General features: G+C 36.4%; 2 protein-coding genes across 4 annotated transcripts; one reads left to right on the top strand and one right to left on the bottom strand.

The window, feature by feature from the left end:
* Positions 1-4,211: 4,211 nt before the first annotated feature.
* LOC131694266 (polypeptide N-acetylgalactosaminyltransferase 1) lies at positions 4,212-63,377 on the bottom strand. 3 transcript variants are annotated; one of them, XM_058982840.1, is made up of 6 exons: positions 63,249-63,377; positions 62,298-63,081; positions 11,157-11,370; positions 10,786-11,096; positions 10,604-10,709; positions 4,212-10,495 (listed from the first exon to the last, which is right to left on the bottom strand). In XM_058982840.1, the coding sequence occupies exons 2-6, from the start codon at positions 62,942-62,944 to the stop codon at positions 9,977-9,979; spliced, it is 1,797 nt and encodes a 598-aa protein (XP_058838823.1). In that variant the 5' UTR covers positions 62,945-63,081; positions 63,249-63,377; the 3' UTR covers positions 4,212-9,976. The 3 variants fall into 3 exon arrangements, with proteins under 3 accessions (XP_058838823.1, XP_058838822.1, XP_058838821.1); XM_058982839.1 differs by having other exon boundaries at positions 63,133-63,374; XM_058982838.1 differs by having other exon boundaries at positions 62,298-63,374.
* Positions 63,378-67,149: 3,772 nt separating this feature from the next.
* Positions 67,150-69,839, top strand: LOC131694263 (vacuolar protein sorting-associated protein 51 homolog). Its single transcript, XM_058982828.1, has 4 exons — positions 67,150-67,371; positions 67,429-68,832; positions 68,920-69,545; positions 69,610-69,839. Exons 1-4 carry the CDS (start codon positions 67,150-67,152, stop codon positions 69,716-69,718), a joined length of 2,361 nt encoding a protein of 786 aa, XP_058838811.1. The 3' UTR covers positions 69,719-69,839.
* Positions 69,840-125,778: the final 55,939 nt, after the last annotated feature.

Raw genomic sequence — 125,778 nt, 5'->3', positions numbered from 1 at the left:
TATCGATTTTTGTATTTAAACATTGGGATAATTTTTTTATGTGAAAAATACGGTATTTCTGTATGTCTACGTATTTTTGTGATTATTTTTTGAGAACATAAAATTCTGGTGTTCCAGAAATTGTAATTGATTGGTGTACGAATATATGTAAATCATCGCATCAAATTCAAAATTATATGTAAAATAATTAAAATTTCTGTGTTTCTACGAAGTTATCATTATTTTTTAGAAAATATCCCAAGCAACCACTAAGCACTAATGCAAGCATTATATTCACCTTATAACAGCTTTTCGATCCTTATGAGTTCTATACAAGCTTTGCAAATGTCCATAAGCTTTATACAAGCTTTGCTAATACTTATAAGCACTACGAATTTTAAGCATTAAAACAGGTCGTATATGGGTATATGAGACTCTATTGTAGAGCTTATAAGCCCTGTAGCTATAGGCCAGATACGGTAGTCACCGATGCCATTTTAATGCCTGTTATAGTTGACATTTCAATTATTCTAAACAATAAATTCCAAATCAAAACAAATATGATATGAGACCCATTGTAAGCACAAGAAAACCTTATCAGCTTCCGAAGTTTGGGCATGTAGTCATAAACAAAGTAAAGGGTACAAATCCTTCGAACCATGAAATGATATGGTACATTGCGGTGATTTGTTTCAATTTAGTATACACCTAATGATAGTTTTAAAAAATATGATCAAAACCTTGCGCCCAATTATAAGTATAATCACAACAGAAATCTCTCAATTTAAGAACGGCAAATATCAGTTGGATTAGACAATTCCCAAATAGATCAAACGGCAAACGCGCTGGAGCAAAGTAACTTCCAAAGCTTCTAAAGGCAGAAGTTCGAGCCTGGAACGTACGTCGTACAGCAAAAAAAAAACGGCGCATGCGACAGAAAGACCATGAAAGACAGAACGGGAAAAAAACTTCTTATACCCTGTCTCCGTTTTGTTTTTTTTCCAACCAGTGGGTTCTATTTACCAGAAATTGTTTTGACATCCATAGGCGCGGTGGAAAAAGTAAGAGTAGGCAGTATATCAGCCGAATATTTCGCCAAAAGTGGTCTTTAAGTAGCACTAAAGTACGATATTGAACCTATAAGCTCTGCTACCCTTGATCTATAAGCGACTATAGAACCGAATTGATGCCATTTTCACGGCTTAGTGGTTTCTTGGGTAGTTATTCTTTCAGAAACTGTAGTTAGTAGCAAATAATAAATTATAAATGTGTAATGTAGGTTGAGAAAAAATAATGTGCCGATAATCGAAACAATTTCTTCGGGTTGTCGTACTACGGATAATCGAATATGGCCTGTATTTGTAATTTTTAATCTTTGCTATCATGATTGTCTAAAATTTAACTACCGCCTCCCACACATTGCAGAAATACGTCGCTTAGCAAATGCTGCGACATGCATGCTCTAATACCAAGGGGATAGGAGGGGATTTCAAGTACATAGCCTTTATAAAAGTTTACGATGAATGTCGGATTTCCGCGTTTATCGAATTGAAGGTTTACAAAGGTTTTAAAAAGTTCTAGCCTAAATGTATGTCATCTTTGGCTATATTTACGCAGGACTAGGTGAGAAATATAGCATAATGCAATCCAATCCAAGTTTCGACTGCACTAACTCTCATCGGTTTAATCAGAATTCCTTCTCTTGCGGAACATCACGCAAGAGAGGTTTGCTGAGAAAAACAAATAGCGTTTTCGTTTTAGAAGCTAGCGTCAATCCGGAGATAGCTTAGTTCTGTCACTAAATTAGAGTTGGATTCTGATGAGACGAAGTCGAAACGCAAATTCCATAACTAATATAATATTGCCCAGGCAGCAAAAAGCAAAGCATTTAGTTTAAAGGACGAGGCAAGGTGCCTATATTCGAGACTTATGAAAGATATTTTTTGTGAAACATTCATATCGTGTGAGAACCAAATTCCAGTGATCACAATGCATTATAAGTCAATTACAGTTCCAAATAGTATATATTCCTCCTTTTTGTTCATTATACACAAAAAGAAACATACGAAAGCGTTGCAAAAAAAAAAAATAAAGGGTTGTGTGTTGGACACAACCACGGCGACATTGAAAATTTAGTGTGCAATATAATTCGTGGCGTTGGCGGTAAAACATGATGACGAGTTATGTTCTATCAGCGACCGTGCGATAGACTTGGGTGGATAGCCCAATTCCTACCAGCAGAAGACAATGGATTCTTCACATTTCCTTTCGATCATGGCTATATGAGCCTTTCTAGTCCTAGTTTTCTGTTATGTTTATTACTGATTCGCTCTAGAATACCTATCTTTCAATTTCATTGCTTTCGTTTCTCTTAGTCTTGTTTAAAACAGCCCGCAAAATCGATACAATAATCGAAATATCGCACGTTTACTCTCTTCACGGATATGGTCGCACAAAGTATTCATTTTGTCGAGTAGTCGCTGACAACCGGGTTGTCAAACATCAATTGAGTTATTTGATGCCAACGAAACGTGCACATATTTTATGTGATGGATATATACTATCATACGAGGATTAATCTATATGAAATGGAAAAACAGCGTTATATTTTACGAATACTTCAAACATTTTACATCGTTTGTCATCAAAATTAGCGAATATTTTAGTCACGCTTCGATTTTCGCTATATCATTTCGATCAATGCATACCGTTTTAAACAACAGCCAGCACGGTACCATGGGCCATGTATAAATGATGTAGCACTTTAGGGGGTAGAAGGGTGTAGCAAATTTGTGATGATGTGTGACGTGGGGGAATATTGTGACAAAATGCTACGAGGGGGAGGGAGGGGTCGAAATTCACCGAAAAAGCTACGTCTTTTGTGTACGGCCCCAATGGGTAGGGTTACGATATGGGTCGAGCTAACTAGGGCTCAACATTTTCGATACGCACAAATTTTAATCTTTTATGCGGAACGATTACCTAAATAAATCGATATGAGCGAGTGTACCTGTGTAAATATACCGAGCTTCAAGGTGTTCCACGAAGCTCAAAACAATCGGCTTTCCAAATTTGAGAACCGTCGATTTGCTTTTTTGTCAGTTTATAAACTCTAGTGTCGCAAAAAGCAACGCGGTACTAGCACTGAGTGCCGTAACTCTCAAGTTGTGGTGTGCAAAGCAGTACACAGCGCACTGCATAATTTAAATATATCTGTCGGCTACTGCTATCGTCTCCGCTCCGACGTTCGACCAGAGAATGAGCTCGCCCGAGAAATGCTGAAAGTAATATATCCGAGGATGATGTCATCAGCAAAATCAATACAGCCAATCAGAGCCATGGAAAGGAGACATCCATCCCAGCGGTAGCAGTGATCAAATGCAGCACCCATCGCAGCGCACAGAGGAGTAACTGGGGTCAAATCCTGGTCAAAATTATTTGTTGTTGCTATTGCTTTTATTATGCCTTAATACGAACAAAACATAGACAATAACAAGTTTTTGGAATAATTTGGCATCTATCCACCTACCAGTGCAGAGGTCAATTTTCTACATCCTTTCGAATACTAGTAATTTCGAGGTGATCTTTGTGAATACATTTGTTTTTCCAGTTGCACAAACAGTTGATCAGTGGAAAGGGGAGAAGAAAAGGGACGCTTAAGTATATTTTCATAGAGATACATTTTGAAAAACATAGTATTTGGCCCTACTGCATTTCGGTGTACCTCTAATTACTAAAAATTTAAATATTTTCAAATCGCTTGGAATTTGTTGATCGAACAAGATCGGAAGGTTGAAGGCTTCAGCGTGAAAAAAAATCAATTTTTTGCGATTTTTTTAGAACTTTCAGTGAAGCGAATTACCCAAAACTTTTGTGCATTATAATGTATCGTTTCAATAACATTCTGTAATTTTTTCATGCTAAAAAAAACGACTCGGTCACGACGGTTTATGTAGAACATCTCTGAAAAAAAAACACGATTTGCGGTGTTACCTGCCATTCGAAAACTACTTAACCGATTTACTTCAAATTTTACAAACACATTCTATGTAAATTTTTCGATTAAGGGGGTTTTTTATTCATAAAATGGCACAACTTTTTTCACGCTAAAGCCCAACCCCCCACCCCTTAAGCATTGTTGTTAAATATGAGTAAATCGAAAAAACCAAGCGTGTTGAAAACGGTCATAAGGATTTCTTTTCCGCTCTTATCAATGTTTCGTGTTTCGTAAGTAAAGTTATAAACAAATAAATTTATTAACAAAAATATGTTTTCACGTTTTCATTTGCTTTGCCATTAGATCCGAACACATCAATAAAAATACCTATACACTTTCCGTGGTGGTAGTAAAAGTCTTCATCTGATTTTTTTTTCTCGTAGTCATCTATCGCAACCTGTTTTGCAAAAAATATCTGTCGCAAAATGCAAGTGAAAAGTCTTCCCACCTAATCATTTCTTTTATTCATACTCGGCCTTATTCTGCGCGGCGTGTGACGGCTAAACTCACCTCACATTATGTGACTTTTCTCACCCGATTCTGAGAGTCGACTCGGGTGAGGTGAGATTCCCCATTGCGGTTAAATGGGCGTCTCACGTCACCCGAAGTGGATCTTCAGAATTGGGTGAGAAAAGTCACGTAGAGTGAGGTGAGATTAGTCGTCTCACGTCACACGCCGCGCAGAATAGGGCCGACTGTCTGTTGGTGTAGGAAGAATTTAGTTGTAGGAAAGATTTTAGTTGACAGAGATTAAATTACCTGTGTTCAAAACATGTTGTTCCTAATACTAAAGACAGGTGGAAAATTAAATATCTTTACTCGAAAGTGGTATTGTATACTGACCGTTAAATTAACGTATTGGCTAACAATTCGGTTCTTTAGTTACGTTATAAACTTTGATTAGACTAAACGTATTTCTGCTAGCTAACAAGAAAGGAAATTTTGAGCAATTAAAGTTAACTTTAAAAAGTTACGCATTATTGACCAGTACTATTCGGGTGATGTTTATGTTCCGTGTGATAATATAGCACTAAGTGAGGTTGTTAGGGGAGGAGAGAAAAAATTAAAAAGGAGTTCTAACTTATTTACTAATTATGATGGTTCCAGTTGTCTTACGATTTTGTGGCACTTTTGATAACAATAAACTACGGATAAGTATACACAATAATACGTAATATACAGCAGAAGTTAAAATTAATTCGGTTTAGTCAGTTCAACACTTTTTTTAAATGGGCGAAATTTACCACGGTTCATAAAGAAGAGTGTCCAAAACCTACAAATGAATGTTTCGAATCGCAATAAACTAATGTCGTTTTACTCGACCTGCAAACTGGGTTAGGTTCCAACCTCAACCGCTGTCAATGTACACACACTTAGTTGAGCTCGGCAATTTTTCCGTACAGCCGTGTTTATACTGATATCTCGGAAAAATGTTATTAGTTTGCTGATTTTCAGCGAAATATTTCCCGAGTTTCAGCAAAGAATTAAGACTTTTACTGAGATCTCAACAAAAACTAATTTTGCCGAGTGCTGTTCAAATCTCGATAAAAGTTGCAAAAAATGCTTAGATTCGGCCAAAAAAATAAGCGTGCGCACATTTTGTAGGCAGTCGGGGTAACTAATGACGCTGAATCCCTCTAGATAAAGACTCGACACGTCTATCGTTTGTTTACCATTTATCTGTCAGTGTCATTCTAATCGAGCAGAAGACTTGTCAAATGTTGCAATCTGATGAATGAATTTTGGAAAGTATTGTGATAGTGTGTTAAAATATTTTGAATAAATTTCTGAATCGAATCTCTAAGGCAAGGTAAAACATATAACTTATCATTACGGTGCCTTCCAAAAATGGCTTCAACCATTGCAGCTATCCGTAATGTTGTAATTTTCTGGTAAACCACAGACACCCAAAACTTCACACAGCAATTCATGATGAAAAAATTATCGACGTTGCCATCACAGACTAACAGACATAACGCTATAAGGGAATTCCCTCAAAAAACATCGATCCGACAATTTTCCCAGAACACTAGCTCCACCTTTTGTTCACAGTCCCAAACACTCATTTACTGTTGGGTTACCCCTAGGTTTGGGAAAAAAATTTCACTTGTGGTCTATCCTCCATATGCTTGTTCATATGTCAGTGGCGCCATAATTTCAAATGTGGCCACAGTTCCAACTAGATATATATTTGGCCGTCAAAGCGGGCGATGGTTTGTTTTTGAGTGTTATGTCTGTTAGTCCGTCTTGTCACTCTGCGGTAACTGTAGTGCAATGTGGTTGATACTAATGTGTGGCAATGCTATTGCTCTCTCGCTCGATCTCTTTAAAGCACGTGAAGAGCAGATATATGGAAAATATATGAAGTTGAACTTTATTACGTAATAAATTTACAGAAACTGAGCGAGAAAGCAATACAGCATTGCCACACCTCAGTATCCAGTACATTGACTGTAGTATACGAGTCAACTGAAGTTAACGCTGTGACAGTGGTGCTAGTTTTCAGAAAATAATGTTGCCAAACCATTTTATTTAGTTGGGATAAGGTGGTGAGTCTTTATTCAGTAATTCAGCGTCTTTAGGGGTAACAACCTGATTAAGTTTCGCCGTAAGCAAAACAACATATCGTACTCATTTTGATTCTACGCAATTGGGTTATTATGGTAAAGGCCTTTTTCACTTTTTGTAGGAAAACTGATAAAAATAATTACAAAAAATTGAATTAATGGGGCTACACTTTGCATTTAACCACCTTGATCTCTATCGTTTTGCTAGGTTAATTGTAAAAAATGCCAACCCAACGCGCGAAACAGTTTATTCTTTTCTTTTTTTCATATATCTGTCATTTTGCCACAAGAAAACCCATTGCATTTTTTTCTCTAGCAGTAACAATTACTAATGTTATTCAAGCTGTTATTAGTTATAAGAAATAACAATAATAGATTTGGAGAAAACCCGGTGTGCATCGATCGCGTAAAACGGGATTTTCGCAAGAAAAACATTGGAGCGATTACTTCGATTGTGATACGTGAAAAAATAAGAAAACGATCACGAAAAAGGTAACACGATTTATACTGCAAAAAGAATTTATTTTGTATTTCACACCAAATTGAACTACCACACAACTGTGCAAGTTCCTCGAGAGTGCAATAAAGTTCACCTTCGCGTCGGATCTTTTCACAATTTTCGACATTTCTTGGTTTATAAAAAATGCACCAGAGATTTACAAGCGATCCAACGTGAACGTGCACTTTTAGACCACCTTGGAGGGTGCACATTTCTGCGATAGTCTAATTTGATGTGAAATACACAATATAATTTCGAACATGATATGGAGCGTACATCGATCAATGATGCATTCAATCTGGATTTTTTTTAAAAATGGGCGTAAAACCAAATCCGAAAATATGTACTGCTAGTATAACCCTTTTCAAAAAAGTGTTGAGTTATTTTTGAACACTTAACTATCTAGTGTTTTAGTGTTGGCAACTTTTTTCGGTTGGTTCTGTTTTCATAAGTACATTGCGGTTTGGGACGATCGGTGGAAGTATTGCCGTCCGAGTGTAAAATCCTTATATCTATTCAATGAGCGATAAAACTCAGAGGATTCATCGTCGTCATTTCTACAAAGTCCCCTCATCTCCCCATTCTACGAAAACGAGTAGTAGAAGTAGCTTTCCTATGACAGTCCGAATATTCAATCTCGTTTTAATTCTCACATGCAGCGATTTTCATTTTTCATTTTATTTTTTCATAAAAAAGAAATTGAAGCGATGAGCATCATACAATACAACTAAAAGATAGTAAACACGGGAAACATGCACACCTATAATGAATCAGTCTTTGAACACCATGGCTAGCTCAAAAATTCACAGAAATTAGCAGCGACAAAAATATAGTGTCACTGCTCCCTAATTCATTTTAGCTTCTCTATTCATCTCACCCATTTGAACACATTAGTTAGAGTAGTATCTGATATCCCTATTCAACGCATTAGCTCAAATGGTAGGATGAATAAGGGTACGTTGTACTCGTCTTTTCGCTTCGCTCAAGCGCGAGAATTTCACATTTTCCAGGCAAAACATTTAACTGTACTGCTTTTTAGCACGTAGCAAAGATGATGATACTTATGTAAGCGCAATCCAGTAACTCTAAGTCGAGTTATCAACGTCATTTGGGTCATTTGGCATAGCATAACGGATATTTGGCATAATTTTGAGAAGGTATTACACTGGCCATTTGCCATTTGTTTATCTACAGGGAAACCAGCATGGTTTTAGACTATGCGCGAAATAAGGTGTTGCAGCATAATTTTGAGCCGTGCTACTGCTGACGGTCCAAAATAAATTAGTTTTTTCTTCTTCACGACTTAATAAATAACATTAACGCCCAATGTGATTACGCCATATCACTCCAAGTCACGTGTTGTCCAACATCTCTGTTGCTACATTGGACTTACATGAATTAGTGTAAGCCCCTATGTTTGAGTAATCCGGGCAAGCGAGTGGATCACAAGTTTTTTTGCGAGGGGCCGTCGGCTTCCTTCAGCGCATCGGCGGCCTCCTCGCTTCGGCCTCGGTTATGCGGCAAAACCACATTACACATGAGCTAAATTTGGTGCAAGTACTCCTGCGGGAATAGCAATCGACTCAGGGGTGGGCCGATTAAATTTTCAAAAATTTATTACTTTTTTAGAGCAGTCGTCTGTTTGCCGAATGGCCTTCAGTGAGATCACTTAGCAAAATTATGGCCAATGTCCGTTATGCCAAATGACCGTTTTTCAGAAGCTAAAAATAATTATACCAAATGTCCGTTATGCCAAATAACCTGCTAAATGATCACTTCTCAAAATTATGCCAGATGTGCGTTAAGTCAAATGACCTGCAGGATGATCACTTCTCAAAATTATGCCAAATGTTAAAATTATGTTAAACGTCCATTATGCCAAATGACTTTGTCAAATGGCCAACTCCCTAATCAAAACGACACACTCATGAAATACCAATCGTTCTGTTGCAATATTACTGGATTGTTGTTCAAATTGGCGCGATAGCTGACGACATGTCAGTATGGAAAGCACATAACAGAAACTTTTTAAAATAAATGTAGTTCTAGTCAATTAACTTGGACGCAGATAAATTTAACGATTCAAAATAATAAAATGCAATCAAGATGTGGGATGTAATTTGCAAAACCAAACGCTATGAGAATAAACTAATCAATCCCAGCTATGTGTACGAATAAAAAAGTACCAGTTGACGCTGGATAGCACTGAATTGCTTTTCTGCTATTAGCACAGTTACACAATAAAAGTCAAAAGTTGTGAGTAAATTTAAGCCTACATGCATGACCAATAATTCAGTCACAACAAGCTTTTTTCTTCATTGCTGATTACAGCGTGCAAGTCAACAGACGTGAGATTGCAGCTGTGAAAATGACGGGGAGTTTACATTGGAACCATAACGGCAATATTCTATCCGATAATCACACATTTACCAACTTTTTTCCCTGCTTTCGCACATGTTTGTTACGCTTTGCCACTATTATCACATTAGTTGTTATTATCTCGTTCACTCTCGATTTCATTATTCACATTTGCTTCGCTTTTTCGCGATTTTCATTTACTTTACATATATTTGTTTATTTCCATAATATGTCACGTCATTTAAAGAGGAGGGAATGAAGAAGGTTATCTTGCCACCTAATGCTGAGAAAGTACCTTCACGCTTTTTTGTTTTCATTCTTTTTGAGAATCACGTTTCCGTTGTTTTACTAACTAATGCCTAGCTAAACTAGCTTTCTACTATAGAATATTGCGTCATACACATAATTATACTCTGGATCGGTGTCTCTTCATCATAAAACATCTTGTAGTAGAATTGCTTACAGACGATCTGTAAGCGAGGTAATGTTTGTCCCGCTCGTTAAATAGCGTAAATATACAGACCCATGCTTATCTCTCCCCTAGTGTACTACGCTGGCTGACTACTCTGGAGCATACTAACGCTGAAACTCCCATTTTTGTGTACGAACCCTCGCTAGGCAGGGCGTAACGTGGACATAACTTTTCGTGGACAAATCGCTACTATCCAAGCACAGTCCCGACGGAACGTGCATCAGTTGCTGATGCTCAGTTATCTGCCACGTATCATCAATGTCCTCATCGTCCACACAAGGAATCATTACCACATACCTGTTATCGGATTTGTTGTCCTGAACAGTCGCACAACTGCGTTCCGTTCGAAGGACGCCCCGTTTCGTTAGGGACATCAACTGTGAAGCAGTTACCTCTGTACGGAAGCATGTGTATATGCCCAAGTTCCAGGGTTTGTCGGCGTTCTGTTGGAGGGTATCGAGACAAAGATTTTCCGCCGACGACACTCTACCATAAGCTAGAACATTTTTTGTAGGAATAAACTTTTCCGGGTACACGTTCTTCATGTACCAGTCGAAACTCTTGCAGCGGAGTTTTTCGCGCAACACTCTTCGATGGGTTACATCTCCTACCTCGGGGTGGTCCTGGAAACAAGAATTTTACATAAATTTGAAGTTGATTGAAACTTGATTCTAAACATGGACATCGATGTACTCCTAACGAAACTAAAGGAATTATTTAACTCAGCTTACCTTTAAGTCCGGCCTGTTCAGAAACAGCAAGTCTATGTAATCATCCATCCAGACAACAGCCATTCGAACTGTGTTGATCCCATGAGTATCACGATCATTCGGAAATCTGCAAAACATATCATAAGTGTCAGCTATTGTGTGAAAAATTAACGAACTTTTGCACATACAACAACGATACTTACGAGTAAGGGTGAAAATCTCTGAAGATGTGCCCAATTCGCGAGCAAGGTATCGTTTCCAGCGTACCGCCACACTGCCACACTCGGAAGGACATTTCCAAATTTTCTCCACCCCATCCATCCATCTGCTCATCGTAACTTCCAATCTCCCAGAAGTAGTCTCGCGATATGGCAAACAATCCCCCTGCCATTGTTGGACTGAAAGTAGGACAAATTGCAAGATCCTTCTCGGAACACTCTAGCTTTTGTCGTTCCTTTTCTCGTTTTGTCACATCATGCCAATCAAAGTGACCATCCCAGGTGAAGCCTCCAATCTGTTTGAAAAACGCTATTTTTTATTTAAAAGCATTTATGGGGTCAATAATTAACATCACCTGAAAGTCAGTTACTCCGTTTGTACTGTAGTAGAAATTTTTTGCTTCTATAACATCGATGATCGGAACCAACACGCTAGTTCTGGATTCCTTGATGCGCTCCAACAGTGGTTCCAGCCACTGTGTCATACACTCGCAGTGCGCGTCCAAAAACACCAGCACGTCTGCCTTGGCGAAGCGTGCTCCGGCCAGCCGAGCCCGAATTAGTCCTACTCTGAAAAGTGAAAAGATATAGGCAAATGGCAAGTTAAAAAAATTAAGCGAGAGATTAACGAGTCGATCTTTCTTCATAGGTATATAGAACGATAAAAGAAAATGATTTAGTTTTTTCTAATGTCCTAGAACAACGGTTCTCAACCTTTTTCGTACCACCGACCCCTTAGAAAACTCTCTGGGTTGCTGCGGACCTCCACGGATATACATCGTTTTTGTGTGCTATCATTATATTATTTTCAGTTTGCTAGGAAACAAGATTTAAAATTTCAATCTGTACTCGGAAAATATGTTTTCTTCGCGGACCCCCAGCAACGACGTCGCGGCCCCCTTGGGGTCCGCGGACCCCAGGTTGAGAATCACTGCCCTAGAAGGTTCGCGTCTTCAAAAAAATCGTTCAAAGGATCATGACCATGCGCATAACAATCATTTTAACTCTGCACCATGTGACGCTAGAGTGTATGTAAAATAATCAGGCATTGCATTTATCGCTCATATGAGCAAATGCGTAAATGCGACAATAAAAACTCACATTTTCACACGAAAAGTCATTGGCACTCACACAACATCTCCGGATAAATACAATGTGTTATTTCTCCGGATAAATAAAACTGCCGGAGAATGAGCGAATGAGTTTATCACGGTATCCTTTTTGCGCTCGCTGCCTTGCTATCGCTATTCCAAAACACGAAAAAACAAGTCAGTCGTAGTTCTTTGCCGCTTTCCTTTGAAATTAAAAGTATATTTTGACGCTTAAATTGATTTTCACGAAATTAAAATATTATCACCTTCTCCGGTGAGAAGTAAAAAATCAAATAAATTTTATCCGAAAAAATATTCTCACGCTATTTGTGGAGACGGAGAATTTTGCGACTCATCTCGGAAAAGTTGGACATCGGATAAGCCTCTTCTCGCGTGAGTGAAAGAGAATTACAATGCCTGAAAATAATACATTATTGGACATGTTTTGTTTGTTTGTTCTATCAACACTAACAGACCTCTTGGTCCCAATACAGTTACGCATGACGGCGCCGATGGTTGGGTGGTAAGCGTGACCGCCACCCACCCCAGTTGGTCTGGGTTCAATCCCAGTCGAGGTCGTTGAGATTTTTGAGGTGAGAAAAATCTGAGGTGACGCTTTCCTTCGGAAGGGAAGTAAAGCCGTTGGTCCCCGGTCCATGAGTTGATGAGTCGATATCCAATCCAGATAGTGGGAGTGTCACCTCTCTGGCGTCGGTGTTTGGCCTCGTAGCGGAAATAGGAAGACGGAAAATAAACAGAATTGGAAGAAGAAGAAGAAGAAGAAGAAGAAGACAGTTACGCACATTTAAGGATTTATTTTAATCGTATTTCTAGTCCCGTGAAAGTCAAATAACAACGCTGTGGCGATCGTAATTGTTTATCATAAAAGGAAATCTCAGGAGACAGTTATTGCGTAGTGCTCGAATGCGGGCTTAATGATCCAGGAGTTCTAGAATTATAGAGCAATCCACTCTGGCAGACAGTAAGTCCGAGACGAATGGGGTCCAACAGCAGTCCCTTTGGATTCTGAGTGTATCGAAGTGTATTAACTGGCAACGATTTTCGTAACTCGGCTGGTGAAATCTGTTCAGGAGAGATGTCGAAGGGCAAAGCGTATGAACCAGCGTTTGGCAGCTTCGATTTTGTCACTCCCGTACTGTAAGTATAAATTCCAAACGACAGAACAATATTCCAAAGTTGAGCGGACCAACGCGCAATACAGCGATTTAAGACAGTATACGTCCCTGAAATGTTTTGCTTTTCGGAAAATGAACCCTAAATGTCTTGATGCCTTGTACACAATGTATTAAATTTGAACGTTTTTTAAATGCAGCTTGTTTGGCAGTTTTTAGTCGTGTTAGAATAGTTGAAAACGTCGTCGCTGCACCGTTCCCGTCGTCGTTAAATTTTTCGTCCCCGTTTATATTCAACAGCGTGCCAATGATGGTGTCGTAGTCAGCGTTCAAAATCGTAGGCGATAGAGCTAGTAACGTCGTCAATGTTTATTCCTATGGCGCACATGGTGGACTACAGGAGACGAAGCCTTGGAACAATATGGAGCATAATCCCGAACGCTTGCAAAGCAGATATGCAATGGATGTCTATTATCGTTGGATACATTATTGATTTGCCGAAGAGTGGCGCTACTGTAGTTATCTAATATAAAGCTGTCATTGAAGATGAGCGCAGATTGTTCAGTATCAAGTCGTAGAAATCTATTATTTGCTGGACAACACGTCAGACCAGGCAAATTAAAGTCGCACAGAATAACGATATCATCATTCGGAGTGGTATTCATGGTCACGTAGGGTACGAAGGAAAGATGTACATCGGTCAGGTTGGAATTGCGAAATCTATCAGGTGGGGAATACATAACGCGATCGGCAAGTTTCACTGATAGCCACGCTTACTCAGTGCTCGCCCACCGGTCATCGTTAATCACTCGGGCTTTTATATCATGGCGAACGGCGATAAGTACACCACCACCTGATGTCTTATGGTTGTTGAGGGCGTTGCGGTCACAGCGGTGGACATCGAAGGTTAAATGAAAGATCTGGCGAGACAGAGCATGGTTGTCGAGCCACGTTTCGTTAATCTCACAAACAGTATCAGAACGGCTAACGGTCGCTTGGTCGACTGTCGTGGGGATTCGAGGTATCTCGAATTAACTACATCGCGCTCCAGAATATGACGATAGTCGTCGGTGAGAGTGATAGTCGACATCAAGTCACAAGATGTCGGAGCAAAAGGCAAATTACTGGAAGCGAAGAACGCATCAGCGCTTGAAGTGGAGCAGAGGTGTATTTGCTAATTTTGTGCGGCTTGGAAGATTCTTTCACCCATCCCACACACAAGACCGGGACGACTGACGATCGCTTGCAATTGCTCGACTGTGGAGAAGGGATCGAGGACTTCCATAATACCAACTGCGGTGCAGTATGCGTTGAACCACGATGGCGCGATACGGCCAGCATGTACGGAACGGTAGTAGCTTACGGCGAGAGTTAGACGATGAGCTAGAAGCGTCAAACGGTTCAGCAGTGTTACAAATTGCATAATATTTGCCGAGAATGGTGGCTTGAAAGACCCCTTCTTCATCCCACGCACACAAGACTGTTACGACGCTGGCAGCAAGGGCTCGATTGTGGTGGAGGGATCGAGGGTTTGCATAGTACCAGATGATTTGCGTCCCAGTATGCATTGAAACTTCTTCACAATGGTGGTGTGGCTTGGTATAGTGGCATTGCAAATCGTTGCGGAGTCATCGGCAGGGCTGTTGATGGGCCGGTTGCATTAGCGGGGTAAATACTTCTTCTGAAGGCGGAGGGAAATCGGCGGGCACCAAATGTTATGAGTACGGCTTTTCTCCAATTCCCTGCGGCCATGTGCCAGGGTTAAGAGCTATATTACGGTACTTTGGGTGAACTCCAACTTTGTAGGATATGAAGTTCAAATTGTTGACGTCTATTCCTTTTTGCCTTTCTCATATAGAAAGGTTATGCCATTCGTCGAGATCGGAAAATGTCTCTGCGTGTGTATGTATGTATGTATGTGGAAAAAATGTCTCCTCTGTTTCTCAGAGATGGCTGGACCTTAGTGCACAAACTTAGTCTCAAATGAAAGGTACTTCTTGAACGGGTCTGGCCCAAAGTCGGTGACCTCGGCCAGGTCCTCTGCTGAGCATAACTTAAGCCCACTTCTTTTCCGGCATTCGCGCTCATGTTCACCTCACCGTAGTCTGTCGAATTTTATCAGCCTTTCACGTCAGCATGTTGGGTGATTTTTATAGGGCAGCTTGTCCCTAGTGTTCCAAGATATATGAATTCGTCGACAACCGCGTACCGTATCCCATCAATTTCCAGCTGCCAAGTACTTTGCCCGGTCAAAATTTACAGTCAGTCCAATTCTCGCAACCTTTCTCTTAAAGGGCAAAAGTACCTCTTTCACTGCACTGCGATCAACTCCAATGCTATCGGCGTCATTCGCGAAGCCAAGAAGCATGTAAGGATTTCATAATGACCTTCGACCGCTATGTTAAACCATAGATAAGAGAGTACATCGCCCTGCTTGAAACCATCTAACGTCATAAATAAGTCGAATGCATCCCCGGTTATGTTGACGCTTGATTTTGACCCATGCAGCGTCATACGAATAAGCTTAATCAGTTTTATCGGAAAGCCATACTCAAGTGCATTATTAGTCACTGTTGGTTTGGTTTCACTGAATCGTACGTCACCTTGAAATCCAAAAATAAATGATGAGTCAGCAAGTTGTATCCCCGAAAATTGCACAGAATTTGTCACGGGGTAAGCATTTGGACCGTCGATGATTGTCCTTCTCACTACCCGCTTTGGTATACACCGACAAATCTGCTAAACAGCACATGAGAGAGCACTTGGTAGGCGGCATTGAGAATCGTTATGCTTACCTAGTTATTACACTCGAGTTTGTGGCCGTTCTTAACGATTGGGCATAAGGGCCATCTGATGCAAAAATATTGGTACCTGTTTAAGGGGTTATATATGTCGAGGTCGGTCAAGAAATCGAAAAAAAAACTTTTATCTTATTAAAGTGTTTAATAAGAATTAAAAATGTTTCCCAAATGATTATAAAGATCCAAGCAACGTTCATTTTGTTCCCTTGCGAGGGCCTGGGTATATACTTGAAACTTTGAACGGGATTACAGTAATGTTTCGATTATATCACTATGCGTTTATGTCAATACTCGTTTATATCACCCTCGATTATATCACGGGTTTGTCTCGATTATATCACGCTTTTGGAAAAACAGACAAGGCACACTACTTTTTGATTCAATTAAGCCACATGTTGTGTCCTGGCACTTTTAGGATTTTTTTTGTCCCTTTACATGAACGGAGGGCGTGGCGCGAAACTTTAAACGTGAATTATCTTGACATCATGTTTTACCAAAAACGTTGTTGCAATTTCTAGGAGTGCCGAAATATCTTTCGGCCGATTCCAATTTTAGTTTTAAATTCCCATTTGCCGTGTCCTTGAGGAGCCGTCTGATGTATTGGGTAAACAAATCGACATCTTTTTTATTCGGTTAATTGTTAGTTATCCGCAGGAAAATCTAACAAAATAATGAGAAAACCAAAATACGCACGATATGGTAGGTATGTCGAGATATGCATTTTCTCGTGAATTGATTACCTTTTCTTTTGAAAGGACAACATCAACAATTGGAGATGGGACTATTTCTATGGATGTTGAAACAACGGGAACTGAATCGTAGCCTCGTCGAATACACTGATTTTAATAGTCATGATCAGTGGTGCAAATTTTAATTTTCAAGTTCAACTTCTAGTTCAATTCAACCCCAACTGTGATTCAAAATCAAAGCCTCCCTTAATCATTTACTTTCAAGTTGGCGGGATTTTCATGACCAAACCGTACGTCTTCATTTCAAATTGATGTTTTTTCATTCACTAACCAAAGTTGTCATGTGCTCTGTAGATGCCAGTTTAGGTCAAATGTTGGAATGTTATGCGTTTTCAAGCTTACATGAACAGCAAGAAGTATGTTCAGACTAGTTTTGCTTGAAAAACCTAGTCGATACCCCAGTAAAGAGATATTCATAGGGTCGATGAAATTGAAAATGATTGAGCAGCTCGGCTGATTGAATGAATGATGCCAACTAAAGACTGCAAATTGAACATAGTAGGGCATGATTTGAGATTTGTCTTTCCTTCAAGATCAAAACTACCTGTTGAAAATTTGCAGCTCTGGTCATGATATTTGTTTCCAAATCTTAACTTGCCAGATTCCTTCAAGTTTAGCTTCGGGAGGTTTAACAACTTTATGATACGGTAAAGTGAAGCTGTACGGGGTAAAATTATCCCCTTATGCCATATCGTTTGACCCAACGCGTTGAACAAAGATGACAGACGCTGCTCCAACCAACGGCTTCAAATGGGTAGTGTGATAATAGAAACATGGCAAAAATAGTCTCATTACCATACTATGATTTATTCTTTTTGACTAACTTTAACTTTTTATTACTTTTTGTTTATAGAAATACATGGGTTAATGCCTGAATGTAATTTTTTGTTTTGTTTTGAATATATCACGCTTCAAATATATCACGCCAAAATACAGACCGACCGTGATATAATCGAAACATTACTGTATCTCGAAATCACATTTTTCCAAAAACGTCTTTGCGGTGACTACGAAAAAGTTTTTAGTCGACTTCTTTTTAATTGTTCGTAATTCAACTGCCATGTCCTTGAACGATTCCATTTTTAGTCAAAATTTTCATATCATTGTTATGATTTTTTAAATATTTTTTTCAGGTGAAAATTTTTTTTTGGCAAAATCAATTAAGGGGGTTTTCTGTTCATTTTGAATAAATTTTTCACGAAAAATTCCACCTTTTTATGAGTAAACCCCCTTAATCAAAAAATATCTCAAAAACTCAACGTAGGGCTTAGGTATTTTTAACATAGAATGTGTATGCAAAGTTTGAAATAATTCGGTTAAGTAGTTTTTGAATGGCAGGTAACACCGTAAATCATGTTTTTTCCAGACGTTCTAAAAAAAGCTTCGTCACCGAGTCGTTTATGGATATTTTTCAATAGAAAAATTACTGTTATTGAAATGATACAAAACAATGTACAACAATTGGCTTCACGCGAAGTTCCAAAAAAATCGCAAAAAGAAGTGTTTTTCACATTGAACCCCTTTAGACCCCCCCTAAAAACGCATTTACGAAAATTGTTATAACTTTGACAATTATTGTTTTTCATGTTCTCAAGATGATTTTGCAAATTAGAATTGTATTCGCTAGACATAAATATGGCTACATACCTTCACAAAATTTCATTTTTTTCTCTTTTCGTGCACCTTATCAAATATAACCCCTTAAGCACAACCCATAATTGTCGAACAATCGATGATACACGCATACGAAAAACTACCGAAAATTGAGCTCTTTTGACTCAATCTCGGGGATCGAGAATGGAATAAGCTTATATTAGGTAAACCGCATGGCAGGTAGTTTCCATTTAACTACGGCAAAAATCACAACTTATTGATAGATTTTTAATAGTCAATCTTGAGTGAAGTATACTTAACCTTAAATTGAGTTTACCTAATTTTGAGTGCACCTCAAAAGTACGTTGTACCACGGAAGAGCTTGACTAAATCGAATCTCTCTTGTTTTGTTGTTGATAACAGTAATAAGCGCGAAAGAGACGAAAACTGAAAAGTACACCTAACTTTAAGTTGAAATAACTTATTTTTTTCCTTTTTATCAACGACTAAGAGTGAGTCAATTTTTCCTTTTCAATGTTGTAACGACAGTTAATTAGCAAGGGACTGGAAGGTGTGAAATATTTTTCAATATTAAGAGCCATAGTACTCAAGGGAGAGCAAGGAGTTGAAGGAAGAAAGTTTAGAAAAGCGTGGAGTAGGGTCATAAAAGCAAGTTTAGAGTTTCCCGGTGACTTAACCCTTTGTCTGCTACCGCAGGAGTCAGGATATTTTGCCATTTGAAATGCGAATGACCTGAGTCTGCGGCACGTCCTGGACAAGCGTGAAGTAACTTTGTACTTTATGCTCTCGAAACCGATAAAACGCTAGTTTTTGCCCTCACTAATTGCCTGCCGGGGTGTTTTATTTGATCGGCAATTGTGTTTGCATCAGGAGTTGTGTCGTATGGTCGCTGTGTGCTAATTGAACACGATGTCGACAGCTTGCCCCAAAGCTGCTGGATGGATCCTCATTAAGGTACATTTTTTTCTTTTTTATTAACGACTAAGAGTCAATTTTCCTTTTTTATGTTGTAACGACATTTTATTAACAATTGAGTACTATGGCTCCTTAAAATTGAAACATATTTTACTTCTTCCAGTCCTTTGCTAATTAACCCATTCATGCCCATGTTGTTTGCGGACAACAATGTTGTTAAACAGCTATAACTTTTGATTGAGGCAAGATTTGCTCACAAAAACAAGTAAGGCTAATAAATGTGACTATTGCCTTTCATTTGAGTATTAACAGTTACAAGGATCACCTCTAGAACTGAAGTCCTTGCAATTAGTCTGATTGGATTCAGACGGAGCAGTGCTACCAGGGACAGCTTACGTTGATGACGGAAAATGAATTTTTCATATAACTTCGTTATGTTGCAATAATATTGAAAACTGATTAATCTTATCAATTTAGACTGTCTTCCGCTACGTTTTCCACGCAATCGGACTATTGTAAATATTCTTGGAGAATTGTATTGAGCATTGGAAGGTAAAAATTAAGCAGCTTCTAACACTGTGGGGGAAGCACCTATCTTTATGAAAAAAGGCTTTTCGTGTTTCTTGACCCCACCGTTTTCAAGGAAAAATAGTTTTGGAACTCTACCTGAACTAGAAAAAAGTTGGTCATGAAAGGGTTAAATATCGTTACAACATAAAAAAAGAATTTATTCTTTTAGTTGTTTTATTTTTCTGAGTAATAAAATGATTAAGGATTTATCTACACTATAAAGCATATGCTGCACATCAAAAAAATCTGAATTTTACCGTCGACGTAATTCCAAACTTGCCACAATCTAACAAATATGACGAAACGCCCAATATAACCGTGTTCTGTTTAGTTTTACATGAAAGTTATATTTTCCATAAAATTACACCTTTCAACATTCTAAACAATCGCCATATGTAGAGTAAAATTACGTAACTCGCAAAACTCAACGATATGTAAAATTAAAATCAAACGTTAAACTATGTCATTTTTGATGCTCGTATATGTCATGGTCAGGAGACGTAAATTTACACGATTTTTTATAGGTATGTGTAACACATATGTTGTAGTAGGTTTCCTGTATGCATACAGTTCACGACGAATGATCAAGATGTGCAAATCGACTGACATCGTTTCTAAATGCGATTTGAAAAACACAGCTATGTACTGATATATATATGCATACATTAATTCATGTTGACTCAAACGAGGAATCTGTGAGCTCAACTTGAAAAAACAAACTATTTTTTCATAATTTATGCTTTCTAGCATCAGATAAAAGGCTCACCCTAATTACTAAATGTGAACATAACGAACTGTGTGCTTAGTTTTTGGAAGAACTTAATCATAGTAATAGTGCTTTAAAAATATCTATCTTTTCACTGTATTATATTCGTTTACAACGTTCGGAACGGTTCACAGTTGCTCTCATAAAAATTTATTATGCGCATTTCAACCCACAGATCGAACCCCTCTGTGCCTATGGGAACGAACACTGCAATTCAATGTTACAGCTCGAAATGCAATTTGATCATTTTTCGCTTATCACATTTTATCGCGACAGTTGTTTTAAAAATAGCCTCAACGGGGTGGGAAGAGACGGTTACGTCATCGACGTCAACGACAGCTTTCCTATCATTAGTAAAATGATCGGCTACTAACGAAGTGCTACCGGAAATCACCAAATTAGTATGATATCACAATTACCAAATGGAAAGCACGAAAGGTTAGCGTTACTGATTGTGTTTTAATTCAATTGTCATCTGGTAATAAATACAAGTGTTATACAACTGGTTTTGGGAAATTATGAGTGTTCGTTACTTTCAACGCTCAGCCTACATGCGCGCTTTTCGGGTCAGAAAACTCAAGCTATTCAATTCTAATCAGAGAGACAGTTTTTTCTTTATGTCTTACCTTTCAATTTTTGGGGATATACACCTATTACTTAGTTTATGTAACTCAGCTACCGAGACTTCGTTTGATAAGATTTTTGTAAATTTGCATTGATTGTTATCAATGCTCGACATATACATAATGCTAGGTGAGGATTCGTAGTCTAATTGCCATTGTAATAATGTTTCAATGATATTCCGAGCAAAGGAAAACCCTACAACACTCCCATGGTCCGAAATCACATTCATTACATGGGGTCTTGGTGGTGTTTAAATAGGTTTAACCCACAAAAACATCGTCATGGTTCGGTTGACACTAACCAGTGAGTCAGAATACATCTAATGTTATGTAGAAAAATTTAATTGTTCGTAAAATCCACTCTACTGTTCTCTTGACATCTATCTTTTTATATTTTATTTATTTTTTATATCTTAGAGTCCTAGATTTGTATTATGCGGTTGACTGATCATTCAAATCATTTTGACTCAAGAGCATTTCTTTGAAGGGCGTAGAAGTTTTTGCATGCAGCATTGTCCAAAAAATGTTCGAGCACCGTATTCTGTACAGCAAAACTATCCGATAAAGATTTACATTTATGTTAAAAAATAAAATTTAAAAAAAACCATTTTGTACCTAAAGAGAAAGAAAACATTTTAATTGTAATTGCATGATGGAGAAAATATCCGTAAAAAAAGTTTTGCTAACAATAACAAATTTTATAATGGCATACCCATTGAACGACAAAATTATAAGTTTATTAAAAAATATTATTCTTGCTGGAGCTGTAGAGCTGGGTTCTCGAAAGGGCTCCCCGTCACAATCACTATCAATTGTAGTACAATTACAGACGAGACGGGAAATATCACCCACAAAAACACTAGACCAATAGCAGAGGGCGATTGTGATATTGAGTGTACGATTCAGATGTACAGGCGTAGGGACTTTACGATCGCACAGAAATGAGCATTCATTTGTGAGCGTTTGAGACCGCGATAATCAAGTTATAAGTGCGTTATAGCGTTCATTAAATCATCGGGGCGTTTTTGTGTTTGCGAAATCTAAGCCTTAGCTGTGCGTGGATGATAGCGATTGCATGTTCGGTTTTGTGTATTATCACGAAGGATACGGGCGTTTGTAAGTTAACGTGTACGATCGCGTGGGCGTTTGTACGTCGCGTGTGTTAGCGTGTACAATTTCGATTTTATAACCGTGTGGCCATTCGCATATTAGTGTGTATTCTTAAACGATCGCGGGTGGAACGTGAGTCCGATATTCAATTTTTAGTGTACGATTCAGATGCTAGAAGAAAGAAAGTTTTAGCATATCGCCAGACTTTCCGATCATGTCGCCATGGCAGTTGTTTAGTAGATATAAGCGATGCTGATGCATGAGGTTAGGCTGCTAGGACCGAGGGTATGAATTTCCGGACGTGACCGATTCATGATCGCGCGAACGGTGGGTTAATGCTTTAGCACACGTTTGTAAATTTATAAGTGCTAAAACGTTCACTTAATTACCAGGGTGTTTTAATGTAGGCGAGATCGCGGGCGTAAGTACGTGTGTATGATTGCAATTGCATGGTTGCGTTTGTGACCCGCTTTGTGTTATCGCGAAGGCTGCGAGCGTTGGGAATGAGAGAGATTGTAAAGGCATATGCAACTGATTGTGTTAGTGAGTGTTAATATGAATCTAATTTAAGATATAGTGAACAAAGAAAAAATAACAAGCCGAATAAAGGTACTAAGAGTTTAAATAGAAGTGTATACATTGACCGATATTATTTTTGGTGTGCATGAGTAGTGGAAAAGCAAACTAATAGAAGCCCAACAAAATCATACTAGTGAAGTAGAAGAAAGGAACACATGTAACACGCAATTAAACTACACGAACTCGTCTAAATGCAAATAAATGTTATTTGTTTACCAATAACGACAATTGCATTCTATTAAAATTTTGTCATCCTATGCTGACCAGAAATGGATGATTCGCGTGCGTCGGTAAGAGAATCGTACCTCAATTTATCTAATCTGATCTTCCCGAATGAATCGACTCGAATGCATGAATTAAACACTGGAAAAAAATGACCAACAGATCCTTGGAAGGAAAATATTGCATACGAGGCAATGAATTACCGACATATACGCCAGTTCTGCATCCACTGCTTGACTCAGTTATCACAAATACTCATACGAAAACATATACAGATAGACATACGACTAGAACACAGAAATTTTACACTAGTACTTAACACTATAATTATTATTACACTAACACTAATGGACTTCTACTTTTACATTTCGCTAAAGGTTGATCATTAGTTTGGCCAAGTGCAAAGTATGAAAAAACACAAGACATAAAAAGCTACATAAGCCCTCTCGGTCTCCTCGATGCACCACTATCGAGGCGTAATGCATAACCATCTTAAAGCAATTGTCTGTCAGAGGTTCTTTAAAACTGATGCACGAAATAGGCTTGATGATGCTTGCAATGCCGTCCAACTTATCAACCTAAGGGAAAGTGGTCGGTATTCCCGGAATTTTCGGTTACAAAATCCTAGTTGATCGGTAGTTTTGAGCTAATGAGAAGTATGAAAAACACAAAACAGACCCGATAAGCCCTTTCGGTCTCCGCAATGCACCGATATCTGTCAGAGGTTCATTCAACCTGATCAATTTTCTGTAAGAGGTTCATTCGAATTGGTGCATGAAATATGCTTGATGACGTTCTGGCAATACCGTCAAACCTATTAACCTAGGGGAGAGAACGTATACTTTTAGAACGGGCTAATAGATTTAGCAATAAAATACTTTTTTGGCTCATTCATCTTAACTTGTTTTATAATGGGCGCGAAAATTTTTTGTAATTGCTACTATACGGGTAACGTGTGTATTTTTGAAGAAATTCTTTTAAGCAGCGAAATGACGAAAAAAATTTGTTGTCTCTTTAACCCTGAAGAATCAACATTGAATCGTTTGTTTACAAACCGCACATAAAAGCGAAAATCCTTCTTGATAAAATAATCCATAACCTCCGAACAATACGTTGTATTTAGAAAGTTCCAACTGGAGCTATAGAGCTTGGTTCTCCGAAGGATCTCCTGTCAAAATCACTCACTACAGTTGCAGACGACACGGGAAAGAATATCTACTAAAATACTGCTCAATACCAATTGCACGTAGAGATTTAGCTGGTCGCGTGGCAACAAGTGTTTATATGTTAGCACTTCAGATCGCTTTTGTAAATTTTTAAGTGCTAAAACGTTCGCTTAAATCATCGTGGCGTTTTTATGTTTGCGAGATCGTCAGCGTGGGTATGCTTGAATGATCGCGAAGGGTTCGAGCGTTTGCTAACGTGTTTGACCGCGTGTATGTGTAACTTCGCCTGCACAAATTCTATTGTATAACCGTGTGGTCATTTGCATATTTGGTTCTTGCATGTTTGCGGTTTTCCCATATAACGAACCTCCGACTAGGGAGCTCTGAATCTTGTTATCCATTGTGTGTTTGTTTTCTTTTTTTGTTTTTGAGTATGATTCAATTGAAGGCATGGCCCTAAATAGGCTTATACGCTGTTCGCATGCAAGGCGAAAGGACGCACGCTGCTGCTGTTGCTGCTTAGAAATAGTTAGAACAAAATATATGAATATGAATTTTTTTGTGGTGTGTCCTGCCCAGAGGGGGAACAACTTGACAGCTCCTATACAAATCGTTGAAACCACTTTTTTTTTGGGTCTGTGGGTCTAAAATGGCGGATCAATCTTTTTTCAAGAGCGTTTTCCAAAAAAAGCGTAAACTTGTTCACAGTGAAAATTTTCTTGCTTAGATTTTTTTACTTTCGACAATTCATTTTTGAAGACTTTTTGGGGGTTTGGTGTTGTTTTGTTATAAAAAAATGCATCTTTATTCCGATGCATTTTTTTAAATGATTCATGATGATGACAAACACATCGAACTATTTTCAACAAAAATTTCATTTTCCTAATTGGAAAAGAAAATTTACTGCATTTTGAAAGTAGTGCAATTTGATTTCGTATACCCTTTAGGAAGATCGAACTATAGTTCGGCTATTTAAGCCAATGCGTTGCATTGTGCCATTTCTCTCATTGAGAGAAAATTGGTTGAAAGCATTTGAGCAAAATGCCTGTAACTTAAAAAAGTTAGGTTAACGTTTAGTTTATACCCATCAGTATTGTGCAGACTACTTGACCAGCAGAGGTTAACTTTATTTTTTTGAAGTTACAAATGGTATTACCAGACTTAACGTGTAACAAATGGTACAACAAACTTAACATTAGTGGAAGCTGCTAAAAATGAATGTTTTTTGTTCAAAGCTAATACTACTCAAATCGATTAGAATTACAATTTAATATAATTTCTAGCTAGTGTGATCTTACTACTTACTTACTTACTTACTTATTACAAGATGTTAATCTTGAAAAATGATGCCCAATTTTAATAGGTTGATCATTTCTATTTACTTATATATAGTACTAGCTAATACCTATCGCGCACAGCTGCGCCTTTCAACGAAATAGAAGGAAACACAATTTGCTCCGAAGCGCCATCTGGCGAGCAAATAATCCCCAACTAATAGCACACAAACACGCTCCATAACGAATGACTACTATGTATAAATTTTGACGGCAATCGGTTAAGCCGTTTGGGAGTCCATAAATCATATACATACAAACATTGACTTTTATATATAGAAAAAAAGATAGATAAATAGATAGATAGATATATTTTAAAATATTTTTTAGTTTATTATGTACATTGTACACTGTAAGAAGTATTGAATATATAATTGTTATTTTTGTCGATATACGAGTAAGGCATAATTACAATACTGAATGAATCAAAATAATTATTTAAACTAATTGTTATTACACAAGCGAACAATCTATTCAATTCTAAGATTGTAAATCTGCCATGAATCGATCCAACTTTTCGCTCAAGTCTGTATCTTTAAGCCAGGTGTTGACGTCCTACATTACCTCATCCCGTGTGGTACCGGTCACGCTTCTGTACGTACATTCAAGTGCACAAGCTCCGCTAGCCAGCAAAAGGTATATATTTAGTAACTTATATTCTTCATTCAAACCGTGAAATGAATGGCCCCTTGTAACGTAATTTCTTTGGCATAGATGTCAGGAAATCCAGAACCATTGTTTGCCTTTCTTAGGTAATAAAAACTGAAAAAAAACAAAATTTGAAACTCAACACTCAACTATCGCTTCATCTTTAGATGCACAAATGAATAGAGAAGTCAGTGTATGAAAAGCACTGCACCCTGCTAGGAGTATTTGGTGCAGACTTAACGCTCTATCGTTTCGCTGCGATGGAACTTTAGTAAGTGCATTCTTGCCCATAACGTTTCGTGCGGGAAGAGGGATACCATAACATGGCCAAACAGTGTGTTCTCCTACATGTTGTTGGGTGCAATTTGAATCAAAATGACCCAGGTGAGCGCATGTATTAAATAATCGTGTACGGTAGTCCAGCGCTGGATGCAACATGAACTGTTTTTTGCTTCAGCTTCGTCGGTTAATTTAGCATTTTGCTTCTTATAGTACATCCAAAATGATTGATGGTCCGATGCAGCGAGATGACACCAAAAACCAAAAACGCCGGAAAGCTGAAGTGCCACCTAGTGTTACCTGCTTTGCCACGAGAGCACATAGGTACCACAGCAATTCGGGCAATGCAAGCGTAAAAACAAAGCCTGGGTAGTACATTACGTTGCGAAATTGGATCTTCTATTTCGACAATCTTCTCAGTCGATTTAAAGCCGGAGCCGCACACTAATTACGCAAAGAATTTTTGGACGTCTCGAACATTCTCTGCTCCCGTATAAGAATTCATAAGATTTTTTTGAGATCTATCCCTCTCAAAATCATTGAAATTTGTAAATTTTCCAAAACAGCATAAATACACGGACCAGTCGTTTCTGGATGTTCAGCTCAAATAAAAAGAAATGTTGTAATCATTTGTAGTAATTTAAATTCTTTCGTATGGCGATATTTTTGCCTTTCTCAATAGAAAGGTATTGCAATTGCTCTGAAAACCGACTTTTTAACGGAGGCCCGGAGGGCCGAGTGACATATACCATTCGATTCAGTTCGTCGAGTTCGGCAAATGTCTGTGTGTATGTGCGTCTGTGTGTATGTGGCCAAAAATATCACTCATTTTTCTCAGAGATGGCTGAACCAGTTTTTACAAACTTAGTCTCAAATGAAAGGTACAACGTTCTTAAAGGCTGCTATTGAACGTCTAATGGATCCGACTTCTGATTCCAGAATTACAGGGTGATGGTAACAATAACGCAGAAAAGGTCGATTTTAATAAATTCTGCAATGAATGTATAAAGGTGAATTTTTTTTCAAAATGTGACCACAACTGCGTCGATTTGCAGTATTAGGTTACTAACAGTCATTCAAAGTCTCTTTGGCCACATTGGCTACCATCGTCGGTTCCGGAAGCTCCGGCGGAAGTATCTAAATTCAGAATAACAGTTTCTCGGAGATGGCTAGACCGATTCAACCAAACTTAGTCTCAAATGAAAGGTGTTGTTCCCCCGTAAATGGCTATTAAATTTCATCCCGATTCGAACTCCGGCTCCGGAGTTACGGGTTGTGGCGAGCGATCACATAGCAAATTCCGACGGCCAACCAAACTTTTGTTGATTACATTGACCACCATAGACGGTTCCGGAAGTTCCCAGGCCATCTTTTAAAATTAACGAACTCACATCAGTTTCCCGGAAATGGTTGGGCCACACTTAGTCCCAAATGATAGCTATATTGTCCCCACAGATGTCTTTAAAATTTCGTATGGATCGCTTATATAGTTCCGGAAATATAAACTAAACCGTCCGGTCACATATGAAATTCCCATATAAGCCGGGACTCGAAATTATATTTCAGAAATCGAATTCGTATTTTTGATGCCAAACATCTTTAAAATGCATGAAACGTCGAGATTTTATGCTATCTCGATTTTTTTTTTTAATAAAAAACGACTTTTTGGGACTTTGCCGATTTTGCACATTTTTTTCAATTTAATATTACCGTGGCCGTTTTTTAACAAAATTTAAGAACTCGAATAATGATTTCTTTTCTTGTATGTAGTTGTCATGTCGTGCATAATAAAAATGTAATATATACATTTGAAATTTTTTAATGAATATAAACAACGCAAAAATTCTCCTGTTCATGATTGAGAAAGGCACAATTGCACCGCTAGGTGGATTAAAATAGGTTTTCTTCGAAATCAGGTGGAACAGTTATAAGTAAGGCAGTCCTGGTAGGTTATGTGGATAGTTTGGGTGATGGCTGAGCTGGTCCATGCGGATGACATCTACTCTAGAGTGGGACAAGGTTATATGAAAAAAATAAAACTTAGCTCCGAGCAACTTTTTGGATTTCATTTGGATCCTAGAATAACTGTGCAAATTGTAAGCTCGATCGCTGAAACTATATTTTTGCGCCCATGCTTTAAAGTTTACATGGAATTTTGTATGGAAAAATCGACTTTTACAAAATAATTCTTCCAAGCGTCGCCCAGTGCTTCCTAAAAATAAATCAATGTAAGTTTTTTTATAGGAAATGTACCAAGGAAACAAAGTCTCGAAGCCCGCAAAACGATTTGGCGATTGTGGAAAAGGTTATTAAGCAAAAATCTCACTCCGTCGGAAAAATCTTCTTTTAAATAAATCAATGTATTCGGGGCATTGGTAAAGTATTATTGATTGATTTTCATGAAGAATTTCTAGACAATGTTTTAAAATCCGCTTTTTTCGTTTACCAAGATGGCCACTTTTCCAAGCATTCTCGGTTGAACCTTAAATTTGCAGCGATTGGCAAACTAGTAGAGCTTCCATCCCGGGAATTTATTTCCCAGGAATCCCGGGATTTCTGGATTTCCCGGGATTCACGATTCCCTGGAAATTGTGTTTTCTCATTCCCGGGATCCGGGAATCCCGGGAAATTTTTTTTTAAATTTATTCCAAAAGACTTAGATTCTGCGAATGAAATTCTGTAGGAAATATCTTTACCGGCAAACATTTGGAGTGAGTAGTGAATGCAGATTATGCTTTTCCAACTGATTTGCACACAGAATAAAATATTTTGTAATTTTAAGTTTATTTTCATGCACATATTTGGATCATGAATATAAATGTAAAATTAAGTTCCATCACAAATACACACGACTTGTCGTACTTTCTTCAAAGAATTTTATTATAATTTTACACGTGAATTGAAAATTACAGTTTCTTTAAACGGAAAACCAATGCACTTCAATGTATTTTTACTCGAATACTGCTGTAAAATGAATGACATGTAATATTACACGAATGAAAGTGTAAAATTGTATGCTGTTTGATGCTCCAATTGATTTTAACGTAATTTTCAATCAAATTTTTGATTCAATCGTTGTATGTGTACATTCGTATTGATTTACATGTCGTTTAAAATTCATTATTTTTTGGTGTACGTTGATTTTTTCATTCAAAAATGGATTAATTTGCCGCCCGTTGTATCGAAACATTTTTCTTACAGTAGCGTTAGTGATGCGCACGATATCTCTGCAACCGATGAGCCGATTGATCAGATTTTTTAACAGTTCTTTTTATAGTTGTTTCAAAACTTGGGATGGTTTGTAGTGATATGCTTAACGCAAACGCTATTTGAAATAAGTAATGTTTCTAGAACGTCTGCAGAAATATTTGGTCGGTTCATCGAATGCATATTTCGTCTTATTTGTTAAACCGTAACTGTAGTATCTGTAAATTTTTGGATTTATGAAAAGAAATACATAACGTTGTATCTGTCCAGTATCATGCGCATCCAAACTCTTTGAATGTCGCTTTCAAGGATGCAGGCAGGATTTTTGAAGGGATACGTTCAAGTAATCCATATTCTTGCCCCTAACAGGAAATCGATGGTAGGCTTCATCAATCGCTGCACAGTTCGTCCATTATCTGATTGATTTTGATTCACACTTAATTCGAAATGGTGCTGATCCTACTGTGACGGAAATGGATTCCTTATATAACATTTTCTCATTTAATCGGACGTAACTGCACACTACCCTGAAGCAGCTCAATCTTTTCATTAAAAATTACCAAAGAAGGTGCTTTGCATTAAATTGACCACATTCCATCGTATCAGAACAACGAATTCCAATTTTGGACAGTAACTCCAGCAACTGCGTATAATATATCGTGCCAATCGTACGCGTAATTACCAAAATTTTGGTTACACATATAGTCAAGAAAAAGTTGATGTTGCGTAAACTTATTGACGAGTTATTAAATGATTATTTTTTTATAATTCGTTTATTTGACACGGCTCATAGCGGTAGCTTAACGGAGCCATGGATCTTTTATATGTTTACAAATGTAAAAATAAAAATATAAACAAATATTATTACAATACTGGATCTCGCGCGCAACTTTTTATTGCGAGCGGAGACCTTCTTTCGCGGGGTTTGCTGGCAATCTGCATCTGGGGGGTCATTTAATTCTTTTTTGTTTTGACATTAAAAATGTCTTACTCCACTATCTGGGGCTAGGTGTCATTCTAAAATCTAAACTATCTCCCATGTAACGAAACTATGTAAGGTTTGCACGCTTATAACTCCGATATTACTAGATGGATTTTAATCATTCATACACCAACCGATTTAGAAACACCTAACTTAAATATTGGTAATAATTTAATATCTCCCCAATAAAAATAGACTTTTGGAAATTGGTAAAATTAAAAAGTTCACAAAAAACGGGAAAAATACCATTCGTGAGGCAGATTTCTCAGACACAGCCGTCAAAAGAGGGCAGCTTAGTTGCTCGATGAAACACGAAAAGTCATAAATAGAAGCAACGCATGTCCGTTTAAATCAGTTGTTGCTCTTATCCCACACGAGCAACGTCGTCTCCGGGCGATGCAATAAGCGCTATCGATTTTCGGTAACGTTGGCATTTGCACACACTCGCACCTAAGTGACTAAACCATATACGGTTAGTTTATAAATAGAGGTGACGCGTACCCGTTTGAATCAGTTTTTGTTCTTATGTCGAACGGGTAAGATCATGGCTGCAGCGTCTGGGCACTACAATAAGCGGTAGACGCTATGCATTTTCGGCAGCGGTGGCCATGTGCGGATTTGTCGGGTACCAGCATGGTGTCACAGAATGATTTGCAAAGTGGGTGGGCGGGGTGGTTTGGATTTAATTCAATACGGTGTGTGCTGCTTAAGAGTGTTGCGTTTGAAAAAAATATATTTATTTTTATGCATGCGTGTGCGTTGTAACTTGTTAATCCATGTTTACGGCGCTTTGTAGCTGCGTAGGGTAAAGAGCCTATTGGTTTTCATGTTTCATATTTCGGTTATATGTTTTTTATCAGTAAGGCATCTGACAACGTGCTTCTGTAGTTATTGCACTGTTCAGCAGCGTAGTATTTTATATAGGAGAGTACACTCAGGTTTTTCACGCGGATTTTGAAATTTACGCGGTTTTCATTAACGCGTTTTTTTTTAAATTTTGCGCGGTTTTCATTTACACGGCCTGTATCCCCTGCGTGAAAAATCTGAGTGTAATTGCATCGGAAACAATCACATTCCCAGCAGAACTTTTTGTTTTCTAATTTCAAACACTTTTGTTTCGTACTGCACACAACGGAAAATTTTAAAACAGAACTTACCGTCCCAGCAGCAGTTGAAGCGGGTGTTCTTTTTCGATTCAAATTCAAGCCATATCTTAAGCGTTACTGGACCTAAAATTGTTTTCCCAGTTTAACCAGTCAGAATATCTGTCCTACCCTATGTATTTAAAACACAGTTCTAATTGCGTTTTAAAGTATACAACAAATAGAACGGTTGGGTATACTAATTTAAATTTTAAAATAAATCTGTTTTAAATTATGAAACAAACCGCTGTACTGAAGATATAATTATGTCAGTCCTATTACCACATAAAACACCTATATAACATAAAACGCTGCAGAATTGGTTTAATAATACAATGTTTACACTACAGAGTTATAACACGTTTTAATAATTAGCAACAAGAAAAATGTCGCCAAGATAGCATAAAAACCCGTTTTAACTGGTAGTGCGAACGTTGCATAACAATGTAATTTATCAAATAATTTCATATTTCCACCACTAATCGATCAAGAAATACTTACACTTAAGATTGTTTACTTAAGTTCATTAGTACATTATTGAAAATTTAAATGGAAAATGAAATTTCATATTTTATGGAGAATCTGTATATTTCCGTTGGCGGGCGTGGGTTTCCTCATCACAGCTCTCAATATGGAACTTTTCTTTTGAATATATTTTCTGGACAGACCAGCCTATTTTTACTAGACGGATCAGCCAAATAATGCCAATCATAGTGAGATACTTGATTAATTAATAGATTACCGTTAAAAGACCTTCATAAAATTATGTTTTAATGGGGAGGGTATATAGCAAATTGTAACATATGAAAACAGGCGAGTGAACAAGAACGTGTGTCGATATGTGTGATAGATAAAAAAGCTATATTTTTAATGTCACCGTGGTCGTGTCCTGTACACAACCCTTTAATTTTTTCACGTCCAGGTCGAAACCGCCTTGGTGTGCGCGATTAGATGTTTTCTCAAAAAAGTGCACAATAAAAAAATAATTACGTAGCGTTTAGTTAAGAAGTACATTACGCTAGATGTCGGGCACTGAAAAAATTGATGGAAAAATACAGGTTCATTAAAAAAGAGATGGCAGTGGCAATATTAATCACAGCAGTGAGAACAATCCTGTAAAGCTCTTCATCACTATCGTCGCTTGCATAACATGGCGAACGCATCTAGGATAATGAGCCTATCTTCGCAATGTTTCTATTATTACGCTACCCATTTGAATCCGTTGGTTAGTGCAGCGTTTGCTATCTTTGTGCAACAAATTGGGTCAAATGGTAGGGTGACAATTGGGGCACTCCATTGGAGCTTTAGTTGCGATCAAACACTAGCATTTCATCGTTTTAGGCCATTTGTGTTATTAGATTGGTTCTTTAGAACGAAGCAAGGTTGTGGAAGCCAAATTGTATGTACTCCATCGAGTGTAGGCAGAGTAATTAATGATTTTGTGACGTACCCCAAATAGAGTAAAAATAGGCATTTTACCCTATTTCCAATTTTGTTGAAGCAAAAAATCTCTCGAATAACAGAAAAACTCGCGACATACACTTTTGTAAAAAATGAGTTATGAGCGTCGTTTACATAGATCGTTATGGGACTGGTATGCGTAGAATTTTCCGGTTTCCGCTCGCTTTCTCGGCATAACAGTCCCACTTAACATTTTTCGTAAAAACTTAACTAAAAACGTTAATTGGATCTCTATAATGAAAAACTGGACTGATTATATTTAAAACGATTGCTATGAACGTAATTCTAGACAATAAAGCTTTATTTGTTACACCGTTTCCCTTCAGATTGCTAATCCAATTTTCATTTTCAATCGCGTTTTTCTCAGTTGCCAGTTTTGCAACATGGGACAATTGGGCGTAGAACAGCAGTAAAGTGAGCATACGTTCCATGCCGTGCATGCAAAACTTTCAATAAGTAAACAAACAGCGGTGATTGAAGAATAATTCACTAGTGAGTGCTTCCAATTTAGATTCGATTTGATTTAAAACTTATCTATTGAGAAATACATCATTATTCTGGTCAACAGTAGGTACAAAAACTACTCATTTAAGGTGAAGATGGTGACGACGATTTAAGAAATGACCATTTGCAGTGTCAGTTTGTGCCAAGTATGTAGTACAGTATTTCACGCAAAGTGGCAGCTCCTCTCCGAAAATGGTGGATCAAAATCGAACGCACCAGCACCTACCACACATTCAGCATTTTTACACGTCGACTAGCGATTTTTTTTTGCTCCACCACAGATGGAAAGTGTAACGCAGAAAGTGTACGAGTAACCGGTTTGTTTATAAAGATTTAAAAAAAAAATAAATATTTTGTGATTTTGTTTTCTGTTTTCGCGTGCGTGGTCGTTGCATCAAAGATGATCCTCTAAAACACGTTCCCGCGGCCACCGTCTAAAATCGAGCTTTACATAATCGTGTTGATGCTTTCGATATATAGATATGCAACTCCAACGTGAATATGTGGTTACATTGTACAATGGCTACTACGAGCTTAGAAGCGACACTGATCTTGGGATTTGCGTCAAACTGCAAAATACCAATTTGGAAGATTTCGTATTTCTCCCGTGACTGATCACAGAACACTCTGGAATATCGGTACAAAAACGTCCAAAGGAATTGATTGCTTTGCTTGATTGCATTGCTCGAATTAACGCATTTATTCTGTGTTATGACTTTTAGTTTCTAAAAAAATGATTGTGTCTTTTTTGTGCATATAAACTTTAAATAAAACAAATAGTTGACACCCGATAGAATGCCTAAAATTCCCTTCTAACACGCCATATATCGTCAAAATACATGGACGCGCTGCATTATATTTTTAATTTTTCTATTCAATTTTCAAATATTTTATTACGGCCTATTAGGGAGGATGTCACACTATTCATCTTTATAATCTATTTAAGAGTTATTTTTTTAATTTCGATTAATTAATTTTGTCACTGGTCGTATTTATGTTAACCGATTTTGATGAAAATTTCCGCGTTTGTTTGTGCGTAATGTGAGATGAACTTCGTTCAAATATTGGATTCCTACTTTGGGGGGAATTTTCAGATTTTCGGTAGTGTTTTCACGCCTAGATTCAGTCGCACCCTCTTATTCAGATACTATCGGCAGAGACATGAGATAGGAGACTTGAGATGATGGACGTTTGGCCCTATTTTCAGCTACGTGACCCAGTGAAGGAAATTGCCTTCTAGTCACTAAGTTACGTGACTGTGGAAATATGGCCTGTTATTAATTTGGATAAAAACTGATTCTACTTTTATCGATATCTAAAAAAAACTCTCAATGGTTCGACGCGGAGCTATACTATTCTCAAAAATAAGTTGTATATCGGCTCATTTCATGACGTTTCCTGAGGATTTAAAAAATCTGCATTATCAGAATGAGAAATCTAAAGCTAGGTTTTGGAATGTATCTTTGAAAATATGATGTTATTCGGTTTGCAGTTTGAATTTTTTGGTTAAATAATTTATGTAATACTATGCTCACACTACAGAGTTGAATCACGTTATAATAATCAGCAACAAGAAAAATGTCATCAAGATAGCGTTAAAACACTTGTAGTGTGAACGTAGTATAAGTGTGATCTTCGAAGAAAGCAATAAATCATGATGATACCTACTACCCTATATTTTGTTTTATTTGCCCTAGCATATAAGTTATATTCTGAAGCTACACGTTTCTTTCTTTTAGAAAAAAGAATCGCGTTTAAAAAATCTGAAGAAATTTCGATGAATACTTTAGTAAACTGAAAAATTTGTATTAATAAGTACAGTTTAATATAAACGAAAAAATATATGTTTCACTTTCTTATTTTATGGAAGAAATTTTACAATTTTACCTGTAAGAAAAATGTTTTTGGAGAACGACTAATAACCAACCGATTGTTTGAACGCAACGTGGCGGAAAGTTCAGGAGGCGGTCAGTACTCATGCGACTGAGTTTTGGATACCACACGCGGAAATCAGTGGAACAACTGATTCGATGTGCAGTGCCAACGAGCACTGCAGTAGTAGCTTATTGCTCACAGCGGTTACATGTCGGAATAGTGTAGTAAGCTAAAAGCAGCTGAAAAGGACGATCAGAGGAAGCATGAAATGATATTCGGGAGCTGAAGAAAAAGCGCGAAAAGTGTTCAACCTGATCGTGAAGATAGATGAAAAATTTGCATGGTTGAATAGCCTGATGACTTATCGACTGTGATAATTATCGAGACATAATGCCCCTCAATATTGCTTATGCGCTACTCTTCCGTGTTCTGTTTAGCATACACATTTGTACTTTGTCAGTGACACAGCTATCTGTCGTTATGATATCGACGTTTGCTTCTTTATTAACGTTACTGGTTGTGCCTTGGAGGAACTGGGTGCAATCGATGTTTCTGTTCAGCTGGTACTGGGCAATAGGTTTCGAGATACGAAATGCATCAGTTACTGGGTGTTCTTTTGATTGTGTTTTAGCAGCGTATTTCGAAGGCTGTTTGTTGGTGTTGATTGTAGAAGGCTGGTTTTTTTTCTCAGCTTCGGCGCTTGGTTTTTCGTAATGTACCACCTAATGTTTGCTAAAAAGAGAGATTGGAAGAGATAGATTTGGTCAGCTACATACCCATCACACAAACACCGTTAGGAACGCCTGTGAAAAGGTTTCGCCAAGTATTGCTCGTTACGAGTGCTACTTCTCCATATTTCAACATGAATTTTATACGATTACGAACGTAGTGTAGCTGTATCTATGCTTGAGATGAAACTCCAGTAACTGTTTTTCTCACTTTTAATAAATGTTACACTTCGTCTGCTGCTGGTCTAACATAAAAATATTAATTAGTCAAATTTTGCTAAAAGGAGGCGCAAAAGACTAGATAATTTAAAAAACTTTCAAATAAAAAATAAAAGGGGAGAGCTTGAACGGTTTTTGTGATATATTCATGGTACCAAAGACATGGTTTCGAGAAAAAACGCATGTAAGGTTTTCTATAAGGATTGCTTTCAGATTGAAATCTGTTCAGTTCAATTTTTTATCACCATGAATAATAGTTCGATTTGTTTGAGATTTTTTTGCCAACATTTCTGAAAAAATTGACATTTAGAAAATGTTAAATAATCGATTTTTTCAAAATTTATGCTCGAACCTTCACTTTGGATTCGATGATTCGCTTTGCGCGACGCTGGTGGTTTAGTGGTAAGCGTGGCCGCTTCTCACCCCAGTGGATCTGGGTTCAATTGTAACCGAGGTCGTTGAAATTTTTTGAGGTGAAAAATCTGTGGTCACGTTTTCTTTCGGAATGGAAATAAAGCCGTTGGTCCCTATCCATGTATTGATGGGAAGATATCTAGGGTCCAGATGGTGAAATTCATCTTTCTGGCATCAGTTTTAAGCACTCAGTGCAGACGGAGTCAGAAGGAAAATAAAATAGAAAAAAAAATCTGTTTTAATCCACCTAGCGGTGCAATCGTGCTTTTCTCATTTCTCTAAACTATGGCTCGGAGGCTGTTTATGTTCAACATAATTGTGGAAATGTCCATTACATTCTTAGTACACTTTGCACTTATACACAATGGCTTGCCAGCCACGAACTTGATGAGCTACGGGGAGAAATAGTAGAGGGGGGGGGGGGTAACCCCTCTCCGTATACCATCAACCAATCCCTGTTAAAATCCAGAAACCATACGCCAGTCAAAAAAAATCGCGACGTTTCATGCACCTTAAAGACATTCAGCATCAAAATGAAAAATTGTATTTTTAATTTTTCCTGTAGTTTTTATGGGAAATTTCTGTATGGCCGCTCGCACGATGGGAAGGTTGCAACTTTTCATTTGAGACTAAGTTTGGGCAAATCGGTCCAGCCATCTCTGAGAAAAATGAGTGACATTATTTGACACATACGCACATACATACACACATATAGACTTTTTCCGATCTCGACGAACTGAATCGAATAAGATATGACACTCGCCCCTCCGCGCCGGGATTAGGTTGACGTTTTTCAGAGTTATTGCATAACCTTTCTGTTGCAGCACCCTGTTAGAGCCCGTGTCACTAACGTTTGGCCAATGAGGCGCGTACCACTACGCTAATAGGGCAGCAGCATAAACGTCAGTCGTAGAGCGGAAGAAACCAGATTAAAGTTTGATATAAAATTACGAGTGAGTTGATAGAAAGTTATCGGTATTTTACGGTGTTAAGCTATCTTTTCGGTAATAGCGGATTAAATACGGTGTAGTACAGATTCCGACATATTCTAAACGTCATTACGAAGGTTTCGTGCTATTAATCAAACGTGTTTAGTACGGTCACGGTATCACAGATCTGATTGTATTGAGGATAAAATCACAGCAGGAAGGAGTAAAAAACTAAATTTTGATCTGTTACACCAAAAAGCAGAATTACAAAAGAGTTTTTAACGGCGATTCCGAACACTTTCTATATGAGAAAAGCAAAAAGGTGCGAAATCGGCTGAGTACCAAAAAGTCGATCTTCATACATTTTTTTTCGAGGTAGCATAACATCTGGACGTTTCATGCATTTTAAAGATGTTTAGCATCAAACATACGAATTCGATTTCAGAAATTTCATGGGGTCCCCCCCATGAAAAAAAATTGAGCTATTGTCTATATTTCTGGAACCATATAAACGATCCTTACGAAATTTTATAGGCATCTGTGGGGATATTATAGCTATCATTTGGAACTAAGTTTGTGAGAATCGGCCTAACCATTTCCGGGAAACTGATTCGTTAATTTTGAAAGATTACCTTTTTTGCTTTCATCGGAGTATCAGTTTGAATCGCAATTTGCTATGTGATCGCACGCCACAACCCGTAACTCCAGAACCGGAAGTCGGATCGGGACGAAATTTAACAGCCATTTACGGGGGCAACACCTTTCATTTGAGACTAAGTTTGGTTGAATCGGTCTAACCATCTCCGAGAAACCAATGTGACTGTTATTCTGAATTTAGATACTTCCGCCGAGGCTTCCGGAACCGATGATGGTGGCCAATAAGGCCAAAGAGCCTTTGAATGGCTGTTAGTGACCTAATACTACAAATCGAAGTAGTTGTGGTTACATTTTGGAAAAATGTTCACCTTTACACATTCATTGCAGAATTTATTAAAATCGACATTTTCTGCGTGATCGTACTCATCACCCTGTAATTCCGGAACCGGAAGTCGGATCCATTGAAAATTTAATAGCAGCCTATGGGAACGTTGTACCTTTCATTTGAGACTAAGTTTGTCAAAATCGGTTCCGCCATCTTTGAGAAAAATGAGTGACATTTTTAGTCACATACACACATATACATACATACACACGCACAGACATTTGCCGAACTCGACGAACTGAATCGAATGGTATTTGTCACTCGGCCCTTCGGGCCTCCGTTGAAAAGTCGGATTTCAGAGCAATTGCAATATCTTTCTATTGAGAAAGGCAAAAAGTAAAATAAATGTTTAGGTACATCGAAGCCTCCATCAAATATCTAACTGATAATTAAGGCTTGCCAAAACTGCAAGTATTTGAGCTATTTCCCCACTTCCCTTATTGGAAGAAGCTGCGTACGCATATGACTATAAGTTAGTGGTAAAAGCTTATTGAGATGTCTTAAAATTTGCGAAATTTTGCAATTTTCAGAAACTTTATGTTTTGAAAACATGTTTTTATTCGGGGTTCCTTTCCAACCAATTTTTCATTGAAAATTCTGTCGCTGTCAGATTCCTCAGCTAATTCTACACCAATTTTGATGTATTATATTTTGTGGAAAAATCTTGGGTTTAGCGTTAAGATAATTTTAAACAATTTTCTCCTTAATGGAAAAAAAAAGTTTTTAACAAAATTGTTCACTAAGGAGAAATATAGCATAATTTAGTCAGTTTTTGCTTTGTTGACTGTGTTTGTCATGTGTCAAGATAGTAATTGGTTGCAGGATAAATCGTTTATCCTGAAAGAAATTACTATTTTGACACACTTTTGTAGGTATAAGGTGGGAGCATCGAGTCATTTTACTCTGATTCTGATCTGAATTAGCTTGGTAAGTAAAACGCCTCATACTTCCCCCTTTGATCGAGTTGGTGAGAATTCTGTTTATACTTTCTTTGAAACAAAAGCTACAACGGAAACCCCAATCAAAAGTGGATGATTAAAAGTTATTGGCAAACAAAATCTGTTTCACAACCGGAAATCCTCCAATGCCCTTTCCTCTATAAGAGTGGTGAATCTGTCCATTGTGATCATAAGACAGGTACCGCATAATGCCAGTAACCAAAGGAGCATTTTACTTTAAATGCAAAGTTTTTTGAAATGTATAGTACTTTGATGTTTCGCTGCGGTTTGTTGGAGATTTCAATTTACGTAACCAGTCCGTGGCGATATTTACAGGCTAGTTCAAATTTTTGGAACTACTGTCTATGAGAGTGTTAGCCCAGATCGCATTGTCAACATTTTTTAAAAGAAACAGCTTTAATACCCTGGCTTGATGGTGGTATGTACCGTCCCTGGAGATACACCGTCCAGTTTTGTTGAGTACGAAATAGCTACAGCCTGTGGCACAAGACGAATATTATACATTCCATATTGCGTTAGGTTTTCTCACCATATGGATTGTAATGGAATAAAATACAACTAAGGGTGGTGTAAGATACAGGGCCGAGTTTGTATCCGCTACAGTACGGTTGGTGAAGAAGACGAAAAGCTATCTGGTGCCTTTCTTGGTCAAGTAAATACACGCGAGCAAAATCCAACAGTTCAAATACCGCCGCATGACTGGAACTTTGGGATTTGAAAGCGAAATGTTTGTTTACCTTTGCTTGCCGATTCACGTGCAGCCGGGTAGAGCAGCGAGTTTCGTGCGTTTTGCTGTACAAGCAAATTTTGCTGTTTATAATTATCCAGATCAAAAAGAATTCGCAAACAAGGCGAAAGGCACCATAATGAACGATAACTATTGATAATGAATCATTAATATTAACCAAAGTGATAGGTTTCGAGGAATGTGGTACAAATGAGTGCTTTGGCATGGTCTATGGGAAAAGACTAGCTTCATAGTCAAATAGCGAGATAATACATGGGATAAACATTGTTCACAGAGCTATTTAGATGACAAACTACAAATGTGTCTTATGGCGATTTCGCTTGAACCTGAAACTGAGTCAGGTTCTAACCCCAACCGCTGTCAGTTCATACATTTTGACAGCAGTTGGGGTTAGGAACTGACTCAGTTTCGCCTCAAACAAAAACCACATTAGCTTCTGCCTTATCTTTGTTGTCCTTCAAATTAAAATGTTGAGTCGTGATCGTGCATAGCTATGCGAAAACCAATATTTTGATGTTTTGGATACCTGATTTGTGCTGAGCTGAAAAGATAAAATTGGAACTATTCCTGTTCTTGGATCGTTTCAAACCCCCTCACGTTTCTGTTGGAATCGTATGCAAATAGTTATCGTTACGAAGTAGTCGAAAACATCTATGACGCCATTGCACTATGGTCCCAAAGCTGTATTTAGGAAGACAAAACTGTTTGCGCCCAAACGGTTGATTTTAGATATATAATGTCTTCGGAGAACTTTCTTCGAACTTCTTGCCGATTTTTTTTATATTAGTTGAATTAGGGTGTAATTTGGGTGTTCCAAGTATCAACTTTTTAGATGTGTTAAATTCAGCTACATAATGTTCTACAAAGTTATAAATTAATCAAATTGAAACAACTTTTCTGAAGAAACTGTATGGCTATCTGTAATGGTTCACGCGTTATAATTTTTGCAATATTTAAGGTAGGGTGGCCCTTGAAAAATTGGTTTTCTATAATAATAACTTTTTGTGTGTTTATTTCTCGCAAATACTTTGTTCTAGAGATTTTTAGAACTTTTGAAATTGCATATTTTTGCCGAAGCAATAAAGTTTCTATCTCTTATGTTTGCATAGTTACAGGCGGTTTTCAAAACAAAAATGGTTTTTTCAAAGCTCTATATCTTCCAAGATTGCAAATGGATTTTCAATTTTTTAACTTCATTTGAAAGATTGGAACTTTTATAGTTTTTAGTGAAAAAACTGCGGAAGCGTTATTTCTCTAAAAAAATAGTGAATTTTAAAAAATGTGGATTTTTTCAACGAAAATCGTTCATAACTTTTCAAGTAGACGAGATAATCACTTTGTTAATTCAGCAAAAATATGCGCCATTCAAAGTTCTAAAAGTGCTGCAAACAAAGTATTTACGATAAATCAATGCATGAAATAAGAAATGAAAAATAGTGATTTAAAAGGGTTGCGTGTTCATCTCTCAATCTCTTATAGTGAATTTAACTGAAAAATAGTAACTGCGGGTGATAAATCCGAGAAATTCTATTGGATATGTTAACCTTTTTGAAAGAACAGTCTACCGTAAATTTAAATGGTTGCGTGGATTTACAGTAGTTGCAAACTATCGTTAACTCAAACTCGGCCAACAAAAGTTATCTATCCTCAATTAAGGTAATCCTTTTTGGTTTGCACTTGTGCTCAAAACGAGTACTAGAAAGAAATGCTTTAGTTCACGTCTTGTTATCTTAAAATGAAAGCTTGAAACGAGTTTTTTATTCATAGCAGTGGTAATAAATGTATATTTTTCCAACATTTATGCTATGTTTAAAAGTATAATTTAAATATCGACTATAATAACGGCTGTCGATAAGTTAATGTAATGTTCTCAAGTCTTTGTTAATTCAAAACAAATAAAAACAAGAGGTCTAACCGCGAACTGACAAAATAAGTTATAAAGCATATTTCCATAGCATCTCTATAATGCATGTTGACGATACTTGCCTTTTTGGCCATGTAATAGATAACTTTTATTTAGCATTTAACATAGAACGCTAATAACACCATTTTAAATTCACGCTAACATTTAGTTGTATGGTGGATTGTTTTTTTTTAAAAGTGGCACATATCCAACAGAATTTCCATGGCTTTTGGTATTATCACACACAATGACTATATCTCAATTGATTGTACTGTACGAGATTGAGCAATGAAAACGCGACCTCTTAAAATCACTATTTTTCATTTATCATTTCATACATTCATTTATCGTAAATACTTTGTTTGCAGCACTTTTGGAACTTTGTATGGCGCATATTTTTGTTGAAGTAACAATGTTATTATCTCGTCTATTTGAAAAGTTATGAACGATTTTTGTTGAAAAATGCACCATTTTTAAAAATTCCCTATTTTTGTTACAGAAATAACGCTCCCGCAGTTTTTTCACCAAAAACTACAAAAGTTCCAATCTTTCAAATGAAGTTAAAAAATTGAAAATCCATTTGCAATCTTGGAAGATATAGAGCTTTGAAAAAAACCATTTTTGTTTTGAAAATCGCCTGTAACTATGCAAACATAAGAGATAGAAACTTTATTGCTTCGGTAAAAATATGCAATTTCAAAAGTTCTAAAAATCTCTAGAACAAAGTATTTGCGAGAAATAAGCACATAAAAAGTTAATATTAGAAAAACAATTTTTCAAGAGCCACCCTACCTTAAATATTGCAAAAATTATAACGCGTGAACCATTACAGATAGCCATACAGTTTCTTCAGAAAAGTTGCTTCAATTTGATTAATTTATAATTTTGTAGAACATTATGTGGCTAAATTTAACGCATCTAAAAAGTTGATACTTGGAACACCCAAACCACAAGGACCACCCTAATTCAACTAATATAAAAAAAATCGGCAAGAAAGTTCTCCGAAGACATTATATATTTAAAACCAACAGTTTGGGCGTTAACGGTTTTGTCTTCCTAAATACAGCTTTGGGACCATAGTGCATAGCTTTTCAATGATTTTAACAGAAACCACCACAAGAACATCCATCAATTGCATTCTTTAAAAAGATCAGTTGAGCTAATTTGAATTTTTTTAAGAAATAAGTTTTCCAGATGATAATTTAGCTATTAAGTCATAAAAATTCGAAAATGTTATTATTGAAATAAAAAATAAATGTAAATAATTTTGTTAGTTACGATGTTAGTTTGAAAACACTTATTTATTTCAATGAATGATAAACATAAAACATCAGTTAACTCAAGTAAAATTATTATTTGGGAAGGGACCACGTGATTGGAACCTCACACCAAACCAATTTTTTTGCGTTCAAATACCAACCATGCCAAGTTTCAAAAATGTTTCACAAAGTGAAGCATTTTATGTTGTTTTGACTCGAACCGCACTAGCTACAAGCTGTATTTTATTCTAGGGTGCGATGGGGGGCTATGCGAAAGGTGGGATATAGTTCTATGCGAAAGTTCTATCTATGGGATATAGTTTGATTAGGATGTGGGGAAGAGCTGCTAACAAGTTTGTGTACAGATTGAAATCTAAGCATTCTTTAATTGTGATATATTTCTAGAGCTGCATCAAGTCGAAGCGAAGACTTCTCATTTTCTTTCAGGACATCTTAATGAAGGGTGTAAAATTATGTTTGATTCTTGGCGGTATAACCTTCAACTTGGATATATGGTCATGATTTGCCTCTTAAACCTACGACAAACGCATAACAAGCTGGGTTAACAATTTTGTTAGCTGTCACCACGCAAACGCAAAACGACGGATTGATATGTTTTTACAACACGTAGCACCTTAAGGTTTCAAACACCTTGTGCAGCCCTTACCCCCTACTTTTTATATGGACATATAATATTGTTTAACGATCCCCCATCTTGGCGAACGAATGAACCGCTTTTTCACTTTGTCGAACCTACCGTTCGTTTTGTATACCCCGATGATGAGGACAGAGTTAAGCTTTTCGCAATTTAGTCACCACGTAACTACTAGGTTTGCTTCTCACGGCGATGAGCATTGCTTTTGCGAAACTAAATGCCAGACACTGAGTGCCCTCCCAAAACTTTTAAATATTCGGTTGTTTATTATGTGTGCCATTGTCCTAAAACGCAACAGCTTAAGTTGACAATTTTTATGTTAAGGTTTTTACCTAACCTTCAAGTGTTTGGCAGTGAATGCACAAACAGAAGCCACTCACAACATTGTTGTTTAGTGTGCTACACTGGGTTGTTTAGAAAACAATAAGTTTGCTTTAGGTCGCTTACACGTTTGAGTCTTCCTGCAAATGACTGTGACAAAATTAGCTGTTGCGAGTATATATCACGTTAGCCACAGCATTACTTCGGTGGTTTCATTTTTATTCATTATGGAGGAAGATAGAGTAAAACGCACTCCCTAAGGAAATATGTTCGTAACTTAGCTATATATTTTCCTTTGTAATCATAATCATAACGGTTTATAAAATGTTCAAAAACATGAAAAAATCTCATTTTTTGCAAAATCCTTAAAAGTTACTCTTTGAAAAATAAGCGAGGAAAACCCCACCCCAACAACGGAGCAGAATGCTCGGTGAACAAGCAAGTAGTTTTGTTTTCAGTCAAGATATCACAAATGTGTACCATCAAATCGCCTTAGCTTATGCAATTATTAGGTTTTCAGAAGGATTTTTCTGTTTGCGATCGAAAAATCAGCAAAGAAGAGGGCATTTGCCCCCGATGAAACAAAGATATAAAGTTAACAAAAAGTGAATTATTTAATAGAATTTTCATATATGTATAGTGCGTCAGAGTAACGAACAACGGTAAAAATATTGCTGGAACGTACTCATATAATAATAAAACAGCAACCATATGAGATGTAAATTCTTATTGCACGAGCCACAATAATTACATGAGAAAAGCACATTTTTGTTTTTTTTGTTTATTTCTTGGGCTGCGGTTATCAAACTTTGACGGGGTATGTATGGCGGACTACCAGCTAGTATTACCTTTTTCTAAAATTTTCGGCAATTTTCGAGAAAGGGGTGCATTTTGCACCGAGAGTGCGTTTTACCACATCTTGCCCTATAGGTTTTTGTCAAAAGGCCTGCGTACCTTGCTAGCTATTCTATGCCGGTTTTCTACTTTTTGGCTAAATTTATTAAGCGTATAATGACCTTCATCTAGGTATGCGCTTTCACAATTTTCGAGTGCTGGTCTGGTTCTCCATGTTAGTGTGGCGAAAATATGAGTGGGCAGGTTTTTTTTAAACATAATTATTCTATATGATTATATTTTTAGATCACATTTCTATTTCAATATAGTGGGTGCTTGGTCACAAGTGGAGGTCAGAATTCCTGTTTATAAGATGATATAAACATTTAATGGAGTGCAGCTTGAACCCTTGTTCGATCCGATCACAAAACTTGATAGTTCCTGGTTTATCTAGATTTTTTCAACAGCCACCGTCTTTCTCGGGGCCACCTACACTTTCTACTCCATCAGTCTTTTCCAGGACCCAAGTTTCTTTTGAGAATAATTCAGTCAAGTGCAATATTTAGGGGAGAGGGGGTAGCATTGAAACAATTTTTTTCTGCGATTCAATTTTGGTGATAATACATGTTATTTGTGTAGCAAAAAGTGGTACATAGTTACACTTTATTGTTGACTAATACATAAAATAGGGTTACTGCACCCTAATTCATCTTAGCTCCTATATTCATCCCACCCATTTGAAAACATTAGTTAAAAGGCGAACACGAAATTATTGCGACACATTCAACAGGGCATAACTTTTTTACCATTGGGTAAAAATCAACCAAATTTTGCACACTTTCTCATTGATGTGTATTCATGCTGTCGAACTCGAAGTCGTGTTCTTCGATTCAACGAAAATGGAGGTGAACCAACGCGAGTCGAGAGAACAAATTCTTTCCAAACACCTGGAATTTCCTGACCTGTCGCACCGGCAGTTGGGAAAAATGTTGAACATTCACCATTCAACCGTCTCCAGAGTGTTGAAGCGGTTCCAGGAGCGGTTGACGTTGGACCACGGCAAAGGAGCTGGAAGAAAACCGGGACTGGAGAACAAAAAGACGGAGGGAAAGGTGAAGGGATGATTTAAGCAAATCCCAACGTCTCAAGCCGTGATTTGACTAAAAAGATCGGCAAGTCGCAGAGCTAAGTCCAGAATGCAAAGAAGAGAGCTGGACTACATACATACGAAGTACAGAGCTTCCCAAACCGCGATGAGCGGCAACAATCGACGGCTAAAACTCGAGCACGGAAGCTCTACGAGAAGATACTGACAAAATATGGCTGCTGTGTGATGGACGACGAAATGTATATATTTCGATTTTAAGCAAATTCCGGGGTTGGAGTTTTTCACCGGCAAGAGCAAGTTCTATGTGGACGACAAATTTAAGAAGAAGAAAATGTCGAAGTTCGCCTCCAAATATCTCATTTGGCAGGCCGGATTGAGGAGTGAGCCTTTCGAGGTATTTTTCAATGCCCGATTTTTCAATTTTAACTCTTCCAAATAATTGCACTTTTTCAAAAATATAGAAATTCCATTTTATTTCGTTATTAGACCATTCTTTCAACTTTTGGAATCATTTGATTTTTTTTTCAAATCGGTTGAAAATTCGCAGTTTTAGTAATTTTTTTGAAAAAAGTCAAAACCGCGATTTATTTATTTATTCGTCAATCAATTGTAGACTACATTATATAAATATTAATTGCTTATATACTATACTGTATACTATTCCTATGTACTATGATGCCGCAGAGTTGAAAAACTGTTTTAAACTTGTTCGGGGAATGGTAAGGTCAATACTTTCACAATGCTCGTTATATACAGCCATCATCTGATTTAGTGGTCCGAAATTAGCATAATCTGTACGGTGATGACCTGTCGTGAACAAATTTCTATTGCGTAATTGTCGAGTAGGAGCATATAAATTTAATTTTGACAATATGTAAGATGAGTCAGTACGCTGCATGACGATATCGTTTAGAAACGAGATCATAGCATAGTCCCGACGTTCTTTCAATGTTTAAATATCTATCAACATACAACGTGCTTCATAAGATGGAAGAGGGAATGCTGTCCATCTTAACTTGCGTATTGCATATAATAGAAACTGCTTATGGATTGACTCAATTCTCACTTCGTGTTTTTTATGAATGGTGAAGAAACAATACTACAATAGTCTAAAATAGACCGAACGTATGCTACGTAAAGAGTTTTAATTGTGTAAGGATCTTGAAAGTGATATCCGAAGCGTTTTATAAAATTAAGCATATTACTAGCTCTGTGAACAATTGTGTTGTAATGTTCCACAAATTTTAATTTTTTGCCTAAGATAACTCCTAAATCTCTTATTTTATCACATTTCTGAACGGTTTGATTACCTAATGTAATTGACACGGAGGTCGTGATTTGTTTTCTGCTAAAAGTTATGAGATTACATTTTTTAACATTTAATTCCAGTATACATTTACAACACCATGTATAAAAGATTTGTGTTTCATTGTGAAAAACATTATAGTCATTATTATTTCAAATTGCTAAAAAATAGCTTCATATCATCCGCATATATGAGAATTTTAATGTTTTTTTTAAAATAAGAGAGATGTTGTTGACATATAAAGTGAAAAAAGAGGTCCTCAGTGTGAACCTTGAGGAACCCCCGAAGTAACTGTAATTATATCAGATTTTATCTCATAAAATTTTACTATTTGTTGGCGATCTGTTAAATACGACTTAATCCAATTGAGGAGTCTCATCTCGATTCCCAATTTTTAAAGTTTGAAAATTAACATGGGAATATCCAGTTTATCGAAAGCTTTGCTGAAGTCAGTGTAAAGAGCTTCTATATGATTTCCTTTATCCATGGCATTTAACGAGTAATCAACAAATTCTAAGAGGTTTGTACTAGTTGAACGGCCTTTAAAAAAACCCATGTTGTGAATTTGTTATTTTATGTTTGACTTGGTTGAAAATGTTTTGAATTACGATGGATTCGAAAAGTTTGGGAAAGCAAGACAGAATGGCAATTCCACGATAATTGCGAATATCAGATTTTTTCCCGATTTATAAATAGGTATTAAAAAAGATTTTTTCCAATCTTTTGGGAAAATATCAGATTCTAGTGACTTATTGAACAGCCAGAATAAAGGTGACGTGAGCTCAGTTGCTAAATTCTTTATGAAAGCAGGTGGCATTCCATCAGGTCCTGAGCCTTTAGTGGCATCTAGATCATTGAGACCAGACAAGATATCTTGAACATTAATGTGACTGACACCAACATCCCTTGAATAATCAGGAAAATAAGAAAAATATTCAAAGCCACGATCATTGTCTGAATATTTAGAATAAGTTCCTTGAAAAAATGTTGCGAAGAGATTACAAATATCTTTTGAAGTTTCACCCCCTTTCCCATCCAAAGACATTTTTGATGGGAAGTTGCATGAATTCTTTTCTCGCTTATTTTTTTGTTCATGTCAATTTATGTACCATTGTTTCAATAAAGTCAGTACTTTCACTTACACAGCTGTTTTCGCAATTAAAAAACAAATAAAATGATATATTATTCATTTTTTGTTTGCCTTTTCACCTACGAAAGTTGCGTTCAAACGCGTGGGGTACGTTTGTACCCCAACGCAACGTTCTAAGGTAGAAAAAGTAAGTGTAACGTTCTAGGGTTAATTTTTACAACATCTTTCTTCACATGAAAATGCAATTTATTGTAGCAACTCATTCAATGTTTTATCTGAATATGAAACTGAACAAATTTGTAAGTTGCTATGCATTGTGCGTAATGCCAATGAGAAGACGCCACAATCTCCTCCGCCAATAACATTATTGATCTCCACTTCAGAGCCTGTCAAACTAAGCTTTCAACTTTTCTTCCCTGAGGCGAAAGCCTTTTTTCTGATTGATCTGTATCTCACAGCTGTCTTGAAAGGGTTACCGAAAGGTCAAAGTTTGGACGAAATATCCAACTAATTAAAAAAATTACCTGGATCTACTCCATCACAAGCGAAGAGAAAGGTTAACGGAACTAACACGTCAGTACTCTCTGGAATTATTCAGGAGCTTTTTTTAAGTCATTTTAATCGCAATGAGGTGAATAAATTGAAAGTAAAAAAGGACGTTTTATGCTCCACATGCGGGTAAAATGGAAACATTATAGACGACATGGAGGCAGTATTCAAAATCTGAACCAGTGTCGTAGATGCCAAGGGTTTGGGCACTTACAATTGCCATTTAGGTTCCAAATGTATTATTTGTGGTTTTTTACTTCATTTATTTGTTTAATTTAATTTTGTATTTGATTATATTGTTTAGTTTACATTGCATTTCTAATGCAATATACTGAGTGTTCAGCCACAAGTGGTGACTTTTCATTCCTATGAAGAGAGCTAATCGTTGTGAGTGATGATTTTGTCGGGAATTGCCTATAATACTGTTTCTATGTTTGCGAGTCTGTGCAATTCGTTTGTGCTAAACCAGGGAGGAGGCTTCAGAATCGCTTTCAGAATTTTATTCTGAATCGTTTGAAGCATTTTATTCCTAGGGTTTAGCTAGGGTTTCCGTTTCCCGGCGGTTTCAGCTTCCTCGGACTAATAACTAATTTTCCAGGAGATCCCGGGAATACAGAGATGAATAAAAAAGGGAATTGATTTCTTGAAAACAAAAGAATAATTGAAAGTTTTCAACCCCGATATATTGCATGTATGTATGTATGTCCTAAAAACGATTGTCAGAAGACTTAGTGTACTACAGATCAATGAATCATTTGATAACTCGTCATTCAGTATATACAACATCAAAGTCTTGTTCTTAGATATATGAGGGATTTCATGAGAAACCGGCAAATCGTAAAATATGACCATCGTCGATTCGAACGAAACTTTACATTTGTGTTCGGTTTATGAATCTCCATGAGTTTCTCTGGTAATTGCAGTATTCTAATACAAGGGTAATTTTTCAAAAGAGCATAGACGTTTCTACGTGCAATAATTTCAAAATTTTTTGATCGATTGCACTATTTTATACAATAAAACTATCTGAGAACGAGTTACAAGGAATGAATACTTCTGAACGAAAAAAATATTCGCTGAAAAAAATGTTGTCATTCTTCACAAAACAAAAATTTATGATAAAAAATTAAATTGCAAAAAAAGCGCATTTTTTCTATTTTTTTATATTTCGTCAACAAAAACCTAAGGAGAAAAGAAATATTTTGAATGTAATTTCATGATGGAGAAATTATCAGAAAAAAAGTTTTTCTAACAATAACTTTACACATGTTTTTAACTTTCATACTAATTGACATCCAAAACTGTAATTTTATTAAAGAATATAATTCTAAGTATCATTTTAAATCAAAATGCATTTAACAAATATCTTCCAAAATGCGATAGTTTTCGAGATATTTGGAATTTTGCTCCAACAAGAACAATTAATTCATGTAATTATTTCCTTTTGAAAAGTTATTCGCGTTACCCCATCATAAATTGTCAAAAGTCTCATGTTTATCGTTTTACAGACATAAAAGAAGCTTTTTCAGTGTAGAATTTCGATTTGAAATGGCGTTTAGAATCATATTCAAAAGTAAAATTCTACTTTTGATTGCAAATAGTATGAATTTAGAAAATTTGTCAAAAGTTGTTGTTAGGAAAACTTTTTTTATTTAAAGCTTCTCCATGATCCAAATACACTGAAAAAGATTCTTTTGTGTCTGTAAAACGATAAACATTAGACTTTTGACAATTTATGATGGGGTAACGCGAATAATTTTTAAAAAGGATTTAATTACATGAATTAATTGTTCTTGTTGGAGCAAAATTCCAAATATCTCGAAAACTATCGCATTTTGCAAGATATTTGTTAAATGCATTTTGATTCAAAATATTTAGAATTATATTCTGTAATAAAATTACAGTTTTGTATGTCAATTAGCATGAAATTTAAAAACATGTATAAAGTTATTATTAGAAAACTTTTTTTGGTGATAATTTCTCCGTCATGAAATCACATTCAAAATGTTTCTTTTCTCTTTAGGTTTTTGTTGACAAAATATAAAAAAATAGAAAAGAATGGGTTTTTCGCAAATTGAAATTTTATCATGAATTTTTGTTTTTGTGAAAAATGACAAAAAAATTTCAGTGTATATTGTTTTCGTGCAGAAGTATTCATTCCCTGTAACTCGTTCTCAGATAGTTTTACTGTATAAAATAGCGCAATTGATCAAAAAAAATTGTAATTATTGCACGTAGAAACGTCTACGCCCTTTTGAAAAATTGCCCTTGAGTGAAAATAATCTTATTGGATGTGGGGAATGTTTAGTCTTCCATGCCGGTTAAACCTATAAAGTTTTATCGGAGTCTAAGATGGTCGGTCACGATTTTTGAGATTTTCGGACGGATCTTCGTGGAATTCCTCATATGTATAACCTAAATTGATGGTTATCAAAATTAGGATTCAGACGACCCTAATAAAAAAATATTATACACGAACATTAACATATAAAGTCCAACGATTCCACATATTGTTTGGATGATACCCTGAACAGGTCGTTTGGCTCTTGAATGATAAGATGTTTATTAGGGGAGTTACTTCCGATCATGTGTAAAAACGTGATATATTAAATCTAATTGATTAAGATTGAATCAAATACGCGTTTTATATATTATATATATATATATATACTAGCTGGGGCTACTTTGCATACTTCTTGAATTCGGTATTCGGTAAAAATTAACCAATTTGATTTACTTTTATTGAAATATCATCTCTTCATACTAATATCAGAGATTTTTTCAACAATAAAACATCAATTTATCGCATTTTCCAAAACAAGGGATGAATTTTAATTTAACATTTATAACGTAGCTTGTCGAAAAAAAAACTTGAGTGGGTTGAGACAGCATATTGAATAATAATAATTTGCTAATTCCGGAGCAATCGGGATACCGAGAGGGACACTCTTGCGAAACCGCTTTGAATCTAGTGTTAGCAAAATGGAAAGAGAAAATCGAGGTTAAAGAGACTATTTTTGCTGTATTTTTGGATCTGAAACGCACTTTTGAGGCAATTTCGAGACTTTTACTTTTGAAAACTTTAGAGCGATTTGGTATCGGAGGGATAGCATATAGGTGGTTCGAAAACTATTTATGTGATAGAACTCAGAAAACTAGTTTCAACGATTTTGTATCTAGTCCTCTCGACAATCCTCTTGGAGTGCCGCAAGGTAGTGTCTTAGGTCCTATTTTATTTATTATGTATATAAATGATATGAGGCAAGTTTTACGATTTTGTGACTTAAATTTGTTTGCTGACGACACTGTTCTGTTCATTGCAGCTAAGGATGTAGATGAAGCCGTGGCGCATTTGAACGAAGATTTGCATTTCCTTGCTCGTTGGTTAAAATTTAAACAATTAAAGTTAAATGTTGCTAAAACTAAATACATGATTATCTCTTCGGCTAATACTAGGCCTGACGTTAACGTTGAAATAAACTGTGAGACTATTGATCGCGTTAGTGAATTAAAATATCTTGGAATAATCATTGATGAAAAGTTAACCTTTAAGTCTCACATCGACAATGTCATCAAAAAGATTCCTAAAAAGTATGGTATATTGTGTCGTCTGAAAAATGATTTAACAGTTAGTAGTAAAATTTTATTATATAAATCTATTGTTTCAGCACATAATGATTTCTGCCCGTCTATTTTGTTTCTTGCCAATCAAACACAAATATTGAGGTTACAGCGATTGCAAAATAGAATCATGCGATTAATTTTAAAATGTAACAGATACACTTCCTCTAGTTTCATGCTAGATGTATTACAATGGCTCTCTGTGGAGCAAAGAATTTATTACTTGACAATGGTGTTCATTTTTAAAATTATTAATGGAATGCTGCCTCGTTTTTCGTGTGATCGAATTGAAAGAGGAAGTGATGTGCATAGGTACAACACTAGAAACGCGTCTGATGCAAGACCACCTAACTTTTTATTTAGTAGATCACAGAACTCCTTGTTGTACAAAGGAATAAGTTTTTTCAATTCGATGCCTACCCTACTAACAATTGAGGTTTCATGGCACTCTTGAAGCCCTTCTTAAAACTTAGAATACACTTGTAGCATGCTATAAAACTAGAAATGCTATTTGGGTAGACATATTAAACGTGCGGCAGCATTGGCGGAGTTCAAAACACTATGTATTTCACACGTAAAATCTGCTTTGTAGACAGATTTTTTGAATTTTTATATTTTGGAGTTATTTGAATAACTATGTAATACCACGAAGATTGTATTTTTTTCTCTTCTATTATTTGCATTTAGTCACACTAAGTTACTATATTCGCTATTATGATGATGGATTTTTACTTGTTTATTAAAGTTATAAAAATAATGAGATGTCTACAGAAGTCTGAGCCACGCGCGCGATAAGCAGATAGAGACTAACTTGAAATCGAACATGGTGAACAGTGCTAAAAGCTCATCGGGTTGAATCGAAGCTTTTAGGGGCTTGGTGACTTCTTCTGATATAACAAGATATCGGGTTCAATTCCTGATCAATCTATGGTATTCCCGGAAAGGAATATCCCTAGATTGCCTTGGGTTAGTGGTAGGAAACTTTCTATAAAGGGGGCTGATGTGGATGATATAACTCGACTGGACTCTGCACTGCCACTAGGCTCGTTACTTCTCACCTTAGCAGGTGGTAGTACCGATGTCTTGGTCGGGCGGGAGGAGTCTTACAGAGAATTATCAGAAATGGAAGCTATTGGGTTCAATTCCCGATTCTATCAAGTATCTTCCCGGAATGGAAATTTTCTTGATGGACCCTGGTTATTGATGGAATATTCGAAATATATCTGGTTACGTTCTTTTGAAGGAAAGGCTATGTCTGCAAATTGAACCAGTCCGTTTTTTTTGTTAACTGGTCTTGTCATGAGTTAAAACATTAATTATCTTCTAGATAAATCGTTCAGCTCACACCTTTGTGGGGGTATGAGGTGGGACCATCATCATCAAATTGTTTTTCGGATAAAAAAAAGAAAAATGATTAAAAATAGCGTTTCCCATTTATCTCCAGTATGTCAGAAGTGGTTTTTGAGAGCATTTAAAAAATATCTGCATTATCAATTATAAAAATAGTCACACGATGGCATTAAAAATTTCGCAAAATAAAAAAATAAAATAAGGGGCTTTTTATGACGTACATTTGAGTGCTAAATTGGTGGCGTAAATAGTACACAAGACCACGTTCTAAAGTTATGCACTTTTTAAGTCAACAATTCTGAAATAAAGGTAAGAAACTAGTTTTTTTCACAGCCAAGATCACATTATTTCACAACCACTAACTTTGGAGGTTCAATGTCTTCGAAGAAATTATGCAATATAATATAGAGCATCTCTTGAAAAAAATAATTTTGGTGATTAATCCTCCTGGAAATCATTATCGAGAATAAACTCAAAACATTATTTAGAGGCTTGATATCTTCGGTAAAGTTGTTAATAATGACTTTTTTGAAGACACAAGAATCCTCAAATGCTCATAAAAACCGATCCTGACGTACTATAAACAAACGGAAAACGCAATCTTTCATCATTTTTCTTCATCTTTCCAAAAAAACAGTATGTGGCCTTAGTATATTCAAGATATTCTCTTTTGTAGAGCGGAATTCCACGAAGACCCTTCAGAAAATCTCTTAAAATCGTACCCGAGCACCTTAAATTCCGATGAAACGTTACACGATTCACCGGAATGGAAGACTAAACATTTTCCACTGTCAATAAGATTATTTTGACTCAAGAGTAATTTTTTGAAAGGGCTTAGACGTTCCTACGTGCATTAACTTCACAAGTTTATGGTTCGTTTACTTTATTCTATACAGTAAAATTATCTGAGAACGAGTTACAGGGAATGCTTCCACACGAAAAAAATATACACTGAAAAAAAAGTTTGTGTCATTTTTCATAAAAACTAAAATTTATGTTAAAAATTCAAATTGCAAAAAATCCATTTTTTTAATTTTTGGTATTTTGTCAACAAAAACTTAATGGGAAAATAAACATTTTGAATGTGATTGCATGATGGAGAACTTATCAGTAAAAAAGTTTTTAACAATAACTTTATGCATGTTTTTAAATTTCATACTAATTGATACACAAAACTGTAATTTTATTACAGAATATGAATATGAATATGATATTTTAAATCAAAATGCATATAACAAATACTTTGAAAAATGTGATAGTTTTCGAGATACAGTCCAGATTCGATTATCCGTTGGGTGCAGAAAAATTTCGCTTCGGATAATCGAATCATCCGGATAATCGAATAAAAAAAGTTTTTTTTTTCTTCATGAAATATATTTGTTATATGTTGAAAAACAGTATCTAAGGTACATGAATCAATGTTTGACCTATGGTACGTGCATTAATGTTTGACATATGGACGAATATCGATCACTTTATATTCTATAAAGTGAAAGTAAGACATGTAATAAGTTATTTAGCCAACTTATTTTATGTTAAGGTTGAGCAGAGAAGTTGCAAAAAACGAAAAAAGCAGTTTTTTCCACACTGTGTGTTAGATCTTCATAAAAATTAATCAGCAGTACTGTAACAACATTCTACATAAGCTGATTGATTTTTATGAAGATCTAACAAACGGTGTGGAAAAAACTGCTTTTTTCGTTTTCGATTTTTGCCCATTCTCTGTGCAATCTTAAAGTATTGTGTTCGATTAATTTGGATTAATATACCTATGTTTCGGTAAATTCAGACAGAAATAACAACTGAATTTGAAGTTACGCACCACTGGTTTGTATACAAAATCAAAACTTTGGGAATCCTCTAAGAGAAGCAACATGCTTGATTCCACTGAGAAGCCCAAGAATTTGTTTCAAAACCATTCAACACAAATCCAGTAATGGACGCCTGCTGAACGGTCTGCTGGGCGTCGCCCAACGTTGGTCCAACAAAGAACCAGCATTGAACAATTTTGACACATGAATTTCTTAGGGGGATGAATTTTGCACACGTTGCGAAAATCAAAAATGCCCAACTTTTTATGCGCATGATACCAAGAAGCGTGCGTTGTTCAATCAGCAGCAGTATCATCATCGTCATTACGCGCTCTAGAGATATTGTTTAGCGAGCCAATCATAAACTAGCTGAATCTTGGTTCTTTGATATTTTAGCTATAAATATGCTTGTTCAAACGCATTTAATGATTCAGTTTGTTATGCATCGTCACACAGTAAACTTTTTTCTCTTGTTTGCTTGGTGGAAATCTGCCATACGGGAGCGGTTGGTGGTAAGCCTAGTTTACACTTCTATAACGATGGAGCTATTCAAACAGGGTTGCTATGATTAATAATAAAATCCACTTGTTTTGAAGTCATGCTGCTTCATTAGTTAATAACTTTTCTCAGCTAATTTTCACAAACTTACAATGTTTCACGAATGTGTTCAGTAAAGGAATACCTTTAGAAATATATTGAGTTCTACAAGATGACGACACGAATGAACTCATGAAGAATGAAATTCATGTTTGACATTTCTCGGTGGTTTGTTTACTTTGTCAGTTGCGTGAGTTCGAGTGCAACGGGTGCTCATCTGTTGCATTTGCACTCACGTGACTCCCATGTAAACAAACCACCGAGAATTGTCAAACGAAGTTCATCCGGCTCATTTTGTTGGGTTATGTCGGTTGGTATAAAACCTAATAGTGTTCTCATAAATTCATTGATGAGGTGATTTTTTAGGAATTCATTTTCAATTTTAACCGATTTTCCATACTAATTTCCATATAAACTTTGAAATTTTTGGAGGGTCCGTAGACACAAAATTTGCAGAATTACTAAGGGCCATAAAAAGAATCAATAGAGCCTGGTGGAGCCAAAAGTAAAAAATTGAACCAGTCTACTGTTCAGTGCTTCTACTTCGTAAAGAATTATTAGCGCTGTTCTTTTCAGAGCGGTGCATAGTACTGACTACAGTGAAGATCCTATTTTATTCGTCCCCGTGTTTGTCCGCATCCGATTTTTTCTACAACAGAGTTTGTCAGCTTTTTGACCAACATAGTTTGTCAGCTTTTTAAGATTTTAACAAAAGCACTGTTTTGAGCGACTTAGTGTAATGCTATATTAAACACATTTACCGTTGTCTTCCTTTTTAATTCCACTATGATGAACAAAATGTAAAATTGCACTTTTCTGTTACACTTACACACAGCTTTTTAAGACAACGTCTTCTGATTGAATTCCCCTATGTTACACGATGGAATTAAAGCGAAAGCCTTTGCGTGTCATAAGAATTCAAAATGCCGATGTTCTTAAAGTATCTAAAAAGTTTCAATCTTTTTCAAACTGATGCGATAATAGACTGATTCCGAAGAGTATTTTATGGTTTTATTTCATACCTTAGATAGTGCGAAACAATCCGAAAACAAATTGTTCAGATTTCAACGGGGTTCGCAAAATCAGTCATCGTATTCATTCTAAAAATTACAGAGAAAATCACAGGCATCTACAGGAAAATGTAGTTTGTAGCCAACCGATTAGGTACATCAAATTTTATAGCACACCGAATTGAATTTAAATATTTGTTGATTTTATGAAATTTCTTTATTTTCCCAAATCATTGTAATTTTCAAGAGTTTACAATTTTGCGCTTCCAGGAAATGTAGCTGAAAAAAAGTCTGTATTTCCACTGTTTTTGTGAATATTTTGTGAGAGCATAAAATTCTGGTTTTCCAAAAATTATAGCTAGTATCAATTGTAATCGATTGGTGTAGGAAAATATGTAAGTCATCGCATCGAATTCAAAATTATATGCTAATTAACTAAAACTTCTGTATTTCTATGAAGATTTCATAATTTTTTAGAAAATATTTATTCTTTCAGAACTGTAGTTGATATCAATTGCAATAATAGACGTGTAATGTAGCTTTAGAAAACATAATATGCGGAAAATTGAAACAATTTCTTCGGACTACGGATAATCGAATCATTTTCTACGGATAATCGAGTTACGGATAATCGAGTCTACGGATAATCGAGAATACGGATAATCGAATATGGCCTGTATGTGGAATTTTGCTCGTTCTCAGATAGTTTTACGGTATAAAATACAGTAATCGAACAAAAAAAGGAAATTAATGCATGTAGGAACGTCTACGCCCAAAATATTGCAATTGCCAGAGAAAATCTTGGAGATACGTAAACTGAAAACAACTGTAAAGTTTCATTCGAATCGACGCTGGTCATATTTTGCGGTCGGCCGGTTTCTCATGGAATCCCTCTCGAGCAGTCTCATTTTACGAGCCTCCAATCACTTTTATCGACGCTTGAAATGTTTTGTTTGTTTTGGTAAACAGTGTTTAGAAAAATGACAAAAGACATAGGCAACAGGGTTAAAAGACATGGCTCTACAAATGTCAAAATTATAATGGAATTAATAAATGTGCGTCTGTTAGAAAATATTGAAAAACTAAAGCGTGCAAAGTAGCCCCACACGACGGTATGTATTTCATACCTTTTTTCTAGTTCATATATATTTTTCATTTTCTTCATTTTAATGATTCGACAATTTTTTTCAGTCTTTCATTTTATTCATTTCATCCGAATTATGAATTTGACAAAATTCGGTTAATTCTATTAGTTTTAATATTAATATTCTATTAATGCAGATTTTGTTAATTTTATCCACATTATTTAATTTTTTTATTTACTTTATTCATTTTACTTATCATCATTATTTTTTTTTTCATTCATTTCCTTTTCCTTCCAGCATGTACATTTTATTCAGTTCCTTTATCTTATAAATGTTGTTAATTCTGTTGTTATTCGTTTTATTCATTTCATCCAATGCCAAATGAGATGAAATCGGCTAGGCTGTATAATGTTTAGCAACGAAGTTGATTTTTATGTAAAAAGGTCCGAAAAAATGATTGCGGGCATTTACAATGGCCGCACGGTATGCTTTCATGCTAGTTTTGCCCCAATTTCCTAATTTGTTTGAGTTTATATTTAACACTGAATATATAACTCGTAAGAAAGATGAATGCGGCTGACCAAAGTAATTGGTTCTTATGTAAAAAGTCCATAGAATTGATTGAAGATAATTATAATTTATTTCACCCCAGTTAGAATGTAGCTAGAATGACCGCAAGGAACGTACGTGCTCGTTTTGCCCCAATACCTCCCGTAACTCAAGTATAAAGTTAAACAGGGAAAGAATGTAACTGATTATTTATTGTTATGCAAAGAAGTCCAGGGAATCGATTGAAAATAATTACAATGACCACAAGAAACGTGCGTACCCCAATAGTTCCCATAATGAATGCAATATCTCCAGAGAAAATGAAAGCGGCTGATCGCAGTTTTTCTTATGTAAAATAGTCCAGAATATTGACTGGATATACTTAAAATGACCATACGAAGCGCATCTAGCTATATTACCCCAATTCTTTCCATTACACAAATGTGAATTTATACCTTACTCAACATTTCGGAAAAAAGCTGAAAGTGCCGGATCAAATGTGTGCAATGGTCAAAGGAATCAAATGAAGATAGTTACAATGTCCGCAGGAAACATTTGTGCCCGTGTTACCCCAATTCATCCTATAACTGAAGTTTGAAGTTAAACCTGGATCGTAAAAAAGCAGAAGGCAGATGATCAAAAGTAGTAATTCTTCTGTAAAAAATTTGGGATTCGATTAAAGATAGCGAGCATGGCCACACGAAACGTGTCTACCCGTTTTACCATTATTCTTCCCAAAATAGAAATGTGAAGTTATATCAAACTCATCATTTCAGAAACAGGGCAGAAAGATGCTGATCAAAAATATCTTTTGTGTTAAATTGTTCAGGAAAACGATTGGAGATAGATAAACAGCACGAAACATGTGTGCCCGTATTACCCCAATTCTTTCCATAACTCAAGCATGAAGTTAAACCTGACAACATCCTACAAATAGGTACTGAACGCGGCTGATAAAAAGTAGTAATTCTTATGTAAAAAAGTCCGGGGCGTCGACTGAAGTTAGTTAAAATAATCTCACGAAATGCGTGTACCCGCTTTACCCCAATTATTTGCATAGTACAAGTGTGAAGTTATACCTCATTCAACATTTCAGACAGATGCCGATCGGAAGTAATTTTATGTTAAATAACCTAGGGATTCGATTATTAAAAATGAATGCCCGAAACGTCTGTGCCTGTTTTATCCCAATTCGTCCCATAACTCAAGTGTGAAGTTAAAACTGGCTCCACATTTCAGAAAGAGACTGAATCTTGCAGATCAAAAGTAAAAATTCTTATGTCAAAAAACCGATATCGATTGAAAAAGCTACGACTTAAAATGGCTTTTGATCTCTGAAACAGGCTTGGTGCTTGCTTCACGAGGTTATTCCAAATACAAATATGTATTTGGTTATTCTAACCATCGATGCTTTATTCCTTGGACTTTTGTAAATAATAAATACTATTAAGCATTAGACACAATCAGTATCCTTCCTAGATATACTTATAGTCATGCTCAACTGCAAAGTTCAATATGGAAAGATTGAGAGTAAAATGAATTCGCACTTCCAGGCGATAATTCTAGCTATCTATAATCAATTCTCTGAACTTTTTACGTAAACAATACTACTTTTGTTCAGTCTGCTTCCGAAACGTAGTCAGGAAGGTGTTTTCAACACGATATGTGGGAAGAATTGGGGTAAAACGAGTTCACATGTTTCGTTTTTAACTACCTGTTATCCATTTCTCTGCTTTTCATAAATAACAACTATTACTTTTGATAGGCCGGACTCAGCATTTTCCGAAATGTAGAGTAAGGATTAATTTCAACCTTGAGTAATGGGAACATCTATTAACTGTCAGTGTAGGTGGTTATAAATAATATAATGAAGCACGCACCGAAACTCAAATATGCCAAATTCAGTTAGGTTGATAAAGGTACCTACAGTCTAATATGCTATTCAAGATTTCCTTCTAGCGCTTTAAAATTCTTTTTATCTCAACATCTCGCCTTTCTTTTTTTTGTTTAACATTTTCGGTACAACCTTCAAACTTACAGAGTCCTCAAATCTAGAAGTACAATGTTGCCAAGAAAGAGGTCCAAAGTTCGACAAACGAATTGAAAAAGTCAACCAGAAATTTTATTTGAATTATTTACAGGTTATTTAATAATCTAATTGATTCAAAAGAACTAAACTTTGGCTTGTTATCAAAAATTCCACTAAACCAATCATAATCTTCTCTAGATCCTGCGCCATGCGTAGAGCAAAAATAATCGCTTGACGATCGAAAAGGTAACAAACACATCTTAAACGATATCAGGCGAATAAAAGCACAACAGTAATAGTGCCATCAGTGAGCACGACCGGTGTCTTGAAGAAAGCTTCTTCAAGAGTCTACAAGCAACAAAAAAAAGCTGGACACGTCACACGTTTCACGATCGGAAGACCTGTTCTCTCTAGACGTGAGAAGCCACGCGGATAATGTAAAGTCTTCTATTGCCGAAGATGATGTTCATGCTTTCACGTGGAAAAATTTGCGCTAGTCCAGCTCTTTTTAATGAAACTAGTAATTGTAACTAGTTCGAGCCTAACAGTTAACACATGAAATGAATCAGGAATCAGAATATGTTGGCTTAAATGGCACGTTCCCCGTATGTAGTCGGGGATTTGTGGCTTGACACATGAAATGAACAGCATAATCAATCTGGAAATTCACCTGTTTCTTTGCCGTAGAACCTTCACCTTCGAAGGCAGTCGCGTTCGCACATAGTAATCCAGTTTCCCACTTAGCTCTTCGTTGGTACTGCCATCATCCACAAGAATGATTTCGTGTAAAAGCCGTGCATCGGCCGTGTTCAACACACTATGCACCGTTCGAACCAGAACAGAGTATGGTTCATTGTAGAATATAACAATAACACTCGTTGAAGGCAGATTGGTTACGTCGTACGTTTTCCGTTTGCAAGCCGGATGCCGTTCGTCGGGAGGAGTCCGATTGTAACTGAGATGTTCGCTCAATTCTTCGTTCAGGGCGATTGTGGCCAACTGTTTCTCACCTATCTCTTTCGCTTCACCGCTCAGCTCCACTCCCTTGCCATTATCGCCAAGGCCACGTTCCTGTTTGGCAAGGTCAGCTAGCACTAGTTGCTCGAAAAACTGATCCTGCCCACCGGTTCCTACTGCCACCAGTAGATTCCCTTTATTCAGCGACCCCACCAACCCGTTCGCAATTGGAATGCTGTTGGGGCTACTGCTTCCATTCAGATTTTTGAAGTAGAACAGCACAAACAAGGCAAGAATCAGCACAAGAATCAGCTTGGAGTAAATATTGCGCCGGATGCTGAGACCTCCGCGGAAAAACATCACGGCAGATGCATTTGTACTCGGAAAGATTGCGAAATTATTCCTTACGACCTTTTGTCAAGCAAAATGCATCACTTTCCTATACCGAGTTCGAATTCTTCACTCACAAAGCAGGCTTATGCTGTTGAATGTCACCACTTTTAAGGAAAAAAAACATTCCAAGAATTTTAATTTCTAGAAATTAGCACCTTTGATCACCACGAATAAAGCACACATTGTTTTCAATTACGAAAAGCTGTTTATAAAATGTAAATCTCTTCATTATTTCTGCTGCAATAATGATCACATTTCGATTTCTTCTCACCTCGGAATGAGAAAAAAATAAAAATCCGGTTACGACGCGGCGAACACACAAATCACAATGAAAACTCCTACGCGACTCAAGCGATGGACGAGAACTGACCCGACCGACCGTCATCAAACAAGGAAGATACTCACAGGAAAAACTAAAAAGGGCTTTTGTTGACAAAACCACAGCACTGCACAAAAGCCGAAGTTTGTCGATGACGTTTTGGAATTTTAGAATGAAAGTCGAAATGTGGTCTCTGTTATGGTAGTCGAAATAGATTAGCTATATTATTATTGCAGCGATCATGAGATTATTTAAGGGGCAAAAAGTTTGGTTGAGCGTTGTGATAATAAAAACTTTGTAGTGTGTGTACAAAATGTGCCCAACTCTGTCCCCGTTTTATTGATATAAAACAGTAAAAGAAGATAATCAGTCGTTTTATTTGATAATCACGATTCAAATTGTGCAAAAAGTCGCTATAAGTGGATTTCAAAAAGTAGCTATAAGTACAAGCTACACTACCACTGAGAACTGACATACAAGTAAAGTTTTCAATGTGTGTGTAAGAAATAAAACTGTAGTTCTGAAATGACATCAGAAAGGCGCTACGATTGGCCAGCAATAACAATACAGGCCTTTCGTGCAAACTTGAATCAAATGGTAAACCCATGTGGAATTGTGTGATGATTTCCAACGTGAGTGTTTGCAAAGATCTATTTAATATATCATGGTTAGTTCGAATGAATCAAACCTGCATAAATCTTTAAAAAAGGCCTCAATCCCTCAAAAGTCATTATGATATAATGTACATAGTTATTGTGCGTGTTCATGATTTTTTTGCAAAATTTTTAATTTATTTTTTAAAAAGTTATAAAAATTTTTGCTCGATCGGCGTGAAGAGATCAAGAGAATTTTGAAAAATCAGAACAAAAAGTAATTACATAAAACATACATTTTTTCCCTTTTTTTTATTTCGACTATGTTAGTCACATTTTCTTTTTTACGTTTTAACGACATTCAATTAACTAGAGATTACTGGGTAGGGAAAGTTATGAAACTTAGAGCCATAGTACTCAAGTGAGAGCAAGGATGTGAAGTAAACAGATCGGAAAACTAGAAGTGGCAGGGTCATTAGAACAGGCTTAATATCGTGCGGGCTTAATTTTTGCCTTCTGATAATGAGGGTCGAGCTTAGGCAGAGTAACTACGAATCACTCGAGTTCACTATCATGTGTCCTTGATAAAGGTAGACGTATCTATCTTTACCGTGACAACCGGATCATTATCATTATCAGAAGGCAAAAATTAAGCCCGCACGATATTAAGCCTGTTCTAATGACCCTGCCACTTCTAGTTTTCCGATCTGTTTACTTCACATCCTTGCTCTCACTTGAGTACTATGGCTCTAAGTTTCATAACTTTCCCTACCCAGTAATCTCTAGTTAATTGAATGTCGTTAAAACGTAAAAAATAAAACATACAGTAATTATTTTTTCCATATTGTCGAGATGCTTAGGTAGCAGTAAAAAAATATAGAAGGGTTGCATTTTATAAATTTCGATTTTTTAGATGCATTTATTTTTAAGGATTAACTGTACTACTTACATTGCATGTTCGCACGTCATGAAATCAGTCATAGTACTGCTAGCTTTGTTGACCAGTACTAAAATTATTAGACTGATGTTTGAGGTGGGAGTTTTTTGAGGCGTGATTAACGTTAACAGTAGATACCAAAGCATAAAAAATATCCGGAATTTCGTATCTTTCTTCAGCTTATTGCCACTTGGTCAAGTCTCCTCAACACTAGTTATTTAGTTCAATATCGTGCAAAATTTAGTAACAACTATTCCAATGTTCCGATTTATGTAAAATCATTTCACTGCTTCATAAGAAATAAGATGATATATGAGTACTTTAACCCTCTAGTGCCCAAATTTTTATTTAGCTCGAAAAAACTTTTGTAGGTGGGTTTCGTGATGAGAAAAACGAAAATAATGTTGATAATTCATGTAAGCAATGGATTTTTCATTAAAGCCTTAAAATAAATAGGCCGCCTAGAGGCGGTGTTGGGCACCTGAGCGAATAAAAAACAAAAACTTTTTTTCCTAGTTTCTTCAACAAGCGAATTCAGATGGTTTATATTTTGGACTCCATTAGAACGCAACTTACCCAAGCTAAGGAGTATTTCTCTAGTGCTTTGGTTGTTTAATTATTGACTTCTAATTTATAGTAGGGGAGACCAGTGTCTGCTGGCGATGGTTTGACTTATAGTGTTTTATTTTTTAATTTAAGAAGATCGTGTAAAAGAAAATTTTCGAGATTCTTTAGGTGAAATTCCGAAGTAAACAAACAAAAAAGAACAAATTTTGTTTGTAGTTACGTATATTGTATATACGGCCACGGAAAGTTCTTTTCGCGCGCTATCGAAAAATCTAGTCATTCGTGGAATAGCTTTGAACTAGCTCTAAATAACAAAAATGTTGAAATTTAAAAACGTCACCTAGGGTAATGAGCCTATTTTCGCCCTAACCATGTAAAGCCGGTGGTTAGAGCAGCGTTAGCCATCTTTGTTCAACGCATTAGAAAGCAAAGATACTGGTGCCAATGCATACGCATTGCATCAATTGTATTCCGAGTAATTAATGAAATGGTGAGGCACCCTCCCTAATACGACTAAAATGGGTTCTTTACTCTGATATGCTCAAAAGCTTAACGCTTAACGTGAACGAAACAGAATGTAATGCAACATAAGTACATGGGAGAATGTATTACACAGTACTTGAAGTGCAGGAATATAAACATATGTCTAATACAAAAGGAGAAAAAAAGATTTCGCCAACTTACCCCAGATTCCCCTAAATATAATTAAATGATAAGGACATCCATATTCTAACAGCAGCATTCACCCAAAGATTTTAAAACATGCTTCTGTTCAGCTAAAATTGCACATAAAGCTAGTTTCGGTACGATAAGTAATCACAAAAGACTGAATTTTTTTTCTTCCAGGTGCCCAACGCCGCCTTTAGGCGGGCAAAGTGTTTTACCAACAAAGCTAAACTTCCGAATTGTTCCACTAAAGCAATTCACATCTACAGTAAAATACTACTAACATGCTACTCGAAAATATATTTTTTAGTTACTAAAATTTCCAAAAATAGTTAAAATTTGTTTAATGAAGATTACCAATAAACACAAAATAGTTTTTTTCCACGTTTTCATCGAATTTTCAATTTTCAGCTTCAATTGCCTTCAACAGAAAGCTACGATTATTCAAACAATGCGTGTGTATGAAAGGTGTGAGCGTTGGGAAGAAATACTAGTGCGGATGACAACATACAATCATTTTTTAGTAGTTTTATTTAAATTTTTAAAGAGACCGCCCAGAGGCGGTGTTGGGTTAATGGTAATTAGAAGTCGAGTAGATATGTCCATACAAAGTTTGATAAACAATTACATCATTTAATGCAACTTTGTTAATTACGAGATATTTTTGATAAGGAAAGGATTTTTCATTCCAAATTTTTAAAATGACCTTAAGGGATCTAAGCAAGTATAAACATATTTTTGAAATAATTTTACGAACCGAATAATCGTCATAGCCAAAAATAGAATCTTGCACTTCGTCAACCCTAATAAACATCGTATGATTTAGGAGCCTAATGACCTGTTTAGGGTATCATCCAAACAATATGTGGTATCGTTGGACTATGTGGGTTAAAGTTTGTGTATAATATTTTTTATTAGGGAAGTCTCCCCACGTCCCCTTAACTCAGTTTGTTTAGTTTTGTCGCTTACGGCCTTTTGAAAACCCACCCGGAAATTAAACACTCAAAATCTGCGCTATCGTTCGACCAAATCATCCAACCCCATCGATTGACATTTACAAGAAAACATTTATAAGGCTTCGAAAAAGTTAATGACATTTATAGACGTCATTTTGTATGTTATTCCAAAATATTGTATTTTTGTAAGTTTTTCTGTATCAGTATTTTGGATAAGCGGGAGCCAATACATTCTATCTTATTATCGGCACATTGGTAACCAATTGAAAAAAATAATGAGTGAAAAATCGAGTAATCCTTACGACATGGATAGTGCCAGTTTTGATCCAGATCGCTATCTCCAGAAACTGTTAAAGGTTTGTTTGTGGTATTACTTGATATAATTGATGCCACTCCATCCCGATTTTAAACAGGAATGTTCCCTTAAACAAATTATGGATACGGAAGCGGCAATTGTGCGTCAAACGCAGACCCTACACAGCGACATGCAAACGCTGGTGTATGAAAATTATAATAAATTTATCTCGGCCACAGACACTATCCGTAAGATGAAGACCGATTTCAAGAGCATGGAGACCGAGATGAACCTGCTAGTTTCCAATATGTCTTCGATCACGGAATGCAGTGAAAAAATTACCGATACTCTACAGGAAACGAGAAGTCAGCTCACACGGCTCTCCGGGAAGCACCAACTGTTGAAAAAACTACAATTTTTGTCATCACTTCCGGCCAAGCTCAAGACACTTATCGAAGAGGGAAATTATCAGCAGGCGGTACAAGAATATGCCCACGCGCAGAAAGTTCTACAGCAATACGGTAATCAACCGTCCTTTCAAGGCATTCAGGAAGATTGTGTTAAAATTCTGGAAGATCTGAAGAAGCGGCTTAAGACAGAATTCCAACAAACTGGCAAAAGCGCCCAATCGTTAACACAAATTGGAGAGCTTTTGCTGCAGTTAGAGGAAAAACCATCCGATCTGGCAAAGGGGATGCTTGAATGTGCGACAAAGCGATTACACGAACAAATCGTTATGCTGCAGGATCAAACCGATCGGGACATGATCGAGTTTATTGATCTGGGAATCGAAGGATTTCTGAACGACTTGACGCTAGTGATTAGTTCGTACAACGATATGTTTTTATCGAGGCATATTGAACAGGAAGCAGACGACTTTGATGATGTTGCTCGAAGAGATTTGAATGATTTTGTGAACAAAAATATCCATGAGTATCTGGCACTTGTGCAGGATCGTGCAGAAGTAGAAATAGGCCATGGAGATTCGCAGATTATTTTAAGAGGCTTGGATCGTCTTCATCGACGTTTAACGGCCATGAAATCGCTCTGTCGAGCGGTTGATATGGCTAAATCTGCGATCGACATCATAACAAATGCTGCGTATCAACTTTGTCAATCGCATAAGAAATCATTGAAGGATCACTTCTCTGATAATCTCAGTTCGATTCGTTTGGCTTTGGTTTCAGTAAAGTCTGAAACTTCTTCGTCTACAAATACGTCCCAATCTGGGTTGAAAGAGCTAATCTCGAATCTGTACATCTCTACGATAGAGAAAGTGAAAGGATTGCTACAGGATCTGTTGATATTTTTACAGCCGGAATGGTCCTTCAATTTGAAAACGGATCTTAAAGGAGCGGCATGCATCGAAAGTATTCGGGAAAGTTTGCTGGTTGGCTTCTTGCGGCACATTTCAACTACCATGGTTGGATTTGGTAACATCAATTCTTCCAGTCCACCGACCTTGTTGCTGATTTTGTCCAAAATGTGCTTAGAGATGGACAAACATGGAGTGCACGTTCTGGTCGGTATCATTAAAGCATAGGATGATAAAATCATGATATGCTAGTTCAAAAATCGAATAAATATATCTATCCTATTCCTTCTCTAGATATCGCTGGCGGATGAATTGTATGATATCGATTCGGAAAATAGCACTACCCTGGTGCACGAAACCGAGCTCTGCTCGGAGATGCGTGATTCAGCGCAGCAACTACTGGATTCCTATGTGAGACTGCAAGGTTTGAATCTTTCACAAATGCTTCGTAAAAGTGTCGAAACTCGCGATTGGCTCAACTGTCTGGAACCTCGCTCGGTCCGTGCCGTCATGAAGCGGGTAGTCGAGGAATTATCCTTAATTGATACAGTCCTAGGTGAACTGTACGACAGCAATGACATGCGGACAGCAGCTAGTAGTGATTCGAGTCGGAAAACCCACTTCAGTCTGACTGCCTCCAAACAACCCCAGTACCGATCGACGTGGTCAACCTACACACCATCGCAGATGGACAGCACGTTCGTATCCAACATTCATCGGCTGTTTTCGGAGAAAATTGAAATCTTCAGCTCGGTTGAATTTTCCAAGGTATCGATCATTACTGGGATTATCAAAATTTGTCTGAAGACATTGTTGGAGTGTGTCCGGTTGAGAACGTTCAGCAAGTACGGGTTGCAACAAATTCAAGTAGATGCTCACTTTCTACAGATGAATCTCTGGCGGTTCGTGTCAGATGAAAAGTTAGTTCAAGATAAAGTTTTGCTGCTATTCCGTTTAATTCTAAGCCTTTACTTGCATTTTTAGTCTGATCCACGTGCTGTTGGATGAAATTCTTGGTTCAGCTGTACTGAGGTGTTTGGAGCCGATATTAATGGAACCTAATGCTGTGGAAATTATCTGCGAACGCAATTAGAAATGGGTTTATCTCATGTATTGTAGTGCTTACGTCATTTCTAGATCGTTGTGTATATGATTGTGCAGTTTACCATATGTGGCAATTTTTGCATTATATCATTCATACATTTTAAACCTAAGGTCATGTGTTTCAATACCACAGTCGGGCGTCAGGACACACAATGTGCTTTGATTGCATGCGCTTAAAGAACAAGTCTCGCCTTTTGTGAAAAGGGCCAATACGCAAAATTTGGGATTTTCGATTTATTTCATATTCAGGATCTCTATTGGGGAGCTTGGGCTACTTATCTAATATCTATCCTTCCGGCCATCATATCGTATAAAAGATATACTTAATATGTGTATCTACAAATGCGATATGATACCTGGTGCAGCAAGTGCACTAATTACCTGGCAATCTTCTTTCATAGGATTGTTTGCTCAGGAAATAATATTTCGTAGCCAAATATCACATGTGATTCCAGTGATAGATGGAGTAAACGAAGAGGATGGTGGAAGAACAGTGGGTACAAGGCCAAGTTTTTCCTTCCTGGTACTAGAATGATAGGCAAAGGGAAAGTAAGGGTTATGCTCTTTGTCTGGAAGGAGAGATCATTACCCTACTTTTCTTATGAAGTTTTAACTTGGGGTTATACTAGCCGGGCTCTATCCGAGCCGTCGCAAAAGTAAGATCTGAAGGTGGTTGTAGCGAAACTTACTTACCGTTCAGGCTAGACCCTTATTGTCTCTTGTTGTATGCAGAAGCCGTCTCTACTCCACTCGGTCCATTGCTGCTTGTCGCCAGCCTCGCAGTCTTCGAAGGGTCTGCAGGTCGTCCTCTATCCGGTCGATCCACCGTGCTCGCTGTTCGCCAGCCCCGTGAATACTGAATGTTGCCTGAAGCTGCCACCAAAGGCCAGTAGCGCTAGCTACTTCTCAAACGTTTAAGGTCTGTTCATATGACCTTTAAAATTCAGGTTTAAGCTCTAATTTACACCTATCCGATTCGTTTCAGTGCCGGTTCAGTTCCGTGCACGGACGCCAATATTCTTTCATACAAATCAAATGCAAGCGTTCATACTTGTCCGGCACGGCACCGTCCCGGACAAGTGTGAATGCTTGCATTTGAAGTGTATGAAAGAATTTTGGCGTCCGTGCACGGAACTGAACCGGCGCTGAAACGGATCGGATAGGTGTAAATTCGGCTTTAATGTGGGATTTAAGATAATGAATTATTAACAATATATGCTAAATCGTGTTTTTTCTTGCATCGCTTTTTCTCCTTCAAATTTGAACGAGTTTACCACCTGAGCTCCAAATAGGCACATCGAAATGAACTTTGTTTGCATTCGGCGAGTTTCAAGTCGAGCCAACAACATTGCCTCGTAGCAATGTGAACGTTGCTAAAAGCGCGCTCACTGTCATTTTTGGCAACTAGTCGAGCCAGAAAGCCAGCTTATGTTGGCTTCACTCATTTTGCAAAGAAACGTCAAAACATTCACCCTCTTGCTGTTCGCCCCGTCTTCTTGTTCCTGTAGGGCCGCACTCAAGAACCATCTTCACTGGGTCGTCGTCCGACGTTCTTACGACGTCTCCAGCCCACCGCTAACGTCCTATTTTTGCAGTATGCGCGATGGATGGTTCTTCCAGCAGCTGATGCAACTCATAGTTCATTTACCTGCGCCACGTTCCGTTTTCCATCTGCGCGCCACCATAGATAGTACGCAACACCTTTCGTTCGAAAACTATAAGGGCGCGTTGGTCCTCCACGAGCATAGCCCAGGTCTCGTGGCCGTAGAGAACCACCGGTCTAATCTGCGTCTTGTAGATAATCAACTTCATGCGGCGGCGAATTTTGTTCGACCGGAGCGTCCTCCGGAGTCCAAAGTAGGCACGATTTCCCGCCAAGATCCGTCTCTGAATTTATCTGCTGGTATCATTGTCGGCGGTTACCAGTGAGCCCAAATACACGAATTCGTCGACCATCTCGATTTCGTTACCGTCAATCCGAACTCGGGATGGGAGGTTCACATTGTCGTCTCTAGAATCTCTTCCTCTCATGTATTTTGTCTTCGAAACGTTGATGGCAAGTCCAATTCGGCTGGCTTCAGCTTTCAGTCTGATGTACGTTTCCGACATTACCGCAAAGTTCCGTGCCATTATGTCAATGTCGTCGGCGAAGCCAAGAAGCTGGACGGACTTCCTGAAAATCGTGCCACTCGAGTCTATCCCTGCTCTCCTTATTACACCTTCTAACGCAACGTTGAACCGCAGGCACGATAGACCATCACCATGCCGTAACCCTCTTCGAGATTCAAAGGGACTCGAGAGTGTCCCTGATACTCGAACAACGCACATCATCCTATCCATCGTCACTTTGACTAATTGTGTTAGCTTACCCGGAGAACCGTACTCGTGCATTATTTGCCATAGCTGATCTCGATCGATTGTGTCATACACCGATTTGAAATCGATGAACAAATGATGTGTGGGCACGTTGTATTTGCGGCACCTTTGCAGAACCTGCCGAATCGCGAATATTTGGTCCGTGGTGGCGCGGTAACTCATGAATCCTGCTTGGTAGTGCCCCACGAACTCCCTTGCAAATGGTGACAATCGGCGGCAAAGAATTTGGGAGAGGACCTTGTAGGTGGCGCTAAGTAGTGTGATCGCGCGGTAGTTGCAGTAATCCAACTTGTCACCCTTTCTGTAGATTGGGCAAACGACACCCTCAATCCACTCCTCCGGAAGAATCTCCTCTCCCCAAATTTTGGCGATTACCCAGTGCAGCACTCTAGCCAGTGTTTCACCACTGTATTTTAATAGCTCGCTGGGTAGTTAGTCTACACCGGCAGCATTGTTGTTTTTCAGCTGACCGATCTCCTCCTTGACTTCTTGAAGATCAGGGGCCGGCAGTCTATCGTCTTCTACGCGTACACCAAGATCCGTTGCTACTTCACTGTTGAGGTGCTCGTCATAGTACTGCTTCCACCTGTGAATTACCTCACACTCGTTCGTAAGAAGGTTGCCGCCTGAGTCGCTGAACACATCGGCTTGCGGAACATAGCCTTTGCGCGAACTGTTTAGCTTCTCGTAGAACTTTCGTTTGTCGTTTACGCGGTATAGTTGTTCCATGGCTTGGCGATCTCGTTCCTCCTGTTGGCGCTTCTTTCTCCAGAGGACCGAGGTTTTCCTGTTCCGTGCTTGTTTGTATTGCTCCACATTCTATCTCGTTCCGTGCAGCAGCATCATCGCCCGTGCTGCATTCTTATCCTTTATTAACTGTTTACATTCGTCATCGAACCAGTCGTTTCCTAGATTCGGAATCGTTGTACCTAGTGCCGTTATATCAGTACTTCCTATGGCGAAACGGGTCTCCCTCCAGCCATCTTCAAGAGTAGTGCTGCTTTCAGCCGCTGTGCGTAGTCTTGGGCAGCCCCGGAGTCCCGAAGTTGCGCGATATTGGGCCTAGGAGTCTGACTACGACGAGTGCTGTACACCGTCGAGAGTTTTGAGCGCATGCATACTGCATCTAGGTAATGGTCCGAATCTATATTCGCTCTGCGGTAGGTACGAAAGTTGGTGTTATCGGAAAAGAATCGCCCGTCGATTAGAACGTGATCGATTTGGTTTTCGGTGTGTTGGTCAGGTGATCTCCAGGTGGCTTTGTGGATATCTTTGTGAGGAAAGAAGGTGCTACCATGCCACGGGAGGCTGCGAAGTTCACGCATCGTTGGCCGTTGTCATTCGATACAGTGTGTTTGGCCCGATTATCGCTCTAAACATTACCTCCCGTCCTACCTGAGCGTTCATATCACCGATGACGATTTTCACGTCCAGCTTTTAGGTGATTTTTTAAGCATTTTTTTCAATGTTAACCGATTTTCCATACCAATTTCCACATAAACTTTGAAATTTTTGGAGGGTCCGTAGACACAACCGATCGGTACCAAAATTTGTACAATTACTAAGGGCCACAAAAGGAATCAGTAGAGCCTGGTGGAGCTAAAAGTCAAAAATTGTACCAGTCTAGTCGGCAGTATACGTTGATGATGCTGTAGTTGAAGAAACGGTCCTTTGATCCTCAACTTACACATTCTTGCGTATATCGGAGTTCATCCAATCACGCGTTGCCGTATCCTACCTAGCACTACAAAGCCAGTTCCCAGCTCGTTGGTGGTGGCACAGCTCTGGTAGAAAGCAGCCGCCCGATGCCCGCTTTTTATTACGATTACAAGCGACCAAATTAAAAAAGTCTAATTTTCAACCTTTTTTAAAAAATGCATATTTCTGGTTAATTTTTCAAAAAAAATCTAGGGCAGAAGAAAATTCTTTTAGAATCTGATGTGATAGATAATTTCTAATGCCAAAGGATCCTGACTCCTACGGTAGCAGACAAAGGGTTAAGTCACCGGTAAACTCTAAGATTGCTCATATGACCCTTCCACGCTTTTCTAAATTTTCTCCCTTCAACTCCTTGCTCTCCCTTGAGTACTATGGCTCTTAATATTGAAAAATATACTTCACCTTCCAGTCCCTTCCTAATTAAATGCCGTAACAACAGTTGACAAATTGACTCAATAGGTCGTTAACAAGAAAACGGTTAACAAAAAAATGGTAAAAAAAAGGAATCAAAATTTCACCCTATATACAAAAATAATTTCACAGCACTAACCGGCATTTACCATTCACCACTTGTCGCCCCTCACCACCCCCGATCTCTCACTAATCGTGTTCGTGGCAACTGTCACGACTCAGATCTATCCTGATATTTCCAAATCCATATCTAAGATGTGTCATAAGATCTTCAACTAATCTGAAATATTTGTTGGTATCCAAGCTAATTTAATCTTGCGATGTATTTGTTCAGGTTAAAGAAAACAAACCTATTTTTGTCTTCTGCTTCCCTATAAATATTTTTTCATTTTAATGTAGACCAGAGCCACTCTCGAAAAGAAACTAAATACTACATTGTACTTGAAAAAGAAAATATTTGTGGTCTTGGCAAAATTTGCAAGATATTTGTATTATGAGAAAACTATAATTAATTTATGTTCAAACTCTGCTTTCCTCTGCAGATGAGGAGCTTTTCCTTCGAAACGTTGCACTAAGGAGAGTCATATGACCAAAAACCGAAAACTACATCAACTCCAATTTAATTCAATTCTATACTGAGCGTTTGTGTATACTATAATTACGAAAATCCTCTGGTATTTAAAATTGGGTAATATGGTTGTTTGAAGCCAAAAATGTTGAAAAGAGACATCCCTCGTACATTTTTTAAAGCCGTGCAGATACAATAGAAGCGGTCAGATCAAAACGTGGTGTGCGGTGGATGGTGCGTGCCAGTAAAAAGTCTCGACTAAAGGCCTGGATGCGCACCAAGTTGTTTTTTCTAATATCTCACTTATTAGTACATAGAAATTGATGAAACTGGAACTAAACGATAGTACACTAATATACTTAGCGAATCCATGCACAATTATTCGATATAATAAAATCAATGCAATAATATTCATATTCCCCGATCATTTTAAATATTCCACGGTGAAATATGTTCGCAGTGGATAATTCACTTGTTCACCGGTAGTGTAAACGCGACGAAGGGCGGAATTGATGCGGAGTGGTGAATATAAATGTCATCGCTGTTCACGGTGAACGTTCGCCTTCGAATACCAGATTGCATTCTGACAAACTGTAAACTGCCAGTTGAGCGTGAAATCGTTGCTCGCTGATGAAACTGTTCATGACGTCGTCCACCGTGAACAATGGAAGGTATTCAACACATGTTCACGTTCATTTTCACCGAGAGTGTAAATAGTGCTTAAGAATAGTTTCGCGGGACTATATTTATCCTCAGCAGATTAAAACAACCACTGAAGGTAAAAATACGGCTTATAGTCGAAAATGTGATGCTTATTTGTACTTTCATCCCTTACGAAGGCTCATACGGCCTAGATGCAATTTTCCGCGTGCTAATCGAGCACCGAAGGATTGATGGTGATAATACGCGGTATATCTATCGATCGTCCCGTTGAGGTAATTGATGATAAAACCTGTACCACACTTGTGATAACATGCCAGTTGCAGTTCTTCCTGCATGTCCTGCCTTAGAACCGAAACATCATACGATACGGACAGCAATATTCACTTAGGTCTCGCTCAACTCGACCTCTCAAGGTCAAAGGTAAGCCACCACAACCATTGCCGCAGAGTAAATTCTAACCACATTTCCATCATCTGAAAGACGCCGAATCGTGATAAATTCCATGCAATACCATCTAATAGTGCATATGATAGCTTGGAGCGAAGCAATAGTTACGACAAATCATCAAAAGCCCATCATCAGGTACAGTTGATTGCCTATGTGAGTGTCCGGCAAACCTCATTAAACGAGACATAACCTCGTTAGAGGGCTTTTCATTTACAGTCCAGACCCCTCATCTTTACCAGAGCGAAGACGATCTCGCACCAGTAATATCGAGCTAGCGGAGCGAGTACGAAGCCTGACGGGCCACAACCACTCACTTTCGTCCACCAAATTATTCGTTCTGGTTCAAGCGACAAGGACGAGACGACCACGTTCGTGTGCAAGGAGTCGCACAGCACCACGAGTGCGACACAGTTTGCAGCAAGGTGCAACGTGACAGACCGCAGTGCATTCGTGACGATGCACGGTGCGAGAGTGTAGCGGCGTGACAAGCAATGGAGCCGACCGGTCGCGAAAACTCAGCAGGTGCATAATCGACGGCAAGAGATGCAGAGCAGCAGTTGCAACGACACGGGGCCCTCACCGACACCCTAGCGCTGAAGATAACTGGTCTGTAAAATCATGTGAAGCAAATAGAAATAATTTTGAAATGATAGATTGATGTATTCTTAAGTAGCTAACGATACCGTACTGATTTACCTTACGTGAGCCATTTCGCTTCATTTCTCTAAGCTAATCGGTTAGCAGTATTCCTCTATAGACTGAAACTAATTAGCCGAGTCCTCTTAGAGTCGCACTTGAGGTGACAGATGTGTTAACGACCCTCCCGACAATGCTATATGGTACTCTTTACATTTGTGTGGTGTGCCTCGTTAAGGAAATTCGTGACATAGATAGTTGATCTCATTGAATTAATGTCATACATATTACTGTGCAACTACTACTCGAAACTGTGCTTATCTCACATCTGGTTGCTTGCCAATTTTGCGTTTTTTGGCAAATTAATGAATAATACAACCGTGATATGTTTAAGAAATGTCTCATCTCACTGATAGGTGGATTAAATTGGTTTTTGTATTGTATTTGATGCGCCCTACAACCCATACTGGGTCTCTTGAAAAGTTCAAAATCACTATAGCATCGTGTTATTATTGTAATATTGAATTAAATCAGCTACCATCAATAAATTTTTCTCTTCATTTTTTTTGTGGGTGAAGGGGGTAAAGGGGGTGGGGATAAACCCTAAAGCCTCCTCATAGCTATGCCGTTGCTTGGAGTTATTTATATCGCTTTTTATTCCGATGGTTATAAGTTAGAAAATTTGCAATCAGAAAGTTTACGCAAATGAAAATCATGTTCCATCTAGACAACTTGGAATTGTTCGGTGGTTATTTTTAGCGGTTGTAGATAGAAAAAGGAAACACGAAATACGTTTTATCGAAATAATATTTGGCCTGTTTGAATGGATTATTATTATTATATTGAACAATAAATAAACGAAAAAGGGTAATCCACAAACAACAAGCCACAACTATTAAAGTATTCAAAATAGATATTTCATGTCTTCAGTAAGGTTACTCGCAGAAGTAAGAGCTGCAAATTTGCTAAAGGCATCATTTCAATACAATCACTTCCAAGAAAATTTATGAAAATATCTCACTCGTAGGAGGACTAATCAGCAAAAATGCAAAACCAAAAGAAAGGACATATTACATCCATCAAATTCTCCGAAGACTATTGACCTAAAATTAGCCGTTTTGGCGCTAATAATAGATTGTATGTATTTGGTCTTATTTTTCACCCTGGTGAGAAATTTTGGTGTTTACCAAATTTTCCTCCTTAGGGTGAAATATAGCATAGTCTTATTTGTGGTAATGAGAAATGATAAAAATAATGTCCTAGCAATATGAGTATCAAAACTCTTCAAATTGTCTCGGAATGGCCACTCACGGTCCCACGGGAACCTGCTCCGGAATGTCCGTTCCGGGGTCAAATCACCAAATGGTTTCAAAACCACGAGATACAGCCTACTGATGCAATTCCAAGAATTTTGATATTCACATTGCCAGTATTCCATTGAAATTCATAAATGGTATCCCAGCGCTGGAACATGTTTCCGGAATTCGGATTCCCGGGAACCGAATGAAATACCCCGATTCAGTTTAGCCAAGTCTCGAAGTGCATGAGTTCCTGAATCTAAAACACCCCAAATGTATCGAAATCGGTTGGAAATTACCTTTGTTATTGGCATTTTAGTTTTGTGGGTAGCCGGGTACCCTCGTCGGCCTGTTACGTAGTAAAAAAATTTAGGAGCTGCTCCTCACTCTCCCTTACCATATTAACAGTATTATCAACCCAACAGCTTGACAGTGTGAAGTTCTAAGATGTCACAAAGTTTCAATTTCCAGCTATGGATAAAACATTGGAATTTCATTATTTGAAACCTGAAAAGGTACCCGGGTGCCGCGTCGGACACATAACGGTTAACGTCGAAGGCATATTAAATTTTATATTTTTATTATTAATTATATTTTTAATTATATATTAAATTAAAAAAATTTAAATTGACCGGATCATGTAAGCAATAGGGATGAAAGGTCTCATCTTGTGGCTGAACAATACACAATAAACTAAATTAGAAATGTAATGCAAAAAAAAACAATATAATCAAATAGAAAATACAACATAAAAAATCTGTTTTAATCCGCCTAACGGTGCAATTGTGCCTTTCTCATTTCTTCAAACTATGATTCCATGACTGATTATGTTCAATATAATTGTGGAAATGTCTATTACATTCTTAACCCTAGAACGTTGCACTTGCTTTTTCCACCCTAGAACGTTGCACTGGGGTATAAATGTACCCCACACGTTTGATCGCAATTTTTGCAGGTAAAAATGCAAACAAAAGAAATGTATAATACATCATTTTCATTCTTTTTTAAATTGCGAAAACAGCTGTGTAAGTGAAAGTAGGGAATTTATTGAATCAATGATACATAAATTGGTTTGAACAAAATAAAACGTGAAAAAATCGTTTACTTTAAATTTGCGAATTTTGAATCGATTTGAAAAAAATCAAATGATTCTACAAGTTCAAAGAATGGTCTTGAAACGGTAAAAAATGGAATTTCGGTATTTTTGAAAAAGCGCAATTATCTTGAAGAGTGAAAGTTTAAAAATCGTGTTTTGGAAAATACCACGAAATGGGGTGGAAATTGAAATGAAAAAATATTTCTGACCAGTAATACATTGGTAACACGCAACGTTACTGTTACTGCAGTTACTGTGCGCAAATTATACTTGCGAACCATTGCTTTGAAAAACTATAAAAAATAAACAAAAAGCAATAAAAATCAGCAAAAATGAGAACGATTTTTTTGATCCGCTTCAAAATTAAGGGGTTATATACAAAGTTGTGGCGAAAAAGTGAGCTAAGTTTGTGATTTTTTTAAAGTGTTTTATGCCAATTTTATTTTAAAAGCGGAAAACAGTTCGTTAGTAGTACTATCGAGGTTCGAAAAAACAGGTTGAATTAAAAAAAATATTCAAGGTTGGTGGAGTTATGGCCTATCCCTCCAAGTGTGTTTTTTGGCAGAGGTTTGCGGTGCACGCTCTCCAAGCCAAACCACTCAACAGAAATCAAAAAAGTAAAAAGATTATTGAAGAAAAATGTATTGTGGTGTACCTGAACGGATCGGTTTCCCAATAAATTTTTTTTTTGCTGCAAAAAGCATGTTGACCAAAAAATTGAGTTTTTTGGTGTTCAAAATTTTAAACAAGAATTCATTGCGAAGAATCGAAAATCTTCGGATGAAAAAAGAACCGTCCAAGTACACGAGAATATAAATACAAACAATTAAAAAAAATATGAAGATCGGATGAATAGTTTTTGAGATATCACGTTCACCGCAACGGTACTTTTCAAAAAACTTAGTTCCGAGATAATTGCGTTTAAAGTTTTGTGTTAACTCCATTCGCGAAGAACCTCCGCGCTGCGAACGGCTGTTGTTTGAAATCTGGTGCTCCGATCTGGATGAAATTTCGCACAAATATTTTCAAAAGTATGTACTTTCAGAATCTTCAATAATTTTTTTTCGATTTTTTTAGTTCAAACTTTGTATATAACCCCTTAAATAAATTAAATAAATGATTAAAAACGATCATATAATACTAGCTGTTATTTACGTAGTAAAACAACCAGTATTCAAACTGGTATTGTCACAAATCACATTTCCACTGACAGCACGAAATCTGACGAAACACTAACGGCAACCGTACACTGGGGTACAAATGTACCCCACGCCAACTTTGACACCTGCTTCCACAAAGGCTATAAGCAAACCACCTTTTTCTACTCTTACTAGGAACTCTAAATTGAATTATGGGGAGGGTCCCAGGTCGGTAAATGCCGATTTCTCGTTTTCACACGGCTCCAAAGAAGGCGTGGGGTATATTTGTACCCCAGTGAAACGTTCTAGGGTTTATACACTTTGCACCTACACACACTCGCCGGACCTGATGTCCTCCTTACTTCCCTAGCTACGCTCCTGTAAAATCCTTAAATCCTATGTCAGTCGAAAGAAAATTAGGTTGACGATTTTCAGAGTGATTGCATAACCTTTCTATATGAGAAAAGCAAAGGCAAAAAATTGCCAAAATACAAAAAAGTCTTGGTCGACTTTTTTTTCGAGATTTCATCAAATTTCGACGTTGCATGCATTTTAAAGACATTTGGCATCAAAAATATAAATTCGATTTCAAATTTCCTTATTCAGTTTCTACTTCTGTGAACTCAGAAACCGTCGTAGATGCATATCAAAAAAATATGAATTTTATCGTTGACGTAATTGCAAGCATGATAGAATTTAACAAACCGTAATTCACGAAATGACGAAATATAACCGTGCTTCGTTTAATTTTACATGAAACATATACATTACATGCGCAATGACATAAAATTACACTTACTGCCATTCAGAACAAATGCTAAATGTGGAGTAAAATTACGTGATTTACGAAATACAACGTCATGTAAAATTAAAATCAAACTTAAAAGTAAGTCATTTTTGATTTTTTATTGGTGTATGGCCAATGTCAAAGCGACTTTGGGGTGTTATAGTGGTATCAGTTTATATGTGTGGTCGCACTCTTATAATTGTGACTTCAAGAAGCATCACTCCTAAGACCCAACGAAATCGTAAGCCTCTTTTTTGTCGTTTTATCAGTGAGAGAATCGAAGCCCCGAAAACATTCGATCATTTGTATTTCAAATTACAAGTTAATTGAAACTAGAGAACAGTAACTGGTCGGGCTTCTGAGATCCCTTGTCTTTTTGTGGGTTAAAGCCGTAATTCCCGAAACGGATTCAAATCGACATAAAATTCAATAGCAGCCAAAAAATTTTTTCGACATGGCATAAAATCTAGTCGTTTCATGCATTTTGGAGATATTTGGCATCGAAAGTACGATGCTTCGATTTCTGAAACTTCATGTAGTCCCTTAAGAAAAAAAAATATTCCGGCTTATGTGGGAATTTCATATGTGACCGGAAGGTTCGGTCTATATTTCCGGAACCATATAATCGAACCGTACGAAGTTTTATAGATATGTATGGCGATACCTTTCATTTAGGACTAAGTTTCGAAGATCGTCCCAACTATCCCCGATAAACTGATGTGAGTTTGTTAATTTTTATAGATGGCGATTCTTCCGGGGCACTTCTGGAGCTGTCTATGATGGTCAATGTGGTCGACGAGACTTCGGTTGGCCGTCAGAGACCTAGGACGGCTAATGCAAGTTGTTTGACACAAAGATATATTCATTTTAGCGAAATATTCACCTTTTTACCTTCATCGAGGTATCATTTTGAGTCGGAATTTTCTATGTGACCGCATGCCACAGCCCGCAACACCGGAACCGTAAGTCGGATCAGAATTAAATTTACTAGCAGTTTAAGGGGTAGTAAAAGCTTTCATTTAATTTTGGTTTAATCGGTCTAGCCATCTCCGAGAAACCTATGTAATTATTATTCTTGGATACTTCCGGATCCGTCGATGGTGGTCAATGTGGTCAAAGAGACTTTGAATGACTGTTAGTGACATAGAACTACAAATCCAAGCAGTTGCGGTCACATTTTTGAAAAAATTTCACCTTTATACATTAATCGCAGTATCCGTTGAAATTAGGATTTTCTGCGTGATTGTACTCATCATCCTGTAATTTAGGAACTAGAAGTCCAATCCACACAAAATTCAATAGCGGCCGATAGCAACGTTGTACCTTTCATTTAAGACTAAGTTTGTGATAATCGGTTCAGAAAATTCCGTTAAACCGATGTGGACAAATTATATCAAAATTTTCTATGTTACCGTACTCCTCAACTCGTAACTCAGGAATCGGAAATCGGACTTAAATGAAATTCAATAGCAGATGATGGGAGCCTTATACTACGTTCACACTACGAGTTAAAACGTGTTTTAACGCTATCTTGATGACATTTTTCTTGTTGCTAATTATTATAACGTGTTTTAACTCTGTAGTGTGAACATAGTATTATACTTTCAATTCGCGACTAAGTTTGTGAAAATTGGTTTAGCCATCTCCGAGAAAACGATGTGGACATTTTGTTAATATATCCGCACATACACACACGCATACATACACACATACATACACACATACATTTTCCGATGTCGACTAACTGAGTCGAATGGTATATGACATTCGGCCCTCCGTTAGAAAGTCGGTTTTTGGAGCAATTGCATAACCTTTCTCTATGAGAAAGGCAAAAACATGTAAATGAAACAATATAATCAATAACAAAATTGATTATAAAAAATCTGTATGGTTTGATATGCCGTTCGGTATGGAGAGTCCGTTTCGAGTTTACTAGGTCCTCTAGAACCGGTTCCAGGGCAGTCAATATGGCCCCAAAATGAGATCGAAGGATTCGCATACAAAATTTGTGTATGTATAAAACGTCAAATTTAAAGCTAGTCATTGAAAGATAAATCCTGAACTGGTTATCTGGCCTATGAAACTAGAGACATTTGAGTAACTAAATTCGTGCGTTTAAAGTAACATGGAGAGGAGACGCAATGATTAGGAATGAAAAATACAGCGTATTTAATTTTTGATTCCGATGCGCTTTTAAATCGAACTAAAGCTAAACAAATATGTCATTCGTAGGAGTGCTTGTTCAAATGAATACTTCCGTGAGGCATATATCATATATTATACCTACTCGCAAGTAAAAGCGCGAGCAACGTAAATGGATAATTAATTTACCCCCTTCAATATAGGCAACAAAAAGGTACATTTTTTCTAAACCGCACGGGGAAATATGCGGTTGAATAAAAGTACAACTGCCGTGGTATGTAAATACCAATTTGTCATCAATTAAAACGACATAAAGGTAATAACAGACTAGGAGCAATGTATCAATACTCAATAATATATATGTGGATACCATGCGCTAGGAAAGGGTCGTTTACACGTGTTTGGTTATTTGGTACGATCCGCTATGACTACTAATTTGCAATGTTTTGAAAATCGATGGTGTGGGTTTGGTTGATTCAATTTATTTTTTTCCAGCACTTCCAATGATTTTTGATTCCCATGACACAGCGCACAATTGAAAAATTCTCCGTATCCATGACCCTTGAAGTTTTCAAAAGCAATCCTGCTTTTAGTCGGCAGATGACTTATAAAATTAAAAATTCCTTCTGAAACCATCCGTATCAAACCCGGCCAGACAGAATGTAGTCGATGCGCTGTTTAGTATTTATAACTTACCACTGATTTTTTCACTTCTGCTTTAGGTAGGTATTATGTGCACTTTCAAGCCTCATCTGCTGCTGCGGTGCCAATACACCGCGACCAGCAGCGCGGCGTGGAGCCCGCTCGTCCAAGACAATAACAAAAGAGCCGCCGTTTTATGTCCCCAATCCACCGCCGGAACACCAAGCAGTGCAAGAAATGGCGTTAACGCGAAACGCATGTGTGATAATCATCAAAGACATCCATTCATTCAAGTCAAGTGTTGGAATTAGTCATTGAGGATGAAGAAACTTTCATGGTGGTTATGGTATCCCTCCAAACTTTTGCATGGTTTGTGGTACCTCAGGCTTGTTTCGATATTAACTAGTATTGCTATTTGGCCAAGAATTTCCAAAGAAGAAAATTGTCTTCTTCCTATCATAGTTTTATATGATTTCGTTTGATTAGTCGTAGGTAAAGCAATGCGAAACAGGCCCGTAGCCAGGATTTTGATTCGGGAGAGGCTTTAAAATTATTGCATAAATCTTTAATTTTGATCTGATGAAATTTTGAGAAGATCGTTATGAAACAATAGAAACTAAAAATCCTAAAAAAACATGTTCTTTTTCAAAAGAAAGGCTATAGTACATCGACGGATTATTGATGTTGAATTTGATTTAAATAGCAATAGCAAATAGAAATAGAAATAGTATACTACTTTCGTTACAACAACTACTATTCAAGAGTTCAAAGTATTTATATGCTAACCGAATATGACAATCCTTGACGGAGCTAGAAAATGTAAGGTATTCTAAACTATACGTTTGCAAGGTGTAGATCAAGGAGCTTTTATTCTCAGGTGATACGATCCTCGAAATCGCCGATCATCCATGTTGGTTCTAGAAACGACAGCTTACAACATTGTTCACTACATCCCCATGCATGTTTGCTTGGATTTCAGTATGTAAGCAAAGTTGTTCGCATTCATTTTTCTACTCCGCAGCTTGCTGCACGCTTACCTCACTCCTCACCTAGTTACTGCCAAAGACGAATCACCTTATAACTCTAAGCACCTTGGTGTAGATGACGCTAAATCGAATTGACTACAAAAATATTGTTAGAATGTTCGCACGAAGATAATAACGAAATTTGCACTAAAGTTTCTAATTTAGCAGACGATTTGTAGATGCGCAGAAACGGTTCAACTTCTATTTTCTTAATCTTTCATCTTGCCATGTATTACCAGTTCTATAGCATCATGTTAACACATTTTTTATATCTTCTATTTAAATTAAACTATTTTCAAGGCTGGCCCTGGCCTGGTATATCAGAACCCCGGCCAGGAAAGTTTCTTGGTGATCAATAGGATTAAAATATATACTTTTTAAATGATTTAATCTTTTACAGAAAATTGCCCACAAGTCGAAAGAAAATCACTTAAGACCGGCTATCTTCTAATTTACGTAAAATTTGTTAAATGTATCATTGATGACACCGTTAAAATAACTAGTAACTACAAATATGAACAAGCTCAATAATTTCAGCATTTCTTGCTTCCGACACCTGGATGGGAATACAACGCACTTACTTCCCCCTTTCCGGAAGTGTAAGGCCAACTTTCTATGACCACTTCGGTTACACATTTTAAGTCAACTTCGTTAAACAAATATATTGACATTAATCTGCTCAGTAATTGGATTGTTTTATGAATAAAGTAAAAGTAATTTGCTCTAATTTTTTCCACAATTACCACAAAGATTGCAAAGCTGTTGTGTCTGTTTGATTAGAGGTCCATTTTATCACTATTAGAGAAACAGTTTCAATTAAAACTGTTGCACCTAACGAATAATCAGATAACGAACTATCCCGGGCAATGAAAAGGCCGACTCATTAGCAAAGGTGGGCGCATTAAATGGTGACATATACAAAAGACCAATCTGCTTCAACGAATTTTTTAGTATTTGTCGTCAGAGGACGCTCAACAGTTGGCAAACCTCGTGGAGCAATGGGGAACTTGGACGATGGCTACATTCGATTATCCCAAAGGTATCAACGAAGCCTTGGTTCAGGGGGATGGATGTGGGTCGGGATTTTATTCGTGTAATTATGTCCAATCACTACACCATGGATGCGCATTTGCGGCATATTGGGCTTGCGGAAAGTAGTCTGTGCGCTTGTGACGAGGGCTATCACGACATCGAGCACGTTGCCTGGGTATGCGCCGGGTATTGTGACGCCAGGTCTCAGTTACAGGAATCCCTTCGGGCCCGAGGTAGACCACCCAATGTACCAGTCCGAGATATGCTGGCAACTCGTGATTTCCCCTATATGTCCCTTATTTATACTTTCATAAAAACGATAAATATCCCAATTTAGCCCCGATCAGCTCCAGAGTGCCACTATGCAACCGCCGTCGCCCTTAACACTACGCCTGCATAGAAGGAAACTGAAGCGAGAGCGACTCGAGGTCCGATGACTTTTGAAGGATTCCCCGCGGGTCCGAAGAATACCATCCGCCAATCCGGTACTCCACGACTTACTAGACTGAGGCGCAAATTTGTTTCGCTGATACCCCCCTCCCACCCCCCGTTTGAGCGAAAGTTGCAAGCTTTGCTCTTCTTTCCCTGTTACCATACGCCTTCTCTCCCCTGTCCTTGATACAACTGCTGCTACACTGATGTGAAAATAAGCCACCCTCTGAATATCTTGACCAAGCATAAGTTTTCGTTAAAAAAATCAAATTAGTATTCTGTTTTCCTAGTTTTAGGATAGCTATAATTTTTACTCTTTAATGAAATTTAAGATATCTGTGAAATTTCTCATAAATATTTGTTCCCCTTTTGTGTACTAAACTATATTGTTAGTTTTGCTATATTGACGAGGAGAATCCGAAACACTAAAACAAAAACCGTACTTTATGTAAGGTATGTGTCCTTATGCACAAAAAAAAAAATTTGGCATCGTCCAAAATTTTCCCATTTGGGAATTTGCATAATCTCAGGCGTTTGGGTCTTCAAACCATAAGACAGTTTCGGTTCATATTCTTCGTCGGCAAACAGAACTTCTGTGCTTACTATCGAGACATCACTCGGTATAAGCCAGTTGTTTAGTGTTCACGCAAGACGTGTGACTTTTTGGATTTTAGTGTCTAACTAGTGCTAATTTGGGTACTAGCTTAGATACATCGTCTAACTAGACACCCAGTTGGTGCTAGTTACTGACGAGGAGAATCCGAAACACTAAAACAAAAACCGTACTTTATGTAAGGTATGTGTCCTTATGCACAAAAAAAAAAATTTGGCATCGTCCAAAATTTTCCCATTTGGGAATTTGCATATATTGTTAGTTTTAAGATGACTGTAAAATATTTCGTAAAATACTATTATTCCCCCTCTTGTATATCAAACTGAATCCCTTGTTTTAACATTTTTCATAAAAAAAATCTGTTGGCCCTCTCTTGTATATTGAATCTTATTTCTAGTCTTAAGATAGCTGTAAACTTTTCAAATATTTCAACATTGTAACCTCCTAGTTTTAAGATATCCAAAATGTAAAAACAAAAGAATTTGGCACCGCCAAGCTAACGCATTTGTGCCTATCAAATAAACGAAATGAATAAAAAAAATCAGATAACGAATATGTAAGCGTCTTTCGAAAATGAGAGTATCAGAGCTCGATTCCGAAAGTACTCGAGTTGAGTGTATAGAAAAGATAGAAGAAGTGCTTTTGAGTTGATTTCAATTGATTGTTTCTTTTTTCCTTCTTTTCTCCTTGATTTTTGATCATCTCTCTCATTTTAGTCCATAGCTAACAAAAATAAAACGAAGGATTGTCACATAGGGGAAAGAGGGTAAGAGTGGAACTATGAAAACGTATTGTTTTCATAGTTCCACTGTTACCCTCTTTCCCCTACATGTGTCACATTGGTTCTTGGGTATATCAGTTGAAAGAGGCATGCAGATGGGAAACTTTGCAGTAGTATACCATTCTCCTAGTTCTAGCGATCGACGATTTTTAGAAATTTTAGAAAACTGGTGGGAGAATTTCGTTGATTTAAGCAAACTTAATGTAATTTCAGGCGATTTCAATATTGATTGGCTCAACGATCAAAATTCGAATCAGTTGAAGCAGTTGGCTGAGTTTTTCAATTTCAAGCAAACGGTTAGAGTTTACAAGAATTTCGAGACACAGTACAACATTGATAGATCACGTGTATTCCAATTTTGATGGGGTTCATTCGTATGTAGAGGCCGATTGTAAAATTTCAGATCATGAGACAATTTCAATTTTGCTGGAGAATGAACCAAACCGTGAAGAGGATAAAGTTAAAATTAAGTGCTGGAAAAGATATTCGAAACAAGCCATGTCTCAAATGGTTTCGAGAAGCCTGGATTTTACGGAATTGAATGGAAATTTGGATAACAAGGCAGCTGTTCTAACTAATGTGTTAAAAGAGTGTACAAATAGTTTAGTTTCTCAAAAGTATGAAAATTTAAATAACTCGAACAGCTACTCTTTAGATCTTTTGCGCCTGAAACGTAAAAGGGATAAAAAGTACAAGAAATTTTGCCGAACTAATTGTGAACGTCTTTGGAATGGGTACACACACGCGCGAAATATTTATTCACGAGCTTTGAAAAAGACCAAATGTGAGTACATTCAAAGGAAGATCGATCAACATCAAAATAACAGCAAAGAGTTATGGAAAATCCTAAAGAATTTATTTAAACCTAAACCTAGTTCCTCGCAGTCCATAACTTTTAACAGGGTAGAAGAACAATCTGAGCAAATAATAGCTGAAAAAATGAACAGTTATTTCTTTAACCTGTGGAAATAACACAGCCGATTAATATTAACTGTAGATTTGATGGATTTCACCCAATCACTTTTGAACAATTGAAAGATATTTGTTTTTCTTTGGGAAAATCGGCTGGTATCGATAATGTCAATGCAAAAGTGATACAGGATTGCTTTCATGTCATCGGACACGATCTGCTGGACCTTGTAAATGAATCTCTACAAACTGGATACGTGCCGACAGGTTTGGAAGGAATCACTTGTGATTCCTATTCCCAAAGTTACTGGGACGGATAAAGCCGAAGAGTACCGCCCATCAACATGTTGCACACATTAGAGAAAATTTTAGAACTTGTTGTTAAGGGCCAGCTGATGAGTTATTTGAATAATAATAATTTGATAATTTCGGAGCAATCGGGATACCGAGAGGGACACTCTTGCGAAACCGCTTTGAATCTAGCGTTAGCAAAATGAAAAGAGATAATCGCGGTTAAAGAGACTATTTTTGCTGTATTTTTGGATCTGAAACGCGCTTTTCAGACACTTTCGAGACCTTTACTTTTGAAAACTTTAGAGCGATTTGGTATCGGAGGGATAGCACATAAGTGGTTTGAAAACTATTTATGTGATAGAACTCAGAAAACTAGTTTCAACGATTTTTTATCTAGTCCTGTCGGCAATCCTCTTGGAGTGCCGCAAGGTAGTATCTTAGGTCCTATTTTATTTATTATGTATATAAATGACATGAGGCGAGTTTTACGATTTTGTGACTTAAATTTGTTTGCTGACGACACTGTTCTGTTCATTTCAGCTAAGGATATAGATGAAGCCGTGGCGCATTTGAACGAAGATTTGCATTCCCTTGCTCGTTGGTTAAAATTTAAACAATTAAATTTAAATGTTGCTAAAACTAAATACATGATTATCTCTTCGGCTAATACTAGGCCTGACGTTAACGTTGAAATAAATGGTGAGACTATTGATCGTGTTAGTGAATTAAAATATCTTGTAATAATGAATAAATAATTGATGACAAGTTAACCTTTAAGTCTCATATCGACAATGTCATCAAAAAGATTGCTAAAAAGTATGGTATATTGTGTCGTCTGAAAAATGATTTAACAATTAATAGTAAAATTTTATTATATAAATCTATTGTTTCACCACATATTGACTTCTGCCCATCCATTTTGTTTCTTGCCAATCAAACACAAATATTGAGGTTACAGCGATTGCAAAATAGAATCATGCGATTAATTTTAAAATTTAACAGATACACTTCCTCTAGTTTCATGCTAAGCGCATTACAATGGCTCTCTGTGAAGCAAAGAATTTATTACTTGACAATGGTGTTCATTTTTAAAATTATTAATGGAATGCTGCCTCGATATTTGTGTGATCGAATTGAAAGAGGAAGTGATGTGCAAAGGTACAACACTAGAAACGCGTCGGATGCAAGAACACCACACTTTTTATTTAGTAGATCACAGAACTCCTTGTTGTACAAAGGAATAAGTTTTTTCAATTCGATGCCTAGACATATTAAACGTGCAGCAACATTGGCGGAGTTCAAAACACTATGTATTTCACACGTAAAATCTGCTTTGTAGACAGATTTTTTGGATTTTTTTTATATTGGAGTTATTTGAATAACTATGTAATACCACGAAGATTTTATTTTTTTTTCACTTCTAATATTTGCATTTAGTCACATTAAGTTATTATATGAGCTATGATGATGGATTTTTGTTACTTGTTTATTAAAGTTATTAAAAAATAATGAGATGTCTACAAAAGTCTGAGCCACGCGCGCGCTAAGCAGATAGAGACTAACTTGAAATCGAACATTGTCACCAGCACTAAAAGCTCATCGGGTTGAATCGAAGCTTTTAGACTTTTGTTGTGATCAGGGTCTGATTTGATGATGGAGTTGTGTTGACTTTGCTCGACAATAGAGTTAATCTCGGTTATTGCTGCGATAGTGGTAATAACGGAGTTAGCTCGTTGAGTATGGAGCTTGATGACTCCTTCTGATAACTAACTAGATATCGGGTTCAATTCCTGATCAATCAAGGATGTTCTCGGATAGGAATATCCCTTGATTGCCTTGGGTTAATGGTAGTAAACTTTCAATAAACAGGTCTGATGTGGATGATATAACTCGACCGGACTCTGCACTCCCACTAGCCTCGTCATTTCTCACTTTAGCAGGTGGTAGTACCGATGTCTTGGTCAGGCGGGAGGAGTCTTACAGAGAATTATCGGAAATGGAAGCTATTGGGTTCAATTCACGATTCTATCAAGTATCTTCCCGGAATGGAAATTTTCTTGGTGGACCCTGGTTGTTGGCGGAATATTCGAAATGTATCTGGTTACGTTCTTTTAAAGGAAAGGCTATGTCTGCAAATTGAACCAGTCCGTTCCTTTTTGTTAACTGGTTTTGTTATGGATCAACATATTAATTATCTTTTAGATAAATCGTTCAGCTCACACCTTTGTAGGGGTATGAGATAGGACCATCATCATCATACTGAAAACATTAAATCGAAACAATAATCCCAACTTACTGTACTGACTTATAGATTCAACCAGTTACAACATTTTAGTTGCTTTCCGTGATAGCCTACTGATGTCTGTGCACTGTATCGTCACGGCGTTTTCAAACTTATATAGAAATTGAAGGGTTACATCACTGTAGAGCACGAAAAAGGCACATTTCGAAATTTTTTCTTGACGAAACAAAAAGGTGAATCGAGATCTTCTTAAATGGGATTTATAACATAAGTATTGAATTACACAATATATTTTTTTCGAGATTTTGATTTTACGCGAAATGGTGCACTTTTGTGTGAAAAAACAACAAAAATGTCATAAAAAATCGACACAAAATAGTTAATTAAAAATCCTGCGTACGTCACAGGAGAAATCAATTCTGAATATACTGTGAAATATTCAAAGCGATCAAAAATCATTTTTTCGAGTTACATTTCCGGCCAGCTCAAAAAAAGTGGTTTCGAGAAAAACGCTGTTAAAGTTTTCAGTACACACAGAGTATACATAAGAGGCGTTGTGGCAGAATTGAAAATTTGAACATTTATGTATTGTTTTCGAATTCCTTGTTTCGGGATATCATTTTTAACATCTTAAGCACATTTTAGACTAATAAATAGAAAATAGACTTTTTCAAAATTCTACAGTGGTGTAACCCATTAATGCGGAACCATCGAAAGCGACTAAAATGCCGATGCTGGTTGCAACATTAAGTTTATTTTGATTGATTGACTTATATGTAGTTTAGCATCAATTGACATCCGATGGAAAGTAAAGATAAAATCACGACAGTTGGTCCTACACCTACAGTGTACGTTTCTGTATGTCAACAAATTTAGTAATATACGAGAGTAGGTATATAAACTGTTGGCTGGTTCAGGAAAACCGCTGTTTTACCACTTTTTGGCTTGTTTACTTTTTCACGTTTTTCTTGCTTATTGTTCGAGTGTTTAAAATATCACGATTTTACGGACTAATAGTGTTTTAATACGGAACGCATTCCCCACATAAAATGAATTTGAGTGTCAATAGAAATACTATTGTATTAAAATGTCGCGAAAACAAAAAAGTGTCTTCTTGGCTATTGTCATCAGCTAATTGAAATATTTTTGTCTAGCGCGATTGAGTGAGATGCCTGATGTTTATACTTAGTGTATAGTGCACTAACCTATTACAGAAATGCAATACAGTACGCATGGGCACACTAGGCCAGAGCCAGAAGCCCCGGGAATTTGGGGGCCCCGCGCTTAGGATGAATATAAAATCATTGAATTTCAAAAAATAGTCGCACTCAATTGAAGGTAACAATAGATCTGTAGCAGCTAGGAACTGCACTTTGCACCGTATCTCATGTAATCAAGATGTTTAAAGGACATCAGAGCGGCAGGAAACGAGGCACTATTGACTATTAGACCAACTCTAGTTTCAATCCAACATTTCGATTTAAGCAACCCACAAAAAAAATTGAAAATGACATTCTGAAAGTGTTTTATCAAAGCTGGCTTTGCACTAGATTTGATTAAATGAGTCGCGGCAAATGTGTGTGCGTTCGAGGATATTTGAAGTACTTCGGATATTTGGTAGCGTAAATATTTTTATGAATATTCTTATATAGTGCCTCACACAAGCAGTTCTCCTTGCTAAATTCAAAACCTCTTTTTGACGAATGCTAATGCATATTATGCGTCACGGCAACGTGCACTCGGTGTCTTTTATATTTCAACCTTTTTACACTACTGGCATTGAAACGAATTGTACCGATTATATTGATAAATTCGTATTAATGGTTGTCTTCGAAACACCAATTTGTTGAATAGGGATACTGTTATTTTTAACAGTTCGCTTTCCACGCTTCCTCGAACCGGTCATAGAAGCAAATGTACAAACAAATGTTATAGATGCCTGTAGGAATATATAACAAAAAGTCTACCTCACCAATAATTCGTGCAAAAAGAGACAAAATGTCAAAGAACCGTTATTTCTATTCCGGCAGAAAGGAATGCGAACAAAATGAACGAAAATCAAGCCGGAAAGCGACTCTGTTTAGTTGCATCATATCAGAAACATAGAGAAGCTATCATACTCTTAATCATCAAACAACGTCTTACAACTATGAAGGTCAGATAACACCATCTGGGAATACTATAGCGTAGTTGGTAAATCCGTTATGCTGTACGAAGCTCACCAGAGTTCGAACTTGCTTCACCGAACATAATGTGTTAGGCCTTTGGCCACCATAGGTCAGAAAACCAATAACCTTTTAAGATGAAATCTTACGACGCCTATCTTGCGTTTTTTTACCATATTTGGACTTCAGCAACGACACTGGTTTGTGGAAATTTGAAAGTATCTTTATTCTCCGTATATTTTGAATCCGATTTTATTTTTTAAAACAATTTCAATACTGATTTGGCTCAAATTTGGAAAAGATTCTCAGGGTGGTATGGAGTTGAAATGGTTCGGTAATGCTGGGAATATTTTTTTGATCATCCTACTTTACATCTGGTTACTACCTATGATCGTATCATTGGCCCGTTTTCTATGGGATTTCTTATCTCTATGGGACTGATTTGCGATCATTGGCAGTTTTTACCAGTTTAATTATAGGGGCCCCTAGCTCAATAGTGCCCAGGGGCCCCGCATAGTCTTAAGCCGCTCCTGATTCAACGTATGATTTAACTAACATTATTCTCGTCAAAATCTAGCAAAATATCTGAGTTTTGTTGGACGCAATCACTAGCGATAAAGTACTCATTTTGGGACAGTTAGCTTTCTAAAAAAAATTAAACATTTCTATTATGTAACTCGTTTATTTTGATTCGGTTCAATGCATTAGCTAACGACACTTTTTGTCGGAATAGATTAGTTTTAGGGATTTGCGTCAAGCAGGCGCAAATCTATTCTGACAAAAAATTAGTGTCGGTTTCTGATGAGACGCAGTCGAAACGCACCTAAGTAATAAGTAAGGATTTGTGCCCTTCAAGCGCAAAGTCTGGTTTTACCAACAAATTTTCGTCCTAGTGAGAAATTTTGGTGTTTACCCTTAGAGTTATATAACGCAAATTCATGAATTACGAAATATTCTCTACGAAGAAAGGATATTTCACTTCAAACATTTAAAATTACCTGAAGGGATTAAAGCAAGTATAAACATATTAAAAAAATAAGAACCAAATAAAACACGATATTGATAATTGTTGAATCTCGTGCTTAGCCAAGTCTCCCCATGTTACCCTATAGAATAGATGTTAGTTAACTATTCAAAATGATGTACACAAAAATATAATTTCGCAAATAAACTGTGTTACACTGGTATCTCCTCTCCCCAACTTTACCATTTAACTCGTTAGAGAAAAAAAGTAATTTAACTACATACATACCTAGTCGAAAAACTGTTCTCAACTCTCGTGCATGGAGGGGTCGGAACCGCCGCTAGAAGTAGTATTTTTGTTCACAGCCATCGCCTTTGCTTGTGATCATCGTGTTCAAACGTGGGGCTGTTGTTAGACCGATGATAAATTCACTTAATTACGAAGCTAATTTGATGTAATTCAATTTTACGCACCGCGACGCTGTTAGCGGAACATGTGTTTTTCACGCCGTTTTAATTACTTTTCATTAAAAAAAGATTGATTCATCTTGTGTACCGTGAGGCAACAAGCGTTTCACGATGCACTGAAAGTGGAAAAAGAATCTCGTTAGGGTAATTTAGTGGAAAGCTGTATGAACGAGGAAAAATTCAACATTATGATGATCTTGCGAGAACAGGAGCAACAACCAAGACGAATACAAATTTTCATCCAATTAATAACGGTCAACGAAGCGTGCGACCGACATTCTTAATGGTCTGAGTAAATGTGTTACGAAGGCAGTTTGCTACGCCTTCTCAGGTTTCGCATCTTTAAGTAATTTTAATGGACGGGATACATCTTGGATGCATTTACACATTTGTACACTAAGTTTGTGAACTTGATATTATAGTTTTCCTTATCATAATCATAGAGTAAGAACTAGTACAATAGTCATCAGTTATATTTAGCCTATAAGACTTTCATGCTTCAAGTAAACTGTTATAGGGGCAATACAGATTCATGGAAAAATGAGCACAGTTCGACAATATGTAGAAATGAAATAAAGATGATGAGCATTGATTTATTATTTAAGTGACGTAGAATTTTTGTTTGTTATTACTGGAATTCGGGAATCCTGGAAAAACGACAATTACGTTCTTCAAAAGAAAGTATCTCACCAACGCAATTGTATTTTGTCGTTTTGCGTTTGAATTCGCACAATGGACTTAATATTTTTTCTATTTACAAAACAAGTAATTTAAAATTTTCTTGGAGTTTAGTATATTGTCGCGATGACTACAATGGGGATTATAGATCTAAGAAACATCATCAAGATGACGATGTAAAAATTGAGTGACACAAGCAAATATGATTCAAAGAAGCATGCACGGATCATCTTTTTTGCAAAGAAGTAGCTACAGAATTGAATCAATATGTTTTTGAAAAACTTACATGAATGGATTTTGTTTTTCAGCAAAAATTGCCACAGGCACTTTTAAGTCACTCATTGAACTACCCCTCATCGGAAAACAAGGTGACATTCGAAGTAAACTATAATTCTGATTCGGTTTGTTCGTAAAAACCATTTGGAGTGCAGACACTTAATACACAGACTTGCGGAGACAAAAGCAGTAAAACTAGAAACCATGAACATTTCCTGGAAACACGGAAGATCCCATAAGCTTTGCATGGGCTTTCCCCTTTACTTCTCCTTTACATACCTTCATGCTCGTTTTGCTGCACTCTTTGACAGTCTGTTTGGGTGCACTTTTTGACACTTCGCTAGTCTGTGTATAAAGTGTGTGTAGTTTGGACTGCTTTTTTAATTGTCTTCACTGCTTTTCTACAATCAGAATCACGCTTACATAAAAATCCTCTTTTTTCTTTTTTTGGTGTGAATTTGTACTACACCCAAAATCCGAAGGTTAAGTTTCTATTACTTTTGGGAAAGATTCTATTATCACGGTGTGATTGGTAGAACAATTTTATTCGAAAAAAATCGGCTTCTCTAAAACTTCAGCATGTGTCAGAATGGGCTTTTCTCTTTCATTTGAAAGTAAAATTATAATATTCTGTCAGGGGCTCTAGAACAACTTTTTATTTTAAAGTTTTTTTGTTTGAAAACTTAGGGTTTTCAATGAAACTGGTTCATATTTTTGCCCATAGGTATTACTTTAGACATTCAAATATTACCAAAAGTGAGAATCTGATGGACAATTCCATTGTGTACAACTTTGTAGAAAACTAGATTGCGATCTAAAATTGCCAGAGAAAGCTATTAATATTTTATCAAAGTTTCTAGATTCGCAAGGGGGCCTATTGGTTAAGAAACTTTAGTCCAAAAACATTTTCATTTGGATGGAATGGATTGCCTTATTTTAACAGTGTGCTCAGAAGAACCTGAATGCTAGTAAAGTCCCACCTTTAGGCGGAAAAAAATAATTCCAGATTCCACCGTTTTATGCGCACCAATGATATTTAAGGAGCAAGGAGATATAGAGAAGAGTCGATAAAATTTGAACTAAATTATGACTCTTCTGAAAGATGCTGGGCAATGCAGCAAAATGAAACAGTTTTTTTCCTGTCACAGATATATTTGTTTCTTCTGTTTTATTTCTTCACTCATTCTGGAGTATGCTTGATGTAATCTTGAATCAACCTTTTTGCTCGTTAGCATCTTGTGGAATAATTTTGGCCCAAATTTTAATTTTATATTAGATCAAATTTGATTGGATATTCAGTCATTTGATTTGATTTCGATTGAGAATCCTGATTGATAGTTTCATGAAGGATAGAAAAATAATTCGATGAGATTTATGTTCAAGTTTGTTAACTTTTGGGAATCGCTGTACATTGAACAGAAATCGCAATAGTGAATAAGAAATAAAGATTTTGTCTATTGTACGAAGATAGCGATCTCAATATAAAAGTTGATATAGGAAGTATCACCTGTACCCGAAAGACGTGTTGCTGTTAATGTCTCCAGATTAGATTCTGAACTGAACTGGCAACTCTGTCTTCTTGATATGTTGTCTTTGCTCTTATCCCATATTATGAGGGAAACCTTCAATAAACAGACATGTATTACTTTGAGAAGTTACTGAATGTATGGTCCAGTCTGATATTTTGTTGTTCGTTTTCTGTTGTGATCCGTGTTCTACGAGTAACGACTCTGGAATTTCTTCTTAAAGGAAATTATGAAACTTGGTTTTGTTCTTTTTTCTAAGATTATGCGAAGTGTGTTCGATTTGGAAATAAAATTTGAGGACAAGCAAATTCTGCATCTAAAAATTCTGATGAAATGAATTTACCCCAAAAGATAACAAACATGGATCCAAAACTTTTTTTTCTTTCAATCATCTTTTTTTTAATGTTGATAAAGACAAACAGGATTTTCAACCCAAAATTGCAATAAAATCCGTTGTTTATTACAATGACCCGAACTGTCTGCTTTAGTTCATTCAAATATATACACTGAAAGCCATTCGATGAAGAAAATAACAAAACAAATTTTTGTTTTCCTAATTAGTTGATTTCAACAGAAAAATGAATAACGTAACTAAATTTTCTCTTAATTTTGAGAGATTCTCAAATAATAGTTATTGAAAATTATTATTGATTTTGATTCAAGACGCACATCATACGAAATGACAGCAAGTAGCTAAGATGCACACCTTACTGAAATACATCAAGGTAGCGACAGCAATTATGTTCATACACGCTGGGCATAACGGTTAAGCACGTAGGTAGTTGTCTCAGCTTGGAAAGCTTGTTTTATCCTGGACGCAACTACCTGAACCAGTACACAAAAAAAAACAGAAATTCAACTGACCTCATTTTGGTTTTACCTAGTTTTTCTTTAAAAACCTTTCAATAAAGGGATGATTTTTATTGACATTTTTTTCAATACATGTGCACTGAAAATTGAAAGTATTGTCGAAAATTGTCAAAATCATTTTATTTCGGATTTAGTCGATTATATAGTAACATTTCAATTATTAACCAATGTAATATGCAATATGATAATTATTTTTCATCGTTTGAGATTCCAAACTAGATGTGGAATAAGTATGAAGTTTTTTTTGTAGTGCTGGATAGTGTTTGTGACTAAATAGAAAAAAATATACCTTTATTCTAAAATTCAAATCAATCAATTTCCAACAATCCTTAAATACCTTTGGCTATTTCGTCTCATTTAAGATTGCAGTTTATAAAAAGATAACATTATGAGAAACATAACTCTGTATTATATTTACGTGTGAATTACTGACATACGGAATTTTTCAACAATTTAATTCCATACCTTTCATCCGTCGGTCGGTGAAGCAAAACGTTTGAAATATCCTATGTTGTATTTTACGATGAAGCAGTTTAATTCAACAATGAGATTAGTTGAATTCTAGTCGTTTGTGTCTTGGCTGAAAAGGTAGTGTAATGGCATATGCAATTGTGTCTGGACTAAAACAAGCGTTAGAAGCTGAGACAAGCGTTTCAAGCTTTAGCTCATGTAGCTTTTCAAGTTTTGTGCTTTAGCTTTTTAAGTTTTGTGCTAGGATGAAACGTTCGTGTCCAGACTGAAACTGACAGCATCAAACCAACAACGTTGGATTATTGTTTTCAACAAAAATTTAGTTCGCCCAAATATTAACTAGACGAAACCAAAAACTCAACTAATTTTTTAGTTGAAATTGTGATGAATCGGTTTTCCGTGCTGAAAGCCATTCGATGAAGAAAATAACAAAACAAATTTTTGTTTTCCTAATTAGTTGATTTCAACAGAAAAATGAATAACGTAACTAAATTTTCTCTTAATTTTGAGAGATTCTCAAATAATAGTTATTGAAAATTATTATTGATTTTGATTCAAGACGCACATCATACGAAATGACAGCAAGTAGCTAAGATGCACACCTTACTGAAATACATCAAGGTAGCGACAGCAATTATGTTCATACACGCTGGGCATAACGGTTAAGCACGTAGGTAGTTGTCTCAGCTTGGAAAGCTTGTTTTATCCTGGACGCAACTACCTGAACCAGTACACAAAAAAAAACAGAAATTCAACTGACCTCATTTTGGTTTTACCTAGTTTTTCTTTAAAAACCTTTCAATAAAGGGATGATTTTTATTGACATTTTTTTCAATACATGTGCACTGAAAATTGAAAGTATTGTCGAAAATTGTCAAAATCATTTTATTTCGGATTTAGTCGATTATATAGTAACATTTCAATTATTAACCAATGTAATATGCAATATGATAATTATTTTTCATCGTTTGAGATTCCAAACTAGATGTGGAATAAGTATGAAGTTTTTTTTGTAGTGCTGGATAGTGTTTGTGACTAAATAGAAAAAAATATACCTTTATTCTAAAATTCAAATCAATCAATTTCCAACAATCCTTAAATACCTTTGGCTATTTCGTCTCATTTAAGATTGCAGTTTATAAAAAGATAACATTATGAGAAACATAACTCTGTATTATATTTACGTGTGAATTACTGACATACGGAATTTTTCAACAATTTAATTCCATACCTTTCATCCGTCGGTCGGTGAAGCAAAACGTTTGAAATATCCTATGTTGTATTTTACGATGAAGCAGTTTAATTCAACAATGAGATTAGTTGAATTCTAGTCGTTTGTGTCTTGGCTGAAAAGGTAGTGTAATGGCATATGCAATTGTGTCTGGACTAAAACAAGCGTTAGAAGCTGAGACAAGCGTTTCAAGCTTTAGCTCATGTAGCTTTTCAAGTTTTGTGCTTTAGCTTTTTAAGTTTTGTGCTAGGATGAAACGTTCGTGTCCAGACTGAAACTGACAGCATCAAACCAACAACGTTGGATTATTGTTTTCAACAAAAATTTAGTTCGCCCAAATATTAACTAGACGAAACCAAAAACTCAACTAATTTTTTAGTTGAAATTGTGATGAATCGGTTTTCCGTGTAGCTTTGAATTTAAGCCAGTTGTATTTTACCAGGCAGGATGAAATCAGGAAGAAGGGTCATTCTAGTTTACATTAGTCTAGGAGATAGCTAGAGAAACAGAGATGAAAAAGGCATGATAAAATCCGTTGCTACATTAATCAACATCTTGAAAAGGTAAAAGATTATCGAATACATTTGGTCAACACCTTTCCACACCTCCTTGTTCATAAAGTGTCATTGTCAAAACCTGGAGGAATCTGAAAATATATTTTTTCTACTGAGAATGGGACTTTGTATATATTGAAATTTATCTGAATTTATTGTTCATTTAAACCCAACATTTTTTGTAAGTCCTTGTTAATCGACTTCTTAATCCACAGGCCCCGCGCATACCTAAAAACTGATAAAATTTTAATAACTTTCTCGAGTGATTTTATATCGATTTATAGCATTCTACGAAGTTGTAGACAATGAGATTGTTCATCAGATTCTCACTTTTAGTATTTTTTTAATGTCTATAATACCAATTAGTAGAAAAAATGTAAATTAATTTCATTAAAAGCTTAAGTTTTCAATAAAAAAAACTTTAAAATAAAAAGTTGTTCTAGACCCTCCGACAGAATATTTCAATTTTACTTTCAAATAAAAGGGAAAAGTCTATTCTTTCATATCCCGAAATTTTACAGATGCCGAATTTTTTTAAATAAAGTTGTTCGACAAAGACACCGTGATTATCGTTTCGGTAATAGACCATGCAATTGTGCATTAATCTCATATTACCGCAAAGATATTAAACGGTGGAATGGCGAACTTCGGTAGCTGCGCATGTATGTGTCAACCTCGGCTTCGCCTGTGGCGTTGATTCCTGTAATTATAAAGATACCGAGCCAAACCAGTCGGAATTTTGGCTGGTTCCTACTAGAAAAACTCTAGAAAGAGAACTGCGGAGACTCCATTTTGGATCGATTGGATTCGCGTTTAGCTGTCAAAAAACGAATCCAATCGAACATTGCCTATCCTTATAACATTGGACGTGTTGCCATACAATGCCGGGGCATACGTTGCCAAAAATGCTGTTTTTTCTCTCCGCAGTTCTCTTACTAGAGTTTTTCTAGTTCCTACCGAAATACAGGAAGGAACCAGCGGAAATTTCGGATTTTTGTGTGGGTAGGTTGGATTGTACGATATAATGCTTTGTACCGATATTTCGTTTTGGGTTCCAGCCGTTCGGTTCCATTTAATGTCCAGATCCCAAATCCGGGATAGATCACGGATCATCCAAACCAGTTTAGTCTGGATTCCCTAGCTTTCAATCTTTTTGAGATATAGGGCTTTATTTGTGAAAGGCCCCTTAAAAACAGTTTTTTCATCATAAGTTTTCTTCTAGATTTTTTTCCATTGTATAAATGTTCTAGAACATTGTTTGGACTGTTAAACTGCACTACTTCGACGAAGACGGAAACTTGCTATCGCTAGTATGTGTGGAGATATTCACGTTTTTTGATTGACAATACTTCTTTTTCCAATGCCGATAACTTTAAAACGGGCGAACCACTCGGTAAACAAATTAAAGTATAAGAAAAGCACAACAAATGCTGGAAAACCCAGATCTCCCCAAGGCGACCCTCTATGGAAATGCTCAAGTTCAAGTTTGTCTTAACAGTCCAAATAATGTTGTAGGACATTTATATAATGGAAAAAATCTAGAAGAAAACTTATGATGAAAAAACTGTTTTTAAGGGGCCTTTCACAAATAATGCCCTATATCTCAAAAATATTGAAAGCTAGAGAGTTCAAATGTTCAGGTGAAATGTTTGTAATGAGTTTCTCCACAACTTTGCTAAAGTAAGTATTTGTCTATCTGAATTATTGAAGAAAATAAATTTCGTAGTTCACTACTAGGGGGATACACTGCTACATTGCTAAAGTCAACCGTTTTGACGCAATTTAAAAATCCTTTTTTTTGCTCTTTGGGACCACTGTGTACCGGTTAGATTTAGCCAGCATTTCGACTCATTTTCCAGTTGAACTTACTGGATAATGCTTACCTCATAATGATTGTTCATATTTCGCTGTTTTAGCTTTTGTGGATTCTGTTGGTCTAGATAGGTGTAGCAGTTTTGTTTCATATTTGTGTTCGCTAGGAGGTTGACATCACTACTACCTTACCCCAGGCATAGCCAGCCTAGAGACTGTGTGGCATCTGGCAGCAGAAGCTAAGAATTGATTAACTGGGTTCCTGCTCTAATGTCGTAAGAAACGGAAGAAACAGGTCTCACGTCTTCACTTTCTGTATCTAATTTTTATACTAAATTAGTAAATCAATTCTTATTATTCTTATCTATTCGTGACTTACTTCTCTTTCTAGTAGTTAGATTAATTATAAAGAACGCGAATCAAATTGCTGGTATGCCCGTCCTGCAAAGTAAGATTTTCAGGACAGGTACTGCTTATTTTGGATCGCTCAAAATTATTCTTTGGTGTTTTTCGTTTTGCTAGTTTGTCCTCTGTAAACATAATTTTGCAATGGAGTATGTCTCTAGACATTTTCTCGTTAATCACCGTTTAAAATTTCCTATTCTAGCACAAATTCGAATCTCTATCCCTAGTAACAATCTTCCTCCTCCAGTGACAGTTGTGTTGTCCACAGTAGTGTATTAGGCTTCTAGCAAAAATAAGTGTCGGACTAACATTCCTTCCCTTACCTGTTGCGATCTATCTGATCGGGTCTGGCCGGCGTCAGTATTGTTCAAGAAATAACTTGGGATTATCAGGAGTTGTACATTAAAAGATGATTTGTTACTCCCAGGCATTATCATCTATTGATTCTCTATGCAACTTTAGCTAGTCTTGATCAATAATGGAGTAGAAACTAGAGATGGGTTCACAAGCAAAAAACTCAAGCACATTTGTGTATAAATGTAAAAGTTTAGTTAGGATCCACCACTTGTTGCGAAAAAAGAATTGCTGAAATCGCTATTCAGCGCGAAACTCAGCGAGCAACTGCGGTGATAGTGGCGTATCTAAAACAATCTATTTTGCAACAAGTTCGTTGTAAGGAAATTTGAAAGAGAACGATCCTAACTGTGACGACGTAAAATACGAAAGTTTGATGTTAGTGAATATTATTTTATAATTATCTCAGACGCATGTGCTAATTAGAAAATCGGAACACGCTACGAGAAACCTTTCGAATTTAATTAACTCTATTTTTAAATATATACATGATACCAGATAGTGGATTTCTCAACGATCGTTTCATGTTAACGGAATTACACGCGCTTTGGAAATTTCGTTTTCTTGTAAGTCCAGGTATGCGCAACAACGAGGTTTTCATGTGCATAGCATATTATTTAGAATGAAAGAGAAGCAATGAGCTTCTGTTATGTTCTGTTTTATGTAGTGACAAAAACAACGTCTGGCATTAGCTCGATCGTTCCATTGCACGCTTTTAGCGGGTGTGAAAATACTGTGGTACTTAATTAGGTGTAAAGTTAGTACATATAGTATGAAATCATCTCGTCATCAGCGTTGATATCTTAAAGTATTTTAGAACTTTCTGTAAGAGTGAAAGAATTTTGAGGTTGATTTCCAATTTGCGATACAGCGGTTCAGCTTCGTAATAAATAATGATATGTTTTAATCTATATCCAAATTCAATTCTTAATAATAAGTTCGATGGTACAGTTAGCTCAAAGACTTCACCTTGCACAGGTGTTATAGTGGAAACCTTTTTGAAGATCGCTTAACCAACACCGGCATCTAATTTCCATGGTTTGAGTTATTCAAAACAATATCTGAAGATCAACAACACCTTCGTTTTGAGCTGTATCTAAACAAATACAAATATGTTATATTATATTATATTATATTATATTATATTATATTATATTATATTATATTATATTATATTATATTATATTATATTATATTATATTATATTATATTATATTATATTATATTATATTATATTATATTATATTATATTATATTATATTATATTATATTATATTATATTATATTATATTATATTATATTATATTATATTATATTATATTATATTATATTATATTATATTATATTATATTATATTATATTATATTATATTATATTATATTATATTATATTATATTATATTATATTATATTATATTATATTATATTATATTATATTATATTATATTATATTATATTATATTATATTATATTATATTATATTATATTATATTATATTATATTATATTATATTATATTATATTATATTATATTATATTATATTATATTATATTATATTATATTATATTATATTATATTATATTATATTATATTATATTATATTATATTATATTATATTATATTATATTATATTATATTATATTATATTATATTATATTATATTATATTATATTATATTATATTATGTTATATTATATTATATTATATTATATTATATTATATTATATTATATTATATTATATTATATTATATTATATTATATTATATTATAATATATTTTATCATAATATCTGTATCGTCCATCGCCACCTTAACCCTCAAAAAGGCAACCGGGTCTAAGAGGCCCGGCACGTTACAATTTTTTAGTTACAAAAAAATGTGTATGCAGTATAAGCTTGGGCATGGAAATTTTGATAAGTAGCTTTGAAATCTATAACAAAAATAAAGAATTGTGAAATTTTCATCTATGGAGTTTTGCGCAGCTATGTTTGAATTTTTTACATGCACAAAAAGGCAAGCCGGGTCTGGCAGGCCCGGTGTGCATGCAATACTAGGCTACTACTACTACTAGGAATACCACGGGTTTTATACATTAATATTTATCTGAAAAAAACATTTGGATGAGTTCATCGTCATATTAGCAGGAATTTTTTCATGTTTTGATTGATTTTATCTTTTTACCTTTTCTTTTAAGAAAAAAATCTTGAAAGTTTGAGCGAATTCTATACATTTCTTTTATAAGAAATGTAGAAATAGCATACGATAATGACGTGTGTCATATTTTTTTGGGTAAATACTTTTATTTCACTCACTGTGGTCTACTTGACAATTATTTGGATACAACATAACCTAACTCTGTCGTTATTGTCTATTTGTTGTCTATTCTTTCTGTTATAGTTTTCGTAATAATTCAAATTGTAGGATCTAAAAACAACAAAAAATTGAAATGGCTATAAGACGATATGCCCATGTTTTCAATCGTCTCAAAGAATCTGAAGTAATGGAAGAAATTTGAGCAAATTCAACAGCAGACGATTCCGAAACTAATTTGCAAAGCGAGGAAGAAGATGTGAATGATATTGCTTCCGATGATGAATTTGATGTAGAAAAATATGAATATGTACTCCGGTTATGCATCAGAAGAAATTGATAGCAACCCAGAAACATTTATTGTTCGTGTTCAAACGAAATGGAGCTTAGAACCAATCGACAGTCGACGTGATCTTCCGAGTACTACCCTTTTGGAAAAAAAAATTGAGCTTTTTACATTCATCGCCTTATACGCTGAAATCGGGATTTACTGCGTGTTCGTACTCATCATCCTGTAATTCCGGAACCGGAAGTCGGATCAATTAGAAATTCAACAGCAGCCAATGGGAATGCTGTACCTTTCATTTGAAACCAAGTTTGTAAAAATCGGAAAAGAATTCGCTGAGAGATAGGTATGACATTATCTTAGGAACTTGGTAAGTTCCCCCGGGGCATCAAGAACCGCCATAGCTGGCCAATGTGGTCGAAGTACCCTCGGTGGGTCATTAATGATCTAGACATGCAAAGCCAAGTAATGTTGCACATATTTTAATATATATTGCATCATTTGGACATCATGGTGGTATCAGTTTCTATGGAAATTTGCTGTGTGATTGTACTCTTCAACACCTAACTCCAGAACCAAAAGTCGGATCAATAAAAAAAAACAATAGCGACCGATGGGAAGGCTGCACCTTTCATTTGAGACTAAATTTGTACAAATCGGCCCAGCTACCTCAGCGAAAAATCGGTGAGATTGTTTGCCACATGCATACATCCATACATACATACATACATACAAACACATACAGACATTTTACGATTTCGATGAACTGAGTCGAATGGTATAAGAGATTTGGCCCTGCGGGTCTCGGTTAAAAAGTCGAAATTTCGACCGATTGCATAACCTTTCTATATGAGAACGGCAAAAAAGGAGCTTGAATTTAGACGGGCCTTAGAGGCCCGGCTTGCCCTTTAATGTTAGGATTTTAGCTTGCCTTCACAAGGGTTAAGGTTGCTCAAATCCTCTGGGCACTACTGAAGTAAGGAACCCCTATAATTGACAGGTAAGCAAATCTAGTGATATTAAAGAGATAAACAATTTCAGCGCATCGCATTTAAATGCACGATTTCTAAAATGAAACATTTTGTGGCAGTTGAAAGGTTGGATTTTAACGTTTCGTGTACCACTCGTTAGTAGCTGACATCAACTCGCTGCCAGTTAGACGATATATCTAAACCAACAACAAATTTGTGCCAGTTAGACACTACATCTAAACAGTTCACACAATGTGTGTGAACGCCTAGAGCAAGTGGTTGGTACTAAGTGATGTCGGTTGGCCAAGCACAGAAGCTCTGGGTCGCTTACGAGTATAGGGAAATGAACTGTTTTTGGCACAAGAGCCAAGCGCCTGTGAATATGCAACCGTGTTCCAAGGGAAAAATTGGATTAACCAATTTGCCACAAGACCTAATTTTGAAAATTTGGATTTAAATATTTCGTGTTCTACTCGTCAGCAACCGACAACAATTTGCTGCCAGTTAGACCATATATTCAAACGAATCATTTTGTAATGGTAATTGTAAGAACACAAAACATTTGAAGACTATTGGGTTGGGTTTTGGATTTTTCTTATAATTTAATGCGCAGTGTGCAGCATGCTGACAAATGGACAGGTGGTAATATGAGCTTCATAGCTATCGTAAACCGGGGTGACTTTGATCATCAGGGTGACTTTGATCACTCGAAACTTTTTACGTAGATCGCTTATTAAACCAGAATAGTCTTCCGAATCATTTTAATTTGAAATGATTTTTACTCTAAACTTATAAAATACTGATTTGTTATACTTTTTGAGTATATTGTTCGGTTTTTGGGTACAAAAACTACAAAAAACCGATATTTTACTTTACCTTTTCTTACGAAGCTGCGTAAAGTGTCTATTTTTTATAAAACAAATAAATCTCAGATTTGAGCAAGAGTAATAAATTACAAGCGAGTTTTTATTTTCCTTTAGAGTGGAATGTGTCAAATTTATTTTTAAGAGTTTGCTTATTTTAAATACAATTTTTTGTGAAACTAGTTGGCAATTGTTTCAAGCTAAAATTCGCAATAGTTTTTATTGTTCAATACGTGTTAAAATCGATGAAACTTTTTGTACATTCACAGAAAAAAAATTGTAATTTTAAGTTTATTTTCTTGCACATATTTGGAGCATGAATATAAATGTAAAATTAAGTTCCACCCAAAATCCACACGTGCTTTCTTCAACGAATTTTATTATAATTCTACACGTGGAATGAAAATTACAGTTTCTTCAAACGGAAAACCAATGCTCTTCAATGTATTTTTTACACGCTTATTGCTGTAAAATGAATGACATGTAATATTACACGAATGAAAGTTTAAAATTGTATGCTTTTTGATGCTCCAATTGAGTGCATTGATTTTAACGTAATTTTCAATCAAAGTTTTGATTCAATCTTTGTATGTTTACATTCGTATTGATTTACATGTCGTTTCAATTTCATTATTTGTGTGTAAAAGCACTGAATTAAACAACTTTAGCAGTTTTAAAGGTTTTTAGAATCTTTTATTCTAGTTGGACATAAATTATACCCATTTTGGTTACTCGAATTTTACAGTATATTGAAATATTTTGTATAATACCAATTAACATCTATTTAAAAATGAGTATCTTCCCAGAACTAGTTTAAATAAACATTTGAATGAAAAACTTTCATCAATCACTTAATGTGAGTGAACATGCAGGTTATCAAAGTCACCCCGGAATACGAAAACGGACTTCAATTTTAAATCATTTTTGGAAAAATAGCTAAAAGCGGAGAATTTTAGGTAAAACCATCCAATCTTGTTCTCCATACATCAGTACAAGGTTTAAAAATATCAAACTTGAAAAAAATGTGTTACGACTAAAAATATGTAATGATTACTTCGAAAAGTGATCAATGTCACCCCGGTTTACGGTACATTGTATTGTTTGAGGATTCATAGTGTCTCTCTTGTATATTTTATTCGTTGTTCAATATGCTTAAAATTGTGAGTTTTTAAACGTTAGTAACTTTATTTGCACCATATTGTACGGAATTGCACGGAGTTTTGATTTACATCCTTTCGTATCCATTTCAGTTCCTGTTCAGTACAGTGCACGGACACAAATATTCTTCAATACACTTCAAACGCGTGCAGTCACACTAGTCCGTCACGGCACTGTGCCGGAGAAGTGTGAGTGCTCGCATTTGAACTCTATGAAAGAATATTGGCGTCTGCAGAGTTAAAAATAATCGAAGCTCATTTTTGAAGGCTGAAAATGAACCTGTTGCGACTCGCGGTGAATAGAAAAAATATTCATTCAACTATCCATCTTATTCATTCAGTTGAATATCGTACAATATATTCATTACACTAATTATCCAGGAAAATGTTTTCAAAAGCCGATAAAGCATATGAAACGACAATCATCATCGCTTACATTGTGCCATGGCCTACTTTGATGCGTTTGATTCGTTGCTTCACGGTCGCTTCGTGTAATAATCGGAGCCGAATGAAAATCTGCATGGATGAATGGGCAGTTTGTTCGATTGACGTTTTCAGCTGCGTCACTGAATATTGAAAATGAGTGCGGCTGAATATGATCAATTTTCATTCAATGAATTTGAATATTTTTAACTCTGGGCGTCTGTGCACGGCACTGAACCGCCACTGGATTGGATCGGAAAGGTGTGAATTTGGCTAAAAGGTAACGATCGAAGCATCTGTTTGGGAAACTGAAACCTAGAACTTTTACCTTACTTATTTGTTTTTAAATATTTTCGTGGCGTGTACTGCCTATGCTCGCAAATCAGTCCCATAAATATAGGAAATCCCATAGAAAATTAGATAAATATGCGATCATGGACAGGGTAGGTGTTGGCTGTATGGTTCGGCGGCTTTTAACGAGCGTCGCGACGCGAATGCCGGTTCAAATGATCTTGTTGAGAAATTTTAAATTAGTTTCAATTTTTTAAGTAGTTTCAAACTTGAAATCATTTCAAACCAAATATTTCACTGGGTCTGCCCCTGACACAAAAATATATAATATTTAATTAGCTTAATTAAGATTAGCTCAATGTTGTCTTTCGGCTAACTTAGTTTATCGTTCGTGTGTGTGTGTGTGAAGGCAAGGAATAACCCACAACCGAACCACCCCATCCTATCTTGGTATGCCTACTGAGTGAAGGTGACTGGGATGAGAGAAGAGTGGGTCTGAAGAGAGTGCATGAGGTGTACGTTTGAGGGGGATCTGTTGGAAGGCTTTGAGAGGTAGTGGCTTGATGGGTGGATGAGCATGATGGGGGGGGGGGGGACTTGAGAGGGGGTTCATGGAGGAGTGTGTAATGTGGGGGGAGGGCAACCAATTATTGCATACCCCTAGCTACGCCCCTCTTAAAATACAGAAAACCTGCATAAATAAAAAAATAGGTTTGCGATTTTCAAAGTGATTGCATAACCTATAGGAGAAAGGTAAAAATGTCCAAAAAAGTCAATTTTTCTTAAATTTTTTTTCGAGATTGCATCAAATCTCGACGTTTCATGCATTTTAAAGACATTTGCCATCAAAAATACAAATTCGATTTTTTCTTCCTGCTTATATGGAATCAAGCACCTTCGTAGGTGGCCAATGTGGTCAAAGCGACTTTGGTTAGTCATTATTGATCTAGATTGGTCAATCAAAGTAATTTTGCACCAGTTTTAATAAGTTTTGCATTATTTTGATATCATGGTGATACCAGTTTATATGTAAATTCGCTGTGTGGCCGCACTCTTCAACCCGTAACTCCGGAACCGAAAATCCAGTTAATATAAAATTCAATAACAGCCGATGAGAAGGTTGTATCTTTCATTTGAGACTAAGTTTGTGCAAATCGGTTCAGCCATCTCTGAGAAACAGAGTTCATATAAAAAACACTGTAAACTCCTAGTTCGGTTACCCGGACGGTTCCCATAGGAACATTCACAATTTGTTTAAAAATCAACTGTAAATAAAAATATTGTGATTATTTCCTATCCTCTATCCCTAAATAAAAAAAAATTATTTAAATTTAGATTACTATAGAATTAAACTAGCATAAATCTTAATATATACTTTCCGTTTCCAAAATGGTGTTAGAATTTATCCTATTGAATAAAAACAAATTAAGCAAAGCAAATGAATTATTACATTTCTTACAAAAGAAATGTATAGGATTCGCACAAACTTTGAAAACTTTTTCCGAGGCCCGGAGGGGACAATGTTTGTATGAATGTGTGTGTGTGGGTATGTATGTATGTGCACTCATGTCATGCAATTATCTCAGCAGCCTAACGTTACCATTTGACACTATTATTATTGTATTTCGATATGTTGTTTACTTTCTGAAATATGGATGATTTAGTCAAAACATAACAGGTTTTAAACATATAACTTTCGAATAAAGCAATGTAGTCGTTATACGTGCACATACTTAGAAAACTTGTAAAAACACCTTTCGAACAAGCTATAGATTGTCGAAAGGTATTTTTTGTCCGTTCACGAGTGGCAGGGATATTAAACATTTTGTATTTTTATTCCTCGCTTACCAATTTTCACTAACTAAAAATGAGACCGTTACATACTTTACTGATGTTTTGGGGGCAAAACTAAACCGATTTTGAATATCCGGGTATGAAAACACATATTCGAAATGTAAGGAACTCGATACCGAAAACATTTTGTGAATTTGCTTAATTTATTAGCTATTTCTCAAATAATTATACGCAAGTTAACTTCAAAGACAAAACAATGTGTAAATTCACTTCAAAGTGAAAATTTGTCCAGAGTTGACGTATTTACCCGTTGGATTAGGCATTGCGTTCAGTCGTGAGATAGACGTTGGATGGTATATGAATACACAGATCACCAAGTAATCCATCTAGTAGTGTGCAAAAAGATTTCTAATATAATTAAAATCATATTCATACTATACTCATGGCAGCACCGAGAACAACTGTATTTTTGAATAACAAAATTCTAGTGAAAGTTTGTCTTTTTTTGCAAGATTTATCTTATACTAATTATAGCTAATTATTTTTGTCATTTGTTTCCCTATAAATAGTTTTCAATTTTATTGTAATGCTACTTGCGGAAACAAACTTAATATTACAATCAACTTAAAAAAGAAAATATTAGTGGTCCTTATAAAATTTGCAAAATATTTGTATTATGAGAAAACTATAACTAATTTATGTTCAAACCCTGCTTTCCTCTGAGGATGAGGGGCTATTCCTTCGAAACGTTGCACTAAGGAGAGTCATGTGACCAAAAATCGAAAACTACCTCAACTCTAATTTATTTCAATTCTTTACTGAGCGTGTGTATATACTAAAATAAAAGAAACCCTTGGGTATTTCAAATTGGGTTATATGGTTGCATATATTCTTTGTTTTGACGTGAACCTTATTTTTCCTTTTTCGATGTTTTTTGGAACGTGTTTAATGGGAACTCAGACTCCAGGGCAACTTCAACAATAAGTGGATTCCATTGGAAAAGTACTACCAGAGACATTTTCAGTTATCGGTGAAAAATTAAATTTTAATTGATATGTCTTCGTTGTCTTCAAATATTTTCGAAAACTGGTAAATCTTATCAATTTAAACTGATTTAGGCAATTTATTCTGCCCTATTGAACTATTGAAAACTTTGCAGGAAATGTGTACTAAGGATCAGTATGTAAAAATATAGCATCTCCTAACACTGCTATCACCTATCTTGATCAAAACAGGCTTTTCGTGTTAATTTACTATAATACTTTTAAGAAAAACGGTTTTGGAACGTTGCATGGCTAGATAAATGTTAGGTATGAAAGGGTTAATGTTATCCACATATTATTAACTTCGGGTGAGTTCAACAAACTAATGAATGATGCAACAGTGATATGTGTAAGAAATGTCTCATCTCACTGATAGGTGGATTAAATCGGTTGATTTATATTAAATTAACTATAACTATGCATATACCCTATTTTTAAATTTGAAATTGATTTTGAATTTGCTATAAATCATATCTATACCCCTTGACGCCATAATATCGATCCTTTGAAATTGCTCTGAGTTTGACAACGCCACGGATATTCGACTGTCATTCGCCGGACCGAACTTCTCAGTCAGGACGTCAACGGATTATTAATGTATATTTTGACGAACGTGACTTCCGGAATGAACGAGTATTCTGTACGCATTCCAAATATATGTGTATTTAGTCTTTTGGAACAAACTCTGGACGCTCAAAAATTTAAGTCACTTAGATCGCAGCTCGGCTATTTAGTATTGTAATTTCAGTTATAAAAGGCAGATACTTTTAAAAATTGAGAAAAAGCAAAAAAAACGGATTTTTCGACAAATTCGCGTATAACTCCTTCAGTTTTGAAGAACAAGTTCCGCAGTTAACTCGGAGCTCGCTTGATCCATTAAAATCCTCGTCATTTGTACCATTCAGTACCATCATTAGGTTGTTTAGATCCTCTGCGAACTTGAACCTTTTAGCTCCAAACGTCCACTCGGATGGTGAAAGGCGGTGAACTAAGCTATTCAGCTCCCGTTTCTCTGGAGGCTGTCTTCTGTTTGGGAAACTGAAACCTAGAACTTTTACCTTACTTATTTGTTTTTAAATATTTTCGTGGCGTGTACTGCCTATGCTCGCAAATCAGTCCCATAAATATAGGAAATCCCATAGAAAATTAGATAAATATGCGATCATGGACAGGGTAGGTGTTGGCTGTATGGTTCGGCGGCTTTTAACGAGCGTCGCGACGCGAATGCCGGTTCAAATGATCTTGTTGAGAAATTTTAAATTAGTTTCAATTTTTTAAGTAGTTTCAAACTTGAAATCATTTCAAACCAAATATTTCACTGGGTCTGCCCCTGACACAAAAATATATAATATTTAATTAGCTTAATTAAGATTAGCTCAATGTTGTCTTTCGGCTATCTTAGTTTATCGTTCGTGTGTGTGTGTGTGAAGGCAAGGAATAACCCACAACCGAACCACCCCATCCTATCTTGGTATGCCTACTGGGTGAAGGTGACTGGGATGAGAGAAGAGTGGGTCTGAAGAGAGTGCATGAGGTGTACGTTTGAGGGGGATCTGTTGGAAGGCTTTGAGAGGTAGTGGCTTGATGGGTGGATGAGCATGATGGGGGGGGGGGGACTTGAGAGGGGGTTCATGGAGGAGTGTGTAATGTGGGGGGAGGGCAACCAATTATTGCATACCCCTAGCTACGCCCCTCTTAAAATACAGAAAACCTGCATAAATAAAAAAATAGGTTTGCGATTTTCAAAGTGATTGCATAACCTATAGGAGAAAGGTAAAAATGTCCAAAAAAGTCAATTTTTCTTAAATTTTTTTTCGAGATTGCATCAAATCTCGACGTTTCATGCATTTTAAAGACATTTGCCATCAAAAATACAAATTCGATTTTTTCTTCCTGCTTATATGGAATCAAGCACCTTCGTAGGTGGCCAATGTGGTCAAAGCGACTTTGGTTAGTCATTATTGATCTAGATTGGTCAATCAAAGTAATTTTGCACCAGTTTTAATAAGTTTTGCATTATTTTGATATCATGGTGATACCAGTTTATATGTAAATTCGCTGTGTGGCCGCACTCTTCAACCCGTAACTCCGGAACCGAAAATCCAGTTAATATAAAATTCAATAACAGCCGATGAGAAGGTTGTATCTTTCATTTGAGACTAAGTTTGTGCAAATCGGTTCAGCCATCTCTGAGAAACAGAGTTCATATAAAAAACACTGTAAACTCCTAGTTCGGTTACCCGGACGGTTCCCATAGGAACATTCACAATTTGTTTAAAAATCAACTGTAAATAAAAATATTGTGATTATTTCCTATCCTCTATCCCCAAATAAAAAAAAATTATTTAAATTTAGATTACTATAGAATTAAACTAGCATAAATCTTAATATATACTTTCCGTTTCCAAAATGGTGTTAGAATTTATCCTATTGAATAAAAACAAATTAAGCAAAGCAAATGAATTATTACATTTCTTACAAAAGAAATGTATAGGATTCGCACAAACTTTGAAAACTTTTTCCGAGGCCCGGAGGGGACAATGTTTGTATGAATGTGTGTGTGTGGGTATGTATGTATGTGCACTCATGTCATGCAATTATCTCAGCAGCCTAACGTTACCATTTGACACTATTATTATTGTATTTCGATATGTTGTTTACTTTCTGAAATATGGATGATTTAGTCAAAACATAACAGGTTTTAAACATATAACTTTCGAATAAAGCAATGTAGTCGTTATACGTGCACATACTTAGAAAACTTGTAAAAACACCTTTCGAACAAGCTATAGATTGTCGAAAGGTATTTTTTGTCCGTTCACGAGTGGCAGGGATATTAAACATTTTGTATTTTTATTCCTCGCTTACCAATTTTCACTAACTAAAAATGAGACCGTTACATACTTTACTGATGTTTTAGGGGCAAAACTAAACCGATTTTGAATATCCGGGTATGAAAACACATATTCGAAATGTAAGGAACTCGATACCGAAAACATTTTGTGAATTTGCTTAATTTATTAGCTATTTCTCAAATAATTATACGCAAGTTAACTTCAAAGACAAAACAATGTGTAAATTCACTTCAAAGTGAAAATTTGTCCAGAGTTGACGTATTTACCCGTTGGATTAGGCATTGCGTTCAGTCGTGAGATAGACGTTGGATGGTATATGAATACACAGATCACCAAGTAATCCATCTAGTAGTGTGCAAAAAGATTTCTAATATAATTAAAATCATATTCATACTATACTCATGGCAGCACCGAGAACAACTGTATTTTTGAATAACAAAATTCTAGTGAAAGTTTGTCTTTTTTTGCAAGATTTATCTTATACTAATTATAGCTAATTATTTTTGTCATTTGTTTCCCTATAAATAGTTTTCAATTTTATTGTAATGCTACTTGCGGAAACAAACTTAATATTACAATCAACTTAAAAAAGAAAATATTAGTGGTCCTTATAAAATTTGCAAAATATTTGTATTATGAGAAAACTATAACTAATTTATGTTCAAACCCTGCTTTCCTCTGAGGATGAGGGGCTATTCCTTCGAAACGTTGCACTAAGGAGAGTCATGTGACCAAAAATCGAAAACTACCTCAACTCTAATTTATTTCAATTCTTTACTGAGCGTGTGTATATACTAAAATAAAAGAAACCCTTGGGTATTTCAAATTGGGTTATATGGTTGCATATATTCTTTGTTTTGACGTGAACCTTATTTTTTCCTTTTTCGATGTTTTTTGGAACGTGTTTAATGGGAACTCAGACTCCAGGGCAACTTCAACAATAAGTGGATTCCATTGGAAAAGTACTACCAGAGACATTTTCAGTTATCGGTGAAAAATTAAATTTTAATTGATATGTCTTCGTTGTCTTCAAATATTTTCGAAAACTGGTAAATCTTATCAATTTAAACTGATTTAGGCAATTTATTCTGCCCTATTGAACTATTGAAAACTTTGCAGGAAATGTGTACTAAGGATCAGTATGTAAAAATATAGCATCTCCTAACACTGCTATCACCTATCTTGATCAAAACAGGCTTTTCGTGTTAATTTACTATAATACTTTTAAGAAAAACGGTTTTGGAACGTTGCATGGCTAGATAAATGTTAGGTATGAAAGGGTTAATGTTATCCACATATTATTAACTTCGGGTGAGTTCAACAAACTAATGAATGATGCAACAGTGATATGTGTAAGAAATGTCTCATCTCACTGATAGGTGGATTAAATCGGTTGATTTATATTAAATTAACTATAACTATGCATATACCCTATTTTTAAATTTGAAATTGATTTTGAATTTGCTATAAATCATATCTATACCCCTTGACGCCATAATATCGATCCTTTGAAATTGCTCTGAGTTTGACAACGCCACGGATATTCGACTGTCATTCGCCGGACCGAACTTCTCAGTCAGGACGTCAACGGATTATTAATGTATATTTTGACGAACGTGACTTCCGGAATGAACGAGTATTCTGTACGCATTCCAAATATATGTGTATTTAGTCTTTTGGAACAAACTCTGGACGCTCAAAAATTTAAGTCACTTAGATCGCAGCTCGGCTATTTAGTATTGTAATTTCAGTTATAAAAGGCAGATACTTTTAAAAATTGAGAAAAAGCAAAAAAAACGGATTTTTCGACAAATTCGCGTATAACTCCTTCAGTTTTGAAGAACAAGTTCCGCAGTTAACTCGGAGCTCGCTTGATCCATTAAAATCCTCGTCATTTGTACCATTCAGTACCATCATTAGGTTGTTTAGATCCTCTGCGAACTTGAACCTTTTAGCTCCAAACGTCCACTCGGATGGTGAAAGGCGGTGAACTAAGCTATTCAGCTCCCGTTTCTCTGGAGGCTGTCTTAGCGGGAATGGTGCCTATCAGCTTATTACTAGAAGAGGTTAATGCGGTTACTACAGGAACAGTGGTACTAGAGTATGATAGTACGAGTCGTTACGTTATTGTAGTGGTATTACGAGCTGAAACCATAAAAAGGCAACACGGACCCACCGGTTAATTCCAAAATTATCAATGTCGGCAAATAGAGCGCATGAAAATCTGAAGTTCTTGTCAAGTCATGGTTACTGTGGAAGTACCTGCGTAGGTTCGGTTACGCAAGGTCGCCACTCCGACTCAAATAAGGTGCTGTAGAGGAAGCACTGGAACATGTGATCTTCAACTGTCTACGAGCAAGGTTCCGAATTTATTGCAGCGTATTACGGGACCAACGAATATGTATGAACAACATAAGCAGCCTTCCCATGAAGTGGTGTTTTGTAGTAATTTCAGTGGGAAAGCATACAGCGGTACAAGTTTGAAGTATAGTTGTCACAGTCTTTTACCCTTTCCGTACTTTGGCTTACGAAATCTCCTGGTTTTCTGATAATTGCATAGGTGCAGCACTCGTTTCTATCGCAGAAACGCAAAATTGTACAGTACAATTGGCAGAAGAATATGTGTTCTGCGAAACATTGCAGGAAAAACTTTTGTCATTATTGATAATGTCTCTTTGCAGGTTCTAGAGCCGTATAGTTTTGCAATTTTGCAGTTATGTTTTTATTCAGTCTAATGTGGTAAATACCTTGTACGACATAGATTACACTATATCGCAGTTTACGACCTGTTGACAGGTGTTGAAAAAGTATCCAGCTTTATATGTGCCATAATGGCGACCAACATCGTTTTATCCATAGTATGTTGATAGCTGTTTTGGACGACCTCAATAATACAAAATATTATTAATCCTCATGGTAAGCATATGCTAATTGATATGTGTTCTTTTAGCGTAATCATAATTAAACACTCTTGTCGTTGAACGTTTTCTGATGTATTCATAAGTGGATCTTCACAGTAATTATCATATCTGTTTGACAACACATCAATTTGTTTGTTGACTCAAAAAAAGCACTGTAACCACGAGTTCTTTTCCATCATCGGGCAATGGACGCATACAATCAAATTCGTTGGCATGCATTTAAACGTCGGTCATGCGCATTGATGCCCAGCTTCAGTTACCAATCACAGTCAAGTAGGGCGGAGTCAAATCGTTTTCCTTTGGCCATTATTCTACTGTCGTCTCCACGAGGTGTTTTCATGTGTTCGTGCCGTTTGTGTGGACTAACGTTGTCCCATGAATGATTTCCAATAAGATTGAGATGTATGCTGTCGTAGCAATGAAAAGGAAAAACCATTGAGATACTTTTTATACTCGATAGTAGGGTAGGTACGGTAGCTGGGTGAAAAAGTTGTTTGTTGGTTTGTTTGTGTAAACTGTTTGCTGACTGATGGTTCTTTAATTTGATATTCTCCGTGCTACAAATTGGCGAAGTGGTAAAGCTGGTGTGCCAACTGTTTAGCTGTTTATTAATTTGTATTTTGAAACAATCATGTAAAAAAGTATTGTAATGCGTAGCAATTTGATTCGACGTAACTTATACAGTGAAGACCCGATTTGATCAGCTTTTTGGCCCAATTTTGTTAGCCTTATATGAAAATTGATAGTTGATTGTTTGATGGGCTCCAGCAGACGAACCAAGTTGATTTCGAGTAAATCCTTTCTTTAACATATTTTTCTTATCTTGGAGATCCGAAATATGGAAACAATAAAATTTTATTTTTTTTTATTTTGCACTGTCAGACAGTAATTTAAACAAAATAATCAGAAAAGGTTATGAGCCTATATCAAGGAACTAAAAAAGAATATTCGGTTTTTTAAAAAAAAAGAAAATTATATGTTCCGATTTTGTCAATGTTCCCGTTTTATCAGCCTAAAGTTCACCAAGGGGCTGATAAAAACGGGTATTTACTGTAGTAATGGCTCAGACGTTCTACGAATAACTAGTTGATAATGAAATATGTTAAATAAGTGTTTATAATACCTGAATAATAATCAGGTTCAAACTTGTAATAACTGGTGTTACGATAAAAAATTAATCAACTTGACGCACTTTTTAATCGTGCATTTAAAACATCCACCCCCCTTAATTTTAAAGATGAACGTATGAAGCATCATACCTACAACCGTGCATCGAGCTAAAAACGAGCCGGAGTGTCGACTTACTAGAAGGTGGTGACACTAAATCATGACGATAATCAACAGAATTCGGCAAGCGAACGATCGCGGATGCTGTACATGAAGATGCTGACGCAGTTTGATTGCATGTTTCAGGGTGATGAAATATAGAGGTGCTGATGGTAAGCCCGATACTGTGGGTAAGCCCGATACCCTACAACTTTTCCCAGATATCAAATTTTAAATCATGCAATAATGACAGGATATTATTAATACGATTATTTTGAGCATTTCGAGACATATCGATGCTATACTGCCCATAAGAGCCCCATATGGATTTTTGTCGAAAATGAGTTATCTATTGGATTATATTCTTTATCACCACTGAATCACAATATACAAATAAGATTACCAGATTTGTTTAGAAAATATCGATAAAAAACCAATCGTTGATTTTTCGAAAATGCTTAAATTTAATCTAAGTTTGATAAATTAGTGAAAGTTCAGAATCAAAATTAGTCTAACAGGTGCCTTTTATAATTTCTTTTATTATATATATATATATATATATATATATATATATATATATATATATATATATATATATATATATATATATGTATATATATATATATATATATATATATATATATATATATATATATATATATATATATATATATATATATATATATATATATATATATATATATATATATATATATATATATATATATATATATATATATATATATATATATATATATATATATATATATATATATATATATATATATATATATATCAATCAAGTCAGAGAACGCAAATACAAAGTACACTTTTAAAGTTGAATAAATGTTCAAAAACTTTTCTAACGGTGAAGATCATATAATTTTGAAACCATTAATTTTGAAAGTTTAACAATCTCGAAGAAGCTTTTCAACACAAAAAGCACTTCTTTTGATACAATAATCTTGGTGATTTAATATCCTAGAAGTAATTATGGAGAAATAGTTCAGCAAAAATACTAAGAAACTTGGAGTCTCCGCCAAAGTTGTTGATAAAGTTGAAGGCTGAATTTTATTGTTTTTACAAAGCAGAAAACATTTATCATTTACTGTAATAGAAGAATAACTTGTTTTAAAGCTATGCAAAAAATAGTTGTTTTTTCGTGCGGGAGGGAACAATATCTAACAGTTAGTTTTTGGCGTTTCGGATTCTACTCATCAGTAACTAGCAGCTTCTTGGTGGCAATTTAATAAATTAAAAAAATAAGATAAAATAAATCTAAACTACCACCAAAACTAGCATTGGTTAGACGCTCAATCCTAAATCCAAAAAGTCATACGTCTTGCATAAACTAAGCAATTGGCATGTTTCGAGTAAAGTCTCGGTAGACAAGCACAGAAGCTCTGGTTTGCTGCGTATTCTCATCAGCAAACCAGAGCTATGACTTTTTGGATTTAGGATTGAGCGCCTAACTAGTGCCAATTTGGTGATAGTTTAGACTTATCATCTTATTGGCACCAAGATAGTGCTAGTTACTGATGAGGAGAATCTGAAGCACTAAAAATTATTTTTTTTTTGTTTTTGAGGTTTTTCTCTCATATATAGTCCATCAATATTCTGAATACACGGAGTATTCGTGTCTTCAATAAAATTATTTATGGAATGTCGTCAACAAAGTTTTTTGTTCATTTTGATCATAGAGGCTTTAATCTTAGGGTATTTCGGTTCTTTTTTCAGGTTTCAGGTTAGAATTTTATGTGCGAAGGCTGAGAATCGAACCCAAGTGCTGTGTACACCTTGTCGACTTACCACTACGCCTTTCACGCCCATTCAACAAAATTCGTTAAAATTGCATTTTCGAAAACATTGCTGAATCCATTAAATCTAAGTAATTTTGTTTGAAGAATGAATATTTTATATAATACTTCTAGGAGGATTAATCATCAAAATTATTTCATTAGAAGAGGTGCTGCTTTACATTGTAATATTATTCAAAGATAACAAACATCCAAAGTTAACTGTTTCGAAAAAATGTGAGCGTGACCGAAAAAAATGTCTTCGCTCAATTATTTTTTCTTTTCTTCACTATAACTGTATATAATATTTTATAACTGAAATATTTTAAAATCTTTCTTATTTTCAATCTCGCCTAGAGACTATTTGATAATACAACAAAAATCAACTGCTCACAAGAGCTGATCCTGGCCTGCTAGAGACAAATGGAAGACGTCATTTTTCATTATTTTTTGCTTTCCAAAATATTATTGACGTTGTTAACCACATTGAGTTTTTGTCTCAACTCTACGCATTCTAAAAAACATTTTAGCAAATATTGAAGTGCATGCAATTTTTCGATGAGCAAGTTTTTGTTTATAGGCAATCAACTTAATCAAACATCGCTTCCTATTCGAAGCATTGTCCCTAATCCATATTTCGGAGCATCTCTTCGAAAAAGAGCTCCAAAAAATTCAACACCTATGGGACCTCGGCTAGAGATCCAATTCGCACAATTTTCCAAAAGTACTTATGTTGCCTAAAACTATAGATTCTCAATGAAGTGATCAGACGATATACTTCCAAAATAATTATTAAATATTTTATTAAATTAGTCAGCATAAAGTTTTTTTTTCAATTCAACGTATTTTGGCTTGAGGGGGAGGGGGGTTAACCCCCAACACCCCCCTCCCCCTTCTGGCTGCGCCACTGACAAGTGATAATAAAGTTAGAAAAGATGACTTGAGAAAATCCATAAAGTTATATAAACCAAGCGTAATACATTACACGGTGCTACATTGATTTTGTACTTTTCAAGAGACCTAGTATAAGTTGTAGATCATCAAATGCAATACAAAACAATCTATGAAAAATGTTGTATACCCTCAAAATCTTGATTTATAGCAAAAAAACGATCTTTTTGCGTGATCATTTTTCAACCGATTTTAAATTTTTAGAATGTTTTGAAAAGAAGACGAAATTTCCTTTTCAACAGTATGATATGTTATGTTCTTTTGTTAAAAGTACTATGCGATTTTGGGACAACAATATGGAAGTTACCATTATTTTGCTATTTGCCTTTCTCATATAAAGAAAGGCTATGCAATCACTGTAAAAATCGACTTTTTAACTGAGGCCCGGAGGGCCGAGTGTCATACACCATTCGATTCAGTTCGTCGAGATCGGCAAATGTCTGTGTGTGTGTATGTATGTGTGTGTGTATGTGTGTGTGTGTATGTGTGTGTGTGTCATTTAAACTCACACAATTTTCTCAGAGATGGCTGAACCGATTTTCGCAAACTTAGTTTCATCTGAAAGGTATAACGCTCCCATAAGCTGCTATTGAATTTTTAGTTGATCCGACTTCCGGTTCCGGAGTTACGGGTTGAAGAGTGCGGTCACACAGCAAATTCCCATATAAACTGGTACCACCATGATGTTCAAATGATGTAAAACATATTAAAATTGATGTAACATTACTCTAGTTTGCGGGTCTGGATCACTAATGATCAATGAAAGCAGCTTTGACCACATTGGCCACCTATGACAGGTCATGACGCCCCCGGGGAACTCGCCAAGTTCCTAAGCTAATGTCACACCCATTCCCCAACGAATTCTCTACCGATTTTTACAAACTTGATTTCAAATGAAAGATACAGTAATGCCATTGACTGCTGCTGAATTTCATTCGGTTCTGACTCTTGCTTCCGGAGTTACAGGGGTGTTAGTAAGGATACACTGGAATTTCCCATATAAATCGGTACAATCGTAATACCTCAGAGGCTAAAAACTATTGAAATTGTCACCAAATAACTTCTAATCGCAGATCTAGATCACTGATTGCCAATCAAACATTCTTTGAATATATTGCCTACTATCGACGATTCCGGAAGTCCGGAATTCCGGGCATATTCCACAATTAAAGTCAAATCGGTTCTTCGGTGATGACTGAACCGATTTTCTCAAAATCAAGTCTCAAATGGAAGACAAAATATGCAGTTGAGTATTGCGTCGCCGCCCCCCTCCCTCCCTTCGTTTTGCCCTTACACCTCCCTCCTTCATTACTCCCCTCCCCTTGGACCACCCTCACGCCCGCATTTCCTGCATCCATCCCGTATACCGAAATAAGATGAAGGATTTCTGACGCATCCTCCACTCCCACTCTACTAACCCCCCATTCCCTCCACTTTCAAACCCATTCCACCATCATTTCAAAATATAATCACATGAAAATACTATTGAACTCATGCTGATTAAGCTAAATATTATTCTTTTGCCTTTCTCATATAGAAAGGTTATGCAATTGCTCCAAAAACCGACTTTCTAACCGACTCATAACATTCGACTCAGTTCGCCGAGATCGCAAAATATCTGTGTGTATGTATGTGTGTATGTATGTGTGTATGTATGTATGTATGTATGTATGTATGTATGTATGTATGTATGTATGTATGTATGTATGTATGTGTGTATGTGCGGATTTGTTAACAAAATGTCCACATCGGTTTCTCGGAGATGACTGAACCGATTTTTACAAACTAAGATTCAAATGAAAGGTATAATATTCCCATAGGTTGCTATTGAATTTCATTTTCAACCGACATCTTGTTCCGGATTACGAGTTGAAGAGTATGGTTACAAAACAAAATTTGTTGATTTGTCCACATCGGTTTCTCGGAATTTTCTGAACCGATTTTGACAAACTTGATTTTAAATGAAAGGTCCATCAGCTGCTGTTGAATTTTGTGTGGATACGAGTTCTGGTTCCTGAATTACAGGGTGATACGTACGATCACGCAGCAAATCCCGATTCTAACGAATTCTGCGATGAATGTAAAAAGGTGAATTTTTTACCAAAATGTAAACACATTTGTTGAATTTGTAGATCTAGGTCACCAACAGTCATTCAAAGTCTCTTTGGCCACACTGGCCACCATCGACGGATCCGGAAGCATCCAAATTCAGAATAACGGTTATATTGGTTTCTCGAAAATGGCTAGACCGATTTGATCAACTTAGTCTCAAATGAAAGGTGTTGCGTCCCCGGAAACCGATATTAAATTCCATCTCCATCCGACTTCCGGTTCCGGAGTTACGGGTTGTGGAGTGCGATAACATAGAAAACTCCGATTCAAACCGATACCGCGATGAATGCAAAAAGGTGCTCTTATATATACTTACCAAGTGTAATAAGAATGAAAAACATTACCATAATGTTATATTGTACGAACCAGCTACTAAATCATAGTTTGGAGAAATGAGAAAGGCACAATTGCACCTCTAGGTGGATTAAAACAGGTTTTTTTAATTAAAAATTAAAATGGGTCAACATTTTTATTAGGAAACGCCGTTGCTTTAATAAAAATTTACGGAGAGCATTTAATTCTACATCCAATGATCTACTTTTGATCAAAATCGGTTGAAAAATGGCTGAGTTATTATTTTTTCCCAATTAGAAGCAGAATTACAATTACAGAAAATACAATTTTAGGAGATTTATGGAATTTTAGAAAAACGATTGCGCTTAAGTTGTAGGACTTGCCCTCGGTTCCCCTACATCAAGACAGACTTTAAACAGCTTTCTGGACAGGAATATTGCACATCGACTGGAACAGGAAAGGTGGCAGAGATTTTCAAAAACATTATGCTGTCGAAGGTCTCAAAGAAATATCTCGTGTAACAGGCCTTCTGTTCCTGTGGTTTAAAGAGCGACATTTACATCGCAAGCGGACCTTCAACCAGGAAATTTATATGCAGGAGTGCCTGGAAAAACGACTGCAGTCTGACTGTTGCCTTTCAAGCAACACAATTCTTCCGTTCTGTTTTGGCCGGATTTCGCATTACAGAAAAAAGATATGGAGTGGTATGCCGCGATCATCGTCCAGGTCGTACAAGGACGTGAACGCTACCAACATGCCAGAGCTCCGTTCAATAGAAAGATATTGGGTAATCGTCAAACGGAACCTCAAGAAGGCGGGAAGAATTTGACATCTCCGCAATCGATTATGAAAAGCTCGAAAGTGCTTTTTTTCGAAACAGATACCGCGAGAATAAAGAAAATCTTCAACGCATCGAAACGTTTTATAAGGAACGCCGGCTCGCTAGTTACAGTGATTACATAAACCGCATACAATAAAATCTCAAATCGAATCACTTATCATTCTGGAATTTTGTTAAAATCCGTATAAAAGGTAATCAAATACCATCCACCCTTTTTCTATAAAATAGAGGTAGTTGACGCTCCAAAAGACTCTGCCAACCTACTTGCCGAATAATTTCAAAGCGTTCTCAAAACAAAAGCTCCGATACGCCTTTGGAACCCCATTGCGTTAATTATGACCTGAATCTCCCACCATTTACGCTAGAACGTTGCACTGGGGTACAAATGTACCCCACGCCTTCATTGGATCCGTGTGAAGACGAGACTTCGGCATTTACCGTCCTGAAACCCTAACCATATTTCAATTTAGAGCCCCTAGTAAGAGTAGGAAAAGATGGTATAGCCAGTTTGCTTATAGCGTGGTGGAAAACGCAAGTGCAATGTTCTAAGGTTACCCTTCCGACAGTCGCGCTAGTGCACTGAGTGCACGCTGCTCTGAAAATCTAGCAAAATCGTCTTAGGGTATCAGCGGCTGCTCGTTCAGTGGGCCATAAGCGCGACTTCCGGAGGGTTGACAGTCGGTCTAGAAGAAATTTACGCCGCACCTACGAAAGTTGATACTTCTAAAAGTGCTGGAGTCTATGGTCAGCTGCTACTTTCTATAAAGGAATGTGCTAGCGTTTTGTCACTTCCCACAACACACATCTTCAATCTATCAATTTCGAGGGCAACCTTTCCGGAAGCCTGGAAA

The sequence above is a fragment of the Topomyia yanbarensis genome, chromosome 3 (genome assembly GCF_030247195.1).
Source record: "Topomyia yanbarensis strain Yona2022 chromosome 3, ASM3024719v1, whole genome shotgun sequence".
In the NCBI taxonomy this organism is placed as follows: Eukaryota; Metazoa; Arthropoda; class Insecta; order Diptera; family Culicidae; genus Topomyia; species Topomyia yanbarensis.
Note: the sequence above shows the minus strand (reverse complement) of the source record. Positions and strands in the feature narration are given on the sequence as shown.

What these genes read in the sequence shown, in the direction of transcription:
- LOC131694266 (XM_058982840.1), bottom strand. Translation starts at nt 62,944, where the DNA reads ATGTTTTTCCGCGGAGGTCTCAGCATCCGGCGCAATATTTACTCCAAG. An exon ending in ACGGAGTAACTGACTTTCAG is followed by an intron (nt 11,097 to 11,156) that starts GTGATGTTAATT and finishes TTTTTCAAACAG; the next exon opens with ATTGGAGGCTTCACCTGGGA. An exon ending in TGAACAGGCCGGACTTAAAG is followed by an intron (nt 10,496 to 10,603) that starts GTAAGCTGAGTT and finishes TCTTGTTTCCAG; the next exon opens with GACCACCCCGAGGTAGGAGA.
- LOC131694263 (XM_058982828.1), top strand. Translation starts at nt 67,150, where the DNA reads ATGACATTTATAGACGTCATTTTGTATGTTATTCCAAAATATTGTATT. An exon ending in ATCTCCAGAAACTGTTAAAG is followed by an intron (nt 67,372 to 67,428) that starts GTTTGTTTGTGG and finishes GATTTTAAACAG; the next exon opens with GAATGTTCCCTTAAACAAAT. An exon ending in AACATGGAGTGCACGTTCTG is followed by an intron (nt 68,833 to 68,919) that starts GTCGGTATCATT and finishes TTCCTTCTCTAG; the next exon opens with ATATCGCTGGCGGATGAATT.